The sequence below is a fragment of the Musca autumnalis genome, unplaced genomic scaffold (genome assembly GCF_047663935.1).
Source record: "Musca autumnalis isolate F117 unplaced genomic scaffold, ASM4766393v1 scaffold_3, whole genome shotgun sequence".
In the NCBI taxonomy this organism is placed as follows: Eukaryota; Metazoa; Arthropoda; class Insecta; order Diptera; family Muscidae; genus Musca; species Musca autumnalis.
Window position 1 is genome coordinate 235,453,720 of NW_027411866.1, and position 144,179 is coordinate 235,597,898.

Sequence of the window (144,179 nt, forward strand, 5' to 3'; positions counted from 1 at the left end):
AAAATTGTTAAAGAAATCCACTTGGTTGGTCCTAAAAATCTTTAAAAAAATCCACGTTGTTTGGTCCTAAAATCATTTAAAACGTCCACGTTGGTTGGTCTTAAAAATCTTAAAAAAAAAACCACGCTGGTTGCTCCAGAAAATGTATGAGCAAATCCACGATGGTTGGTCCTAAAAATCTTTAAAAAAAATCCACACTGGTTGATCCTAAAAGTCTTTAAAAAATCCACCTTGGATGGTCCTAAAAATGTTTAAAAAATTAACATTGGCTCGTTGGTCCTAAAAATCTGTAAAAAAAATCGACGTTGGTTTTTCCTACAAATCGTTAAGAAAATTACAATACAATCCTCAAAATCTTAAAAAATTACGTTGAAAATCACAATACAGTCATCAAAATCTAAAAAAATATGTTGGTTAGTCCTACAATCTTTAAAAAATTTACGTTGGTAAGTCCTCAAAATCTTTTAAAACATCCACGTTGTTTGGTCTTGAAAATCGTTATATATTTTTTTTCGAATGCGGATTAAGCTAGTGTCCAGCTTTATTTTTTCTAGTTCTACTTCAAACTGGTAATAACAAACACGTGTGTGTTCATACATACTAGTGCATATCAGGAAAAATGTCCAAAATTGTCTTTTCCATTTCAAAAAAATCAAAAAAATTTGTTGATACTACATCAATGATTTTTGGTACATAGATTAAGAAAAAAATCAGCATTCCAAATCTGTTTTCGTTACTAATTTTGATCGTTGCGCGCAAAATATATGACCGTTTTAATTATGATAATTAGAAAAAATTCTAAAATAATCGCGGCTTAAAATAGTTAGCTGTTATATCCTATTATCGTTAACTGAATTTGTACCCTTTGCGATGATGAAAAAAATAATCGCAAAGTTTTAATGGATTCGCGAAAAATCAAATTTGTTAAATAATTTCACGTATTTACAAACATATTTTTGAAACAATAGCGCTCATACTTACGAAAAATATATAGAAAAATTATAACAGCATCCAGACATTTTGAGGAATAAAATGAAACCTAAGTTGTGTAGGTTGGAGCTATAGTATTTATGTTATTTGCAAAAATACGAAGAAAATATTACGAAAAAATTAAAATCATATTATTCTAATTTTATTTTTTTATGGTTTTATAGGAAAAGATGGAGAAAAAATGTTTGAGTTCTTCGGCATTTTCGTCAAAATTTCACGCAATAATGATGATATTCCGTTGTAACAAATTTTTCGCTTATAGTTTTCCTATTGGATACTATTATTATAACCTTATATTAAATCACAAGGAATTCCAGTTGTGTCATAACGTTAAAATAATGTTATATTGAATATTAAAACATGTGAGACGCATATAAACCGCGTAATTACGAAAATGACATGATGCGCATCCGATTTTCCAACACAGCGAATCAATCCCTCTTATTTGATGTACAGTTTGTCAAATTCTTTTTGGCGGCCACGATGTAGCATCTGCTGCATATTAGGGTGCAAAATACAGTAAAAAGGTCATAATTTCCGCGAAGTTCATTTACATTTTATGCGCATCCGATTTCAGTAATCACCATTAAAAAATACATCATTCTATACCGTTTCAATGCGATCCATCAAGAACCGTGGATGTAGCATCGCACTAAATTTTTAGAAAAAATCTAGTATATCTCTGGATTTACGAGAGTTTTTAAATATCCGTTTTCGCGCAGTTTAAACACGCGTATCGGTCTATTTATTTAAGTAGAACTGACACAACCAAAACGCGTTTTAATATGCGATATTTTCAAAATAATTTTTTGCAAATTTTCGAAATTTGAGGGGTATCATATCCGCCGATCTAGTGGGTGGATTTTTACGCGTTGTGGCTTGTTAGATTAAGAACGTAAAAAAACTAAATTTACGCGGGTTTCCACGGAAATCGAAAGACGTTTTTAAATTTTAAACCAAAAAAATAGGTTTTTGAGAAAAATTTACGCACAAAAATTTCGTGTTTGGGCGCAGATTACTGTGATCCTGTGAGGGATACACCCTCATGTTATACATTAAAAAATGCGAAATCGCGAGTACTACAATCAAATGATAAGCTTTTAAGGAAATCCAGCTGCGCGTCCCGATTAAAGCAAAAATTCAAAAAACCCAATTTTTCAGGTTTCAAAATGTCAGCTTCCGTTTGAGGCAGATACAGTGGATATATTAAAAAATCATACATTAGAAACTTCAACTCTGAAGTGTGCTCTTTAACTTCTCCTTTGAGCATTATGCTCTACATTGTGTTGTAAAACCACTAATTGGAAAATAACATAATGAAACTCGTTTATTTCAACTATGTTTTCCGATTTTTTTACCTTGGTACGACCACAGCTTCCGCTCAAATTATTATTTTAAGAAACCACTCGGTGAATCGGGCTAAAACAGTTTATTTTACAGAAATGCGGTCAAAAGTTATGGTATAGTAAAACTGATCTCGAGTTACAATACCCCATACCTCAGTTTCAGTTAATTTTCTACAAAAAGATTGATATGTATTTCATTCATACCCAATAGAAAGTGTCTTCAAGACAACATTGATGACTCGTGCACGACATTTCCAATTCGTTCACGACTCTTTGCAGACAGCCCTTTGGGATCGTTGACGACTTTTTCACACAAGTGTCCCAGTATTCATGCACGACAACTTGGGCGACAGGGTAAGCTGTCGTCAACGACGACTTTGAAGACAAAAAACCCCCTATTTCGTCGACGACTATTTTACAGACACTGTCCTGCTATTTGTCATCGACGGCACAATTAAAGACAATGTCATTTATGTTGTCGTGTGTCAATTGTTTGTTATAAAATACATTATATCCACAAACTTATAATATAAAGCTCACGTATGTTCTACAAGCCACAATATTCTTCGAGCTTTGTCACGCCCCGCTTCTAACTGCAGCCGACAGAGGCGGCGATCTCCCTTTATTTGCGGATTCTACAAGAAAGAAAATATTTTAAATAAATGTTGAAGATAGTCAATATAATCTTCTAAAATCTTACCATATTCCACAAACGTCATGTTGCAGTTTTCAAACTTATCCATGACTTCAACCTACATATGTATGTACATGTATAAAAATTATAACTATAATGATTTATAATGTCATATCAAATAATAAGTAATCTAATCTTCATATATATTCTAACTTACCATTTTATGAGCGTTAATGCACTCTGTATAAATAAAATCAGTTTAAATCTTGACGCGGATTCCGAATTTTATGATTTTTTAATATTGCATTTATTGCAAATCGAAAATTTTATATTTGAATAAATATGTGAACATTTGTTTCAAAGCACACTTTTTGAGTATTTTTGGTTTGTTACCAAGACACAATGCAAATTGTCGTTCATGACAATTTTGGAAATATCGTCAACGAATCGTTGACGAAAATGTCATCGAAGACTGGATTTTCTATTGGGTAGATATATATGTATTTATCATACCTGTATTTTTTTAAATTGAATTAGAAATAATGAATACAGTACCAATTCACAGAATTGATGGTCAAGTCACGTTTTATTTATATATCCTGTAGAATGATTGAGAGAAAACAATAAATTTTGTGCAATAAATTTAATGTTCATTTATATGTACATACATATAGACTTGATGGGTACATACATATGTATATAAACATTCAAAATGTATAAATAATATCATAGAATTACAGAAAAAAAAATCATTGATAATAAATATTTGATCATCAATTATTCGTCGTTAAAAATTAAGTATTTTTATTTATAATTTCAATTAGTTCAATAAGTCCTATTAATTACAACTCTATGCCACAATTAACCGGATATAGAATAAGTAATAAATAAATATAGACACATATACATACATGTTTAATTTTGATCTACATATTCAAACATAAAAAAAACAATTATTTCAGCATCCATTATTAAAAATACATCAAATTACCAATTTTCACATTTTCAATTTAGTGTCGAACTATGCAAAATATTTTGTGTTGAGTTATTACAGCAAAAATAGCTTACTTGACTCTTGTATTTACCTTTGGTACGTTCACAGTAATCCACATTTTCCAAATTATTTCAAAAAGTCACATATTATGTGGTTGGTATCTATTACGGAACTGTTGACACGTGTTCAGAAGTGCATAACTGAATGTTTATACAAATTCATATTATAGACATCACGTAGGTCGTTACTTTGTTTATCTTTTAACACAACAAAATATACGAGTCAGGTCTTGCCAATTTTCGAAATCTAAGAAAATGTTTTCTGACTATAAATTGTCATTTCACATTATATTTAGCGGATAATCTGATCTTGCATTTATTTTTTGCAGGGTAACTCTATGCTTTGGGTGACGTAGGGAATTTATCATGGTCCCTCACTCATCTCAAATGGACACAGAATTCCCCATGGCTTCTGGGGAGCTGCCTTTAACACCCGTTAAAGTAGTGAGCTACCATGTGCCGCTCGCTCACCCGTAAGAACGATAAAAACTTGTGTTTGGGCGTTGGGTTAGTAACCCTCCCTTAGAATAAAACATCCTACTATGAAAAAACAAGGATAAAGAAAACAAACCCCTCTAAAGTTGATGACCCCCTTCAAACGTTTTGAGGGCCGACATTACGGCCATACAGCAAATACGATGGATTGGGAAAGGCGTCACAACAACACCTAAAGGTGACGCACTCTATTATAGCTGCCATGACACAAAGCACGACTTTGGTTCCGGATTTGCAGTTTGTCGGAGGTTAAAACATCTGGTCTCCAGTTTCACCCCAGTGAATGAAAGACTCGCCACAATTCAATTAAAAGCAAAATTCTTCTACATTTGTCTTATTTGCGCTCATGCTCCAAGCAAAGACAAGGACGAACAGACCAAAGATATATCTTACGAGCGCTTTGTACTGCCTATGACATTAAAATTATTCTAGACGATTTTAATGCCAAAATTGGAAAGGAGAACATCTTTGGCCCAACAGTCGTGAAATTCAGTCGCCATATTAAAACATCTGACAATTGAATGAGGTTGACAGACTTCGCAGGGGCAAAAAACATGGTAGGTAGACCAGATTTAAGCATCTCTATATTAATAAGGGCACCTAGCTATATCCAGATCAAAGAACAAGAAATCAAATTGATCACGTTGTGATAGATGGAAGACATTGATTGAGCGTGTTGGATGTAGGAACGTTCCGAGGAGCAAACATAGACTCGTACCGCTACCTTGTTGAAGCAAAGGTACGTACACTTCTAAACGTTGCAAATAAAGCACAAACAGACACAACACGGAAGTTGGATATCGGTAAGCTGCAAACACAACAGATAACCACATCATATTCCACTCAACTAGCCCAATTTTTTAATGAAAGTAATCCTCTTCCCGATAACGTATCAGCACAATGGCAAAATATTGCCCAATCCATTTAAACAGCCGCAAAATCCATACTTGAATACCAAAGACCTCGACCAAGTAACCCATGGTATGGCCAGGAGTGTCGTGCTGCTACCGAAGAGAAAAATGCGGCATATAGGGCAACTCTACAATCAGTAGGAACGCGTAGCGCACGAGAGAGGTATCGGGAGAAAAGGAGAGAGGAGAAACTTATTTTTCGCAGGAAAAAGAGAGAAAAAGAAAATCGAGAGTGTTAAAAAATTGAGATGTACTGGAGCAAGAATGAAGTCCGAAGGTTCTACCAAAGAGTGAAACGTCTAACTGATGGCTTTAGTACAGGCACATCCCCCCGTAGAGACTTACAAGGTAATTTGGCAACTGATACAGATAGTGTGCTCAGGATATGGAAACAGCATTTTTTTTTAAAGTGTTGGTGTCCAATATCCGTGCGGAGTTGTTTTTTTTTTCTCTTTTTTGTCTCCCATCGGACGCCTCCCCAGGTGGTGGATAGGTACGGTGACCAATATTTTTGGATGAAAATAGAGTACACATACGATGGCTACTACATAAGTTTCTGGGCTAGACAACAATGCCAGGCGCCATTTACCATTTCCATTAGAAAGCTTAACATTTTCTAGCATAGCATAAGCGTTCTCAGTACGGTTTGACGTATCACGTATTGCGTTTTTACAGGACTTGAAGAATTATATATAGGACAAAATTGGAAACTTGTGTATATTTTATTCATATTGGGTGCTATTAGAAATTATCCTCGGACTCGGCTCCGGAGTCGAAACAAAAATGACTCAACTCTGAAACGTTAGTAGTCACACGTAAAAGGTTTGCCGTAAAGTAAATTGAGTTTTTGTGAAATTTATTGTAGAGTAGCTCTATCGTTCCCGCTCTCTACCAAACACTCAATATATTTTACGGCAAACTTTGTACGTCCAAGAGAAACGACTTCATTTGTCAGACCAGGTGACACAATGGTTATGTCTGTGACACTTGCCGCTAACTCTGGAAGGGGCGTCCTCATTGACCGTGCAAAACGTAGAGCTCTATCCCAAAAACGCAAAATTCTTTACCGAAAGATTTGTGAAAAACTGGTAGTTAGAGTGGCCCAAAAACTGCCGTTGTGACAGTAAACATTGAAGCCTAGCGTAAACTAATAATGCAAGATCGCCATGATAGAGGCGCCCTTGGACATTTCTTTCACCGGCTTACATTCTAGACTGCATGAAAAGCTGGCCGTAAAAAAGATTTCTTGTCGATGGATTCCGTACCGATTGGTGCAAGAATTTTCAACAAAAAATACCATCGCTCTATGCGCCTTATACGGTGCGTATAAGCCCGAAACAAAACAGCAATCGACAGAACATGCTGTTGTCACGTTCAATAAAACCACGTTTTGGAGGTGTTTCAATAGGAGTGGAAAAAGTTTGTGGGTGTGCAGAAGAACTGAAAATAGAGGACAAATAGAGTACATTGAAAAAATAGAGTACGTACACCAATAATAGAGTACTGTCCTCTATAATAGAGTACGGTTGGTCACCGTATGGATAGGGGAACGCTCAACATATGATGGGTACCACAAAAATAAAATATGTGGGGCGAACCAAAAGAAAAAAGGAAAAAGCAGTGTCTGTTCCCATATTGGGCGACTGCAAAAAGCGTCTGTACTCCAGTGGAGCGGCTGAATACCGAATAGGAAAACTGTAAACCCTTGAGAAGGCAACGGGAAACCATTGAAGTAATATCCCATGAAAATCATGCAACTATGGACACACATGAACAACGGCCCTCAATCTCCGGTCATACGAGGGTGCCAAGAATCCCCGGAGGTAAAGCAAAACATACTCTGAATATTGGTACATGGAACGTGCGAAGTCTTTATGAATCTGGAAAGTTTGCTGTACCGTGAATGAAATGTATAAATTAAAAATCGATATTTTAAGAGTCTGCGAAACTTGGTGGCCTGACAGTGGAGACTTGGTTTCTGAAAATGTTAAAATGTTTTATTCAGGAAATATGAATAAAAATCACAGGAACGGCGTTGAAGTTATTGTTAAAAAACATATAGCAAAATGTGTATTAGGCTTTATTCCCAAATCTGATAGAACAATGCTTATACAATTGGAAGCAAGACCACTAATAATTAATATTATACAAGTGTGCATATACTTGTATATCCGCTGATAAAAGCAAAGAAAAATTGGAAGAGTTTTACGAAGATATCAAATACTTAATGTGCATGACTAAACACCATGAAATAACAATAGTTCAAGGCGATTTTAATGCTTAAGTGGGCCAAGTTATAGTGCCCGGGATTACGAGAAAGCATGGCCTAGGAGAGAGGAATGAAAGAGGCAGCAGAATGATTCAATTCTGCCAGGATGGGAGACATGAAAATTACAAACACAATATTCTCCCTTCCCCCTAGAAGACTGTATACCTGGAAGTCACCCCAGGATAGACCAACAAACATAGTGAGGAATCAAATCGATTATACATTAATTAACAAACGCATTCTTCTTTTTTAACAAAAACCTCTACGTATCCAGGAGCGGACGTCCCTTCCGATCATGTATTACTATTGACAAAGCTACAAACAAAGCTAAAGACAAACATGAAGAAAAAAATACGTAAGAGAATTAACGTTGAGAAACTTGATGAGCCATCAATAAAAACAGAAATAAAAGCCCTCATAGGGCAAGAATTTAGTAAAACTGAAGGAATGGACAGTGAAAGCATATGGAAGTCGGTAAAACAATCGCTAAAATCAATAGCAGATAATAATTTAGGAAGCAATCCAAGAAAACGGAAGAATGAATGGGTGACTGCAGAAATACCGGGCCTAATGGAAGAACGCCGAAAATATAAGAATTCCTACTACGAATTATATCATGAATTAAATAAAGAAGTACAATCTGCAATCAGAGCTGCGAAAAATGTCAATCTTAACAAACAATGCCAGGAGATCGTAAGATTACAAGAACTTCATGACGATTTTAATCTCCACAAAAAAATCAAGGAAGCAGCGGGAATATGTCGTAAATCACTGTCAAAAGTTCTATACAACAGCAACAATGAAGCTGTTTTTGATATTACGGAGAAAAAAGCTATATGACAGAATTACATAACCTCTCTTTATGCAGATGAAAACAGATCAACGACATAATGGAACCCGAACCACAAGTAGGAACTCCGATAACTAAACACGAAACTGAAGCTGCTATTAAATCTTTAAACATGAAGAAAGCATGTGGTCCGGATGAAATGCCATCCGAAATTATTAAACTGATTGAAGGCGATAATATCAACATACTTGTTAAGCGTTTTAATTGCATAAATGAAACCGGTAAATATCCACAGGACTGGCTAAAATCTACGTTCAAAGCTATTCCTAAAAAAGGACATCCAAAAGCATGCAACGATTATGGACTAATTAGTCTTATGAGCCATTCCCCTCAAATTTTTCTCAAGACGGTACATGACGGTACAAGTTTCATCAGGGGCAAAACCATACTTCCTGAGAAAATAGCCTGAAAGTTTAAAAAAAAATCCCTATGACACCGTGTGTAGTGGTTAGAATGCGAGATAACTCTCGAACGGATCTACTGATTCGGTCCAAAATTTGGCCTTCATAATATTTTGTCCAAACTTAGTTTATGTTCGAAGATAAGAAATATCGGTCCACTCCTTCAGGTAGCTCCCCCCCCCCCCCAAAAGTTCAAAAATGCTCGGAAAAATTGTGCGCACGATAACTCTTACATACTTTACATATCGTAATATATCTGCCAGATATAGATCAGGTTCGAATTTGGACTATATTTGTCCACTCCTTCGGGTACCTCCGACACAAAATTTTGGATGAATTCACTTTAATACCGGCTCTCGAATCACTTTGATTTTTATTGAAGCAATTTGCATTCGCTGTCTCCATTACGCCGGTAAAATCTTTATCAGGGTCAAGTCCATACTTCTTGATAAAACAGCCCGAAAAGTGTAAAAAATCACTATGGCACCATATGTAGTGGCTGGAGCGCATGGCAACTCTCGAAGCTTTGAGCATTCATCCTATTTCATATACATAAGTTTTTTTAGAGAAAAAAGTATTTTAATTCACACAGGCTGAGGGTATATCTCTGACGGCAAAGCCGACTGATATTTTTTTTACTTGCTTTTATATAATTTTTTTGTAATTATTTATTATAATATTTGAAATACATAAATAAAATAAATATACAATCTTTAGCCAAAAGACTGAAAGTATAAAAATACCATTTTTGTGGTGGGTCCGTCCTGACTAAGTCGGTGTGTATGTCTAATGATCCTGATTACACTCATACATGAGGCGCTCAGCGCCAAAACGGCCTAAACCACATAGAAATGGTTCTGAGAAAAACGAAGTTGAAAGAAAACAAGTTTTTAAAATATTTTTATAATATTTTTATTAATCATAAATACATATTAGTTGTAATATTTGTTTTAGGTTAATCATTAGGTATTAGTTTACATAGATAAAGACTGTCTTAATCAGTTCATAAAAAAATTAAAGTGGCATAGGCCGTTTTGGCATCCATTTAAAAAAAAAAATTATTGATAGGAACTGAGGGTTAGGCCATTTTGTCTCCAACAAAAGTTATGCAGATGAATAATAAAAATAACTGTGAGCGTTTTAATTTATACATATTAATACAAATTATTGGTCTTCTTCCTGGATATCTTCATCTTCGGCTCTCGAATTTGTTTTTAAATTATTATAAAATTCATGATTTACCCTTTGAGTTTCTGTAAATCCTTAAACTTTGCAGCTTTAATGAATCTTCCTCCCGGATAAAGCGGTTCCAATTCAAAATTTACGTACTTGCTGGAGTTCCTTTTTGGGATATTAACTTCTTGAAATAAAACATATATGTTATTTGAATATTTGTATTGAATTATAAATGGCTTCGCATTTTGGAATCGAAGGCACTGAATCTTAAGCCATTCAACTTTTGAAGTCTTGTCTTCGGAGATTTTTCTGTTTGATACTAGTTTCTCAATTGAGGATATGCTTTTTATTTCATCTGTCGTCATCTTTACCAAGTGACATGGTTCCCTTTTTGCCGTGAGGATTACACGATCCCAATTATCAGGCGTAAAAATGCCTTTATAATATTTATTTCCTTTTCAATGAGACCAAAATCTTGGTAGGCATGAATGGCCAGACACTACAAATTTGTGGTCTATCCGTTCCACTGAGATGGCCGAATTATTGACCATGTATGTGCAAATAGTGTTCTTATGTTACGGTTTTGGCCACCACATTATAACCTTACTTACTTACAAATCATTCTCGAAAATTTATTTTTATACCCTCAGCCTTTAGGCTAAGGAGGGTATAAACACTTTGATACGATGAAAATGTGCCTTATCGAAATAATGGTTTTAGACCCCAAGTATGTTTGGACGAAATGTGTTTCAGACAATTTTGAGTCGATCTAGCCATGTCCGTCCGTCTGTCTGTCTGTCCTGCTGGCTGGAGCGCACGATAACTCTCGAACGGATGAACCGATTCGGTTCAAATTTTGGCTTTCGTAATATTTTGCCCAAACTTAGTTTAAGTTCGAAGATGAGCTACATCGGTCCACTCCTTCCGGTACCTCCCCCACAAAAGTTCGAAAATGTTCGGAAAGTTTGTGCGCACGATAACTCTTGAAGGGAGTGCCCGATTTGGTCCATACTTTGCCCATCGTAAAATGTGTACCAGACTTAGATAATGTTTCAATACAGACTCAATCGGTCCACGACTTCGGGTACCTCCCACACACAATTTTGAAAAAGTTCAGTTTAGGGCCAACTCTCGAATCGCTCCGATTTTTGTTTCAGCAACTTGTATTCACTGCCCTCCATGCGACGGTACAAGTTTCATAAGGGGCAAGTCCATACTTCCTAAGAAAATAGCCTTAAAGTTGCAAAAAACCCCTATGACACCGTGTGAGATGGTTGGAGCGCATATTAACTCTCGAACGGATCTGCCGGTCCAAAATATGGCCTTAATAATATTTTGTCCAAACATAGCTTAGGTTTGAAGATAACTCTTGAAGGGAGTGGCCGAATTGGTCTATACCGTACACATCCTAATATATCTACTAGATATAGATCAGGTTCAAATATGGACTATATTTGTCTACTCCATCCGACCTACCTACTCCATAAGACCTGATATCGAATCACTTTGATTTTTGTTGAAGCAACATGCATTCGCTGCCTCAATTACGATAATAAAAGTTTTTTAGGGGCAAATCCATACTTCTTGAGCAAACAGTCCGAATAGTGTAAACACCCCCTATGGCGCCATATGTTGTGGCTGGAGATCCACTTCCATAACGGTCAATGTCGATCCATTCCTTTTAGTATCTCCTCCGCAAAACTTTTGATCTTTAATCCTTATCAACATTTTTGTCTGTTCAAACGCCCAAAATTTTTAAAACCTCCTAAATACATACGTATTTTGGGAAAAATTGTTTCAATATAGACAGGCTGAGGGTATATCTCTGTCGGCATAGCCGACTGATACTTTTTTACTTTTTATATTATTTTTCAAATATACTCCTGACTAAAACGTAACATGCGCTTTTGGCCTAACCCACACGCATTTTTTTATTTCCAGTATTCGATTTTGCCTATGTGGCTTAGGCCATTTTGGCGTCCACATTTTTTCAAACTTTCAGTAAAGGAAAAACAGTTTACGGCATGTAGAATAACATAGGGTTAACCTATGCAATTGGGGATTTTTTAAGTATATATTACAAAAGGTTCCGGTTCGTCCAGCATAGTCAGTTTGATTTTTTTGAAAATGTGGGTTAGGCCGTTTTGGCGCTGAGCGCCTCATATGTACGTTTCGTTATTCAAATGTCCATGAATGTTGTTCCCCTAGATGATGTCGGATTTGTCTACCGATTTGCAGCCTTAATTTTCCGATTTTACATTTTATTTAAAATTTTTGTTGAATATTTTTTTTAGATTAGAAATTAAAAATGCAAAAACCAAGTTTTCATGTTTCATAGGACACTCATTGGGTAAATGAGGGGCATTAATATGTTACTTTGCTAAAATTATTAACATAAGCAATGTTGTATTTTTTAATTTAACAAACAATGACTCACGCTACGAACAAGAATATCAGTATTTATTAGTGTTAATTTAAACTTTAAAACATGTTTTAAAAAGGCAGTTAAATATCACCTAAGCTACCAAGACAAAAGCATTCCGTATTCCATATCAACGAAATTGAAAAACGAAATACAAACAAAAACGTTTTTTAAGCACGCAAACTGCACGAGGAAGTCAATGACATTTAGATTAAAATATTAAATTAACTACAACAACAAAATAATTAAAATAAAAACTATTTTTTATGCGCTACATTCTACCTAGAAATGTGATCAGAACAAAGACATGTTCTGTCACTCTTTATATCACAAAATGGAAATGGAATGAATAAAACATAGCTGATGGCTGGGCTGGCTGACGGACGGGCTGGGTGGCTGTTGCCATCGCCGCAGCCGCATGCCAAACTGCATACTATCTTCGATGGAGGAATATTTGCACGTAGTCTTTAAGCCAAATCCAACAACTATTATCCAAAAACAAATTTGCATTTGGGGTCAATGACATCCTAGCCTTCAATTTGGCTATGAAGATTCATTGGGCGTAGCAGCGGCTAAAAAAGTGAAATAAAATAAGTTGCACATTTTATAGTAAAGACAATGACGCATTAAAAAAGTTAATTTATAGTAAATGAAACAAAAGAAATAAATAGACTTATTTTACCATTGTCAGGGTTTGCAGTACTAAGCTTCATATTATAAATAATAAAATATTCTACTATGAAGATTATAATCTACATATTATTTTACTAAATCTTCATTTTCATACAATTTTTTTCATTTTAATATGTATTTCTTTTTTATACCAATTTTCTAACGGCTGTTACCCACCAAACCACAGTGCAGTGGGTAAAATAAACATTACATATTGTTTGATATGTCAGAATGCTGTGTATGTAGGGTATCAACATAACACTTCTCAAATATTTTCTTTGAAAGTTTTATCAGTTCACCTACTTTTTTTTGTTTAAAATAAATATTTTTAATCAGTTAAATTTGTTGTAACAAAATAAAGAAAGTGGCGCGAGCCTCTTTGTTTGAACAGCTAGATTAGAATAGAATAGACGAAGAATATTTGTTTCCTCCGTCAACTCAAATAAAATATCAAATTGTAATTACAACAAATTTAACACAATCTATGGGAAACGTGTGGCACAAATACACACGATTTTGTGTGTGGATGGGGTGGTAGCAGGGTGTTGTAATATTTTCCTGTGATGAGTTAAACCCAAGTAAAGACACACGATGTGTATATGTAAAAAGAAAAATGCATAGATTAATGTCACATTTTTTTATTTAACAACAATATGCAACAGAGTGGACCTCAAGGTCCATTTTGATGGTGGGAACCCTTGAAAAACCTTAGGACAGATCCGCCGTGACTCGATTTTTTTAATTATGGGGTGATGTTTTTTCCTGGAGACTCTAAAAGGTCTCTGTAATGAGCGTTATATCTTTGTTCGCGAATTTTTAAGTTTATGATATGGCCTGTCTTCAGACAAATCAAATGAAGATTTTCTTCGTATGTGTCCTTCCCAGTGTCCTTGTTGTCCTTTATTTTAAGAGCCGTAATAAAAGTGTCACATGATGGCATGTTTTAGCTTCAAAATCCATTGGAAGTACTGTTCCTAAAGAATAAATTTAATAAATTTTTGGTACTTTTTTACTTTTACCCTAATCTTTATGTATATTTCCACAATATGGAAAGGATATTATAAGTTTGTTTTTTTTATCGAAAATTCATGTAACGCCGCGAATTTTTTTTAATTCAATATTTATTTACATTCATTAAATACAAATTTTGAAATCGCTCCGCGCCTCTGATGGCAATATTGGAGCGAATAGGCAACCAAAAATAATACTAGAAAACAAATACTGTTATACAATATAACTAATATTTTTTATTTTAAATGTTACTATTGTTAAATTTAAGTAAAGACAAATATAATATACTAGCAAAGTGCCCGCTACTTCGTATGCGTTAAATATACAAAACAAATAAACAATATATAATATAGAATGGTGGAAACATTTTGTGTACTAATACGTACCACTTTAGTTCGATTTTCGTCACGCCTACACATTAAGAGCAATCCACATTTTTTGAGATAGTTTAATTGAGGTTTTCAGCGCAAATACGGCCTAACCCAACAACCGCCATCCTCATTTCCAGCTCTATCTGTTCCCCCAAAACCAATTATAGAACTATTTAGTACTTTACATGTAAATACACAAATACGAACCTCCTCCTATTATTTCAAAATTCCCTTTACACAATAACAAATTGTACCAAATCCTGTGCCATTAACAACTTTTCGTATATTTATGTCACATATTTCTTAAATCGGACGTTATAAGCAAATGATAACAGTAATCTTAATTCCAAATCTCACGAATCCAGATCTATCCGTTCATCCAATACAAAATTGTACCATACATGGAACCATTTCGTACCCCTAAGTGTACCTAATTCCACATTTTAGGATTCGAGCGCTATAATTTCACCCAAATCCTAATTGTACAAAATGTAGTACTTTTTGTAAGCATAAGTACGCATTTCCAAAACTAACCCCAACAGTAATATTAACTCCAAAATTCAAGATTCCATCTCTAACCGTTCGCTCAAATCCAAGTTGTACCAAATTTAGTACCGTTTAGTACTTTTCGTACATATAAGTACGAATTTCCAAAACTTCCTCAATCCTAAACCCCAACAGTAATCTTAATTCCAAACTTCAAGATTCCAGCTCTAGCCGCTCAAATCCAAATTGAACCAAATTTAGTACTAAACTACTACAAAACTACTTCCATATCTCAATCCTACATTCCAACAGTAATATTAATTCCAAATTTCTTGATTCCAGCTCTACCCGTTCGCTCAAATCCAAGTTGTACCAAATTTAGTACCGTTTAGTACTTTTCGTACATATAAGTACGAATTTCCAAAACTTTCCCAATCCTACAGCCCAACAGTAATCTTAATTTTAAGATTCCAGCTCTAGCCGTTCGCTCAAATCCAAATTGTACCAAATTTAGTACTTTTCGTACTGATAAGTACTAATTTAAAAAACTACTTCCATATCTAAATCCTACACTCCAACAGTAATCTTAATTCCAAATTTCTTGATTCCAACTCTATCCGTTCGCTCAAATCCAAATTGTACCAAATTTAGTACTATTTAGTACTTTTCCTTCCCATAACTAAAAATTTCCAAAATTTTATCAATCCTACAAATCAGCAGGTATTTTAATTCCGACCTTGAGAATGGCAGCTACATCAGATCACCGAAATCCAAATTGTACCAAATTTAGTACCATTTAGAACTTTTCGTACCCATAAGTAAAAATTTTCAAAACTACCTCAGTGCTATGTTCAAACATTAAGCTTAATTCCTAATTTCAGGATTCCATATATATCCGATAACTCAAATCAAAATTTGGTACCATTTAGTACTATTCGTATCCGTAGTACGAATTTCTCCAACATCAATTTTAATTCCAAATGTATCCTATCACTGAAATCCAAATTGTACCAAATTTAGTACTTTTCCTACCCATAACTACAAATTTCCAAAACTTTATCAATCCTACACTCCAACAGTACTCCTTATTCCAAATCCCGGGTTTCCTGCTATATCCGTTCACCCAAATGCAAACTGTACCGAATTTGGTACCATTTAGTACTTTCGTACCCATGAGTACGAATTTCTACAACTACTTCAATCCTACACGCCAACAGTAATCTTAATTCCAAATTTCAGGATTCCAAATGTATCCGATCACATAAATTAAAATTTGGTACTATTTAGTACTTATCGTACCCATAACTAAAAATTTCAAAAACATAATCAATCCTACTTACCAATAGTAATTAAACCTTATTCCTAATCTCGGGATTCCAGCTATATCCGTTCACCCAAATCCAAATTGTACCAGGTTTGGTACCATTTAGTACTTTTCGTACACATAAGTACAAATTTTCAAAACTACCTCAGTGCTATGTTCAAACAATAAGCTTAATTTCGAATTTCAGAATTCCTGATACATCCGATAACTCAAATCCAAATTTGGTACCATTTAGTACTATTCGTATCTAAAGTACGAATTTCCAAACCTACCTCTATCAGCACTCCAACAGCAATTTTAATTCCGAATTTCACGATTCCAAATGTATCCCATCATTGAAATCTAAATTGTACCAAATTTAGTACTATTTAGTGCTTTTCCTACCCATAACTAAAAATTTCCAAAACTTTATCAATCCTACACTCCAATAGTACTATTTATTCCAAATCTCAGAATTTCAGCTATATCCGTTCACCCAAATCCAATTGTACCAAATTTGGTACTATTTAGTACTATTCGTACCCATGAGTACGAATATCCACAACTACCTCAATCCTACATGCCAACAGTAATCTTAATTCCAAATTTCAGAATTACAGATGCTTCCGATCACCGTAATCCAAATTGTACCAAATTTAGTTCCAGTTAGTACTTTTTGTTCCCATAGGTCAGAATTTCCAAACCTATCTCTATCCAACACTCCAAAAGTAATCTTAATTCCGAATTTTAGGATTCCAAATGTATCCGATCACCCAAATCCAAATTGTACCAAATTTGGTACCATTTAGTACTTTTCGTTGCCATAAGTACGAATTTCCAAAAGTATCCCAATCCCACACTCCAATAGTAATCTTAATTCCAAATTTCACTATTCCAGCTCTATCCGATCACTTAAATTCATATTGTACCAAATTTGGTACCATATAGTACTTTTCGTACCCAAAAGTACGAATTTCCAAAATACCTCTATCCTACACCCCGACTGTAATCCTAATTCTAAATTTCAGGATTCCAGCTCCATCCGTTCCCCCAAATCCAAATTTAACCTTATTTGGTACTATTTAGTACCTTTCGTACCCATATGTACGAATTTCGAAAACTACCTCCATATCTCAAACCTACGCTCCAACAGTAATAGTAATTCTAAATTTCAGAATTCCAACTTTATTGGTTCGCCCAAATTCAAATTGTACCAAATTTAGTACCATTTAGTACTATTCGTACACATGAGTACACATTTTCAAAACCACCTCCTTATATCAACTCATCTTCTAAACCATGATTTTCATTCCAAATTTGAAGATTTTAGCTCTATCCGTTCACGTAATACCAAATAGTACTAAATTTAGTAACTTTTAGTACTTTTCGAACACTTATAGTTCGAATTTCCAAAAACCCTTTGGTACACCTTTCTAACTCTCCATCAGTGAACCTCATTCCAAATTTCAGAATTCTAGCTCTTCGCGTTTGCCTAATACAAAGGGTACCACATTTAGTACCTTTTAGTACTTTTAGTACAGTTCTAGTTCGAATTTCCAAAAATCCAGCCTTATCTGACACCTTCGGACCAAGAGTGACCCTCACCCAAAATTTCAAGATTCTAGCTTTAGCCGTTTAGTCTGGGCGTTGATTATCAGTCAGTCAGTCAGTCAGTGAGTCAGTGAATCAGTGAGTCAGTGAGTCATCATTACTGAACTCTTTTATAAGTATAGATAAAAGATTTTTTTAAAGTGTTATCAATATAGAAAAATAAGGAAAATCATAGAAGTAATTCCACATTTGAGAGAAGAAATTCCATAACTCTAGTTTTAAAGATAGACAATGTGTTACTGTTTCTTATACTCAACGGTAAACAATTGTATTCGATACTGCCGGAGTAGTCAATTCTTTGTCTAGTGATTTCAAGACGACATCTAGCAACTATCAAATCTGTAGAGTTCCTGGTATTAAACGTGTTTAAATTTACAACGATGGGTACAGAATCTATTCCAATATTATGAACAGTTTTATACACACGAATTAGAAGTTGTTTTTTTGTATAATCCGCGGATAGGTAAAATAGTTTTTGCATAATCTTTGTACAGGGATTTAGTGTTATGACGGATATCAAGATTGTACACACATTTAAAAGCTTTGTTTTGAGCAGCTTGTAAAGATTTTAACTCAGAAGTCATTTTGTAAGCATAGGCAATCGCCAAATATTCAAGATGACTATGAATTAATGCCGGATAAATAATTTTCTTTGTAACTACATTGAGGTTTCTTCTAAATTTGTACAATACTCCAAGTGCCGAAGACAGCTTTGATTTTAAAAACCGAATGTGGTCATCCCATTTCAGATTTCCCTGAAGTCTTATACCCAAATAAGTTGGACTAGACACTTCACTTATCCAATCACCATTGACCAAAATTCTAAAATTGTCACTTAAACTTGGGGAAGACGGACGAAATCGTATTAAATTAGTCTTCTTTGGGTTAAGCACAAGTCCATTTAACCTAGCAAATTCACAAATTAATTCAGCATCCCGCTCCAACATTAATTTAAGGTCAGAATCACATTTATAAGGATAAACAAGTAAAAAAGTATCGGTCGGCTTTGCCGACAGAGATATACTCTCAGCCTGTGCAAATTGAAACACTTTTTTCACAAAAAAGTAATGTATTTAGGGTAGAGTTTGGGAATTCCCGACTTTTTTCCATTCCCGGGAAATCGGGAATGAAAATTTCTCATTCCCGGGAACCAGGGAATTCCCGGGACTATGGTAAATCGAAATCGTGGGGCATAGACGTGACAGAGAGTAAGCAAACATGAAATACCTACTCCCTTTATGTGTAGTTGTGTCATTAGTTATCTCTTTGGAACAATATAAGCAAACATCTTAAACGACGTTGTGCCAAAATCTTGAAAGAACCAATAAATCATATGTGACATATGGCAGCTTTTCAAGAATATCTTTTGTATGCGGTCAAAATCCAATTATTCCTGACTAATTAGCGGAGGTTATATAAAATATCTTTTTCCAACTACCATCCTAGCAAAGCTTCCTTGATATCGAATAATGCTGTCCGATTATATTTTTAAAGTCAACGATATCGTATGTTCTTCTTATGGTTCGAAATGCGTGTTGATCATATAACAAATCCGCTTATAACGAATTTTTACACGGCTGACCTTTTGAGTACACGGCTTCACAATGGCAACACGTTGGCACCAATGATATAGAGTCGTACTTATATGAACATATATACATACCATTGTTATTACTGGTTTCCAATCCTAATATGCTCTATTTGCCACTTACATATTATACAGTATTTTATATTGCAAACAATAATTTTGGAGAAAACAACAATTCGAATGGATCACAGCTTTTATACCTTAGCAAATTAATATCCTTCAAGAATGCCACCAATAAAAATTTAGACTAGAACTGCCATGATAAACTATAAATCAAGAAATTCCAGAAAAAACACCAATTATCGAGAGGACCAATACATACATATTTTATACGAATTATGGCGATTTTTCCAATGGGCCCGCAATTACGAATAATCGGGGCACGAATTATCGTGATTCTGCTATATTTCCAATATTTAATAACTATAAGACAAATAATATTTGACTTATTCATGAAAATACAAATACCCGTATTCCCGGGAATTTCAAAAAATTTTCCCGGGAAATCTCGTTCAAAAAATTTCGGGAATTCCCGGGAAATACCGGGCCGGGCATTCCCGACCAGAAACTCTAATTTAGGGGGTTTAAAAATTTTGGTCGTATGAACCGACAAAAATGTCGATTAAGATTAAAGTTCAAAAATTTTGCGGAAAGGGTACTTAAAGGAATGGGCCGACATAGACCATGGGGGTGCCATAGGTGGTTTTTACACCCTTCGGGCTGTTTTCTGAAGAAGTATGGACTTGCCCCTGAAACAACTTTTACCATCGTAATTGAGGCAGCGAATGTAAGTTGCTTCAACAAAAATCAAAGTGATTCAATAGCAGGTCTTAAAGTGAACTTATCCAAAATTTTGTGTGGGAGGTACGGGATGGAGTGGACAAACATAGTCCATATTCGAACCTGATCTATATCTGGTAGATATTATGAGAATGTGTAAAGTATGGACCAAATCGGTCACTCCCATCAAGAGTTATCGTGCGCACAATTTTTCTGAATATTTTTGAACATTTGTGGGGTAGGTACGTGAAGGAGTGGACCGATATTGGTTATCTCCGAACTTAAACTAAGTTTGGAAACAATACTACGAAGGCCAAATTTTGGCCGGAATCGGCATATCCGTCCGAGAGTTATCTTGCGCTTCCACCCATAAACATGGTGTCATAGGGTTTGTTTTTCAACGTTCAGGCTATTTTTTCAGGAAGTATGGACTTGTCCCTGAGGAAACTTGTACCTTCGTAGAGGGGACAGTGAATACAAGATGTTACAACAAAAACCAAGGCGATTCGAGAGCAGGTCCTAAACTGAACTTTTCCGAAATTTTGTGTGGGAGGTACCCGAAGGAGTGGACCGATTGAGTCCATATTGGAACCTCATCGAAGTCTGGTGGAAATTTTACAATGTGTGCGAGGTACGGGATGGAGTGGACAAACAAAGTCCATATTCGAACCTGATCAATATCTGGTAGATATTTTGAGAATGTGTAAAGTATGGACCAAATCGGTTACTCCCTTCAAGAGATATCGTGCCCATAATTTTTCCGAACATTTCCGAACTTTTGTGGGGGAAGGAGTGAACCGATATAACCCATCTTCGAACTTAAACTAAGTATGGACAAAATATTACGAAAGTCACATTTTGGACCGAATCGACAGATCCGTTCGAGAGTTATCTGGCGCTCCAACCACTACACACGGTGTCACAGGGTTTTTTGTAACTTTCAGGCTATTTTCTCAGGAAGTATGGACTTGCCCCTAATGAAACTTGCAGCGTCGTATAGAGGACAGCGAATACAACTTGCGTAAACAAAAATCAAAGCGATTCGAGACCAGGTTCTAAAATGAACTTTTCCGAAATTTTGTGTAGGAGGTACCCGAAGGAGTGGACCGATTGAGTCCATATTGGAACCTCATCTAAGTTTGGTAGAAATTACACGATGTGTAAAGTATGGACCAAATCGGTTATTCCCTACAAGAGTTATCGTGCGCACAAGTTTTGCGACAATTTTTGAACATTTGGGGGGGAGGTACCTGAAGGAGTGGACCTATATGGCCCATCTTCGAACTTAAATCGAATCTGGACAAAATATTTCGATACCAAAAATTTGAACCGAATCGATTGATCCGTTCGACAGTTATCGTGCGCACCAGCCAGCCAGACAGACGGACAGACAGACAGACAGACGGACGGACATTGCTAGATCTACTCAAAATTGTCTGAAACGGATATCGTACAAACATACTTGGGGTCTAAAACCATTATTTCGATGAGGCACATTTTTGGTCGTATCAAAGTGTAAATACCCTCTTTAGCCTAAAGGCTGAGGGTATAAAAATAGATAAATCGTCTGCAAACATCGCAATCGACCCAGCAAGGCCAATGTTATTTATGTCATTGATGTACATCATAAATAGAAGTGGTCCGAGAATACTTCCCTGGGGAACTCCAAACTGCACCGATGATGTAGAACTCCTCATCACCAATTTGCACAAACTGTTTTCTATTTAATAAATAACTCCTTAACAAATGCACACTCTTTTCATTAACGCCATAAAAACCTAGCTTTTTCAACAAAATATTATGTTCTACTAGGTCAAAAGCCTTAGTAAAATCATAGAATACACCCGCTACACCTGAAGAACCTCCATCAAGGCCTTGACATATTTTATTAACCACACTCAGTATGGCTTCATCCGTTCCACGACCCTTTCTATATGCAAATTGTGTGTTACATATTAGACCTCCCTCCTCAAAAAACTGTAGTAACTGGGAGTGAATTAAACGTTCGAATATTTTATAAATCGATGACAATAGTGATGTAGGGTGTTACAATGTCAGACGTTTTACATAAAAGTTAAGATGTAACATTATCCTCACCTGGACACTTTGACTTTTTCATGTTTTCAATTACATTTTTAACATCAATTGGAGTGACCATCGTCAACTCAAAGTCAGATCTACGTCTGTCCAATGTTCGCAACTGGTTATAGTGATCACAAAGATGTCTATTTAAGTCATTCTTCAATATAAGAACCGAATCCACAAAGTAATTATTAATCATCTGAGATTTAACAACATCATCTTCAATAGGAAGACCTTCATTATTGAGAATCGTCACACCATCCTTAATATGTCTTCCTAAAATATTATTCAAAAATCGTCAACAATTTTTTGGATCTGTTTCAATTTGTAGTAAATTGCTCTCAAAATAATTGAGCATAGAATTTCGCAGTGCTATTTTTATGATTTTGCTGATTCTTTTTAATCTCTCATTAATGAGTACCCGATTCTTTGATTTTCTTCTCCTTCACAACAACTTTTTTCTCACCGCTACACGCAATAGCAGACATAGAGGAATGCATTCTAGATCTAGAAGAAAATTAAAAAGAAATCTGCAGAACAAAAATAGCAAACAGAATAAACTATTTCAAAAGAAACAAAACCCTCAATGAAAAGGAGAGATTTATAAATGCGATTTATGAAAAAACTAAAAAATTTCTTAAAGAACACAGAAACATAATTATAACACAAGCAGACAAGGGAAACAAAACTGTTGCGATGTACAAAAAAGAATATAACTCCAAGATGGAAACACTGTTACAAGACAAAAATACATACAAAATCCTGAGGAATGACCCAACAAACAAGTTACAAAAAACTAACAATAATCTGGTTTATGAATTACACAAAGGGGATTACATTAATCTATACGAAAAAAAGAAATTACAGTGTTCTGCCGCAAACGCCCCCCGCATCTATGGACTACCTAAAGTACACAAGCCTAACATACCACTAAGGCCCATAGTATCCTCCGTTAATGTCCCGTGTTACAACACTTCCAAATTTCTAGGACAAATTTTAAAGAACTTAGTATCAAAGAAATATAATATAAAGAATTCTGCAGAACTTAAACACACTCTTAAAGATATTAAGCTGGCCGAAACGGATATATTAGTATCATTCGATGTCATATCCTTATTTACAAATATACCTGTACATACCGCAATTAAAATCATAATGGAAAAATGGGACCAAGTCAAAAACCACACCAAAATCCCAAGAAAACTCTTCCTCCAACTTTTACAATTCTGCCTCAAGGACAACAACTATTTTGTATTCGATGATAAAATATATAATAAAATTTTCGGTATGCCAATGGGAAACCCCCTCTCACCTACAATCGCAGATATAGTTTTAGACCACTTACTTGACGACACCATAGCAGAGCTACAACATAAGGACATAAATATCAAATACATAACCAAATATGTAGATGATATTTTAGCAATAATCAACAAGGACGATGCGGAAACAATACTCAACACTTTAAACAATTTTCACAATAAAATTCAGTTTACACTAGAGGTCGAGAAAGAAAAAACAATACCCTATTTAGACGTTAAATTGATTCGAGCCAATGATACAATCACCTTTGACTGGTATAGCAAAGACACATCCTCTGGCAGAATAATAAATTATCATACAACACAACCAAGATCACAAATCCTTAATACTGCTAAAAATTTAATATACCGAATTCTAAACATCAGTGACAAACAATACCACAACAAAAACACCAAAATAATAACAAACATTTTACAAAACAACAGTTTTCCCGGCAATATTATACTCTCCTTAATTGAGGAAATCAAAAGTAAAATTAAGAGAGAAAAAAATAATGTAACAAAATCAGACACAGAAAACGCACAAACAAAAAATTTTTATGGTGTAACTTACATCCCAGGCCTTTTTGACAACCAAAAATTGCCAAAAATTATAAACAACAACAACATAAGCTTTGCATATAAACCGAACACGACACTAAACACAATATTTTCAAATACAAAAGCCCCAATTGAAAAGCAACAACAAAACAACGTTGTATATCAAATCAACTGCAAAGGAAAAAACGACGATGATTGTAACCAAATATACATCGGGACAACAAAAAGAACTTTAAGCATTAGAATGGGAGAACACAAAACAGATATTGAGAAACAAAAAGAAACGACAGCACTCTCACAACATGCTCTGAGCAAAGGCCACACACCCGACTTTGACAACGTCATAATATTGGACAAAGAACGAAAAGAGAAAAAGAGACTAATGATTGAAAGCTTACGCATTCAACAACATATTGAAAGGACAATGAACATAAAAGAAGACACTGACAACATAAGTGTCAGTTACGGCATTGCAATATTGTAATCTCACTGTGATCTAGCTTTTAATTCTTGTTAATTGTCTTATATGTTTAATTAATATAAAATCAATGTAACAAGATTAAAAAACATTATCGTAAGTTATTAATACATGTACTTTCTTGGTGTTTTTGTAAAATTGCAAATTGTGATTTTTATATATTTAAATAGACAAGTCCCCTGAAGAAGTCGCCAAACAAGCGACGAAACGTTGGGATGAAAAAGCAATAAACCCCTTGTTTTATTTGCTTAAATTTACCAAAGGTCAGTTAGCTAAACACAATCAACAATAACTTTTGCTTTTCTTCCATCAAAAACACCAAATTACGATTGACGCAAGGGGCTACATCAAACCTACACTGCCTGGAGTATTTTGAAAATGATTTGCTTGAGTCTACAGCATCATTTATTACACCAATAAGACCTGATGTCATAACTGATGGATCCGAACTACCAAGTAAACTTGGAACTTTTTGCGAAAGAACCCTTTGAATATTATTGTAATCTAAAAATACCTTAGACACCTCATAGGAACTCTTTGCCACAGAGTCAAACTTTAGTCTTAAACAAACAAAATTGTGATCACTCAGTTCATTTTGCTGAAAAAAAAAATTGGAAATTTGGAATTAAGTCTTCCTTGGCGGTATAAAACTTTTCACCTGGAATTTCTCGATATAGGTCTACGTCTTCATATAGCCCCCATAGAACGGTCCCTCCGAAATGGCTGAAATTTGATATTAAGTCTTCCTTGGAGGTATAAAACATTCCACCTCAAATTTGTCGGTATAGGTCCACGTCTTCATATAGCCCCCATAGAACGGTATCTCCGGATTTGTGGTATTTTGAAGGTAGTGGCCTCAATATCCCTCCTAAATGGGTGAAATTTGGTATTAAGTCTTCCTTTGCGGGTATAAAACTTTCCACCTAAAATTTGTCGGTATAGGTCCACGTCTTCATATAGACCCCATAGAAGGGTATTTCCCGATTTTCGGAATTTTGAAGGTTGTGGCCCCAATATCCCACCGAAATGACAAAATTTGTTATTTAGTCTTCGTTGGGGCAATAGAACGCTACCTACCGATTTTCGGAATTTTGAAGTTTGTGGCCTCAATATCCCACCGAAATGCCTGAAATTTGGTATTAAGTCTTCATTGTGGCCATACAACCTTATATCTGAAATTTGTCTGTACAGGTCCACGTCTTCATATAGCGTCCATAGAACTGTACCTCCCGATTTCCGGTATTTTGAAGGTTGTGTGTCCGAAATGGCAGAAATTTGGTATTAAGTCTCCCTTGGGGGTGTACAATTTTCCACCTGAAATTTGTCGGTACAGTTCCACGTCTTCATATAGCTCCCATAGAACGGTACCTCCCGATTTCCGGGATTTTGAAGGTTGTGGCCTAAATATCTCTTCGAAATGGCTGAAATTTGGTATAAAGTCTCCCTTCAGGGTATAAAACTTTCCACCTGAAATTTTTCGGTATAGGTTCACGTCTTCATATAGCCCCCATAGAACGGTACCTCCTGGTTTTCCGTATTTTGAAGGTTGTGGCCTCAGTATCCCTCCGAAATGGCTGATATTGGGTATTAAGTCATTCTTAGGGGTATAAAACATTCCACCTGAAACTTTTCGGTATAGATCCAGCCCTTCATATAGCCCCCATAGAACGATACCTCCCGACTTTCGGTATTTTGAAGGTTATGGCTGTAGATATGTATACATTTCTCTCTTTTATTGGCTGCCTGCAGAGAATTTTAAACAGAACAAGTGAGCAAAGTTTATAGTCGGAACGGGGCACCACTACGCCTGTGCATCTACCCCGACATCTCCTTGGTACTGATTGAAAGCTTGGCTGGTGTTCTTGATGAGTATTTTACATGTCTTTAATACACCAAATAGAAGCAGACATGGAAATAAAATTCGAAAAATTGGAAAATGGGATATCCCAGCGTCGCACAGTGTTGCCGCTTCCATACAAATGTGGACAAAAATAGAAGGCGTTGACCTAGGTTGATGAATGTTTGCACAAGTACTTATGAGGGCACAGGAATGAAAAATATCAACTTTGGTCCATATCGGTTCAGATTTGGATATATCCCCCATATATATCTTTTCCCGATTTTGCTATAAATCGGTCAATTTTTGAAAAATAACCTTCAAATTTACATAGAATGTTTTCTTAGGCCTGTGCCCTCATAAGTACTTGAGCAAACATTCAACAACCCAGGTCAACGGTAAAACTGAACAATTTTAATCGAATAGCCTTCAAATTTAATATGTGATATTTTCTTAGTCTCCTGAGTATTTTCACCGACTTTAGCAAAAATCGGTTCTGATTTGGATATAGCCCCTATATATATCTTTCTCCGATTTCGCTATAAATCGGTCAATTTTTGAAAAATAACCTTCAAATTTACATAGAATGTTTTCTTAGACCTGTGCCCTCATAAGTACTTGAGCAAACATTCATCAACCCAGGTCAACGGTAAAACTGAACAGGGGCCTGAGGAATCCCATGTTAAATTTGAAGGCTATTCATCAAAAATTGTGCGAATTATAGCAAAATCGGAGAAAGATATATATAGGGGCTATATCCAAATCTGAACCGCTTTTTGCTAAAATCGGTGAAACTACTCAGGAGCCTAAGAAAATATCACATATTAAATTTGAAGGTCATTCGATTAAAATTGACCGAGTTATAGCAAAATCGGGGAAAGATATATATAGGGGCTATATCCAAATCTGAACCGATTTTTGCTAAAATCAGTGTAGCTACTCAGGGGTCTAAGAAAAGAACACATACTAAATTTGAAGGTTGTTCGATCAAAAATGAACGAGTTGTAGCAAAATCAGTAAAAGATATATATGGGGGCTATATAAAATCTGAACCGATATATCTCAACAAATTTTTCAGCAAATGTTATTTTAAATGTCGTCGTTGCCGCGTGGACAAAAATCAAAAAATGTAATGTTAACTTTTACATATGTTTATGTTTTTGTTTCTTACAGTAAACACATCCGATACACGGAATCTGAAAAAATTTTGTCGATACGTGCATACATAATGAAGTTATAGCTCTATAAATATGAAAAATATTTCCAGGTGATCTAAGGCGATAATCATATGAATATTAGACGACATTTAAAATAAAATTATCTGAAAAATTTGTTGATAATAGTAAAAGTTTTGGATGGGGATTTGATGAGTGAGCTATAAATATAACGTTTTAGTGCAAAAAGTTAACATTAACTGCACATGGGCAATGTACCGTTATCAAGAAATCAAAATTTAAATTTGATAAAAAAATTCAAAATCCTTAATACTTAGTAGAGCAGATCTTTTGATTGCCACCTATTGCCCCCTTGACTCCTGTTTTCCGTTAATTGGACATCTCTTCCAAATCAAAATGTGTAAAAACATTCTGCCCATCCTTGCAACCTTCTGAGATATATCGGTTCAGATTTTATATAGCCCCCATATATATCTTTTCCCGATTTTGCTACAACTCGTTCAATTTTGATCGAATAGCCTTCACATTTAGTGTGTGTTATTTTCTTAGGCCCCTGAGTAGCTGCACCGATTTTAGCAAAAATCGGTTCAGATTTGGATATAGCTCCTATATATATCTTTCCCCGATTTTGCTATAATTCGCTCAATTTTTGATGAATAGCCTTCAAAATTAACATGGGACTCCTCAGGCCCCTGTTCATTTTTGCCGTTGACCTGGTTGATGAATGTTTGCACAAGCACTTATGAGGACACAGGCCTAAAAAAACATCCCATGTTAAATGTGAAGGTTATTTTTCAAAAATTGACCGGTTTATGGCAAAATCGGTGAAAGATATATATGGAGGCTATATCCAAATCTGTACCGATTTTGTGAAATCAAATCAAAATAGGTAAAACTGAACAGGGGCCTGGGGAAACGTCCCATGTTAAATTTGAAGCCTATTCATCAAAAATTGAGCGATTTATAGCAAATAGGGGAAAGATATATATAGAAGCTATATTCAAACCTGAACCGATTTTTACGAAAATCGGTGGAACTGCTCAGGAGGCTAAGAAAATTTGACATATTAAATTTGAAGGCTATTCGATTAAAATTGACCGAGTTATAGCAAAATCGGGGAAAGATATATATGGGGGCTATATCCAAATCTGAACCGATATGGACCAAAGTTGATATTTTTCATTCCTGTGCCCTCATAAGTACTTGTGCAAAAATTCATCAACCTAGGTCAACGCCTTCTATTTTTGTCCACATTTGTATGGAAGCGGCAACACTGTGCGTCGGTGGATGCTGTGATATTCGCATATGATAAAACGTTGAATGTTCTCCACAAAAGTTTTTTACCCATTCCGAACCCTGAATATTATCCGACCATCACCAAAATCAGTAGGTTTCTTCCTCTATGGGACTCCCATTAACCCTCGTGACGATCCGAACAAAATTGCAACCTGTAGCGTGACTAAATAAATGGGAAAATGGGCCACCTACTTTGCATCATTGTAAAGATAGGATTTTCTATTTTCATAGCCATGCTTTGCTTTTGGAAGGTACTTAACCAGGGCTGCGATATTCGTCATTATAATAAATAATAATAATAATAATAATTGTACAAACATCCCAGGCGGGACAGGGGAGACCTGTTGGGTGATTTCGAAAATATGGAAAATAGTATGTGTTTCCCACCACTGCGATATCTCCGTTATTTGGCATCCTACGCCAACCTACTTTGCATCATTGTAAATATGGGATTTTCTACTTTCATTGTCATGCTTTGCATTTGGTAGGTACCTAACCAGAGCTGTGATATTCGTCATTATAATTAAAGTCACGGGTGACGTAGGGGATGGAAGATAGCAAGGAACGGTACTGACCGGTTTTAACATGGCAAAGCTCAGGATTTATCTAGGTCCCTCTTTCATCTCAAGTGGATACTGACCTCCCCGTGGTGTCACCTGGCGAACTGCCTTTAACACCCGTTAAAGGTAGTGAGCTAACATATGCCGCGCGTTCACCCATAAGAACGTAAAACTTGGGTTTGGGTGTGGGGTTAGTAACCCTCCCCTAGGAAAAAAAAACTTACTATGAAAAAACGAAAGAAAAGAAAAACAAACCCCCTAAAGTTGACGAACCCCGCAAACGTTTTAAGGACCATGATCTGCGAATCTGCACCTGGAATGTTCGCACTATTTATAGAGAAGGTGCAGTCTTCGCAGAGGTACTTGAAAAATACAAGGCCGATATTACTGCCATACAGGAAATACGATGGATTGGAAAAGGCGTCACAACAACACCTAAAGGTGACGCACATTATTATAGCCGCCATGACGTAAAGCATGAGTTTGATTACGGATCCCTAGTTAGTCGGAGACTAAAACATCTGGTATCCAGCTTCACCCCAGTGAATGAATGACTTCCTGCAATTCGAATAAAAGCTAAATTCTTAAACATCAGCTTTATTTGCCCTCATGCTCCCACTGAAGAAAAGGACGAACAGACCAAAGATATATTTTACGAGCGCTTAAAAGAAACATGTGACCGTTGCCCTGCCCATGACATTAACATCATTCTAGGCGATTTTAATGCCAAAATTGGAAAGGAGAATATCTTTGGCCCAACAGTAGGGGAATTCAGTGTCCATAGTGAAACATCTGAAAATGGTATGAGGCTTATAGATTTTGCAGCTGCAAAAAACATGGTAGTTAGCAGTACCAGATTTAATCCTCTCGATATTCATAAGGGCACCTGGCTGTCTCCAGATGAAACAACAAGTAATCAAATTGATCACTTTGTGATAGATGGAAGACATGCATCAAGCATAGATTCGGACAACTACCTTGTTGCAAGTACGTACCCGTCTACACGTTGCAAATCAAGCACGAACAGATACAACGTGGAAGTTGGACATCGGTGGGCTGCAAACACAACAGATAGCTACAGCATATTCCACTCAACTAGCACAATTGCTCAATGAAAGCACTCCTCGTCCCGATAACATATGAGCACAATGGCAAAATAAAAACTTGGATACCAGAGACCTCCACAAAGGAATTCATGGTATGACGAGGAGTGTCGTGTTGCTACCGAAGAGAAAAATGCGGCATATAGAGCTACTTTACAATCAGTAGCAACGCGTAGCGCACGAGAGAGATATCGGGAGAAAAGGAGAGAAGAGAAATGTCTTTTCCGCAAGCGAAAGAGAGAAATGGAAAAGCGGGAGTGTGAAAAAATAGAGATGTACAGGATCCAGAATGAGGTCCGAAAATTCTACCAAAGAGTGATACATCAAACAAATGGCTTTGGTACAGGCACATCCTCCCGTACAGACCAGCAAGGTAGTCTGGTATACCGCCCGGCCAAGATGAGGTAAAAACAGCAATCAACCGGCTGAAGGATAATAAAGCAGCAGGAGCCGATGTCTTACCAGCCGAGCTGTTTAGCTAGTTCAGCTAGTTAGCACCATATGGCAGGAAGAACGCATACCCGACGATTGGAACCTGAGCATCCTATGCCCCGTCCACAAGAAAGGAGATAAGACTGAAACTACTAAGACTATGCTGAAACTACAGGGGCATAAGTCTTCTCCCTATTGCTTACCAGATAGTGTCAGGGATATTATGCGAACGACTAAAGGTCAACAAAATAACTGGACCATACCAATGCGGCTTTAGACCTGCCAAGTCCACCATAGACCAAATATTTACCTTGTGGCAAATCCTGGAGAAGACCCAAGAGATGCAGATCGACACCTACCACCTTTTTGTCGATTATAAAGCAGCCTTCGACAGCCCGCTACGTTCAAAGGTATTCCAAGCCATGTCTGAATTTGGTATCACCACAAAGCTCATTCGGCTTTGTAAAATGACTCTAACTGACACAATATCTTCAGTTGAAATAGGAAAGAACCTCTCCGAAGAGTTTTGTACCAAAAAAGGCATCAGGCAAGGAGACAGCCTTTCGTGTGATCTTTTCAACATTTTGCTGGAAAAGGTTATACGAGAGGCAAACGTCAAAAGAAGTGGCACAATCTACACCAATAGTCACATGTTACTTGTTTATGCTGATGATATAGACATCATGGGACGATCAGTAAAAGAAGTAACTGATGCCTTTATGAAGGTCGAAGGAAAATCTGCTAAAATGGTTCTGGCGGTAAACGGTGAGAAGACCAAGTTGATGGTGTCGACACGCAGTGCGTTCATTGAGCTCGAACCAACTGTGGAAGTTGGTTCCTACAACTTTGAGGTAGTAAAGAACTGCGTCTACCTTGGCACCTCCGTAAACACAACAAACGACATCAGTTGTGAAATAAAAAGAAAAATTGTATTGCCCAACAGATGCTACATTGGTTTAAGTAAGCAATTTAAAAACAAAGCCACATCTCGTCAAACAAAAATAACACTATACAAAACGCTGATATTACCCGTGCTAATGTATGGCTCCGAAGCATGGGTACTTGCGCAAGCAGATAAGGCAGTGCTTGGTGTGTTTGAGAGAAAAATTCTTCGAAAGATCTAGGGACCGATCTGCGTTGACGGTGAATATCGACGTCGTATGAACCACGAGCTATATCAGCTATACAAAGACATGAATATAGTTAAACGTATCGAGATGCAACGATTGCGTTGGCTAGGCCATATCATGAGAATGAGCGATGATGAACCCGCTAAAAAGGCGTATGAATACATGCCACATGGCGGTGCACGCAGAATCGGTACGCCTAAGCTTCTATGGAGCATACAAGTGGATGAAGAAATGAAAAGGCGCGGTATACCAAAAAGTCAAGCGAAAAACAGAGAGGAATGGGGATCTTTTCTTAGTTCGGTCTATGGAACAATGTTCTGTAATGGGCCAACTAAGTAAGTCCTGCGAGGCTGCTTGCTACTACATAGTGTGGTGTCGTCGGCATAAGGTATACTGTTTATAATTGTGTTGTTTATTCTTATTCCAATATTTTTCCCACATATCGATTCCTCAAATATTTTTTTGGGAATATAAATTAAACAGAAGAGGTGATAGAATGTACCCTTGTCTAACGCCTTTTGAAATTGGGGCATTGCCAGTAAGTTCACCATGTACTTGAAGGATGGCTTTCTGTTACCAGCATAGCTTCCCGGTTGAACTCAAAATTCCATTAATTTGTCATGTTTGACTGTCTCGAATGCTTTCTCTTGTAGACAAACTCTATGTACATTCAAACTAAGTAGGGGCTCTCGAGTTCCCATGCCAAATTTAGTTTTACCCATATATGCTTCGCATATTGTATTATCTATGTATTATCTTTAACAATATTTTTAGGGCGTGGTTCACAGACTTATTCATCTATAATCTGTGTACGACTTCCCATTATATTTCTTGGTAATAGAAATAAACATAGATTCCTGTCAATCTTGTGTGTATTGTCCTGTGTCATAAATTTGGTTGTATAATTTTAGAAATATTTATAATTTTCATTCTGGGCCGGTAGCTTTGTTGTTTTTCATTGAATTTATGGTCAAATCTAATTCGTTTTTTTGTAAACGATTAGAAGGTCTGCGGTTTGATTCCCAGGCCAGACAACATCAAATTTCCAACGGTGCACTATGGGCCCAATGACAGGTTTTTGAGGCAACAAGTGACTGGAAGTAGCTGGAGTTTTCAAATTTCGTTCCGATGTTTGTAATGGCCATAAAAATACATCTGAAAAATTTGGTAGGAATCAGTTAAGATGTAGATACAGCTTCCACATATATGTTTTATCCGATTTTATATTTAAGCAGCAGAAAGGTCACAACTTGGATCCGATGGCTTTAAAATTTGAAATGGTAAATCCTGTTCAATTCAGAATCATGTCCGGAATATTTGGTTCTGATCGGTTCAGATTTATATATCTACATATATATAGAAAATTCTTCAGGTATGCCATAATGTTCGAAGTATAAATCCTCTGAAATGGTTGGACAGAATTTGATACAATTTTGTGTGTGGATTCATTAGGTCTGAGAATAGATCGTAAGGTAGTTTTTATACCGAAAAACTATGGTGGCGGTGGGACCTCCCACAACGTGTTTCAGCCAAAAGCGAAATCTCAGAGATTTTTATGTATTGGTATATACATATGTTTTGTATTGGTATATAAAATCTATCATTAATTGATGGTTTGGAAGTAGAATACCGCGATCGCGTCCGATATTTGAAATCTTTTTAATTACAGGTTAAGATCTCGAAAATTAGTAGGAGTTTGTAGTCCCAGTTACTAAATTTAAAGATCTAGAATATTGTAGATTTCCATGCTTGGTATAACTCAATATTTAAAAAAACAGTCCAATATTTAAAAATATAAAATTTTTAAGTGTCACGCTATGTATTTTTCTATAAATTCCCGGGTCCATTCGGCAATAAATTTTTCTATACATGTGGTACCTACTCACTATTTATTATCTTCTACCACATATGTGTGTACAGTGGTGGCCAATACATTTGCAACAAAATTTCACGTTTTAGAACATTTCCTGTAAATTTTGGGGATAGCAGTTCAAAAACCAAATTTTTTTTTGTCTCCCTTATGTACTTTTAGATAAATTTTTTAAGTGCAAAAGAACTGATTAACCAATAATGCTAACACTGTATATTGTAGCGCAACAAAATATAATTCAAATAAAGCTAAGCACAATTTGGTACATTCAACAACTGTGAACAATTGAATTATTGTTGATAAGACAAACTTTTATTCTATTTACGCACGAGTCGACAAAATTCAATGAAAAACAACGACAACATCACTGGAAAACAATGTATTTGAACAAGAAACCTATGAAGTGCATTAAGCGAGGAAATACTTCCTAAGTTCCAAGAAAAGAGGGGCAAAGGCACGCACACACAGAATGGGCGCGTGAGAGTGATCCCCAAGTCGTCAAGTTTAGTATGAGTGAAACATTGCCCATCATTAACATGGAGCTGATAACGCAAGCCCCCCAACCAATGGTGGGCAAATTGCGAGAGACTCATGTATTTTTTACACTTTTGTGTGTGAAGCAGAGCATTTCTGCCCATCAGTGCCCCCAACAAACAACAACATTGGAGCGAGTGAACGAACGCACGCTGTGAGAGCAGCAGTAAGACAACTGATCCAACTATAAATAAAATATAAACAGAGAGCTTAAAATTTAATTTCAAATTGAGTAAAATACATTTTGTAAACAAACGAACAAAAAACGGTGTTGTAATGCAACTATCAAACATGTTGGAAACGAACTTAAGTCGCGCTTAAACTTAAGCTTCACAGGCAAACTAGATTGAGCCAATGTTTTGCTGCTCTTTTACTCAAATGATAAACAAAGCATAATCATTGGGGGAGCTAACTCGTTTCGCTCTTCCACTCTTTTACTCATTCACTCTTGATTCAGTGGGGTTTTTTGGGGGCTATTGTTGTTGTTCTGACTGCAGCGCTCTTCTTTCTTGCGTCTGAAATAAACTCATGTGAATCTTTGCTTTAAGGTTTGCTAAGAATAACTTGGGCTTAGATCGAACACTTCGCACGATCAGCGCGTACAACATCGATCGTATGATCGGTTGTTATAAAAGTCGCAAGGACATAACGACGAGACATTAGTCGAAATCTATAAACGCAACGCGCGAAGTCGTCTACTCTCTATAAAAGAAAAAAAATAAATACAAATTTTGAAAAAAATAATTTTAGAGATTTTTTGAAAAACAAAAATCACGTTTTTTTATGAAAAATAAAACAAAGCAAAGAAAAATAATGAAACTTGTGTTATATGCAAACAGATATTAAAGAAAATTATAAAATATAACAAAATAATTTTTAAAACAAAAAATTAATTTCTAAAAACTGACTATGAAATAATGAAAAGTGTTAAAGTGTTTATATAAAAATAATTGAGAAAAATCAAAAGTTTTTTTAAACAAAATAAAAAGCATGAGAACTTTTGCTTGAAATTTAATTACAAAGCAAAGTTTAAAAAATTAATAAGAGGAGTTTCAAAAATAATATTTAAACAATAAATAATTGCAAGCAGCAGCCACAGCAACACCAACAAAATACTATCCGTCAAAATGTTGCTCACCGATTCATATTTTATTAAATTTATGATACGCCAATTCAAAATCAATGATATGCAACATTTATTGCTGGTCTTCATCTCCATTCTGACCATAATCAGTTTTCTACAATGGGTGGTGAATTTATATCGTGAATTGAGACGTTTACCACCTGGGCCCTGGGGTCTACCCGTTATCGGTTATCTCCTGTTTATGGGCAGTGAAAAACATACCCGTTTTATGGAATTAGCTAAAAAATATGGTTCCCTATTTTCGACCCGTTTGGGTAGCCAATTGACCGTGGTAATGAGTGATTATAAAATGATACGTGAATGTTTCCGACGGGAAGAGTTTACGGGAAGACCGGATACACCATTTATGCAGACATTGAATGGTTTTGGTAAGTTGGAACAATTTCTTTTTTAATTTTTTTATATAAATAATGAGAAAAGCAATATGGGTGAGCGTTGGACAGCTTGGTAAATAGGAAAACCGTGGATTTTTAGGAAAATTAGTTTTTCAGGGTAAAGGGAATGATGGCCAAATATGTCTTTTTGGAGAAAATTTTGGCAAAATAACAAAGTGACAAATTATTAAAAAATATTTTATTTAATTTTTTTGGATTTTTTATTATAATTATTTTTTGATAAAATATTAAAATTTAAAAAAAAATCGACTTTTATAAAATAAATTTTATTTAAAAAAAACACAAAATATAGTTTATTTCAAGAGCATTTTGAATCCCAAAAAACAACTTTTTATGAATATATTTTTTTTATTGTTTTTTTAATATTAATTAATTTGATAAAAATTAAAATGATAAAAATTAAAATTCCATAAAATATTTTTTATTATATATCGCAAATTGCAATTAATTTAAACTGCATTTTTTATGATTTTTTTCTTATTTTTTTTAAATATTTTTTATGATAAATTAATTTGACAAAAATCAAAAAAAAAAATCAGTTGCAAACTCCATAAAATATTTTTTATTATAAATCATAAAATGTAATTCGTTTAAAGTGCAATTTTGAATCGTAAGATATCAATGTACAAGTACAATATATAGGAGGATGAAATAAAGATAATCCATTGATGAGCAAGTAGTCTAAACGCACCCTTCGTGTCGTTGCAATGTAAAGTATAAAATAAATCTGAGGAGCCTTCATTAGCAAAGGTGAAATATGTCATGTCACATAGTGGTAGGTAGGTCAAAAATAGGTTCGAATCGTCGGCTTTCCTTTTTCAGATGCATTATTGATCATAAAGCTCGATTTCCAACGAGAAATTAATTAAAAAATAAAATAAATTTGTTTTATTTAATAAGTGCTCTCTCTGAAAATGTGCATAATTTAAAGTGAAAAATTGAAGCCTAAGAATTGAATATAAGTGTTTCACATATGAGGATGAAATAAAGCTATTCTATAGAGGAACATTTTTTCCAAACAAAGCTATCATTTATTTTGATCCCCTCTTTGGCAAAATTTCCTGGGAACACAAAGAAATTAAATAATTTCACTTTAAAATAAATCATTAAATATACAACATTTAAAGTGATATTTTTAAGCCTTAGACTACAATGTAGGTGTTTTTTATACGAAAAGGAAATATAGAAAATCGATAGAAGAATATTTCTCCTGAACAAAGATAGCATCTATTTTGACTCCATCCTGAAGGAAACTATACTGGAACATAAAGAAATAAATTAATTTTACTTTAGAAAAGTCATTAAATAAACCCCATTAAATGTGAGATTTTTAAGCCATAGACTTTAATGTAGGTGCTTTTATACAAAAAGGGAAATATAGAGAATCTTCTGGAGAATATTCCTTCCAAACAAAGTCATCGTCTATTTTGAACCCCTCTTGCCGGAAATTCTCCCGGAATATTAAAAAATAAAACAATTTTATTTTAAAGTAATACTTATAATATAGTCTACTGAAATGGCCTCTTTGACGCCTAAGACTTCAATATACGCTTCCGTTATTCGAAAACAAAATAAAGAGAATCATTAGTAAATTTTTTCTTCCGAACAAAGCTACGACCTACCTTCATTCCATCTTGCCTAAAACTCCCATGCAATATTTCATAGTAAATCAAGAATATATTTAAATATTCATAAAATGTATGTAATTTTAACACCAATTTTGGAGCCTAATTTGAATGTGTACAAGTTTAAGTTAGGAGTACGAAAGAAAGAGAAAATCTATAAGAACAAATCTTCCGAACAAAGTTAGGGTATGTCGCAACCTCTTGATGCCAAAAATCCTACTGCCGACAAGTATAATAAGTTATTGATGTTTGCTTAACAAATCATAAAATGTATTTAAATAAAATTTATATTTTGAGATTTAAGACTTCAATATACCCGATTTCCAACGAAAATTTATTAAAGAGATTTCTCTAAGCAATCATTCTTCCGAAGACCCCAAACATGCCGCTTAGATCTTTCTTAGCTAAAAATCGATTTTAACAAAAATCCTCAATTTAACAATTTTTTTGAATTTATAAAAGAGATATTCAATTCGATCGCTTATTTTAGGCATAAAACGTCATTATATAGTTTTGCTTACAAAGAAAGAAATAAAGAGGAGATTTTTGGCTACATTTGTGGCAAGCAATGTTAACACTCTGCATTACTCTTTCACACCAAAACCAGTAAAACAAAAACAAATACTTAAAAGAAGGAAATAATTGATAAACAAAAGCAATTACTTGTATTGGAGAGCGATTTTGAAGCTTAACACGTTATTATAGAATATAGCTTACAAAGAGAAAATTAAAGATGAGATTCTTGCCTATATTTTTGCTAACAACAGTTGACACGTTGCATTATTCCTTCCCAACAAAAATAATCCAACAAAAACAAACACTCCAAAAAATGCAATATTTGATAAAGCACAAGTAATTATGTACTTCTTTGGAGAGGACATTTGAAGCATCAGTCGTCATCACAGAATATCGCTTACAAAAAGAGAATTGAAGAAGAGATTCTTGCCAATATTTTAGCGGAAGAAAGTTAATGTCTAGCATCATTCGTTCTTACCGAAAACTATTAAGCAAAAATTATGTTTATTTTAAAATTATTTTTTTTTATAAATTTAATTAAATTCTTAAATAACTTGTATGGCATTACTGTTTTGAGGCATACAACTTCATTATATAGTTTCACTTGCTGAGGAAGAAATGTAAAGAAGACTCTAGCCGAAAATTTTGCCAAAGATTGTTAACACCTTGCATTAATGTTACTTACCGAAAACTCAACGCTAAAAGCTCACTACAGAAAAAAGTCAATTTTAACATTGTTAAAAAAAAGTAATTGTTTTGGATTACGGTTTTGAGGCATTAGATGTCATTGTAACGTTTCATTTACTGAGAGAGAAATGTGTAGGAGACCCTACCGAAGATTTTTTCCAAATAATGTGAAGACCTACCATTATTGCTTCCAAGCAAAAACTATAGGCCAAAATTCACCAAAGAAAAAAAAATAGTTTTTATGTATTAAAAAGTGAGTAGTTTTTCAATCACGGTTTTGAGGCATAAAACGTCATTATATAATTCTGATTACTGAGAAAGAAATGAAGAGGACACTCCAGCCTAAATCTTTGCCAAAGAAAGTTTAGAAATTGGATAATGGGTTCTTGATGAAAAGTATACAACAACAACAATCAATAATATAAAAAAAGTTATTTTCTTCGTAATTAAAATTGACTTTTAATGGAGCGGTTTTGAGTCATAAAACGTCATTATATAATTTCGATTACTGAGAAAGAAATAAAGATCAGTCTAAAATCTAAATGTTCACCAACGAAAGTTAACGTATTGGATTACTTGTTCTCAATTAAAAGTATACAACAATATCAATCAACGAATAAAACAGTTTATTTTTATGGTAATTTAAAAAAATAATTAAAAAAAATTAACAATTGCCAAGACATTATTTTAAAATAGAGATGTACTTAAGAAACAGAAAAATCAATATTTCCCTTAAAGGAAATTTCTATTTATGGTCCAGATAGAAAATAGTTGGTTTTTTATTTTTATGGTTTGTGGCGGAAAATGAAATCTAATATGCAGAAAGAAGGAAAAATAAAACATTTAATTAAAAAAATCTTAATTTTTTCATGAAAAATTTAATTATTTATTTCCTTTGAATGCTAAAATTTCCCTCTAGGTGAATTAAAAATTTGTTTTTAATTTTTTTTTTTTAAATTTATTTTTGAATGATTTTAATTAAAACAAACATTCGAAAGAATCTAAAAAGAAGGAAAAATTAATTAAAAATTAATTATAATTAAAAAATCTTAATTTTTTTTATAAAAAACTTAATTATTTATTTCCTTTGAATGCTAAAATTTCCCTCAAGTTAAATTAAAAATGTATTTTTAAATTTTTTGTTTAAATTTATTTTTTTAAGATTTTAATTAAAGCAAACATTCGAAAAAATCTAAATAGGAAATTATATTTTCTGTGTCTCTCAACTAAAAATTAAACAAAAATAAAAAAATAAAAGAATTTTGTAAATATTTTGGACCCAAATCCCATCATGGGAAATGTTTATTTCTTTTTTCCTATTAAATATTTCCCTTACAAATTTCTAAAAGAAAATCTCCCATAAAAATTTGCCCCAAAAATTGGTACAAAAGAAAGTCCCATTTTTTATGGAATTTCCTACCCAACCTTTCTCTATCTCGTTTGTCGGTTTCAAACTTTTACTACTTACACCTTAATGTGATTTTATTGCAATTTTTTTTTTTCTTACAAAGAAATGCTTTCTTTGGTCTCTACTCCGTGATTGAGGTAGGCCGAAGCAAAAAAAAAAAAATAAAAATTCCATCACTTTTAACCCAAGCTGCTGTTTGGAGAGTTTCCATTGCAAAAGCAAAACAAAAGAAATTCCTGACTTACATTTTTATGCAATTTTTCACAAACAAAACCAAAAAAAAAAAAAAAATTCAATAAAAAACAGAAGAAGCATACAACAAACTACTGATAAAGGCCAAAATCACCACCATTAACAACATTAAGTCTCAACGCGCAAAGACAAAGTCAAGCTTTTTGTTTCCTTTCATTTTTTTCCGATTTTTTTTCTTGTCTTACTGCTGCTATTATATGAAGGTGGAATTAACCTACTTTGAAATTGCAAACAATTAAAGTAACAACACCACCACCATGCATGGATGGTTGGAGTTGTATAAAATAATGTTGACTGACAAGCTGGATGACTGGGTGGCTGGCTGACTGCCTGATGCTGCTGGTGATAGCAAAGTTTGATAGCAACAATACCACCACCACCACCAATCGTATTATGAATGATATTGTTGATGATAATGATGTTGATGGTCATGGTAAAGTTTTTGGGAAGATGATGCAAACATTTATATAAAAATTAATTTTGCTTTAAATACAGTGGGACAAATTGGCAATAATGTGTTAAGACAGCTGGTTGTGGGTCTAGATCCTAAGGTGTTTTGTAAACAAATGATTTGCAACCTTATCAATCCCATGTGGATATTCTATAACTGCAAGTTATTCGCCTACTTCTTCAAACTTCAAACTTAGTTTTTGCATCAAAACGTTGGGCGCCATTTCTTGGTATGTTTCGTTGGTTCTTTCATATCTTCATAAGTTAGAGCGTTTGCACTTATTTTCTTTGATAAGCGGTTGTAGGATGACCGTCTTTCGAAGCAGAAGAAGCCCAGACAATCGTATTTTTCCCAAACATTGGGTGCCACTTCCCAGCTAAGGACTGTTACTTGCATCTATAATCCAAGGGGAATTGTTATTTTTTTATGAATACGTTTGGCGCCACTTTTCAATTTATTTGGTTTTTTTCAAATGTGGCCCCTGTAGCATTTACAAGAATCAAAGAAATTAAAGTTTTTGAAAACCTTTAAATTTCTGCATTGTAAAAATCTTGTTCGTTTCTTTTTCATTTAATTTTTTTTATTTTGTTTTATTTATTTCGCTACAAACCCCTCTAAAACAAGTTCAACAAAATTGTTTTTTGCTTTTTCGTAATTTACTGCATTTTAATGATGAACAGAAAACAAAAACCAATTAAAATTATTGTAACAGCTGCAATTTGTTGTTGACAAGCAATTTGTGACAGAATATACATATACAAGTATGTATGTGCACAGCGTTAAAAGCCGTGGTAAAACGTGATTTCAACAAAAAAATCATTAATTTTAACAGCTGCTGATCAAAAGGGAATGGTGATCAAACGACAATCGAAAAGAGAAACGTGAATTTTGACAGGTTAAGTAAGAAAATGCAACAAAAGACAAGAAGAAGAAGAAGCAATAACTTTAAAGCTTTGTCCCCAACACAACTAAATTTGGGCATTATAGAAAGGGGAAGACTTTAATGAAGAATAATCTTCTCAATGTCTCAAAGGCAAGAAGCTTTAAGCGGTGGAAATGTGGTTAAGCTTGCAAGCGATCAATGCATTTTGATGTCTCTCATTTCTCGTAAACATTTCTCTAGGAATTTGGGAGACATTTTTGCGTCAACACGTTGGGCGCCATTTCCATAAAATCAATCAGGTTCATTGTACGCTTGTTGTAGAAGTCTCGTTACTTCTGCAATTAGTATATAGTTAGAAGGGATTCAAACCCTCCCAGATTCGTGTTTACCAATAACACATTGGGCGCCATTTCTTTTCAAGCTTTATATTTAGTATTCTAGAGTTTTCAGAATGTTTAAATGAATAGAAAAAATAAAAAACTACTAGGTTGTACAGCTAAGTTTTACCTCGAATTCGGAACCTCAGCTTTTGAAGAACTTCAGATGTGCGTCATTTTATAGAACGACATTGGTCGCCATTACCTATCCAAGCTTCACCAATCATCACAGACAGTTGTTTTTCAACGTTTCCCAGGAGTTCCAATGTCATGGAACAAACTTTTTGCTCCAACACGTTGGGCGCCATTTCCTTGAAACAGTGGGTTATCTGCTGTCTGTTAAGCTAAGTTTCACCTCGAATTCGGAACCTCAGCTTTTGAAGAACTTCAGATGTGCATCATTTTACACCAATCATCACAGACAGTTGTTTCTCAACGTTTCGCCGGAGTTCCAATGTCATTCGACAAACTTGTTGCTCCAATACGTTGGGCGCCATTTGATTGAAAGAGTGGGCCACCTACTATCTGTTCAGCTTTATTTTATAGAATAAAGTCAATAAAAAATATGAATAAATAAATTTGTAGAGAAGTTGAGACATTTAAATGCACTAAAAACTATAAACTTAATTACTTAAATTTTTTTCAACACATTGGGCGCCATTTTTTATTGTAATGTTGTAGTGGACGCCGTTTCCATTATATATTCGCTTATCTCCTTTCTTTTAAACTTTAATTTAGAATAAATGTAATTATAAGAATTTGAAACTTAAATTCTAAAATTCATTGGGTTTTACTTTTATAAATACATTGGGCGCCATATCTCATTTTAAGTTACCTTGGATCTCGAACATGCTTAAAGTGTAAAGACTATGACTGTAGATGGCTTAGGAAGACATCTGGTTATATCTTGAAAAAATCTAGCATAGCTCTAGGTTAATTTTTTTTTGTTGGGCGCCATTTTCCCTTTGGCTTCAGTTTTTTCCACACATCGGGCGCCATTTGTCATTATAACCTGGTTCTTCAACATTGTAAAATGTACAGAGGATTGCAGAGATTGGAAACAGATTTAGCGTTCCTTGGTTTATGTCAACACGTTGGGCGCCATTTCTCAGTGCAAGCTTGATTGATTCTTAAAGAGGGTAAACGAGTTCGGATTTTTTGAGTTATTGCCTTAGGTAGACATCTCTGAATATGTTAAATTAAGTCTAGCCTAGTCCTTTGATAAGTTTTTTTAACACGTTGGGTGCCATTTCGCTTATTTCATAATTCTCATTTTAACCAGGAATTTGGGGGGAAACAGATTGGATAGGAAACAGATTTAGCGTCTTCCTTGGTTTTTTCAACACGTTGGGCGCCATTTCTCAGTGCAAGCTTAATTGATTCTTAAACAGGGTAAAAGAGTACGGAATACTTGAGTTAATGTCTTAGGTCGACATCTCTGAATATGTTAAAATAAGTCTAGCATAGTCCTTTGATAAGTTTTTTTTTTCAAAAAGTTGGGCGCCATTTCGCTTATTTCATAATTCTTATTTTACCCAGGTATATTGGGAGATGTATTATTATTATCTAATATATATTTATATTATTTTCATTTGTTTCCCATGACTGATGTGCTATTTCCTTATTTCTCTCTTTCCAGGCATTGTCAACAGTACCGGTAAATTGTGGAAGGATCAAAGACGTTTCTTGCATGAGAAATTGCGTCAATTTGGCATGACATATATGGGCAATGGCAAGCATGTCATGGAAAAACGTATTATGGTAAGTTAAAAGATCGTCTTACACTAAAAAAACAGACGCTAAAAGGTTACATGGAAGGAAAGTGACTCTGAGGAAGGTTGAGGAAGAGAGGGTTAAAGAGTCAGACATCTTTCATGGATTTTGTATAATTATTTCGCACTAATTTCATTATCTCTTTCTCTTTTTTATCATCTCCCTAGATTGAAGTCCATGAATATATGCACAATTTACGCATCTCCGATGGTCAGCCCATGGACATGGCCCCCGCCATTTCGGTGGCCGTTAGCAATGTCATTTGCAGCATACTGATGTCGGTACGCTTTAGCATTGATGATCCCAAATTTAGACGTTTCAATTTCCTTATTGAAGAGGGTATGCGTTTGTTTGGTGAAATCCACACCGTGGATTATATACCCACAGTGCAATATTTCCCCAGCATTTTAACGGCCAAAAATAAAATTGCCAAAAATCGTGAAGAAATGCAAAGGTTCTATCAAGATGTCATCGATGAACACAAAAAGACATATGATCCCAGTAATATACGTGATTTGGTGGATTTCTATTTGGCTGAAATTGAAAAGGCCAAATTGGAGGGACGTGATCAGGATTTGTTTGAGGGCAAAAATCATGGTAAGTTAGAGGAAACATTTTTATAATTTAAAATAAGAAAATAATTGTTTTTTTGTTTTTTCTTTTTCAGAGGAACAAATTGTCCAGGTCATCATTGATTTATTCTCGGCCGGCATGGAAACCATTAAAACCACCCTGCTGTGGATCAATGTATTTATGCTACGCAATCCTGAGGCCATGAAACGTGTCCAAGATGAACTGGATCAGGTGGTGGGTCGTAATCGTCTGCCATCCATTGAAGATTTACAATATCTACCCATTACTGAGAGTACCATTTTGGAATCAATGCGTCGTTCCAGTATTGTACCATTGGCCACCACACATTCGCCCACAAGGTAATTTGAATTAACAACTTGCATTGTAGAATTCTAATCTCTAATCGAACTGGTGGATTGCCTTCACTTTGTTTGTGTTCGATGGCTTTGTGGCAGTGCAGTTCATTAAACTTAAACTCAGACTCTGGGGTCCTAACAGCACACACTTTATCAATCAATTGTTATTGGGTTTTTCTTTAGCTTAGATTCATTGCTAATATTTTTTTCCATGTTACATGGAGGAAGAGGGGGAGGATCATCTCATAGCTATGACGATGCTGTGAACAAAAATGCGTTTAAATATCAGTTTTTTTCTACGTTCTTTCATTGATCTGAGATGCTCAGCATACGTAAGAAGACCAACAACAAAAAACTTGTAGAATTTTTTGCTTTCATTTCAATTCAATACACTTTGTCCAGTGAACCAAGCAACCACTCAACCATGCATTCAATAGCACATGGCGCAAGATGCGTCGTAATTTGTCCCACTTTTGTAAGCTCGGCCATTAAACAAAAAACGCATTTTTTCTTGTTGTTGGTTTTTTTGTTTCCTTTAAAGCTTGGCATCTCATCGAGGCAGAGGCAAGCAGCCAGCCAACCAACCAGCCATTCAGTTTCTTGTTGTTGCTTTGTAAAAGATTACAGAGCCAATTTTTTCACACACCATAAATACAACATGAGATGTCCGTCCGTCCGTTCGTTCGTCCGCCAGAGCTAGCGATAGTGTTGGCTGGCTTTTATTATTATTTTCATTATTGTTGTTGCAAATTGCACTTGATTTGTAGGCAATGAAGTGCAATTGTTTCGCCAAATAGCAAAAATGGAAAATTTACTATAGATCTCTTTGTTTGTTGGTGGTGTTGTTGTTGTTGTTGTAGCAGGTCCGCCCCGTTCAGTTTGTAACACGTGAGCGAGCTTATTGTTTGTGGTTTTCTTATTGTAATTTTCCAATCTGCACTTGTTAAAGATACAAAAAACAACAACAACAACACTGCAAATAGTAGCTGGTAATGCAAGTTGTGTGCAATTTCATAGCATATACCGGCCGGCTTTTTTCAGTAGCAGTTGGCGTTATTGTTGTTGGTGTTTTTTTGTTTCTCAAAAGTGTTGTCTTCTAAATTGCCTCAATTGTTATTATTCAAGTTTGTGTGTGTGCCTGTGCGCAGTGTGTGAAAAGTTCACTGAACTCAAACACTTTGTTAGATAAACAATATTAGAAACTGTGTCACACAGTGATTTAGATGTGTAAATTTCATTAACAATAATTTCCAATCACTTTGTGGGAAATTCACGGCAAAATAAAGAGTGTTGGGGGAGAGAGATATGAATGTGAAAAAAAAACTTTCTCTGTTAGAATATTCTTAGAAATAAAAAAGAAATGCCACCCGCCTCCATCAGGTCAAGGAACTTAAATGGTTTGCTTCAAAGCTATTAAAAAGTGAATTTGGGAGTTCCAGTTATAATAATTCTCAATGCGTTAACACGAAATTACTTTTTTGGGGGAATCATTAGCATTGTTTAACAACATTTTAGGGGAACCGACATGGTTAGAATCGTGGATTTTTTGAAAGACTAACAGAGCTTAAACCGCGAATATTTTAAAATATTTTTAGAGGACGTCCAAGCTGGAAAATAAATATTTAGTGATATTTTTAAAGGAATCATTGAAGTTAAATTAGTGGATTTGAAAAATGGATGAAAAATTAAAACATAAATAAGAGTTGGTGGCATGAATTTTTATAAAATATTTTTAGGCTTATGTATATTTCCTTTACCTAGCCACCGCAGAAAATTATGGACATTTTACTACATACCGATTCCAACGATGTATTACTTTGGCGTCGGAAATGTACTCTTCCCGAGATATAGGCCTCCAAAGTTCCGAAAATTTCCTTGTTTATATGGACATAAATGAAAATTTTGTTCGCGTAGCCGAAATTTGCTTCTGTCCATAAGAGAAAGTCTTAAGTCCCCTGCCGAAGACCGTCTACTTAAGGAAATTTTAGAATTTTTTCTGCGAAGTGTGGGTAAAGGAAATTTGTTTCTTTTTATATTTTTAAATAAAAATTCAGACCATTACTTTTTTTATTTAAAAAATTTTTTGGAGAGTTAAAGGCCAAAACATTTAAAGAAATATTTAATGGACCCAAAGAGTTGATTGCTTGCATTTAAACAAAAATATTTGCTGATAAAGGCCTAGATTTAAAGGAATTTTTTTTTAATTTTTTTCTGCGAAGTGTCGGTAAAGGAAATTTGTTTACTTTTTATATTTTTAAATAAAAATTCAGACCATTACTTTTTTTATTTAAAAAATTTTTGGAGAGTTAAAGGCCAAATATTTAAAAAAAATATTTAATGTTTTGGTACATTAAATATTTTTTTAAATGTTTGGAGTTAATTGCTTGGATTTAAACAAAAATATTCGTTGATAAAGGCCTAGATTTTAAAAAGATGTTTTTAGGGACGTTTTTAGTTCAAAGATTTTTTCAACATTGTTGTAGAGGGACAATTAAAGGCAAGGCGTAATTTAAAAAAAAAATTGTTGAAGGACCATCAAAGTTAAAGTCGTGGACTTATATAGACTATTTTTAGAGGGACCATAAAAGCTAAAGTCTAAAGTTGTTATGGATCATAATTCGCAATTAGTGGGCTTTTAAACTTTCAAATAATATTTATTTAAAAAATTCGTAAAATATAATAAAATTGTTAAAAAAAAAAACAAAATTATAAATTTATTTAAACACAATTTAAAAATATATATAATTTTATTGCAATAAATTTAAAAAATATATATAGATTTTTTACAATAACTTTTTACATATTTTGACGGTTTGTTTACATAAAATTTAAAAAATTATTCAAGGTTTTTATAACAAAATTTATTTATTTTTTTTTTATTATTTTTAATTTATAAAAAGAAATTAAATATTATTTAAATTTACAAAAATAAGGAGGGTTGTCGCTTTTTAATTTGGGATGACGACTTCTATTTTGCTAACTATAAAATAAAGTTTTAAATATTTTTAAAAATTCTTTTAATAAATTTTTAATATTTCAATTTTTTGAACGATTTTTTTAAATTTTCAAAATTTTATTAAAATAAAATCTTCCAAAAAAAAAAAAACAAATTTTTATAAATTTATTGAAGTAATATTTATATTTATAAAATTTTAGAACAAATTTTAAATATTTTTAAAATTATTCTTTTTTATTAGACCTCGAGCTCGGTTTTATTTTATTTAAACATATATTTATACAATTTATAATTTTTTATATTTATTAAAATAAATTCCTAAAATCTTCAAAAAATTTATTAAAATAAATTGATTTGTTCTAGTTTTTATTTTTTTATTTAAAAACATTTTTTTAATTTATTAAAATACATTTCTAATATTTTAGAACTCATTGAAATTAAGTTTTAATTTTAAAATATTTTTAAATTTTTTCACATTTTTTACCATTTTTAAAAATTTACTTGAATTAAAATTACAAATTTGCTAAAAGATTTCTAATATATTTTTAATTTTTAAATTTACAATAATTTTTTAATAATTTATTGAATAATATTATTGTTTTTTTATTTATTAAAATAAATTTTAAATATGTTAAATTTTTTTAAATATTTTTAAATTTGTTGAAACAAATTTCTAAAACTTTTAAAACATTTTTAAGATAAATTTCCAAATTTACTAAAAACAATTTGTAATATTTTTTTTAATTTCACAATATAAAAATTTATTTTATTGAAATTATATTATTTTTTTATTCATTAAAAAAATTTTAAATATGTTCAAAATTTTTAAATATTTTTAAAGGTTATTTAAACAAATTTCTAAAACATTTAAAATTTTATTCTTTTAATTATAAAATAAAGTTCAAAAAGTTCTAAAAATTGTTAAAATTAAAATTCTAATATTTTTTACAATAAACTTGTAATAATTTACTGAAATAGTACTATTAATTTTATTTAAATTCATTAAAAAATTTTAAATATTTTCAAAATTTTTATTTTTTTTTTAAATATTTTTAATATTTATCAAACAAATTTCTAGCATTTTTGAAAATGTATTAAAATAAATTTCTAAATTTATTTTTTTTTTTGTGAAATTAAACACATCTATAAAGATTATTTTTATATTTTTAATTAGAAACAAATTTCATAAATTTATTAAAATGCATTTCTAATATATTTAAAACACATTAAATTAAATTTTTAGCATTTTTAAAATCTATTTTTTTTTTAATTTTATAATGATTATTTAAAAATTGTTTTTAAACATTTTTAATTTTTCTTTTTTCAATACATTTTTTATATTCTTAAAATTTATTGAAAAAAATTAATTAATAAAATTAATATTTATAAAACTTTTAAAATAAATTTTGCTATATTTTTAAAATTTATTACAATCATATTTTAAAATATATTAAAATATTTAGTATTTTTATAATTTATAAAAATTAATCTAAAACATTTTTTAAAGGCAGGAGTTTCAATATTTGTTTTATATTAAAATTTTTGTTTTTTATAAATTTTTAATAATTTTTTAAATTAAATAATGTTTAATATTTATTTTTTAAAATACATTTTTATATTATTAAAATACATACATTATTAAAATACATACATTACAATTTTTAAAATACATTTTGCTATATTTTTAAACTTTATTTTAATCATATTTTTATATTTTAAAATATTTAAAATTTATAGTATTTTTAAAATTTATAAAAATTAATCTAAATAGTTTTTTAAGGGAAGATTTATATTTTTATATTAATATTTTTTATTAAAACTAATTTCTTAAAATTTTTTTTTTATATTTATTTTAGTCAATTTTCAATATTTTTCAAAGTTCAAAAAAATTTTTAAAATTTTTAGACACACATTTATAATATTCTTAAAATTTATTGAAATAAATAAATTAAATTAAAATTGTAAAAATTTTAAAATTTTGCTATATTTTTAAAATTTATTATAATCATATTTTAATATTTTAAAATATATCAAAATTTTTAGTATCTTTAAAATTTATAAAAATTAATCTAAATATTAAACCAATTTTTTATAACTTTTTAAAGCATGGATTTTTAATATTTTCAAGTTTTTTTAAACACATTTTTAATATTGCTAGATGTATTTAAAAAAGGTATTAAAACAAATGTTTTAATATTTTTAAATGTTATTCAAATATACATTTTTTTAATTTCTAAGCTTGAGTTTTCTAATTTAATTATTTTTTTGTACAAAATAATATTGTTTTTTTAATTATTTTAAAAGTATTTTTCCGAGCAAGAATTAGAACTGAATTCTCAGTGTAGCCTTTTAGATAAGCTATTAAAGCCATCGAACACACTCATTTCTTTTGTTTAATAATTCTTCCTCTAATCACAATTTACTAATGTCATATTTTCATTTTTCTTTCTCCCTTACAGAGATGTTGAAGTAAATGGCTACAAAATCCCAGCCGGTTCCCATGTCATACCACTCATCAATAGCGTACACATGGACCCCAACTTGTGGGAAAAACCTGAAGAATTTAATCCACGTCGTTTCCTCGATTCCGAAGGTAAAGTTCACAAACCGGAATACTTTATTCCCTTCGGTGTGGGCCGGCGTATGTGTTTGGGTGATGTTTTGGCACGTATGGAACTGTTTTTGTTCTTTGCCTCATTCATGCATTCATTCAATATTACACTGCCCGAAGGACAACCCTTGCCAAGTTTAAAGGGTAATGTTGGAGCCACCATAACACCCGAAGCATTTAAGGTGTGTCTCACACCAAGACCGTTGCAATTGAACACAACAACAGTGGATCCACATCATATGCGTAATGTTGGCTCAAATTAAGAAGGAAGAGAGAGAACAACACAAGAAAACAGAAAGGACAATGAAATTGTTCATAAGGTGTATTAGTAAAAAAAAAGAAAAACAATACGCAAGGAGGAAATTTTATTTGAGCAACAAAGCAGTTATGCTTTTGAGAGAGGTGAGCAAAGCTTTAAACGAGAGAGAATGGTAGCAAAAAGAGCCTGGCAGCCAAGCACAATAAATTCGTGTGTTTTCCTCTCAACAAGAGAGAAACAATTTGCAATGGACAGCAGAGCAGAGCACGGTTAAGTTCCTGAATGACGTTTTTTAAAAAAGAAATTTGAATTTGAAACGTCCTTAATGAAAGCAAAAGCAGCATGCAGTAGTGGGCTCTCATAAAATTGCCCTGCTTTCTCTCTCTCCACAAGTAGCAAAAGCTTTCCACCAAACAAAAAAACGCCTCTCAAAGCAAGTTGCTCTTTAAAAAGTGTTTCCAAAGAGAATTGAGTATACGTAATTTGCTAAATTTTTATTAGCCATCAACGCATATGATACCAACCAACAACAATAACAGAAAAAATAGTTCAATTTGTTAGTAAAAACGAAACAGAAAGAGAAATCAGAACAACAAAAAAGAAAAATCGAAAACAAAAAACAGAACAAATTCTATTCTTTTACCCCCTAGAAGCTGTGTTCAATAACAACATGTATTTTATATTATAGATTTACAACAACAACAAAATAGTTTTAAGTCTACAACAACAAATATTTATAAAACAACAACAAAACGAATTAAAACAAAAATCTGTGGTTTAGTTTAGATAAACATTTTCCCGCACCCCCAACAACAACGGCAAAGAAAAAGTCTTCCAGAGAAGAGGAAAAAGGCAGCTAGAAACCACAACCACAAGCAAAATCAAGAGAGTAATAAAAACGTTTCTGCATGTCAAAAGAACAAGAAAAGCTTTGTAGGAGTTGAGTATAAAAGCTTGTACCTCTAGCTTGTATAAGAATCTACCGTTCGACATACAGAAACGTATTTAATTTTACTCCCTCCAAAAAAAGGAGTTTTTGTGTAACCAGTGAGGCTTTAAGTCAAGTTTAAATAAAGTTTTTCATGTTAGAACAGCATTAAAGTGATAAAGCTCAAAGCTCTCTCGAACAACAACACCACCACAAACACTTCTCGTTGTCGTAATGAAAAAAAACACACCTCTCTATCTCTCTTGGAGACTTTCTCTTTGCTATTGTATTGTACATAAATATCATGAAAATGCATATTATTTAGTTTTGTAAGCTTTCATAAAATCCAACAAAAGAAAATTTAAACGAAAAACAAATGTATATAAATCTTCAATCACACACACACACACACACACATAAATCTTAAAGATTCATAGTGCCACCATTCAATCATATGGAAATATTTAATAGCAACATTTCTTTTATCCATTCCCTTTCCCCCAGAAAAATCTTTTGTAAATATATTTTAATTAAGTAAAACCCCCCACCCACCACTTCTTCTTCTTCTCTTCCATTTTCATAATAATTAATAAGTCTATGTTGTTTTTTATGATTGTTAAATAGTAATTAATTATTTTTTTATTTTATTTTTATTAGCAAATAAGTTCTACAAAATCTTGTCTTAAGTAAAAATTGAAAAAAACATAAAAAATCTAAAAAAATTACCAATATTTTCTAAAAATATATCTAAATACATATGTTTTTTTGAAAGAAAGAAAAAAATTACATAAAATTTAAACAAAAAAATCTAATGCATTTTTATTTAATTTCCTTCAACACAACTTTGTACTGTTTGGGTGTCAGTGTTATGCCACATTCACCTTCGAATATATCTTCGAGATTATCCTTATCTTCGCCACTTAAATGGAATTCGAAATTTCTCATGAGGACTCCAGCGAAGAGCAGTAACATCATTCGTGCCAAATCTTCACCTAGACACATACGTTTTCCTGTCTGATAAGGTATGAAGTTGGGCGACTGTTGATACACTCCATCTTCGTTGAGAAACCGTTGTGGATTGTACTCCTCTGGTTCTGGCCACAATTTTTCATCCATATGTATGGCCCATTGTAGTGGTAAGATCATGGAATTTTTTGGTATACCATAACCATTGACATTAACATTCCATTTAGTGCCGTGTGGTATACCCAGAGGCAGAACGGAGCGTATGCGTTGTACTTCGGATATACAGGCCCGCAAGTAGTCGATTTCTTCTAGATCGCTTAGAGTTACATTGTCTTTGGGTAGTTTTTGTAAATGCTGAAATAAAATAGAGAAGAAAAATAATAGTTTTAGAAAAAACAAAATTGTCAATGTGTTTTATTTATTTCTGGGTTGTTATAAACTAACAGTTGCACTATGTTGTGTACAAAGACCCTATGAACACAAAAGGAAACCTATAAAGAAAGGACAGTCTCTTGGAAGTGGGCTCTTTCGCACCGAATTCACCCGGAACCATACAAAACACCTCAGTGTACATATGTTTGTATTTGTATTGTTTTTCTATGTTGGGAGCAGCATATCCTGGAATGCCTGCTCTGGATTCTTTTGGTCCGTTCCGGGACGGAGGAATCAATATGCCACATCCGCATCCACCCCACCCAAACTTCAGTGAGATGTAATGGATCTCAAGGGTTCTTCTGGGCTCGCCCATGTGAGGGACTACGACAGCGGCTATGTTGTTGCATGCTGCGTGAACACAGCCCCCACACGGTGCTCTTGAAGCAACTTTAAATGGAAGGTGCTTCCACCTGGAAAGTTTTTGCGGATTCAGAAACTACAATGTTCATAGAAGAGAAAAATCAAAAAACAAAAAAGATCGCCGGAGCGCTTTTTTAATAAATAGCGATTCAAGTTTATATTTTTAGAGGTTTTTTAGATTGTCACGATTTTGCTTGGAAACCGCATGTCCTATCGAAATCGAACTAAAAAACTGTTGTAGCTGTGAAAATTCTGTACAAGATCGGCCTACATAATATTTTCGTAGGTTTTACCGTTTTTGAGATATAGATGTTCACATTGGGACAATGCACTGACTGTATCGTCTCCTTATAAAACAGTGTCATGACTACAATTTCCCAACATAAACTTATATATCTCAAAAATGGTACAACCTAGGAAAAAGATACGAAAGAAAATCTTCTAGAGAGTTTTCACTGCTACAACATTTTCTTTAGTCCCATTCCGATAGGACTTGCTTTTTTCAAGCAAAATACTGAAGACCGGAGAAAAAATCTGAATGATTGATCTGAACTTCTATATCTCAAAAACGGTAAAACCTGCGAAAATACCATAAAGGTCATTCTTGTAGAGAACTTTCATAGCTACAAATTTTCTTTAAGTTTTATTCCGATAGGACATGCATTTTCCAAGCAAAATCGTGAAAACCTAAAGTACCCCTAAAAATACCAACTTTAATCGCGATTTATTTAAAAAGCGCTCCTGCATTTTTTTTCGTTTTTTGATTTTGCTCATCTATGAACATTATAGTTTCAGAATCCGAAAAAACTTTCCAGGTGGAAGCACCTTCCATTTAAAGTTGCTTCAAGAGCACCGTGCCCAGTGAGTCGTCAGCAGAATACGCGAATTCCCCGCAGTTTCCCAAACAGCAGCCGCACACGCAGCACCGTTGTTGTTCCAATCGCTGAAAATGCGTCCTTTTCATACCCTCAACATAAATGCTAACCAGGGTATATACACTTTCATACGGGCAAAATGTGCCTCGTCGAAATGATGGTTTCAAATCCCATGTGTGTTTGGACGAAATCCGTTTCAGACAATTTGGAGTTGATTTAGCCATGTGCATCCGTCTGTCTGTCTGGCTGGAGCGCACGATAATCAACCGTAAGCCATATCGGTCCACTCCTTCAGGTACCTCCTCCACAAAAGTTCGAAAATGTTCGGTAAATTTGTGCGCACGATACCTCTTGAAGAGAGTATCCGAGTTTGTCAATGCTTTGCACATCGTGAAATTTCTACCAGATTAGATGGGGTTCCAATATGGACTCCCGCACAAATCGATCGGAACAGCCTATTCTGTATAAAATTTCGGTCCACTACTTAGGTACCTCCCACACAAAAGTTCAAAAATATTCGGAAAAACTGTGCTCAAGATAACTCTGAGAGTGACCGATTTGGTCCATACTTTACACATCCTAATATATCTACCAGATATATATCAGGTTCGATTATGGACTATACTTGTCCACTCCTTCGGATACCTCTCACACAAAATTTCGGCAGTAAAAGTTGGTTTCAGGGGCAAGTCCAAACTTCTTAGGAAACACCCCAAAGGTGTTAAAAAATCCCTATAGCACCATATGTAGGGGCTGGAGAGCACAATTACTTTCGAACTGATCAACCGATGTCCAAAATTTGGCCTTCGACATATTTTGTCAAAACATAGCTTTAGTTCGAAGATGGGCAATGCCGGTCCACAACTTCCGGTACTTCCCCCAATATTTAAAAAATGCCACTGAAATGGTATGGCCGATATGTCTTGAACGGGGCAACTAATTTGGTCCAAACTTTGGATCTCCCAATTTAGTTTAAGATCTAAAATGGTCCATATCGGTTCTCTCCTTAGAGTTCAACATTTGTGTCTAAGTGCAGATCGAAGATCCTTTGGAAATGTAACCGATGCTGTTCGTTGTGGTCCTGTTTAAGGAGGTATTATGTTATCCGTGGACAAGTCCATGCTTCCTGCCATACTGGTCCAAAACTTATACGATGACCCACTGAAATCTATCGAAAATATGAGTCGCAAAATAAGATCCACTTCCATAATGGACTATGTCGGTCCATTATTTCAAGTAGCTCCTCCGCAACATTTTTGAACTTTAATACTAATCCACATTTTTGTCGGCATGTTCAAATGTCTATCTGTCCGCATGTTTTTTTTCGTAATATTTATAATTTTTTGCATACAAATGAACTGTTTCGTAGGATCTAGGGGGTGGGTGCTCCAGCGTATGGGTGCCAACTTATGGAAAGTCATAATCGTCTGATATTGGGAGACTGTAATTCTCATCACGCGTTGAGGCATTCGGTCCTCGGATGGGTATGGTGTTGGCTGAGCAGATTGATAGCTCTACGTTTTGCACGGTCAATTAGGACGCCCCTACCAGAATTTGCAGAGAGTAACACAGTTCGCCAGACATAACCATTATGTCACCTGGTTTGACAAATGAAGCTACCTGCCAACCGGTCGTTTCTCTTGGATCCGACCATATCTCTATAATTGCCTCCATCAGAAGACCTATCGTCTTCATGACCTCTGAACGCCGCACTTTAATCAATCATGGAAAAGCTAATTAGCCGAGCTTCAGAGATTTCACTAAGAGAGGAAGTTTTGAGACATCATCACTACTGCAGCCGCTTGCCATATAGCTGCTGGTCGAATACATCAAGTGAGGCCAAAATACACAGCAGATGCGTGATGAGCATTAGCGGAACAAGTGGTTAAATCATCTGAAAAGTTGCAACATTGGAGCCGGAATAAGTGCATTGTGGACAACGGTTCAGTTACTCTCGAACCCTGGAGCCCTGATCCGAAAGGTGCGCATGTTATTTTAATCGACAGTGTGTCGAGCACTCCGGGAGTGATTGTGCATTATATCTCTTCCTGCCGAAAATAAAGCACCACAATTTATAATGGATCATGATGCGACCGTCATCAGGAACGTTAAATCATCAAAAGCTGAAAAATCTGTGTGCCGGCAATCAAGTATCTCACTAAAGCTCTCAACCTGTAACTTGTCACCCACATCGTTCCTGAAATTTAGAAAGTTGGTTTGTCCCGCTACTGAAGACAGCATGCTAGCAAAGGTAGCATAGACCCTTGAGGCTTTTGTCCTCCCCAGCGTCAGAAATAGCTATCCAGTTACAGATCTTCACAGCACGACAACATCGCTGCACGCCATCTCCACACATATTAGTCGAGGACTCAACTAGAGCAAGCCGGGTGATATAATAGTGATGGTGGCGCTTGAATTATCAAAAACCTTTTAAACAGTAAAGGACTCCATGTTGTTTGAGGACATCGAGCAGACTATTCCAGGTCAAGTTGAAGCGTTGGATAATAAGTTATATGTATGAACCCCAGTCCTAGGTGGAATTCAGGAAAAATAAGTCCAGGCCCGAAGGCGGGGTGATATCTCCGGAACTGTTTAACCGCTACCTCTCCCGTCTTCCACCGCCTCCAGATGTACGATCTTGGCATCAGATACCTTCCCGAATGTCATTTGTGAAAGGCTGAACCCCTATTTGACTGATCTTTCCGCCTGCTTCCGCGAGGAATATGCAAATTTCCACAAAGGTGAGAACAGAGCTGAATAAGATGGTAAATGGTAGCAGAATTCCGACCACAAGCAACCCCAAAGTTCTAGGGGTCACATTCGGCAGCATTTTCATGTCGTCCGCCCATGCCACATTTATCTACGACAAACTGAGATATAGGTCCCATGTCCTTAAGTCCCTAGCCGGCAGCACTTGGGATGCAGATAAGGAATCCCTGTTGGCCACATATAACGCAATAGGTCGGTCTTTGGTAAGCTACGCGATGGAAAATATTCCAACCTGTGAGAATGACGCACTGAGATCTGCAACAGGGTGTATCCTCATGTCTTCAGTGGACCATCTACATGAGGAGGCAAATATTCTCCCAGTACAGCTACACAATGGCATGCTTTCATTGCAGTACTTGTTCGGGTGGTACCGTGAGAGCCATCCTTATCACTATATGGTGGGTAAAAACTCCACACATGTCAGGAGTGTCTCCACGATCTAGAAAGAGAGGTCCAACGTTACAAGAGACAACCCCTAGATCAACAAACGTATCAAGCAGGTTTGAACACGGATGAAGTCGCCTCGGAAAACATACCCCATTTATGGCAGCTGAGGAGCGTCAGCTGCCACGACAAACCAGAGTAGTTTTGGCTCAACTACGGTATGGTACATCCAACTGAATTCCCATAGAGCAAGGATCGATGACACCGTGCAAAACATCTGCCCAGAATCCCATCGAAGCAGCCAAGTTCCTACAACTACAGATGGACCCACAGCCAGAGCTGGCTGAAAAATACTAAGGCAGCAGAAGCCGATGGCCTACAAACCAAGCTGTTCAAAACCGGAGGCGACACGATGATAAGGTGTGGGCATCAGCAAGATATTCCAGATTGGTAAAATAAAGCAACGGAGTTTTTTTCTTAGTTCGGCTTATGGAACAAATGTTCTGTAAAGGGCCAGCTAAGTAAGTGGTCAAGTCGATCGAATGAGCTTTCTCCGAATCGGGGGAAGAAAACTGTAAAATGGTATTTCATGTACCTTAGTGCGAAAATAACATCAAGTCCGATCAACCACGTGTATTTGGATCAGAGTTCAGATTTCCCGGATTTTACTCACGAGTGGGAGTACAAAAATTTACTTTACACTCCTTTGAGCCACGAAGATAAAACCGCGGAATGTATTGTAAGCGACAAAAATTAAAAGAGTACTCGACAAGAGTATTTAGAACGAACAAATAATATGCGCACTTTCGAGTGGCATACTCGCAGGAATACTCCCGATCGAATTCGAATAGAGTGTGAAAGTTCGGAGCGCTGGCGTGGATTAAAGCGTGAGACGAAAACCTCGGATCTCGAACAATACATAACAAATCACGGGTGAACACACGATCCAGTCTCTCTCAACCTTCTGTGAGACCGAACCAAAAAGTCTTCTTCGTTTTGCTAAGGGTCTGAAATGACTGCAACAAGAAAAATTTTCAGTACCACACTAAACAATTAAGCTTTATTACTAAATTTCTATTTTAATTTTATCCCCCTAAATATTTCCCTTTCTTCCACAATATCATTTTCTAATTCTCTCCTTTCAGCAACATCCCCTCCTCACCAGGATGAACATAATGGACCATAAGGTCTCCGAGTGGAGTGACCGTCGATTACGTGTCATTTAACTTATCCTAACCTAAGGACTTTAATACCACTTTCAGATAACAACAGCATATCCTTATAACCACAACGTTGTTTATTGCTGTTGCAGATCCCTTTTTTTTCGGAAAGTTTTTACTTCCCACAATTCTAGTGCAAATGTATAAAAAATAATTATAATTATAAGTAAACTTACCTCTCTCAACTGCTTTTGTGCCTCCTGCTCCTTGGCCATGTAGATAATAAACCATCTTAAAGTCGTCAAAGTTGTATCAACACCGGCACCAAACAAATCGGCCAACAAATGGCGCAATTGTTGTGGGCAAAAATATTCATCATATTTCGAACGATGATAGAGATCAACATGATTTTTCAATTCTTCTCTTTGTTCCAAGAAGAATTCCAAAATGCATGTATTCTTCAGGGACTCTTTGGTGGTATTGAATTTTCGCTTTTTTAATTTTTCCTCACATTTGCGTACAATATCATCATAGATTTGATGCGTTTTGGCTTTACCATCGAGTACATATTTTATGTTACGGTGATTCGAGGGTAAAAATCTTTAAAAGAAGGAGGAGAAGAGAGAGAAAAGGGAAGGGATAAATAATATGTGAGGTCTGTGTTAGACTTTTACTTTTTATTTATTAACCAAAGTGTGTTGCAGTGCAGCATGCAGTTTTTTTTCAAGTCAATTTTTCTTTTCCTTGTTCCTTTTTGGACATAAGTTATTGTTTCTCGTTCTATCTACCTACCAGTGCCTGCTGCAATGCATCACTTTCGCTTATTTTACAGTTGTTGACGCTGCTTGGCTGACTCACCTTAAGAATGGCAGAAAATTGACTACCCCTGAAACACCGATTAGTTTAACGCCCGTTTCCTGCAGCTCCTGCAAATAACGCCAAGTGACATCATCGCGTGCATATGTGATGCCAAACACCAAGTCGTTCATTATGTTGCCCAAGGTATGCTGGAGTGCTGGCAATGGATTCACGGCCATTGATAAATTCTTAGAATCACTTTGAAGATACTGCAATAAAGAAATAAAATAACAAATAATGCAATAATGCAGGCACACATAAATTTATGGAGAAAAACGGCACTGGCCGTTGTTAGGGAGAAATGGGATAAGTAATATATTTTAACAATAGTCTTTTCCTGGAAGGTCTGTATATGATCATCTGTGAGGAGAACTTTTGATCTTCTATGAGAAGTCCTATTGGTTTTTTATGAGACGATCCATTGGTCTTCTGTAACCTATTTGGATTCTATGAGAACAAAAAGTAGTCAGACCTTTGGTCTGAATTTTTTTCTATAAAAAAAAAGTAGTCAGACCTTTGGTCTGAATTTTTTCTATAGAAAAAAGTAGTCAGACCTTTGGTCTGAATTTTTTTCTATAGAAAAAAGTAGTCAGACCTTTGGTCTGAATTTTTTTCTATAGAAAAAAGTAGTCAGACCTTTGGTCTGAATTTTTTTCTATAGAAAAAAGTAGTCAGACCTTTGGTCTGAATTTTTTTCTATAGAAAAAAGTAGTCAGACCTTTGGTCTGAATTTTTTTCTATAGAAAAAAGTAGTCAGACCTTTGGTCTGAATTTTTTTCTATAGAAAAAAGTAGTCAGACCTTTGGTCTGAATTTTTTTCTATAGAAAAAAGTAGTCAGACCTTTGGTCTGAATTTTTTTTCTATAGAAAAAAGTAGTAAGACCTTTGGTCTGAATTTTTTTCTATAGAAAAAAGTAGTCAGACCTTTGGTCTGAGTTGTTTCTACAGAAAAAAGTAGTCAGACCTTTGGTCTGAATTTTTTTCTATAGAAAAAAGTAGTCAGACCTTTGGTCTGAATTTTTTCTATAGAAAAAAGTAGTCAGACCTTTGGTCTGAATTTTTTTTCTATAGAAAAAAGTAGTCAGACCTTTGGTCTGAATTTTTTCTATAGAAAAAAGTAGTCAGACCTTTGGTCTGAATTTTTTTTCTATAGAAAAAAGTAGTCAGACTTTGGTCTGAATTTTTTTTCTATAGAAAAAAAGTAGTCAGAACTTTGGTCTGAATTTTTTTCTATAGAAAAAAGTAGGCAGACCTTTGGTCTGAATTTTTTCTATAGAAAAAAGTAGTCAAACGTTTGGTCTGAATTTTTTTCTATAGAAAAAAGTAGGCAGACCTTTGGTCTGAATTTTTTTCTATAGGAAAAAGTAGTCAGACCTTTGGTCTGAATTTTTTTCTATAGAATAAGTAGTCAGACCTTTGGTCTGAATTTTTTTCTATATCAAAAAAGTAGTCAGACCTTTAGTCTGATTTTTTTTCTATAGAAAAAAAGTAGTCTGACCTTTGGTCTGAATTTTTTTCTATAGAAAAAAGTAGTCAGACCTTTTTCTATAGACAGTCAGACCTTTGGTCTGAATTTTTTTCTATAGAAAAAAGTAGTCAGACCATTGGTCTGAATTTTTTTCTATAGAAAAAAGTAGTCAGACCTTTGGTCTGAATTTTTTTCTATAGAAAAAAAGTGGTCAGACCTTTGGTCTGAATTTTTTTCTATAGAAAAAAAGTGGTCAGACCTTTGGTCTGAATTTTTTTCTATAGAAAAAAAGTGGTCAGACCTTTGGTCTGAATTTTTTTCTATAGAAAAAAAGTGGTCAGACCTTTGGTCTGAATTTTTTTCTATAGAAAGAAAGTGGTCAGACCTTTGGTCTGAATTTTTTTCTATAGAAAAAAAGTGGTCAGACCTTTGGTCTGAATTTTTTTCTATAGAAAAAAAGTGGTCAGACCTTTGGTCTGAATTTTTTTCTATAGAAAAAAAGTGGTCAGACCTTTGGTCTGAATTTTTTTCTATAGAAAAAAAGTGGTCAGACCTTTGGTCTGAATTTTTTTCTATAGAAAAAAAGTGGTCAGACCTTTGGTCTGAATTTTTTTCTATAGAAAAAAAGTGGTCAGACCTTTGGTCTGAATTTTTTTCTATAGAAAAAAAGTGGTCAGACCTTTGGTCTGAATTTTTTTCTATAGAAAAAAAGTGGTCAGACCTTTGGTCTGAATTTTTTTCTGAATTTGGTCTTAATTTTTTTCTATAGAAAAAAAGTGGTCAGACCTTTGGTCTGAATATTTTTCTATAGAAAAAAGTGGTCAGACCTTTGGTCTGAATTTTTTTCTATAGAAAAAAGTGGCCAGACCTTTGGTCTGAATTTTTTTCTATAGAAAAAAGTGGTCAGACCTTTGGTCTGAATTTTTTTCTATAGAAAAAAGTGGTCAGACCTTTGGTCTGAATTTTTTTCTATAGAAAAAAGTGGTCAGACCTCTGGTCTGAATTTTTTTCTATAGAAAAAAGTGGTCAGACCTTTGGTCTGAATTTTTTTCTATAGAAAAAAGTGGTCAGACCTTTGGTCTGAATTTTTTTCTATAGAAAAAAGTGGTCAGACCTTTGGTCTGAATTTTTTTCTATAGAAAAAAGTGGTCAGACCTTTGGTCTGAATTTTTTTCTATAGAAAAAAGTGGTCAGACCTTTGGTCTGAATTTTTTTCTATAGAAAAAAGTGGTCAGACCTTTGGTCTGAATTTTTTTCTATAGAAAAAAGTGGTCAGACCTTTGGTCTGAATTTTTTTCTATAGAAAAAAGTGGTCAGACCTTTGGTCTGAATTTTTTTCTATAGAAAAAAGTGGTCAGACCTTTGGTCTGAATTTTTTTCTATAGAAAAAAGTGGTCAGATCTTTGGTCTGAATTTTTTTCTATAGAAAAAAGTGGTCAGATCTTTGGTCTGAATTTTTTTCTATAGAAAAAAGTGGTCAGACCTTTGGTCTGAATTTTTTTCTATAGAAAAAAGTGGTCAGACCTTTGGTCTGAATTTTTTTCTTTAGAAAAAAGTGGTCAGACCTTTAGTCTGAATTTTTTTCTTTAGAAAAAAGTGGTCAGACCTTTGGTCTGAATTTTTTTGGCTATAGAAAAAAGTGGTCAGACCTTTGGTCTGAATTTTTTTGGCTATAGAAAAAAAGTAGTCAGACCTTTGGTCTGAATTTTTTTCTATAGCAAAAAAGTAGTCAGACCTTTAGTCTGATTTTTTTTCTATAGAAAAAAGTAGTCAGACCTTTGGTCTGAATTTTTTTCTATAGAAAAAAGTAGTCAGACCTTTTTCTATAGACAGTCAGACCTTTGGTCTGAATTTTTTTCTATAGAAAAAAGTAGTCAGACCTTTGGTCTGAATTTTTTTCTATAGAAAAAAGTAGTCAGACCTTTGGTCTGAATTTTTTTCTATAGAAAAAAGTAGTCAGACCTTTGGTCTGAATTTTTTTCTATAGAAAAAAGTAGTCAGACCTTTAGTCTGATTTTTTTTCTATAAAAAAAAGTAGTCAGACCTTTGGTCTGAATTTTTTTCTATAGAAAAAAGTAGTCAGAACTTTTTCTATAGACAGTCAGACCTTTGGTCTGAATTTTTTTCTATAGAAAAAAGTAGTCAGACCTTTGGTCTGAATTTTTTTCTATAGAAAAAAAGTGGTCAGACCTTTGGTCTGAATTTTTTTCTATAGACAAAAAGTGGTCAGACCTTTGGTCTGGATTTTTTTCTATAGAAAAAAAGTGGTCAGACCTTTGGTCTGAATTTTTTTCTATAGAAAAAAAGTGGTCAGACCTTTGGTCTGAATTTTTTTCTATAGAAAAAAAGTGGTCAGACCTTTGGTCTGAATTTTTTTCTATAGAAAAAAAGTGGTCAGACCTTTGGTCTGAATTTTTTTCTATAGAAAAAAAGTGGTCAGACCTTTGGTCTGAATTTTTTTCTATAGAAAAAAGTGGTCAGATCTTTGGTCTGAATTTTTTTCTATAGAAAAAAGTGGTCAGACCTTTGGTCTGAATTTTTTTCTATAGAAAAAAGTGGTCAGACCTTTGGTCTGAATTTTTTTCTTTAGAAAAAAGTGGTCAGACCTTTAGTCTGAATTTTTTTCTTTAGAAAAAAGTGGTCAGACCTTTGGTCTGAATTTTTTTGGCTATAGAAAAAAGTGGTCAGACCTTTGGTCTGAATTTTTTTGGCTATAGAAAAAAAGTAGTCAGACCTTTGGTCTGAATTTTTTTCTATAGCAAAAAAGTAGTCAGACCTTTAGTCTGATTTTTTTTCTATAGAAAAAAGTAGTCAGACCTTTGGTCTGAATTTTTTTCTATAGAAAAAAGTAGTCAGACCTTTTTCTATAGACAGTCAGACCTTTGGTCTGAATTTTTTTCTATAGAAAAAAGTAGTCAGACCTTTGGTCTGAATTTTTTTCTATAGAAAAAAGTAGTCAGACCTTTGGTCTGAATTTTTTTCTATAGAAAAAAGTAGTCAGACCTTTGGTCTGAATTTTTTTCTATAGAAAAAAGTAGTCAGACCTTTGGTCTGAATTTTTTTCTATAGAAAAAAGTAGTCAGACCTTTAGTCTGATTTTTTTTCTATAAAAAAAAGTAGTCAGACCTTTGGTCTGAATTTTTTTCTATAGAAAAAAGTAGTCAGAACTTTTTCTATAGACAGTCAGACCTTTGGTCTGAATTTTTTTCTATAGAAAAAAGTAGTCAGACCTTTGGTCTGAATTTTTTTCTATAGAAAAAAAGTGGTCAGACCTTTGGTCTGAATTTTTTTCTATAGACAAAAAGTGGTCAGACCTTTGGTCTGGATTTTTTTCTATAGAAAAAAAGTGGTCAGACCTTTGGTCTGAATTTTTTTCTATAGAAAAAAAGTGGTCAGACCTTTGGTCTGAATTTTTTTCTATAGAAAAAAAGTGGTCAGACCTTTGGTCTGAATTTTTTTCTATAGAAAAAAAGTGGTCAGACCTTTGGTCTGAATTTTTTTCTATAGAAAAAAAGTGGTCAGACCTTTGGTCTGAATTTTTTTCTATAGAAAAAAAGTGGTCAGACCTTTGGTCTGAATTTTTTTCTATAGAAAAAAAGTGGTCAGACCTTTGGTCTGAATTTTTTTCTATAGAAAAAAAGTGGTCAGACCTTTGGTCTGAATTTTTTTCTATAGAAAAAAAGTGGTCAGACCTTTGGTCTGAATTTTTTTCTATAGAAAAAAAGTGGTCAGACCTTTGGTCTGAATTTTTTTCTATAGAAAAAAAGTGGTCGGACCTTTGGTCTGAATTTTTTTCTATAGAAAAAAAGTGGTCGGACCTTTGGTCTGAATTTTTTTCTATAGAAAAAAAGTGGTCGGACCTTTGGTCTGAATTTTTTTCTATAGAAAAAAAGTGGTCGGACCTTTGGTCTGAATTTTTTTCTATAGAAAAAAAGTGGTCAGACCTTTGGTCTGAATTTTTTTCTATAGAAAAAAAGTGGTCAGACCTTTGGTCTGAATTTTTTTCTATAGAAAAAAAGTGGTCAGACCTTTGGTCTGAATTTTTTTCTATAGAAAAAAAGTGGTCAGACCTTTGGTCTGAATTTTTTTCTATAGAAAAAAAGTGGTCAGACCTTTGGTTTGAATTTTTTTCTATAGAAAAAAGTGGTCAGACCTTTGGTCTGAATTTTTTTCTATAGAAAAAAAGTGGTTAGACCTTTGGTCTGAATTTTTTTCTATAGAAAAAAAAGTGGTCAGACCTTTGGTCTGAATTTTTTTCTATAGAAAAAAAGTGGTCAGACCTTTGGTCTGAATTTTTTTCTATAGAAAAAAAGTGGTCAGACCTTTGGTCTGAATTTTTTTCTATAGAAAAAAGTGGTCAGACCTTTGGTCTGAATTTTTTTCTATAGAAAAAAGTGGTCAGACCTTTGGTCTGAATTTTTTTCTATAGAAAAAAGTGGTCAGACCTTTGGTCTGAATTTTTTTCTATAGAAAAAAGTGGTCAGACCTTTGGTCTGAATTTTTTTCTTTAGAAAAAAGTGGTCAGACCTTTGGTCTGAATTTTTTCTATAGAAAAAAATGGTCAGACCTTTGGTCTGAATTTTTTCTATAGAAAAAAATGGTCAGACCTTTGGTCTGAATTTTTTTTTATAGAAAAAAATGGTCAGACCTTTGGTCTGAATTTTTTTTTATAGAAAAAAATGGTCAGACCTTAGTCTGAATTTTTTTCTATAGAAAAAAAGTGGTCAGACCTTTGGTCTGAATTTTTTTCTATAGAAAAAAAGTGGTCAGACCTTTGGTCTGAATTTTTTTCTATAGAAAAAAGTGGTCAGACCTTTGGTCTGAATTTTTTTCTATAGAAAAAAGTGGTCAGACCTTTGGTCTGAATGTTTTTCTATAGAAAAAAGTGGTCAGACCTTTGGTCTGAATTTTTTTCTATAGAAAAAAGTGGTCATACCTTTGGTCTGAATTTTTTTCTTTAGAAAAAAGTGGTCAGACCTTTGGTCTGAATTTTTTCTATAGAAAAAAATGGTCAGACCTTTGGTCTGAATTTTTTTTATAGAAAAAAATGGTCAGACCTTTGGTCTGAATTTTTTTCTATAGAAAAAAAGTGGTCAGACCGTTGGTCTGAATTTTTTTCTATAGAAAAAAGTGGTCAGACCGTTGGTCTGAATTTTTTTCTATAGAAAAAAGTGGTCAGACCTTTGGTCTGAATTTTTTCTATAGAAGAAAGTGGTCAGACCTTTGGTCTGAATTTTTTTCTATAGAAAAAAGTGGTCAGACCTTTGGTCTGAATTTTTTTTTATAGAAAAAAGTGGTCAGACCTTTGGTCTGAATTTTTTTCTATAGAAAAAAGTGGTCAGACCTTTGGTCTGAATTTTTTTCTATAGAAAAAAGTGGTCAGACCTTTGGTCTGAATTTTTTTCTATAGAAAAAAATGGTCACACCTTTGGTCTGAATTTTTTTTTTATAGAAAAAAATGGTCAGACCTTTGGTCTGAATTTTTTTTTTTATAGAAAAAAATGGTCAGACCTTTGGTCTGAATTTTTTTTTATAGAAAAAAATGGTCAGACCTGTGGTCTGATTTTTTTTCTATAGAAAAAGTGGTCAGACCTTTGGTCTGAATTTTTTTCTATAGAAAAAAGTGGTCAGACCTTTGGTCTGAATTTTTTTCTATAGAAAAAAGTGGTCAGACCTTTGGTCTGAATTTTTTTGGCTATAGAAAAAAGTAGTCAGACCTTTGGTCTGAATTTTTCTACGAAAAAAAATCTGTTGGCCTGTTAAGAAAAGAGTTATTGCTCTTCTCTGAGAAGAACTATTGATCTTCTATGAGAAGACCTATTTGTCTTCTATGAGAAGATTTATCCATCTTGTTTAAGGTGTCTTCTATATTCTGGTCATCCGAAGTGTTTATTCAACCCCACAAATATTCACTTCTAATACGATAACCCTTTTTGATTTTAATTTCTTTCGTTGCCTTGCACTTGAAAACCATTTGCCTTTGTTTTTGTCTGTCTCTCAACAAAAGCGAAAATAAAATGGAAAGTAAAAAAAGTCTGTCAAATAAACAAAGCCACGTCAGAAGCCTTAAATCAGACGGACAGACAGAGAGTCAGCGAGACAGTAGGTACGTCAAACAGTCAACATAAAAAAGATCAATGAATCAACCTGACTGTCTGGATAGCAGGAGGTAAGCTGCATTTCGACAGGCAGGCATGAAGACAGACATAGCACAGACGTATGGACTTTTATACCGGAAAGTTAACCTTCAGTTAACAAATGCCAATATAATGTTATTGGATGGGGAGAGAGGTCTAATGTACACATAAATATTTATACGTAATTCCATTACCATGATGATGATGATTAGCATCATCATCGTCATTATTATTGTGTGAGTTTTTTGCATCACCATAACCATGAAGATCATCTCTTTAACTTAGTTTTCTATGCCCAAGAGCCAAATTCAATGAATGAATTACGATGAGCTGTTGAGGTTTGAAAAATAAAACAGCCGAAAATATTTTATGGCTTGGCATGTCCAAAGGTTATATATTTTGGGTTTGAATTTAAAGTTCGCTGAATTAAAGGAAATGCCTCACAAATTCGAGTAAAATAAGGATGGCTTCTTGACAACTCAAAACACTTGAGGTTAGGAAGAATTTATTGACGTTTTAGAGTTTTCGAATGTTGCCTTATAGTAGACGAATATATTTAGGATCCAGGATCTATGCAATAATGGATTTTTCATACTATTTAATCTCTATCCTAACATAATCATAATATTATCTTCTGGCATGGGCCGTTTATCATTATCTTCGTACCAGGATATCTGTACTAAGAGGTTATCGACGTTTTTGAATTTTATTCTATCTTTCGCTTGTAGTGATCTGTATCGATATTTGATGCTTGGATCGAACGTATGTCCAACATGTGGGGCATCAATCCAAAACAACATAACAAATTTGATTCCTTGCTAATTGGTCGCGACAGTCACAAAATTGTTTATTTATAAAGATTCGCATTATTCTGATTTGCAGACATTTCATTCACGCTTTTCTTCGTTTTCCCATAGGGTGGGTTACTATCCCGAAGCCATAACCCAAAGTTTCATTGCTCTCATGGGACATTTTGTCCAACACTCTTGCCGCATCAGCAAGCTTTCTAAGCATTTCTCTATCAACAGTCTGTAGTTACGTATGATAGCTCTTATATACTCTTTCTATATTAGGCTGCAAATTCTCCAAAATAAATTGGGACATTACGCTTTAGGATTTGGGAATTATGTTCTTTAAAAGGTTTAATATTTTTTTTATAAATAAATGCCCGCTACTTCGTATGCGGAAGAGGAATAATATACAAATAAACAATATTCAATATGGAAATGGTGAACACTGAATTTTTTTTTTTTTTTTTGTACTGCTACTACCTATATTAATTGATATTTAATTTCATTTAAGTATTGTTCGTACCCCTTTAGAACCCGAATAGATACTTATATTTTTTAGTATACAAAATTACCATAGAAGTGCACGTTTCCGTATATCCCCAACGGAACTGTACCTCTCGGGTATTGTACGAATAGAACAAATCTACATTGTCCAATTAGATGCAAATTTGGACTTTGAATGTTCAGAGTCCCGGTTTCCCGGTTTAATCCGAAGAAGCTGTAATTTTTGATACCAATGAGTAGAAAACCTTTAATCAATATATGTTACGAGACATTTCAATTTAGGCCTTTTTGTTCTCAGGGGGTGAAAATCTTCTTGTAAAGCAATTGTCGCACAGATCTATGTTTTTAAATGGAATTACTAAAATGTTCAGAATAAAAAAAAACAATTTGTTGAAAAGATACGTCACGTTTGACTATTTAATTTCAGTGCATTATTTAGAAACCTATTTATTACAATTTTTAAATCCATATTTTACAGTTTTAGCTCTGCCGATGGTATTATATGTAGAAAAATTTCATAAATTTTAAGTGCGGATTTTCATAACCATTCTGATCCAACCTCAACAGTGATTCTCATAACTAATTTTTTATTATGGTTTTTATTGTTGACCTTTGATATCTAAGTTTTTCTTTTTTTCATCACCGAACTATTGGAAAAAGAAGCCGAACAAAGATAAAAAGAAAAACATAACTAATTTTATTCATCGGTTTGTTCAATACCAGTGCTTCAATATTTAATATTATGTATTTACTACTTCTAGTACACTTATTGTACTGCAACCTCTAACAGTAAAACTAATAAATAAATAATAAATCAGAATTTCTGCTCTATTCATTAGCCCAATACCAAGTTTATTGTACTTTAGTGCTTTTTGTACACTAGCTATATAATTCCAGCTTCATTCCTACACCCAACACCAAATTTAGTACCATTTTGTACTTTTCGTAGCCTTATAGTAGGTTTTTTGCAACACCACCACAATAACTAAGCCCATAGTGACCTCCATACCATAAAATTTGTGTGCATTTTAAAAGCTCCTTATCTAAACACCCCCTGACCCTAAACAAAGATTTGAAATTCTAGCTCTATCCTATAATGCAATACCAAAACCAAACCAAATTTAGTTCATCTTTATATATAAAACTCAATTGTCGTTTGTTGGTAATTGAATCAGTTGAAAACGGCTAGAGCGATTTGGATAATTTTTTGTGGAAATGTTAGTCATAGTCCAGTTTAGGTTTTTATGCAAAGAAAAATTGGCCACGCCCACTTTTCCGCCCACTTTTATAAATATGTTATATCTACGGAACTACTCAATAGATTTTCCTGAAATTTGCAGGGAACGTAAAGGGATGGCCCCCGGTTAAAATAGGCTACATATTTGGTTGAATTTCGGATCGGGCGGGGTACCTCCCCTATGCCCTATTTTTGTAAAAGTGCAATATTTGCAACAATTACAAATGTATCGCCTTGAAAATTAATTTCCGAGTCAATGGCGATTGTGTCTCCGACCTTACGTACTTATTTGGGGCATTAAGACTGGACAACGCCCACTTTTTTAAATATGTTATATCTACGAAACTACTAAATCGATTTTCCTGAAACTTTCAGTGAATGTACAGGGTTGGTCCCCGACAAAAATAGTCTACATATTTTTTTGACTTTCGGATCGGGCGGGTACCTCCCCTATGCCCTATTTTTGTAAAAATGCAATATTTGCAACAAATACGAATGTATCGGTTTGGGAATTTATTTGCGAGTCAATGGCGATTGTGTCTCCAAACTTACGTACTTATTTTGTGACCTAAGATCCGACAACGCTCACTTTCTAATTAGGTTATATCTACAGGGGATTTTCAAGAAAATCGCGATTTGTCTAAACTTTTAAATATCTTTATATATAAAACTCAATTGTCGTTTGTTGGTAATTGAATCAGTTGAAAACGGCTGGACCGATTTTCGACCTGGGTTTTTATGCAAAGAAAATTTGACCATGCCCACTTTTACGCCCAATTTTTTAAATTTTCTATTTTTATCATTTCTACAAAAACCACTGAACCGATTTTCCTGAAATTGCCAGGGAATGTACAGAGATGGTCCCCGCTTAAAATAGGCTACAAATTCAGTTGAATTTCGGAAAGGGCGGGGAACTTCCCCTATACCCTACTTTTTTAAAAATGTTATATTTACAATAATTACGAATGCATCTATTTGGAAGTTAATTTGCGAGACAATTGTGGTTGTGTCTCCGACCTTACCTACTTTTTTAGGAACCACAGACTTGGCCATACCCACTTTTTAAAATATGTTACATCTACAAAACTACTGAATCGATATTCGTGAAAATGTCAGGGAATGTACAAGCATATTTTCTTGAATTTTGAAGAGGGCATATATAAAAAAACACCTTATCTTTATGAATAAAAATCAAATGCTGTCATAACCCAACTTGGGTTTTTTGGAAAGAAAAGTTTACCACGCCTCCGAAAACAGGTTACATATTTTATTGAATTCCAGAGGGGGCGGGGTACCTCCCCTATGCGAAAAACGTTATATTTGCAAAAATTATGTATGTATCGGAATAAAAATTTACGGATTAATCTACAATCTAGGTACTTCTTTGGGGCCTATAGGCCCGACCAAGCCTGTTTTTTTAGTATGTCACAACTCCAATACTACTGAAGGGATTTCCATAAAATTTGCAGCAAAAGCTCAATGTTTGCCGTTGTTTTGTGAGGTACCTTCCCCATGCCTTTCTGTTAAACACTATATGTATAAGCCAAACTTATGATTATATCGGTTTCAGCATACATTTTGGTAGGCAATGAAGTTGTGTGCACCGTAGGACCGGACCAGGCCCACTTTTTTTAATATGTTATATCTTGAAAACTTATGACCACGCCCACTCTTTTTAAAACATTATTTTTCCAAAACTATTGGTCCAAAATGCTATATATTTGTAGACGAATTTCGGGGCCTATTATTTTATAATCGGTGTATTTGTTAAATTTATGAGTGCATCAGGTTACAAATTAGTTTTCGAGACAACGGTGGTTGTCCCCCAATCAAGAAAAACTATATATTTACAAATGTACTTAAATGGTGAGGTTCAACGGTCCATCAGCCACGAAAAGCTAAAACATATAGGTCTGAATTAGCGGGAGAATTCGATTTAATAATTTTTTTAACTTTTATTATTAGATCTCTTTAGGATAAAGACAGTGACATGGACGATAATAAATCCTAAAAGGCACAAATTGGCGAAAAATCCGACAAAGTCCGTAAGAGAAAAGAAAGGTTACAGACAAAATCTGTTGATAAATGTAAAATCCTTCTCGGTTTGACAATGGACCGAAGAAGTGAGGTAGAAAATACCTACTTTTGAATTAAAACTCATTACGACGGGCCAGCAACGCGGACCGGGGTCTGCTAGTATAATATAAGTTTAAGTCTCAAAAATTACATCCCTATATCCCAAATGAGATTCCCATTTCCAGCTCTATCTATTCCCCCAAAACCATTATAGTACTATTTAGTACTTCTCGTATACATAAGTACGAATTTCCAAAACCTACCCTTATCTCTACTCTAAACGCCAACTGTTATCCTAATACCGAATTTCACAATTTCAGATCTACCCCTTTACACAATAAAAATTTTCTGTGATCTAGCTACCGTTTCCGCTTATGTTCGCCTAGCCTGTTGACTTCAAGAGTTAGCCCTCTTGGGTCTTCAGGGTTCGTACGACGAAGCTCATCACGCTCATTTGCTAGTCCCGTCGCCTCTGCTAGGAAATTTGTTCATTCACTTCTGTGTAATTTAATACATTTCGTACACTTATAGTACGTAGTTTTACAGCGCTACCCATTGACCCAAATCCAAATTGTAGCAAATTTAGTAATTTTAGTACATATAATATAAGTATAAGTTTTAAAACTTACATCCCTATATCCCAATTGAGATTCGCGTTTCCAGCTCTATCTGTTCCCCAAAACCATTTATAGTAGTATTTAGTACTTCTCGTATACATAAGTAGGAATTTCCTAAACCTCCTCCTTATCTCCACTCTAAACGCCAACTGTTATCCTAATACCGAATTTCACAATTTCAGATCTACACCATTACACAATAATAATTTGGACCAAATTCTGTGATCTAGCCACTTATTCCGCTTATGTTCGCCTAGCCTATTGACTTCAAGAGTAAGCCCTCTTGGGTCTTCAGCGTTCGTACGACGAAGCTCATCACGCTTATTTGCTAGTCCCGTCGCCTCTGCTAGGAAATTTGTTTGTTCACTTTTATGTAATTTAGTACATTTCGTACACTTATAGTACGTATTTCCACATCCACATATCAACTAATACCAAAATTCATAATTCCAGTTTTAGCAAATACCACAAAGTATGACATTTTGTACAATTTAGCACTTTTCTTTCGCATAAATAAGAATTTCTGGAACTACATTCATATCTCAATTCTACACTTAACTCGAAGTTTCAAAATTCCAGCTCTATCCGTTTACCCAAATTCAATTTTTACCAAATTTGGTGCCATTTAGTACACATAAAACTACCTCCATAGCTCAGTCTCAAACTGTAATCCTAATTACAATTTTCAAGATTCCACCTCTGTCCATTCACCTAAATCCAAATTGTACCATATTGAGCATATTGAGTACCACTTAGTACTTTTCGTACATACACATAGGTATGAATTTCCATGACTGTCTCCATATCTCAGCTCTACACTCTAACAGTAATCTTAATTCCAAATATCAAGATTACAGCTCTACGCATTGACCCAAATCCAAATTGTAGCAAATTTAGTAATTTTAGTACACATATGTACATAAGTACGAATTTCTAAAAATACCTCCACATCTCAACCTACTCTCTAACATTAATCATAATTCCAAATTTCAAGATTTCAGCTCTATCCATTCACCCAAATCCAAATTCTACCAAATTTAGTACCATTTAGTACTTTTCGTACACATGAGGGCGGTCTTCCAAAACTACATCCATATCTAAACCCAACACTCTAACAGTAATACAAAATTTCAAATTTCAGGATTCCAGCTCTATCCTGAAATCAAAATTATACCAAATTCAGTACCACTTAGTACTTTTCGTACACGTAAGTACGAATTTCCAAAACCATTTCCGTATATCAACACCACTTCCCAACAACGATTCCCACACCAAATTTCAAGATTCTAGCTATATCCGTTCAAAATATGGAATTGGTACTAAATTTAGTAACTTTTAGTACTTTTCGTGCACTTGTAGTTCGAATTTTTAATACCATTTGGTACGTCTTTCTAACTCTCCATCAGTGACCCTCATTCCAAATTTCAGAACTCAAGCTCTTCCCGTTTGCCTACTACAAAAGGTACCATAGTTAGTATCTTTTAGTCCTTTTCGTACCCTTCCAGTTCGAATTTCCAAAAACCCAGCCTTATCTCACCCCTACACACCAACAACATTTCAAAATTTTCAAGTTTCTAGCTTCAGCCTTTTCGCTTGGGCGTTGATGAATTAGTCAGTCAGCGAGTCACTCACCTCACTGCTCTTTTATATTTATAGATTATGCATTTGTTTTTCAGCTTAATGTATCTCCGGTTCTATATCCATGTCAGTGAATATAACGGCATCAATGAGCTATAACCACAAAGCTATAGGAGTTAGTTGAGTACGTTTGGCAAATCATCTGAAAATGTACAGTGTGTCCTGCGGGACTGTACCCCAATATCAATACCCCAATTATAAATATTTTCCCTATAAATCTAGTGACTGCTGCACCATCCTCAAAGTAATGGAGCCGAAACTACTGTGGTTTGTAGTAGCAGAGTACATTCTTCAGGTGCTGTACGAGGACCGTATTCAAAGATATTCACGGCAGCGGATTCTTTCATTCCGGATTGACCAGAGACCATAGCGTTTCGGTCATCTCTATCGCTTTATCCGCACCCTTAGTGCTGTGTTTTTAGGACTTGAGATCCGTGTTCCTTCATCTCACCTTGTCGCTGGCTAGAGCCTAATAAATACTGCAACGAGAACATGCCATTCTGTTACGGTGCTGAACCTTCGTCTTCTCATGCAGATGGTCCCACTAATGACATGAGGAGGCAGCCTGTGGTCGGAGTTCTGACATGTTTAAATGTTATTTCATCTCGTTGCACTTATATTTGCTGGCCAAACGAGGTTCCTTATCTGCACTCAAGCGCTGGCGGTTAGGGACTTGACGATTAAAACATTTAGCGCACTTTTTTCAAAACATCCAGTGTCATCGTAAAAGGGGGAAATAGCAAAAATTCACACAAAGCTGAATTTCGGTGGAAAGCTAGGGTTTGCTAGAAGTAACGTCGTAAAAGATCCTATCGATTCCATGTGTGCAAATGAAGTTGTTCAGTGTCCAAGATCATTTGTTGGTGGCCTTATTCAGTTTTTTTCTATTTTTCTCAAAAACGGTAAGACCTATAAAAAATCGACTAAAGTAAAAGTTGTAGGATTACAAATTATCTCAAGAACGACCTTTATGACTTTTCAATAGGAGTGACCATTCCTGAGATATCGTGATATAAGTGTCAAATTACACATGTGAAGAAGTAAGCCGCGAAAGAACATCATGTGGCGGTTAAAAAAACAACGTCATGTGTTAGGTATTTCCATAAGCTTTCAAACTATATCCCCTTTGTGGTAATCGGTTCCGATTACCAGAATTGTAGAGAATTGTTCTTTCTACCATATTTGCTTTAGTTACTTTTTGATTAGACCCACTGTTTTCAAGAAAAAATCCGAAAAGCTAAAAAATCCATAAATTTTGATTTTTGACCCCGAATAACTGTTTTTGCACACATGGGATTGATGGGGACTTTTAGGACATTGCTTCTAATGACAAACCCTAGCTCTCCACCAAAATTCAGTTTTGTGAGAATTTTTGCTATTACAATATCGTTAATGTTATAAGGCTCCACGAAACCCATCACACTCATTGGTCTCACTGCGGATAGTCACCCAGCAGGATATAGCGAGCAGCTGCAACAGTGAAGATGTCCCAGAAAGTCCTTTCTGTTACCCGAACATCAGAAGCGTTGGGCAGTTCTCTGAAGCTGTTACTGATGAACTTTCTGAAATTGATGAACTTTCTGTTATTGATGAACTTTCTAAAAAGCTTTCCCAGTTGAGAAAAGTCCGGCGTTCTGAGGTGATAAAGTCGAGCGGTCTAGTCGAACTGGTCAACCGATTTGGTCTGAAAATTGGCCTTCGTCATATTTTGCCCAAATTTAGTTTCTGTTCGAAGATAGGCAATACCGGTCCACAACTACCGGTACTTCCCCCGAATATTTAAACATTTTCACTTAAATGGTATGCACGATATCTCTTGAACAAATTTGTTCCAAACTTTGGATCTCCTAATGTTTTGTCCAAAATTAGTTTAACTTCTAAAATGGTCCATATCGGTCCTCTCCTTATGTTGGACGAAAAAATACAAATTTCATAATGAATTTAGTGGAATTTTTAGCACAACTGCTGGCTCTAAGACCCATCTTATAGCCGTTTCTTGCTTACTCGTTCTAACGAAACCATCCTCGTTTTCGATTTTCTAAGCAAAGATGTGCGTCATAAAGAAATTAACAAGAACAACAGACGAACGAAACCCTCATTCATTCATTTTTATGACTCAGTTGTACTGACAGACAGGATACACCGGCAAATAACACAACTCATGTTCCTTGCAACATTGTAGTAGAATACCTTTTTTGTTCTGTTTTCGCTTTATTTATTAATGCCTTCTTACGTACCTGTACACATTCTTGGACTCCCTTAAGGATGCGTTGTTCCAAACCGCTACGCAATTCACTGAAATTCTTCGACATTCCCAATGCCTTAAGCCAATCAATTGTGTGACGTCTTTGATCTCTCCATAGAGGACCTTCGGCACATATTATGCCTGTGCGGTGAGGGAGATTGATAGAAGATGAAAGAGGAAGGAAGATAATGTTTGTCATATTAATAAAAAAATGTATTCGAATTGGTTTCTAGTTTAGTGTGTGTTTTATTAAAGCAGATGTATTTATAGGAAGTTAAGCTTTACTTAAGTCTTTTGTTTCAGTTTATCACAATAAAGGGTATTTTATTTTAAAATAACAATTAGAAATTAAATTACAGTTTAGAGAATTTAATATTAGTTTAATATGATTATTTATTTATTTATTTATTTTTTTTTAAGTAAATATTCTTAAATGTGTTTTTCCATACTCACCATAACCGCCCATAATGCCATGAGTAAGATACAGAGGTGCTCTTGCTGTAAACTCTTCACGCTTTAGGAATTCCCTTACCAGTGCAGCATCGGACAACACAACCACATTGACATTGCACATTTTCAGCCTATAGATGGGACCATATTTCACAGCCAGCCGTTGCAGTGTCTTGTATGGTGCTTTAACGTCTAGGAATGGCAAATAGCCCACAATTGGTAAACCAAAGGGACCGGATGGTTGATGACGCACACGTATAAATATTAGCCATACCAGAGCTATGATTAAGGCCACAACAATGATAAAGAGTTGCTAAAAATAACACAAGGTGGAAAAAAATCAGAAATTTCATAAAAAAAAAACAAAAACACAATAAACAAAAAGGATGCTGAGAAAGATGTGCCTTATGGCATGCATCAGGTAGTTAGACAAGATGATCAACACGTGGTTTGTTGAGACATCACAAAGGAATGTGGTCAGTTTGTTGTTCTCTTGGAATTGAATGGAATTTTCTTGTACTACGATGATATTTTCTAGAATTTCGGTAAATTTTTTGCATGGAATTTTTGCAATCAAGATTAGGATTTTATTTTTTTTAGATGATTTTAGATAGAAGCGGGAATTGTTTTGATTTCATATCAAATTTATAGTTATTGTGTGAAAGAAGGGTTGTAAAACATTTGTGAATGTTATATTAATTTAAAAGATCTACAGCATAAGTTCTTTAACAGCTCAAAGTATTATTAGCAGAATCCTTTATATTTTTTTCATGGGATTATTTATACCGTCAGCATTTATGCTAACGAGGGTATCTGGTAAAAACCAAATTTATTTCGAAATTCCATTTGAAAAAAAAAAAAATAAAAAACATGTTTGCGAGCATAACCACGAATTTTGGTACCGAGCTTAAGAAAAAAAATTTTGTTTCAAATCCCTTCGCGTTCACAAAATTGGCCAATGCGCGCAAAACTTATAGTGGTTTTAATTCTCATTTAAAGAAAAAATATTTAAAAATGTCTTATTTATATTCATGAGAAAATGTATGCATAAATCGCTATCAGCATTCCATATCTATTCGTAGATGTTTAAATATTTGCTAAATTTATTTTTATTTTCGCCAAAAAAAATAACAAATAATACAAAAATATTGAAGTAAATCCAAGTTATCCTGCCCTAAAAATATCCACAGACTCTAGATAATGCATAGAAAAGTATGCAACTGAATTTATAGATATTGGGTATATAAATCGCATGTTATAGCAACAACAAAAGAGAAAAATATTTGCTGTTAAAATATTATGTATTTTTGGTTCGAATAAAAAAAATTAAAAAGCCTCTTATTCGTGAATATTCGTGGGCAATGTGCATACGATTTTGATGCGCATCCGATTTCGGTAGCACCCATCAAAAATACGACAATATACAACTATGTATTGCAAATAGATTCTTCTAAAACCACGGGTGTGCCTCCATATAAATATGTTCCCACAACATCCCCGAAGAGACAAAGGAGACTTCTCTCATATCAATGAGTGCACGCCGATTCATATTGGCTCAATGATATGGGACCTACTTTTTATCGCCAGGTCCGAACGGCGTGTCTTACGACACCACTTGTAGAGAAGTTTTTCATGGCTGAAATACTCAGGAAATGTCGCCAGCATTACTGAGGGGGAATTTTGCCACCGTTGTAAACTTGATGTTGCTCTGCCTAGGATTCCAACCGCAGACCTTCTGAGTGCAAGGCGGACGTGCTAACCATCGCACCACGGTGGCCCCGCAGATTGCTTGCACATTCTATTTTTGTTAAGAGACCCATATACTCGCGTACCTCTGTAATTTATAACATGCCTTTTATACCCTCAGCATTTATGCTAACGAGGGTATATCACGAATATTGTCAAATATTTAATATTCCATTTCAGAAAAAAGGAATAAATTTTTTTCGCGTGCTCGTCCTAATCTTCGGTTGGAGCATGGGCACAGATAAGACTGATGTGGAAGAATTTATCTTTTATCCGAATTGTGGCTAGCCTTCCATCCAACGGGGTGAATCTGGATACGAGATCTTTAAGCCTCCGGCTAATTACAAATCCACAGCCAAATTCGCGTCTATATGGGTCCACTCCTTCAGCTACACCCCACACAAAAATTAGGAAAAGTCCAGTTTAAGACCTCCTCTCGAATCCTTTTGATTTTTCTTATAACAACTTATATTCGCCGCACCCTTTGCGACGGTGCAAAAATATTCGCTAAAATGGTACGACCGATGTCTCATAAACGGAGCATCCGATTTGGTCCAAACTTTGGATCTCGAAATATGTTGTCTAAACTTTGTTTAGGGGTATTACATAATGCGCTAATGCAAATTATTGCTCACTCTGCGGATATATCGTATTTTCGCCTTAAAAGGATGTCCAAACCCATTTAGGTTCAAAATTAGACCATGCATACCCTTTCGAACACTCTTAGGTACCTAGTTTATGCGGTGCACCATTTAAGCTATGATCAAGAGTTTTGGAGCACTACGAATCTTTTTCACGTCCCCACAATATAGATGTTTTAACATATTCCAATATATGAATGTATACCTACTTGGAACTTGACGTACGTTTTGAATATATTTAATTCGTGCTCATCACTTATTACAGTTTTTGTCAACAGAGTTTTTTAGAGGTTTTGATCCATAATCTCAGGTAACAAAAATTGGAAAACGATTCGAGAGTTATCGTGCGCTCCACTCACCACACATGGTGTCCGTAGGGGTTTGAAACTTTCGGGCCGTTTTCTCAGGAAGTATGGACTTGCACCTGAATAATACTAATAGAGGCTGCGAAAAAAGTTTGTTGCGAAAAAAAAATCAAAACGATTCAAAATGTGGTCTTCAACTGCACTTGTTTATTAGGACTTTAAAGTTTTGCAAATAATGATTGCTCTAAGTCTGAAGTATTCCCCCATTGGCGTAACTTCAGCATTATTCTCTATTACAGAGAGTAATGTTTACCAAATGCACTGACTTTGCAAGTAAAATATAAAAAAGTATAAAAATAACCATGTAGGGTGACCCGGGCAGCCTCTCTAAGTCAGCAATGGAACTATACCAATTCTATTGAGCACTGATCTTTCAACAAAAATCAATTCATTCGGAATCTGGACTGATTTTTACAAACAGACATTGCTAAATCGACTTAGAAAGTTCGGTTTTAGCCGAAATGGATTAAATTTCGTATTTAGTCTTCGTTGGGACTTCATGTTTTCAGACTCATTACTACACCGAAATTGCTGAAATTGATAATTGTCGGCATAGATCCCCGATTTAATATTGTCCCCATGTAGCGGTACCGCCCAACTATTTGTGTTTCGTGGGTTCTTCGTCACATTTTCGGACCGAAATGAGGATCCAAATTTTTATTCCGAAAGTTGTTAATACAGGCAATATTTTGGTTGATACAACGTGGCGAAGGAGCCTAGTGTTTCCATAAACTAAAAGAAACTAAGTTTGCCTTGTTAAAAATATATACATAACCTGAAACTATTAAGGGCCCAATCGAACCAGAACATTAGTTCAGGTACCTTCACTTTTAAATACCCAGCAAAATAAATTGGAAGTAGTGCAATGTAGACTAGTTCTTTCACGGCATGTTTTTATGCAGTTCAAACGGATTCGTGAAAAAGGCATTCCATTCCTCACATTTTAACCGCATTTGGATGCAATCCAAAGAATCACATCCATTTGTCACATTTTAACAACATCCGGACGCAGTTCAACGGAGTCGTGAAAAAGGCACTCCAATTCCTCACAATTTAACAGCATCCGGATGCAGTGCAAACGGAGTCGTGAAAAAGGCACTCCGTTCACTACATTTTATTAGCAGTTGTTAGAGATCCCTACCTGTACATAAATCAGTTTGTACATCTCTACAGGCAGCGGAATCAATTCCAAAAAGAAATAATCGTGTTAACATTTCCAAATATTTGTTAATACAAACTAAATATTATTTTAAATAATAATATTTAATTTGTGAAAATTTTTCCAGTAACTCACGACACGGTGAGCCTTAACTAATTTTAAATGGAAGGTGCTTACACCTCGGAAGTTTTTGCTGATTCTGAAACTACAATGCTCATAGATGAGAAATATCATGAAACAAAAAAATCGCCGGAGGGATTTTAAAATAAATCGCGATTTAAGTTCACATTTTTAGGGGTTCTTTAGGTATTCACGACTTTGCTTGGAAACCGCTAGTCCTATGTAAATGGGCCTAAAGAATATGATGTAGCTGTGAAAATTCTCCACAAGATTGACATTTATGATACTATCGTAGGTTTCACAGTTTTCGAGTTATAGAATTTCAAATTGAGACAATGCACTGACTGTATCGCCTCCTTATAAAACAATGACATTACTGCAATTTCCCAAATAAAACTTGGTACAACTTGAAAATGGTACAACTTAGGAAAAAATAAATTATACAGTCTTGTAGAGTTTTCACAGCTCCAACATTTTCTTTAGTCCCGTTTTTATATGACTTGCGGTTTCCAAGCAAAATCTTGAAGACTTAAGATAAAAACCTAAAAATTTGAACTGAACCTCAATATCTCAAAAACGGTAAGACCTACGAAAAAAACCTAAAGGTCAGTTTTGTAGAGAATTTTTATAGCTATAACAATTTCTTTAGACTCATTTCGATACGACTTGTGGTTGCCAAGCAAAATCGTGAAAACCAAAAAGAACCCTAAAATTGTGAATTTTGATCGCGATTTTTTTAAAAATCCCTCCGGCGATTTTGTCTTTTTTTTATTTTTCTCATCTATGAACATTGCTGTTTCAGAATCCGCAAAAACATCCCGTTTTAATTAAAAGTTAGTTAAGGGACACTGTGCATGATATTGTTTTATAAGGGGGCGATACAGTCAGTGCATTGTCCCAATTTGAACTTCCATATCTTAAAAACGGTAAAATATACGAAAATATCATAAAGGCCAATCTTGTGGAGAATTTTCTCTGCTACAACATTTGCTTTAGTGCCGTTTACATAGAGCTTGCGGTTTCCAAGCAAAATCGTGAAAACCTAAAGAACCCCTAAAAATGTGAACTTAAATCGCGATTTATTTTAAAATCCCTCCGGCGATTTTTTTTGTTTCTTGATATTTCTCATCTATGAGCATTGTAGTTTCAGAATCAGCAAAAACTTCCGAGGTGTAAGCACCTTCCATTTAAAATTAGTTAAGGCTCACCGTGACGAGAGGAAAATTTCCCAATGGAGTGCTGTTGGAGTACATGTCGAAATCTTAACTGGTGATGGGAAGACAATATCAAACCCATTTAGCAGATGAAGCAAAAGCACTTAAGCTTGGATTAAATGAAGAGCGGAGGAAACACACATGTTTGCGATTGATTTCAATAGAGAATTTTCATAATTTGTGTTAATTTAATAAAGGTATTAATATTTTTGTTTTACACAAATAATAAATGCATTTTATTTTGTTATTCAAAACACGTGCTCTGGACTGCCTCCTATTCTACCCCAAAGGGTCAGTTAAAATGCAGTGCCAAAGGTTCAGTTAAAATGCAATGCCAAAGGATCAGTTAAAATGCGGTGCAATGGAGTGCCTCTTTCCGGGGTCACTTCCTTGTAAAAATCATGAGTGAAAATGGATAATTTGATGCACTTCAAAATCACTTGTACATATCATTTAACTGCCTCTTTGGAGGCAAACCTTTCGCTGGGTGAGTAATTTACTCCTTATATCCCTCCAGCGTAATGTTGTCATCAAAACCGTCTGCTTTGGCTCCTTGTTATTAAGGAAATCATACTCAAACTTGACCACATGGGGACTAAGGTATTTACTTATGCGGACAATGTGATGATTCTTGTCTGTTCATATATCAGCCAATTTTGTTCCGATCGGCTTGAAGTTTTTACCACACATTATATTCTACTTATACTTGAAAATAAATTCATTGCAATTTTTCGATGTTTTGTTTAACACTCCGTTGGACACCTGGTTCTGACCAGACGCTTTTATATACAGTCAAAAAGCTCATGTGTCCAACGGACATATGAAGTTAATAAAAACTTAATCTTGAATTAAAATTACAAAATTAATTGGTTTACTAGGTGATAATAACCTTCATAGGCTCAATTATTATGTTTAAAATACTGTATTGAAAGCCACACCACTAATGAGACGATTACTATTCCTTTATAATATGTTAACAATTATATCCAGCCTGACAAATTGAAAAATCTCAGAAGGTTGTCTCAGCCAGATCGCAAAGAAACGGTCGTCCAAGGGTTTAAAATATTCGTTGCATTTGTGCAGGACAGGAACAGAGGAACAACTCAACAGTTTCCTCCTCTTTTTCGTTTTCGCACCAGCGACAATAGTCGTTGTGAGGAATTTGTACGCGCCTTACATTGTAACCAATAACCCAGTCACCGGTTAACACCACATTAGTAATTCCAGTTTCAGACCATTTTAGCTAATCAGGAACTTCCTGCATTTTAAGTTATAAAGTGACCATGTAGATTTTGATATTTGACATGTGCCAGTCTTGTCCCATCTGGTTTCTGCTTGCCATAGATAGTATTTGTAGGTATTTACTTTAAGTACTTCAATTTGTGTTGCGGCTGACACCTTTGGCAGTTTCTTAGAGGAGGATTCTGATATAACTATTTCGTTCGCTTTTTCCTTACCAACAACTGGTGTCACGGGATCCATTTAGGAACTAACTTAGAGCTTTTAGAATACCATGTAAGGTTCATACAGATTGTGCCCATCTTCGAACTTAAATTAAGTTTGGAAAATCTACTACGAAGACCAAATTTTGAAAATAATCGGATGATCCGTTATTGAGATATCGTGCGCCCCAGCCACTACACACCGTGTCATAAAAGTTTTTGCAACTTTCGGGCTATGAAACTTGTACCGTCGTATGGGGGACAGGTTATATACACTTTCATACGGGCAAAATGTGCCTCATCGAAATAATGGTTTTAGACCCCAAGTATGTTTGGACGATTTGGAGTCGATTGAGCAATGTCGGTCCGTCTGGCTGGCTGGTGCGCACGATAACTCTCGAACACATGAACCGATTTGGTCCAAAATTTGGCTTTCGCAATATTTTGCCCAAACTTAGTTCGAAGATGGGCTATATCGGTCCACTCCTTCCGGTACCTCCCCCACAAAATTTAAAAATGTTCGAAAAAATTGTGCGCACGATAACTCTTGAACGGAGTAACCGATTTGGTCCATACTTTGCACATCCTGAAATGTGTACCAGACTTAGATAAGGTCTCAATACGGACTCAATCGGTCCACTCCCTCGGATACCTCCCACACAAAATTTCGGAAAAGTTCAGTTTAGGGCCATCTCTCGAATCGCTTTGGTTTTTGTTTTAACAACTTGTATTCACTGCTCCCCATACCACGGTTCAAGTTTCATTAGGGGCAAGTCCACACTTCCTGAGAAAATAGCATGAAAGTTTCAAAAAACCCCTGTGACACCGAGTGAGGTGGTTGGAGCGCAAGATAACTCACGAACGGATCTGCATATTCAGTACAAACTTTGACATTCGTAATATTTTGTCCAAACTTAGTTTAAGTTCGAAGATGGATTATATCGGTCCGCTCCTTCCGGTACCTCCCCCACAAAAGTTAAAAAATGTTCGAAAAAATTGTGCGCACGATAACTCTTGAAGGGAGGGGCCGATTTAGTCTATACTTTACACATCCTAATACAATATCTACCAGATATAGATCAGGTTCAAATATGGACTATATTTGACCACTCCATCCGGTACCTCCCACACAAAATATCGGATAAGTTCTCTTTAAGACCTGCTCTCGAATCACTTTGATTTTTGTTGGAGCCACTTACATTCGCTGCCTCAATTACGATGGTAAAAGTTTTTTCAAGGGCAAGCCCATACTTCTTGAGAAAACAGCCCGAAGGGTGTAAAAACCCCCTAGGCACCCCCATGTTCTATGTCGATCCATTCTTTAAGTACCTCCCCCGTAAAACTTTTGAACTTTAATTCTAATCAATATTTGCGTCATTTTTCATTAAGTGGACTTTTGTCATAACAAGACTTAGTTGTGTCTTTCAATCCAGGATTGTTGTTTTACTCTGACTATAGATTTGAGAGATCGGACGTCCACCACGGTGAATTGATAGTGATTATTCGAGCGCATCGGTAGTCCCGATACTTTAAAAACTGTATCTATGGATTTGTCTACAATGGATAGAGTTTTTTATATATGATATCGTCTCTGTGTGGTATATTGGAAAGGTAGTGGTGTGAACTTGTACCTTGGGTACAGACTTTTTAACACAGGCTTCTGGCTGATGCTATCCAAGACGTTCCCGCCAGTTTCTGGATTCAGTTGTTCTTGTCAAGCATTTTGGTTAGCTGTGCTTTTGGAAGGATAAGGATCAGTCAATGGTTATACCAAGTCATTTCGGATAAAGGAAGGAGTCATCTCGATGTCGTTGTGGTGACGTTCTATCACCATATGGTTCTGGGGTATCTTCATAGCCACTTAATTTCCTTATTAAGACCTGTTCTCAAGCATAGATTTTGCAGTTTGAAAGAAAAAGCTAATGCTTTTCCATTTCCAAATTTAACTAGAGTGGATCTGTTATCTTTTGCATTTACAGCTATTCGAAGTCTATTATCCGTGCTGTGCTGGGTTGTCCAAAAATTATGAATATTGTTCTTTGATTTCGTTATAATGGCACATCAATTTGAAATTTTGTAGCTACTTTCCCGCATAGGGTTTATGGCATTTGATAGTTTATATTCCGAATAGATGATAAACGTTGTGGAAAACATATTCATCAAATATTATGAATTTTGAAAAATTTGTCGGATTAACAAATCTCGTTGCACACACTTTTGTCATCTGTCCACGTTTTGAAATGTTGTTGTTTTTTTCTTAATTTCACATTTCCTCGTGTTGAAGGTTACAAACACTTCGGTCCAGACCAAACTTACTTGTTTAAATGTTGCTTAAATTCGATGACTAAATGACTTGTTCCAAAATTTGATTCCACTGACAATCGAAGAGTTTCTCTTTAATGACTTCAAACCTTAACTTTGGAAAAATACTGAATGCATGTAAATGAGATTTCCCATAAAAATTTGAAAAACTTGTTTTAATGATTTCCAATTTTTTAATCTTGTAATCTTGAAAAGCGTAAGATATTTTTTATTCACTCGTGTTTGTATCTTTCAAAGTTGTACAGGTTACAGAATTCGATGGTGTAATACCTTACGTGGTGACCCTACAACAATTCAATTCAAATTGACAAACAATTCTTCGAAAATACAACATTATATTGAACAATCAGCCCATCCGTTGGACTACTGGATTCAATGATTCTATTGAAACAAATACAAATAACAAAGATCACAAGGTTATATTTACAACTGTAACAGCTTTTTCAAATTTCAAAAAGCAAACTGGAATTTGGGTTTTCAAGTTCATACATTTAGATGAATTAATATAGATTCTTTTTATAAGTATTTCATTTAAATAATAATTATTTTCTCAACTTACCAGTGGTGATAATTCCATAATTATAATCTGTCTTTGGTTTTCAATCACTTTTTGGGAAACGTTAACACAGCCAGCCACTTGGCCAAAAAAATTTAACTTAAATAAAACTTTCTAAACCCCCTAAAAGAAAGAGAAGACAGCCAAAAAATTAAACAAAATTCATTAATGATTGGCTGTCTGTCCGTCTGCGTAGTAAAATAATTTAATATTTCCAAAAAATAAATGATTGTAAAACAAAAATTCCTCCTTAACTTACCTTTCTTCGTGTATACAAATAAACAACAAACAAAAAAAAAACGATCGTTTTATCACATGAACTACAACAAACGGTCAGGCCAGCAACAGCAGGCAGTCAGGTACCGGTAACTTCAGTTGTCACACTAACACTGATTCTACTTAAAAATTCGAATTGAGTCGGGACTCAAGGCGGGACGACATTGAACAACGGCAACAACCACAACAACAACAAAAAGCAAAACAAAGCAACCCCAGTGTAGAAGTACACTTAGCAAAATAAAGCAAACGCAATATTTCCGGCAAAATGTACAAATCTGTTTGTATGGCAGTGATGCACAGACGCACAAAAAACACTCTGAAAAAACCCCGAAACGAAAACCCAACAAGTGGTCAAGAAGACAACAATGGAGAAAGTGAAATAAATATCTACTTTTATCGACAACCTTTCTTTTTGTTTTATTCATATTTGAGTGGTTTTGTAAAAAAGGGACGAAATCATCTGTAATGTACCTGTTGCTTTATCATTCACTTGGCATGTTAAGCGATTGGTCATTTAGGTCAAATGATAGTTTTAAAAAACACTAGGTAATGGCATGGCTAGAACATTAAGAATGGTCTTAACAAGTATAATGAACAGCAATATCAATAACTAATTTAGGTATCACCAGGATTAGCTGTTAACTGTAACAAACTAGGGTTCAAATCTACTCCAGCAACACGGTTCAAATGAAGCACAGACACAAATAATTGCACAAACGAGACAAGACTCAATCATATGAGACCTACTGTTTATCGCCGAGTCCGAATGGCGTGTTTAAGACACCTCTTATAGAGAAGTTTTACATGGCTGAAATAACCAGGAAATGTCGCCAACATTACTGAGGGATCTTCTCAATTATACTTTTTTGTTGGGCTTTTTTCGATTTTTATTTTAATGGACGAAATATACACTTGCTTGCGGAATGAATATCAGGATCCAATCAATGTGTACACAAAATAGGGCGTTCGCCCATTAACCGATTTAAAGACGAAAATCGGGTAAAAATATCAGTCGGATTTACAGACAGCTTAATACCCTTATTCTATATAAGCAAAAAAAAGGAATTGGACCTAAGTGTAAGGTTTGAAAATTTCCAGCGTACATTTACAGAGATTTGTGAGATTGGTATCATAAATGGTGGGCAGACCCAATCAACAGAGTGTCTACACCAAAAAAAAAAAAAAAAAAAAACATACATACATACTTCTTCTTATATTGCACAAAGCCACCAGAGCAGGGTTTTCAAATATTCCGGCCATTATCAATTGAAGTATAGAGAATAAAAGATTCTGAGATCCTGAAATCGGTCGTTAACATATATAGGTGCTATATCAAAACGTGCATCTATGTCAACAATTTTCGGTTGAGAAGTTTTTTTTACCATAAATTCCAAATAAAATCCAAATTGTGCACATAATTAGGAATTTCTAAAACTACCTCCCTATCGTAATCTTGTTGGATAATCTTAATTCCAAATATCAGGATTCCAGCTCTATCATTTCACTCAAATAAGGAATATGGAATTAAATGCAATAATCGGTTTTTTCGATTATTCGGGTTTCGTCTAAAATTTAAAACTCGCTTTTCATTTAATCGATTTTCTAAAACTGTTCTAAAAGTTGGCCTTCGTGTTTTCATTAACAACCGAAACCGGTTATAATCGAATATAATCGACGTTTTCTTCGGTGCGATCCGTCATGTACATACGTATGTAAAACAAGTAAGAGAGGGTTATAGTCGGAAAGGGCCGACCATGTGATACCCTACTCCCGTCAGCTGTGTCGATGGAGATATATCCTCAGCATCGGACACAAAGAAAATAATTAAACTCAATACATATAAAGAAGTCTCTATGGTTTTTTTTTTAATTTTGGTCCAATTTCCCAAGAAGAATGAACTTTGACCCACAAACAAATTGTACCGTCGTAACAGGGAACACAAAGACAACAAAAAAATGCAAAAAAAATTAAACAATCCGAGACGAGTCCTTAAACGGCACTCTTTCCAAAATTTGTGTGGGAGGCACCCGAAGGAGTGTTCCGATGAATTCCATATGCGGTCGTAATCTAAGTCTCAGGAAGTATGGGGCAGCAAGGCGAACATGTTTCAAACAAATTCAAAGCCTTTCGAAAAGAGCTGTTAAACTATACTTTTTCCAACGGATTGGGCCGATATAGTCCATATTCGAACCTGATATATGCATGAAAGTAATATTTCCAAATCACTAGTTTCACATTTTTGAACTTTTGTGGGGATAAATAACGCATCTTCGAACTTACACTAAGCTTGGATAAAATTTACGAGACCTAAAATTTTAACCAAATAGGTTGATTCTACGAGAGTTATCATGCGCACCAGCCAGCCAGACAGACGGACGGACATGGGTAAATCGACTCCAAATTGTCTGAAATGGATTTCGTCCAAACATACTTGGCGTCTAAAGTCATTATTTCGATAATCTCGCTGGCCTAAAGTTGAGGGTATAAACAAATATTAAAAGAATTTTAGAAATAGTTTTCGGTGATTTTTATCGAAAAAAGACCAATATTTCGAGCTACTATTACATTACTTTTTACCAATGGTATCACAAAAACTTCAAGACCCCGTACAGCATTGTAATTTGTAACAATTTAAAAAGCTAGGAATCCTTCTTTCATGATTTGAAAACTTTTCTTTCATAGGAATAAAAAACCCACTTATATCTTAGGCAGTAGTTCAGCTATCTAACTGCTATATTCATGTTGGTTTTCAAGTTTATTTTCGTAGACTGCCGAAATATGTCTCCTAAAAATAAATTATAGATCAAAAATTTAATTTGTATATATTTTCCACAAAAAGTTCCACTGCTAAGGACTATCCGCTCATTATCCAAAATTGTTGGGATCTTCCTTGACCAAAATTCTTACCTCATGTAAATATTTTCCAGTATTAAAATATAACTGCGAACTCTAGCATGGTTATGGTTACTATGCAGTTGTGTGCACTGTGGAATATCTATATATACTAGGCTCGAACTCTCCATAATTGACATCTATGGAAAGGTCGAGATGTCTTTCAAAAATAACTCACGTGGGAGGAATGTGTCTATCAGGAATAAAGATATTTTAAAATTGTTTCCAATTTTCACACAAAAATTTTGGTCGATTTTACCCGCTAAAACTACCTGATCATTATGTAAAATTGAAAACTTATTATCTGTCATAAGGTCACACCTTATTTAAAATTTCGCGCTGATCGATTGCGACATACAGAGCATATACAAATTCGTATAAAAATTTTGTTTTTGGTCCATATTTCACGATCGCCACCAATAACAATAGCGATCTATTCTAATGTGAAACCGACCTCCATACCAAATTTCGTGACGATCGGTTCATAATTGCGGCCTGGAGTTTGATTGCAATTTATAATCGAAAGACGGACACCCACTGAATGAAAATTACATTGTATCAATGAAATTTGTCATTGATTGTTATCCAACGTAAGACTTCATTGTATTAATGAAGATGTTTCATTGAGTTTTATAAAATCACTTTCATTATTGGTTCATAGTACTAATGCGAAAGTTCCAAAGCAATAATAGAATTGTAACTTCTACCTACTTTATTGCATTAATAAAAAAATATCAATGCATAATTGAGGAAATTTCATTGGAATAATGAAGAAACTCATTATTGTTATTTAATGAAATTTTTCATTTATTCAATGAAACTCTACGTCAGTTCAAAATCAATGAAACATTTTTCTTCCACAGCACGTTGCTATACCGTTTTATCTCGTCGAGATATGAAAAATCGAGATAATACCATCATCTTTTCTTCAAAAATAGACTGTTATATAATATTGATAGTGTAAACAACCCCTTTATAGTCAACTCCATTTTTCGAAAGTCGATTAAGAAAAATCGGATATCCGATTTGCGCACAGTCAATAGCCGACTACGGTTTTTACACATTTTACGACTAATAATCGATTAACCGAAAACGACTTTACTTATCCGTAACTCAAATCCATATTACACCAAATTTATTAGCACTTAGTACTTTTCGTGCACATAAGTACGCAATTCCAACACTATCTTCATGTCTCCATCCTACACTGCAACAGTAATATTAATTCTAAATTTCAGGATTCCAGCTCTATCCTTCTATTACACCTACAACAGCCCACCCTCAAAGTTTCAAGTTTCTAGCTTTAGCCGTTTCGTCTTGGAGATGATCTGTCATTCACTCACTTATCACTAAGCTCTTTTTATACCCTCCACCTTAATAAGGAGACATAATTAAATTTTTCATTCCGTTGGCAAAACATCGAAATATTCGTCGGAGAAGCATTGTGTAGCCATGTCTGTATATTGAAATCAACAACAACTAGGATATTTGGCATTGAAAATGGGTACCTTCTGATTTCGGTATTTGGAAAGTTTCAGTGTCATTATCAAACCAAAATGGATAAAATTTGGTATTTAGTCTTTGTTGGTGGTTTAGGACATTCCAGAAGAGAATAATCAACATAGGTCCACGTTTTCATATAGCCACCATATAAGGGAACCTCCCGATTGTCGGTATTTTCAAGGTTGCGGCCTAAATACCCAATCGAAACGGTTGCAATTTTGCAATTTGTCTTCAGTAGGGATATAGAAAACGTTGTCGGTAAAGGTCGACGTTTTTATACAGTTCTCCCGATATTAGGTATTTTGAAAGTTTTAGCCACATTATTCAAAAGGAGTAACTAAAAATTCGTATTTAGTATTTGCTAGGGGTACACTATACAGAACATTCCTTGCAAAAAATTAGACAGTATAGGTCCAGGGTTTGTTATAGCCACCATATAAATGCCCCACCCAATTTAGGATTTTTGAAAATTTTAGTCACATTACACTGTGCAACATTTTTGAGCTAATCGCGTGCAAACAACTTCGGTCCAGAATTTTATGAAAGTAGAGGACCAATTGGCAAAAAACATATTTGGGTTTTGTTTTCTTAGATCGGGTTCGGTTTTTATGGCCTCATCTAAACATGGTTAAAGATCGAATTTTTAAAAGAATTCGGGGCTGTATCTCTGAATCCAATACGAATCTTGTTTTGACGTCTGCAGCAAATTTGTAGATAAGAGCAAGAAGAAAATATTTTGAGGAATAGTGAACTCGACAAACTGCATTTATTGCCTCAAATTTTATAATATATCTAAAAATTCTATAATTTGTGTATATTTCGCAGCGTATCTCCCAAAATGTTTAATTTTTCTTAATGTTACCTTTTGGGAAAATATTCTCTGGAATGTAATATACAACTCTTCAGAACGTTATATTTAAGTAAAATGCCTCTATCGCCTTGTTTATAGCAAATTTTTCAACAACAATTTGGTAAATATGTTGATAATTAATTGAAATCCCCAACATGAGAATAAACAGCCTGTGTGAAGATTGTTTGAAATAAGTTTTGTAAAACGTATGTTATGAAATACCCTTTAAACTACGCGAAGTAACCATTTTAGAGTTTAAGAATGTACTGAAGATTTGATGGTCACATTATTTTAAAAACTTTTAGAATAGCTACTTGTTTCAGCTCCCATCAGTTTGATGCGCTAGATGCAGCTTTTCCTATTTCATCTGTTTGACACATAAGTTCTACTACTTAAGGGCTACAATATTGCTGAAGACTGCAAAGTTTCGGACATAAAGGTCCGATAACTAGAAAAAAAACTAATTTTAGGTCGGTTTAGATGAGGCCGTAAAATCTAAACCCGATCTAAGAACACAAAACCCAATTAAGGTTTTTGTAGACTGTATATGTACTTTCAGAAAATGCCCATTAGAAGTTGTTCCAGTGTTGCACAGTGTTATTGTACTTAATTGGTTGTTAATTGGAATTTTGTGTTCACAAAGGATAGAAAACTTACTCGGAAAAATGTATCCATATATAATAGAGTGGGTTTAAAAAATTGTTATGAGACCAAAGGCGAATTTTCACAAAATCACTCCACAGACCACATTTATTGTCCAATCGATGAAAACAGTTTACCAGTTCTTTGTAGTGGCTAAAGTGTCCTAAGAAAAATCGGGTCCGATTTTAATTTTAGCTACATAAAGGGCCCATGGAATCTTTGAGGCTCCGTGGCACGTGTTAGAATATTCCGATTGAGCTCAAACTTTCGCAATATTAATTTTTAACATAACTAAACATTTTAGGAGGGTGCCGCATAAAAAAATCCGACATCGATTTTTCCTTTGAGTTAAAACCAGTCTAATATACATCCGTACGTCCTGGTATTAGTCAAGCCTCCATGTACCTGTTCATGGCCCAATTGTATGTGTTCCGACGGTTTTTTTTGTCCAATTTTTTAACTGAGAATGCTGTAAATTCGGATTATATGCTTTCAGAGGATACAAGAATCAATTCGAAAAGTGTTAAATATTGGTCTATGTTTTGGAAAGAGCAACAACGGCGTCCTATGTGAGCTGTTTTAAAGAGTTTTGCTACATTTTCCTACCGAAGTAGATGTAATTTGGTTGTTCCGCCTTTTTCCTATCTTAATTGTACGATTAGATGTTTATGAACTCGATGACATTTAAAACTTTAAAACGAATATGACCAAAGATTAAGCATTTCTGTCGGCAGCAAACTGTGAAAGTTCATAACTTTTGTTTTCTCGAAAACAAGTAAAAAAGTATCAGTCGGGTTTGCCGACATATGTAGATATAACCTCAGCTTGTTTGAGTTGAGACTTTTATCTATTGACAGATCGAATACGGGCTTCATAACCAAAATCTCTGTCCTAAAAATTGTTAAGTCAGGGAGTTTCAGAATTTGGTGCTCTTTTTTTGGACGTATACACTTTCCGACAAAAACATCGAAAAATTTGGGTACAAAACTTCACAATTGTGAGCGTTGCGAATAAATGTTTATATTGTGGTCATAAATTTGACTACGATAATAGTGCAAAAGTTTTGTACTTTTCTGAAGAACATACCTGAAAGAATGGTCCTAATGGACCTAATTTTGGAAGTCAATCTATTTGATAGTTATGGTGTCAAGCCGTTATTTTAGTTGGTCATGGTAAGATTTAGAGCTTTTGAACCGTTATGTCAGGAAGCATGGGCTTACCACGAAAAATAGAATATCGCTGTAACCAAGACCGCAAGCAGTAGCATTGGTCAAAATGTCCAATGGATTCTCAAACAGCCCATAAATTGCAATTATGTTGAAATTTTGTGAGGGAGGTATTCCGAAGATGTTGTCGCATACTTGATATACATATGTACGTCCGGAAGTAATTTTAGGATGTTCAAAGTTTCGGTAAAATCGGATATTGAAATTTTGTGTGGGAGAAGTGAACCAATATAATCGATATTCGAACCTAATGTATGTCTCGAAGAAATCGATTTGGACCTTCGAGAGTTATTGTGCGCACCATTTTAGCGATATATTTTGTAGTCTTGTGGGCAAAAGGTAATGGACCGATATGACTTAAAGTTCGGTTGATCCGTTCGAGAGTTCCCATGCGCTCGAGCCAGACAGAAGAACGAGCTGGGCTAAATCGACGCCAACTTATTTGAAACGGCTTTTATCGAAATATATGAGAAGTCAAAGGCTATTATTCGAAATTACAGCAGATTTTAATACCATTTCATCAATGTTTGAGCATTAATTTCGTTTACGGTTGTTTTCAGCTACAACTTTGTTAATGATAGGAAAAAATTCTGGTGGGTATGCCACTTATAGCAGATATTAGCACTTTAGGACTTGATATATCGTACATTTTGTCCAGTAAACATGTCATTTCATGCACTTCCAATCCTCACAATAACAAACGCGTCATTTTTATGCCCTCAGCATTCATGCTAAGGAGGGTATATATATACGGGCAAAATGTGCCTCATCGAAATAACGGTTTTAGACCCAAGTATGTTTGGACGAAATGTGTTTCAGACAATTTGGAGTCGATTTAGCAATGTCCGTCCGTCTGTCTGGCTGGCTGGTGCGCACTATAACTCTCAAACGGATGAGCCGATTTGGTCCAAAATGTGGCTTTCGTAATATTTTGTCCAAACTTAGATTAAGTTCGAAGATGGGTTATATCGGTCCACTCCTTCCGGTACCTCCCCACAAAAGTTGGAAAATGTTCGGAAAATTTGTGCGTACGATAACTCTTGAAGGGAGTAACCGATTTGGTCCATACTTGCAAATCGTGAAATGTCTACCAGGCTTTGATGAGGTTTCAATATGGACTCAATCGGTCCACTCCTTCGGGTACCTCCGACACAAAATTTCGGAAAAGTTCACTTTAGGGCCATCTCTCGAACCGCTTTGATTTTTGTTTTAGCAGATTTTATTCACTGCCTCCCATACGGCAGTATAAGTTTATCAGGGGCAAGTCCATACTTCCTGAGAAAATAACATGAAAGTTGCAAAAAACCCCTATGACACCATGTGAGGTGGTTGGTGCGCAAGATAACTCTCGAACGGATCTGCCGATTCGGTCCAAAATTTGGCCTTAGTAATATTTTGTCCAAACATAGTTTAAATTCGAAGATCAGCCATATCGGCCTACTGCTTCAGGTACCTCCCCCACAAACGTTCAAAAATGTTCGGATAAATTGTTCGTATGGTAACTCTTGAAGGGAGCGGCCGAATTGCTCCACACTTTACACATCCTAATATATCTACCAGATATAGATCAGGTTCAAATATGGACTATATTTGTCTACTCCATCCGATACCTCCCACACAAAATTTCGATAAGTTCACTTTAAGACTTGACATCGAATCAATTACGACGGAAAAAGTGTTTTTGGGGCGAGTCCATACTTCTTAAGCAAACAGCCCGAAGGGTGTAAAACTTCTTATCTTTAATCCTAATCAAAATTTTTCAAACCCCCTAAATACATAAGTTTTTTGGGAAAATTTTTTTTCAATATACACAGGCTGAGGGTATATCTCTGTCGGCGAAGCTGACTGATACTTTTTTATTTGTTTTAATATATTTTAAATGTATTAGTCCCATTTGACAACAGAATCGGTTGTAACTTTGTATTTTGTGTTTCCAGAGGCTAAGAAACATTTATACCATAAAGTGTTTTTATAGGTCCACGTTATGATATAGCCCCCATAGGACGATATCTCCCGATTTTCGGTATTTTGAAGGTTTTGGCCTCATTATCACACCGAGATTGCTGAAATTTGGTATTAAGTCTTCCTTGGGGGTATAAAACTTTCCGCCAGAAATTTGTAGGTATAGATTCACGCCATCATATAGCCCCCATAGAACGGTACCTTCCGATTTTCGGTATTTTGAAGGTTGTGGCCACATTAATCCACAGATATGGCTGAAGTTTGTGGTGGAGGGTATAACAAGTTCGGCCCGACCGAACTTAACGCTTTTCCTACTTGTTTGAATACAGAATGACTTTAAAGCCTCAAAACCTTTATATTCATTATAGAATTCCTCGACCCTTTATTATTTGATCATGAAATTACATGAGATAAAGAAGTAATTCAGATTCTACTGGAAGCTTTTCTCAAAAAGAGTATTTAAAAAAAATATTTCTTAAACAAAATTTTCATACATTTTTAAGTACATAACCTTCAAAACAATCTAACTTTTCTTTTCAAAATTCCAAAAACAAAAATTATTTTAGAGAAAAAACGTAATAATTTGTAAAAGTAGCTCAAAACATTTTAGTCGACCAAACCATTTCGGGGCCCGGACCCCTATATATAGTATAAAGTAGGCAGTAACGCTGTTATCTGACCACGTACATCAACATATTTGGCATCTATGGAAAGGGCGAGAGACCGCCTTCCAAAAATAGCGCACATGAGCGAAATACATATGTCTTTCGGGAATAAAGATACAGTCATTATATTCAAAAATTTTGGTCCATTTAACCCCCTAAATACTGATTATCATGTTGAATTGCAAGCATCGTTCGTCTCTGTCATAAAATCAAACTTCACTTAAAATTTCGCGTCGATCATACTACCATTGCGTCTTACAGAGCCGCTACAAAATTGGACAACAATTGTGTTTTTGGTCAATTTCACCCGCTAAATATTTCACGATCATCGCGAAAAACTTTAGGGTTCTATTCTGGTCTGAACCCGACCTTCATACAAAATTTCAAAGATTGGTTCATAATTGCGGCCTGTGGCGTGCGTACAATTTTTAATGGACGGACGGACACACATCTCAACATCGCTTTATCTCGTCGAGATATGAATTTTTAATGGACGGACGGACACACATCTCAACATTGCTTTATCTCGTCGAGATATGAATTTTGGTATACCACATGGGGGTCTAATCGTCGTTTCGCGGTGTTACATGAATTTTCGGAAAAACAAACTTACATACAAACTTAATACCCTTTCCACATTATGGTATAAGGTATAATTATGCATAAGAATTTAAATCCGTCTTTAAATATTCTCTAATAAAGGTCATATAATATGTACTTAAAACTTAAAGATGTCTTTTGCTGTGCTTTATTAAAAACTGCATTCGATTTCCAATTTCTCTCAGTGCATTTATTCAAATTTCAAGACTGACTTTTTTGTTTTTGTAAATTTATGCTGCATTTGAAAACGTACAAATTTGAATCGATTTGGATTTCTAAAGCTACACTCTATAACCAGTACTAATGACTGCAGGTTATTTTAGAAATGTCTATGTTAAAATATAAATTTAAAGCCATTGTCTTTAATTATCTTGCCCATTTCATCTTTAACACACACACAAATTATCATTATATTTTCTCTTTTCATCTTTTTTGTGAAGCTTCCTCTTTCCCTAGTTGCCAGCATTTATACCGACAACCATCCAAAACTTAACTGTAATGCATTTCATATTCGTCTTCATGTCGCTTTGTTTTGGTTTCTTGTTGTTTTTGCGGATGTGTTTCGATTTTAAGACGATCTTGGAATATTAATGATTCGGAGAGCTTGGTTGTAATTGGACTCGACATTTTTTTGTGTGTGTCTGTCTGTCTGTTGAATTATTGGGCTGGTAGTTAGTGTTAACTTATATAAAAACTGTATTACGGTTTGTTAAAGGGCGCCCATAAAACAAAATCGTAAAGGAATTTCATTTGTATTAATTTTTTGTTGTTGTTGTTTTTTGTTTATTAATAATATCACCGAGTTAAAAGTGCGCATTGAATGGGTGTTGTCACCATCTGTGTTGCCATATCGATTTGCCGTATTTTACCAAAATTGTTGAATTTAAACTAATTAAAAAGGCGCATACATTATGTGGGGAGGTTTGGGAAGAATGAGCTGATGAAAATATAGCTTCCATTACTGAGGGGAAAAAATTGTTCACGGGAACATCATGCCTTTCAAAGTTCTAAGGGCACATTTAAAGATTTATTTGAAAAATTTTCACAATTTGTAGTGAGCTTGGACATTAAATATTGGACTGTTCTACGACAAACTTAATTTTTTCTTTCTTTCTATTGGGTTTGTCGAAGAAGTGACCAAGCTATTCGACCGGCCGAAAAAAATATTTCATTGTTCAGATCCAAATAATCCAAATAAAAATAGTTTGCTTTGAGATTGGCAAAATATTGTTTTGATGTGGTGGCAACACATATTTGAAATAAATACCTAGCATAATTGCTTTAAAAAATAACCTAATTATTTAACAACTCACACTTATATTTTGCGATCATTTCGTGTATTCAAATTAAATCATTTCAAAAATCAATAAAATAGACCATTTAAATAAAAATGTACCAAAATCGACCATTTTTGGTATCCAGTAGCTCCTCCAAAACATCATCGTTCATAGCAATCAATATAATTTATGTTATGGGTTCTGTATTATTAGTTTCTAAAAGGCAAACAGGTTGATACGAATTAAGGTATTTCTTTAATTAATGAAAAACAGCGTATACATTTTTGGTTTATTCATTATTAAGAGGTTTGTTAAAAATATTTTTTTATTTTCCATATTAACCTTTTGATCAAAGGGTAACCTTTTAATGACATTTTGATTGTGATTGTCGCATAAAACCATGGTTTATTATTATGTGTGAAACTATCTTGTATTCAGTCTAAGCCAAGATACCATTCTGCAATGTTGACAGTTTGTCTGCAAAGGGCGTTGAAAACATCACGACAAAAAAACGAACAATATATTTCTGTATATAATATCCGTTCTTCGGGGAAGCATTGCTGAGTGCTAAATGACGTGAGCACATGTTGCGGATGGAGAATCATGAGGGGGAGAGTTTCGGAATAACTGTTCGAGTGATCCCTCGATCGACAAAGGGAGCCTAATATTCAATACATAGTTCACCTATGACAACGTAAAAAGGCATGACAAAAACCAAAGAAAATCTAATAACCCTTCTAAAGTTATACACTCCATTAATCTTATGGACCATGATTTGCGAATCTATACTTGGAATACCCAAATTCTTTGTGCAAAAAGTGAAGTTTAGGCACTGGCGGATGTTTTTTTTAAGTACTGGTATCGAAAGTACAATATCGATATTACCACCTTATGTAACGTGCAATGAAACGGAAAAGTCGTCAAAACGAGACCTAAAGGATACACACTGCAGTATAACTGTGGTGAGGCACAATGATAGATTGGTTGTGGTTTTAGTTACACAGATGCTAAAACATCTCATCAAAGTATACATGTGTGGAAAGAGGGAGTGGTAGTGGGAGAAAATCCAACTATGGAATACAAAACAAAATACTTTTATTAAACCTTATCCCTTTAAATTCCAAAACCTCCGAAACCCCAAAAAAGTAAATAAATAAAGTGTGTGAATAGTGACTTGCGCATTAGCGATATAACCAAAAAATACCACGCGATTCGGTGAAAAAAGTTTCCGCACCGACTGCGATTACTAAAGCCCTTTTGATATTTTTGCTATTAAAAAAATTTAATTAGCTTTGTTTGAATAAATATTTATAGAAAACAAATAATATTCTCAAAGGCAAGTCATTAAAAACAGTCTGTAACTTTCGCGAATTCGTTGCCAATGATCACATATTCTCTTGGCCGATAGGTACAATAAATACAAACATAAAATTCGCGAATTTATAAAGAAAAACAAAAAATTGTAATATTGTCAAAGGTGCTAGCATTTAATGCACCTTTGACAATTGCACCTTTGAAAATGTCGCAATTTTATAACCAATTGGTCCAAAATGGTTTGATATTGATCTTAAATTAGATTAAAATTTTAAATACGTTACGCCGAACTTGTTATACCCTCCACCACAAGTTGTATTGAAGTAAAATGGAAAAATTAGTTTCCTTTCGTGTATGAAGAAGACTTAGTACTAATTTTCAGCAATTTCGGTAAAACAATGTGAGGCACCGTTCCATGGGGCCTTTTTAAAACCTCGATCTAAACCGACAAATTTCTGACGGAAAGTTTTTAGACTCAAAGAAGACTAAATATAAAATTTCCTATATTTCGGTAAGAGAATTTGGCTAAAACTTAAAAAATACCAAACATCAAGAAGTACGCTTCTATGGGGATATAGGAAGACGTGGACCTATACCGATAATACTCTTCTGGAATACTCTTGGAAGACGAAATAACGAATTTTAGCGATTTCGGTGGGATATTGACGTCACAATCTTCAGTATTACGAAAATCGGGAGGTACCGTTCTAAGGGGGCTATATCAAAGCGTGGACGTATATTGACGAATTTTAGTCGGAAATGGGGCAATATGAAAGCGTGGACCTGTACAGACAAATTTCTGGCGAACTGTTTTATATCACATTGAAGATTAAATACCAAATGTCAGCCATTTTGGTGGAATATTGAAGCCACAACCTTCAAAATACGGAAAATCGGGAGGTACCTTTCCATTGGGGCTATATATAGGCGTGGACCTATACCAAATTTAACGGGGAAGTTTGAGTACCCCTAACGAAGTCTAAATACCAAATTTCAGACATTTCGGTGTGATAATGAAGCTAAAACCTTCAAAATACCGAAAATCGGGAGGTACCGTTCTATGTGGGCTATATGAAGGCGTGGACCGATACCGACAAAATTCTGGGGGAAAGTTTTATACCCCTAAAGAAGACTATGTACCAAATTTCAGCCATTTTGGTAGGATAATGAAGCTAAAACTTTAAAAATACCGAAAATCGGGAAGTACAGTTCTATGGGGGCTATATCAAAACGTGGACCGATATATCCCATTTTCAATACCAACCATCCTGCAAGTAATAAAAACTTCTGTACCAAATATTGGTTCTCTACTTTAAAATTGCGAGCTGTATCTTGATTTCAACAGACAGACGGACGGACGGACAGACGGACATGGTTAAATCGACATAGAATTTTATGCTGATCAGTAATATATCAGGAAAAATGCCTAAAATTGTCTTTTCCATTTCAAAAAAATCAAAAAAAAATTTTGATACTACATCAATGATTGTTGGTACATAGATTAAGAAAAATATCAGCATTCCAAATCTGTTTTCGTTACTAACTTTGATCGTTGCGCGCAAAATATATGACCGTTTTAATTATGATAATAAGAAAAAATTCTAAAAAAATCGCGGCTTATTATAGTTAGCTGTTATATCCTATTATCGTCAACTGAATTCGTACCCTTTGCGATGATGCAAAAAATAATCGCAAAGTCTCAATGGATTCGCGAAAAATCAAATTTGTTAAAAAATTTCACGTATTTACAAACATATTTTTAAAAAAATAGCGCTCATAGTTACGAAAAATATATAAAAAAATTATAACAGCATCCAGACATTTTGAGGAATAAAACAAGTAAAAAAGTATCAGTCGGCTTTGCCGACGGAGATATACCCTCAGCCTGTGTATATTGAAATTTTTTTTCCCAAAATACGTATGTATTTAGGGGGTTTAAATATTTTGGGCGTTTGAACCGACCAAAAATTTTGATTAGGATTAAAGATAAAAAGTTTTGCGGAGGAGATACTATAAAGAATGGATCGACATTGACCGTTATGTAAGTGGATCTCCAGCCACAACATATAGTGCCATAGGGGGTTTTTACACTCTTCGGGCTGTTTGCTCAAGAAGTATGGACTTGCCATTAAAAAAATCTTTTACCATCGTAATTGAGGCAGCGAATGCAAGTTGCTTTAACAAAAATTAAAGTGATTCGATAGCTGCTCTTAAAGTGAACTTATCCGAAATTTTGTGTGGGAGGTACCGGATGGAGTGGACAAATATAGTCCATATTTGAACCAGATCTATATCTGGTAGATATATTAGGATGTGTAAAGTATAGACAAAATTCTTCAAGAGCTACCGTACGAAAATTTTTTCCGAACATTTTTTTAATTTTTGTGGGGGAGGTACCTGAAGGAGTGGACCGATATGGCTTATCTTCAAACTTAAACTATGTTTGGACAAAATATTACTAAGGCCATATTTTGGACGGAATCGGCAGATCCGTTCGAGAGTTATCTTGCGCTCCAACCATCTCACACGGTGTCATAGGGGTTTTTTTCAACTTTCCTGCTATTTTCTCAGGAAGTATGGACTTGCCCCTGATGATATTTGTACCGCCGTATGGAGGGCAGTGAATACAAGTTGCTAAAACAAAAATCAAAGCGATTCGAGAGATGGTCCTAAACTGAACTTTTCTCAAATTTTGTGTGGGCGGTACCCGAAGCAGTGGACCTATTAAGACCATATTGGAATCTCATATTACTCTGGTAAAAAGCTTACGCTATACAATGTATGAACCAAATCGGTTACTCCCTTCAAGAGTTATCGTGCGCACAATTTTTCCGAACATTTTCGAACTTTTGTGGGGGAGGTACCGGAAGGATTAGGCCGATGTAGCTCACCTTCGAACTTAAACTAAGTTTGGACAAAATATTAAGAAAGCCAAAATTTGAACCGAATCGGTTCATCCGTTCGAGAGTTATCGTGCGCTCCAGCCAGCAGGACAGACAGACAGACAGACGGACGGACATGGCTAGATCGACTCCAAATTGTCTGAAACACATTTCGTCCAAACATACTTGGGGTCTAAAACCATTATTTCGATGAGGCACATTTTCATCGTATCAAAGTGTATATACCCTTCATAGCCTAAAGGCTGAGGGTATAATGAAACCTAAGTTGTGAAAGTTGGAGCTATAGTATTCATATTATTTGCAAAAATACGAAGAAAATATTACGAAAAAATTAAAATCATATTATTCTAATTTTATTTTTTTATGGTTTTATAGGAAAAGTTGGAGAAAAAAATTTTTGAGTTCTTCGGCATTTTCGTGGAAATTTCACGCAATAATGATGATATTCCGTTGTAACGAATTTTTCGCTTATAGTTTTCCTATTGGATAATATTATTAGAACCTTATATTAAATCACAAGGAATTCCAATTGTGGCATAACGTTAAAATATTGTTATATTGAATATTACAACATTTGAGACGCATATAAACCGCGTAATTATGAAAATGACATGATGCGCATCCGATTTTCCAACACAGCGAATCAATCCCTCTTTTTTGATGTACAGTTTGTCAAATTCTATTTGGCGGCCACGATGTAGCATCTGCTGCATATTAGGGTGCAAAATACAGTAAAATGGTCATAATTTCCGCAAAGTTCATTTACATTTTATGCGCATCCGATTTCAATAATCACTATTAAAAAATACATCCTTCTATGCAGTTTCAATGCGATCCATCAAGAACCGTAGATGTAGCATCGCACTTAATTTTTAGAAAAAAGCTATTATATCTCTGGATCAGCGATAGTTTTGAAATATCTGTTTTCGCGCAGTTTAAACACGCGTATCGATCTATTTATTTAAGTAGAACTGACACATCCAAAACGTGCTTTAATATGCGATATTTTCAAAATAATTTTTTGCAAATTTTCGAAATTTGAGGGGTATCATATCCGCCGATCTAGTGGGTGGATTTTTACGCGTCGTGGCTTGTTAGATTCAGAACGTAAAAAAACTAAATTTACGCGGGTTTCCACGGAAATCGAATGACGTTTGTAAATTTTAAACCAAAAAAATAGGTTTTTGAGAAAAATTTACGCACAAAAATTTCGTGTTTAGGCGCAGATAACTGTGATTCTGTGAGGGCTACACCCTCATGTTATACATTAAAAAATGCGAAATCGCGAGTACTACAATCCAATAATAAGCTTTTAGGGAAAACATGTTGCGCGTCCCGATTAGAGCAAAAATTCAAAAACCCCCATTTTTCAGGTTTCAAAATGTCAGCATCCGTTTGAGGTAGATACAGTGGATATATTAAAAAATCATACATTAGAAACTTCAACTCGGAAGTGTACTCTTTAACTTCTCCTTTCAGCATTAATCTCTACATTGTGTTGTAAAACCACTAATTGGAAAATAACATGATGAAACTCGTTTATTTCAACGATTTTTTCCGATTTTTTTACATTAGTACGACCACAGCTTTCGCTCAAATTATTATTTTAAGAAAACCCTCGGTGAATCGGGCTAAAACAGTTTATTTTGCCGAAATGCGGTCAAAAGTTATGGTATAGTAAAACTGATCGCGAGTTACAATACCCCATACCTCAGTTTCAACATAAGTTAATTTTCTACAAAAAGCTTGATATATACTGTCTGTTGAAATTATACCCTCCATATTGTGGAGGGTATAATTAAATAATGTATTACTGAACTTAACCAAATACATGTGCGGAAACTTTTTTCGCGATAGAGACAAAATTACACCGCATTTCATAGTAGTTTTTCATGCTCTACACGGCTACGCGGTGGTATTTTTGATATTTGCAAAAATTGAAAAAAGTATAATCATATTGTGCATGTGTTGATATACACAAGCCCAAGCATTCTATGTAATCTATGTACACCCAGCGAAATGTTCGATACCATTCAATCATGGGTGCAAGTGAGCTGGCATGTCATCTTTTAGCATCTTCATCGATGAATTTTATATGAGCGTGGATTCCAAAAGATGCTATTCCTTTTTGGATCCACTTTAACATGTCATTTTCACTAATGCTTTGGCATGTCATTTCCACCAATTGTAACGTGACAATACTATCACGTACATACATAGTACAACAACACAATACCGGCTACCACCCAATACACTGCAGACATACTGAACAGCCATTCAATAGGCAGCAGTCATTACATTTCATCCATTTACATGTTGTGTTTTAAGATGTAACCCAAAGGAGAATTCAATTCCAGTGTAGTTTCGCAGTTAAAATTTTAACGCACACTGTGAATAATTCTCATTTACTCTGTACTCCAAGCAACTAAAGTATTTCAGGTTTACTTGAGAATGGCGAGCTTACTACTGCAGGGAGTTTGCTACACGGGCTGGAACAAAAGGTTGCTCTAAGTCCGCCAACTTACGCCTCGGTGCCTAGTGTTGGGAATCCTTTTTGAGAGCTACCCATTAAGTTGTGGTGGCTGATACATACACAGGGCCTTCGGGTCAGCTGTTCCACTGGGCCTTCGGGTCAGCAGTTCCACAGGGCCTTCGGGTCAGCTGTTCCACTGGGCCTTCGGGTCAGCAGTTCCACTGGGCCTTCGGGTCAGCAGTTCCACAGGGCCTTCGGGTCAGCTGTTCCACTGGGCCTTCGGGTCAGCAGTTCCACAGGGCCTTCGGGTCAGCTGTTCCACTGGGCCTTCGGGTCAGCAGTTCCACAGGACCTTCGGGTCAGCTGTTCCACTGGGCCTTCGGGTCAGCAGTTCCACAGGGCCTTCGGGTCAGCTGTTCCACTGGGCCTTCGGGTCAGCAGTTCCACAGGGCATTCGTGCCAGCTGTTCCACAGGGCATTCGTGCCAGCTGTTTCACAGGGCCTTCGGGTCAGCTGTTCCGTACTCAGTAGCGCATGGTAGATACTAGATCGTAGCCTAGACTAACTCCCGAACATCAACAGCCGAGCGCCGAAGCCGACATTCATCGTACTCCCGAACATCAACATCCGACTGCCGAGCCCATCGTGTTGCCGAACATCACCAACCGAACACCGAACCCGTTGAATTCCAGAACACCAGCAGCCGACTGCCGAACACACCGCTATCCCGAACATCCACAGCCGAGCTCCGAAGCCGACACCCATCGTAATCCCGAACATCAACAGCCGAGCTCCGAAGCCGACATCCATCGTATTCACGAACGTCATCAGCCGAGCTCCGAAGCCGACAACCCATCGTATTCCCGAACATCAACAGCCGAACGCCGAATCGATCGTGTACCCGAACATCAACAGCCGAACCCACTGCGTTCCCGATCATCTGTAGCCGAACACCGAATTCTTCGTCTTCCCGATCATCTGTAGCCGAACACCGAATTCATCGTCTTCCCGATCATCTGTAGCCGAACACCGAATTCATCGTCTTCCCGATCATCTACAGCCGAACACCGAATTCATCGTCTTCCCGATCATCTGTAGCCGAACACCGAATTCATCGTCTTCCCGATCATCTACAGCCGAACACCGAATTCATCGTCTTCCCGATCATCTGTAGCCGAACACCGAATTCATCGTCTTCCCGATCATCTGTAGCCGAACACCGAATTCATCGTCTTCCCGATCATCTACAGCCGAACACCGAATTCATCGTCTTCCCGATCATCTGTAGCCGAACGCCGAATTCTTCGTCTTCCCGACCATCTACAGCCGAACACCGAATACATCGTCATCCCGATCATCTGTAGCCGAACACCGAATTCATAGTCTTCCCGATCATCTGTAGCCGAACACCAAACACAAACAACCCCGTTTCCGTCGTAGAAGAAGCCGGTAACCCAACCCGAGCTCCTCAGCTGCCCAAACCCAGCGAGTCTGCATATTACTATTAATTATATACCCATATATACCCATTGAATTCAATCTTATCGCATTTAAACACAAGTAGATTGTAAATTAGTATTTATTCAATAAATCCCCGATTTAGCCCCAGGAAAGGGAGAATACTAGTCTTCTCATTTCGTAAGGTTTAGTGGGTCCTTATGGAGACCCTGGACGCGACTGAGCTTACCCCAGCCGACGAGAAAACCACGTTACACAATGCTTTGGCATGTCATTTGCACCAACCCTTTGCAATGACATTATCATACGACGAGAGTTTTAACAACGTTGGTTGTGATTTCGGCTCTCCGACAACATCAAGCCTATTGTAAAAAATTAATCTTATATATTTAAAAAATGTGTATAAATAAAAACACAAAATGCATCTCTGTTGCATCGATGAAATGGGTTCAAATGCTGTCTGAAAATATCGGATCTTTCACGACTTCCTTTGCATGAGTTCAAATGCTGATGAAAAGATCGGATCTTTCACGACTTCCTTTTGCATTGGTTAAATTCTACTGAAAAGATCGGATATTTCACGACTTCGTTTGAACCAATGCAAAAGATGCCATGAAATCACGTCATCGCATGGAACCCCTTCCTTCAAATTTTGATGGGGAGTATTCGCATTATATAATAAATATTAATTAAATAACACTGTGTGTAATTTTTTGAGTCATGTTTTATTAACCATATTCTGACTCCGCAGTGCGATAGAACACAAAAAACGAGAAGACACGTGTCTCGCCGTTTTTCCATATCTCATCAACTTTCGCGGTTATAGGCCGCCAAAGATTTGAGGCTTTGATGTGAAAGGGGTCATTTAGTCAGGGCTATATCTTCCAAACCGTTAGGAAATTTGAATTTATCTCAGAGGCAAAGTTGTAGCCCTTGTCTTAAAGAACAAAAATTGTGAACACATATAATCCATCAAACTTCATCTGCAAGGTCAAAATCGCCATGGTCAAATTTCTTTTACAATTTTGCCTCAAGTTTTGTTATACAGCCATCAAACCGATCAAATTTGAAGCAAACAACCAACTACAAAAATGTACCCCAGATCTCAATAAACATCTTTCTAGAATATACGAACTCTGTAGAAACGGATCTTAATGGTCAAAATGGCAAAACAATTTCGATTTTTATCCTCTTTTCTCGGCTTCTGCTCCATAGATACTAAACCGTTCAAAATTCAAGAAAACAATCAACCACAATATTGTAGCGAAGGCATCAATAAACAACTTTCTGGAACATACGAAATGTCTATGAACGGTTCTTAATGGTAAAAACAGCAAAAATTTTTTGAAAATATCCAATTTTTATACTTTTTTCTCCGACTCTGGTCCAAAGATACGCAACCGCCCAAACATTAAGGAGACAGTCAACCACAAAAATTTACCTAATATTTCAATAAACAACTTTTTAGAACATATGAAGATTCTAGGATGATTCTTAGGGCTAAAATTTACGAACAATTAAATTATTTTTAACATTCCCCCTGCTCAGGTTTGCAAATAACAAACTGTTAAAAACTCAAGGAAATTTGAAAGGTTTGTTATTTACGGACCTGAACAGGAAAGAATAATCTAAAATAATCGAATTTTGAGCTTGCAGAATCTTTCCTAGAATCTTCATTTGTTCTAGAAACTTGTTTGTTGAAATCTAAGGTACATTTTTGTAGCTGACCGTATCCTTAATTTTTGGGCGGTTGCGTATCTTAGGGCCAGAGTCGGAGAAAAAAGTATAAAAATTGGATATTTTCAAAAAAATTTTGCTTTTTTTTACCATTAAGAACCGTTCATAGACATTTCGTATGTTCCAGAAAGTTGTTTATTGATGCCTTCGCTACAATATTGTGGTTGATTGTTTTCTTGAAATTTGAACGGTTTAGTATCTATAGAGCAGAAGCCGAGAAAAGAGGATAAAAATCGAAATTGTTTTGCCATTTTGACCATTAAGATCCGTTTCTACAGGGTTCGTATATTCTAGAAAGATGTTTATTGAGATCTGGGGTACATTTTTGTAGTTGGTTGTTTGCTTCAAATTTGATCGGTTTGATAGCTGTATAACAAAACTTGAGACAAAATTGTAAAAGAAATTTTACCATGGCGATTTTGACCTCGCAGATGAAGTTTGATGGACTATATGTGTTCACAATTTTTGTTCTCTAAGACAAGAGCTACAACTTTGCCTCTGAGATAAATTCAAATTTCCTAACGGTTTGGAAGATATAGCCCTAACTAAATGACCCTTTTTACATCAAAGCCTCAAACCTTTGGAGGCCTATAACCGCGAAAGTTGATGAGATACGAAAAAACGGCGAGACACGTGTCCTCTCTTTTTTGGTCTTCTATAACGCTGCTGTGTCAGAATATGGTTAATAATTTTCGTGTTGCACAGTGTAATAAATATTTACATGAAATTCTTCGAAGAAAACAAAACCTTTTCTCTAAATCACTGTGCGACCCGAAAGAAATAACTACATTTTGACACCGCTGCCTGAGAGAGGACCTACAATTGTCAAAAGGAATAATTTAGTCAGCCTCATATTTTCTAAACCGCTAAGAATTTCGTTTTGCTCTAGGAGGCAAAGTTGTAGCTCTTGTCTTAAAGAACTAAATTCGGAGCACATAATATCCAACAAATCGGTATCCCCTCAGAAATAATAAAATGCTGTCCCACAAAAATGTCACGATTTTTTTATCCACTATTTCAAGAAATTTGGAGAGAAGAAGAACTACCCAACGACTGGTTACAGGGCATTCTACTAAAACTGCCGAAAAAGGGAGACCTATCCCAATAAAAAACTATAGAAATTTTTTCTCTTCTTTCCATGCCATCCAAAAATCCAAACTGTAGAAACAAATCTTCGGAAAGAATTAGCTGGGTTCCGCACAAATATGCCAAGTGTACACCATATAAATACGCTCCGAATCATCGCTGAGCAAACAATAGAAATGCAATGTAATATATACATACATAAACATGACGTTCATAGACTACACAACTGCTTTTGACAGCATATTCCGATCCAAAAAATGAGAGCTACTACAAACAACAGGTATCCCGTCGAAACTCATAAGTAGACATCGGATTTTTATACCCTCCACCATAGGATGGGGGTATATTAAGTTTGTCACTACGTTTGTAACTACTCGAAATAATCATTGTAGACCCCACAAACTATATATGTTCTTGATCAGCGTGCAATTCTACATCGATATAGCCATGTCCGTCCGTCTGTAGGTTGATGAAATTTTGGGAAAATATGTTATATTTACGTAGGACTTTTGGTACTGAAAGCGGGCTATGTAGGTTCACGCTTTCGTATAGCCCCCATTCAAAATGACGCGTGACGCGTCGTCGTTTTAAGGAATTTTTAAGATATTTGGTCCATTTTACCACCGAATTGGTTGTAATTTGGTACAAAGACCAAGAAATATTCCTACCAAAGTTGGGTTATATAGGTCCACGTTTTGGTATAGCCCCATATAAGGCCCCATATAAAGTACGCGTCATTTTAATATATTTTGAATGTATTAGACCCCTTTGACCACAGAATTGGTTGTAATTTGGTATTTTGTATCTTCAGAGGCCAGAAAACATTCCTACCAAAGTTGGGTTATATAGGTCCACGTTTTGGTATTGCCCCCACATAAGGCCCCTTATAAAGTACGCGTCATTTTAGTATATTTTGAATATATTAGACCCATTTGACCAAAGAATCGGTTGTAACTTTGCATTTTGTGTTTCCAGAGGCTAAGAAACATTTATACCATAAAGTGTTTTTATAGGTCCACGTTATGATATAGCCCCCATAGGACGATATCTCCCGATTTTCGGTATTTTGAAGGTTTTGGCCTCATTATCACACCGAGATTGCTGAAATTTGGTATTAAGTCTTCCTTGGGGGTATAAAACTTTCCGCCAGAAATTTGTAGGTATAGATTCACGCCATCATATAGCCCCCATAGAACGGTACCTTCCGATTTTCGGTATTTTGAAGGTTGTGGCCACATTAATCCACAGATATGGCTGAAGTTTGTGGTGGAGGGTATAACAAGTTCGGCCCGACCGAACTTAACGCTTTTCCTACTTGTTTGAATACAGAATGACTTTAAAGCCTCAAAACCTTTATATTCATTATAGAATTCCTCGACCCTTTATTATTTGATCATGAAATTACATGAGATAAAGAAGTAATTCAGATTCTACTGGAAGCTTTTCTCAAAAAGAGTATTTAAAAAAAATATTTCTTAAACAAAATTTTCATACATTTTTAAGTACATAACCTTCAAAACAATCTAACTTTTCTTTTCAAAATTCCAAAAACAAAAATTATTTTAGAGAAAAAACGTAATAATTTGTAAAAGTAGCTCAAAACATTTTAGTCGACCAAACCATTTCGGGGCCCGGACCCCTATATATAGTATAAAGTAGGCAGTAACGCTGTTATCTGACCACGTACATCAACATATTTGGCATCTATGGAAAGGGCGAGAGACCGCCTTCCAAAAATAGCGCACATGAGCGAAATACATATGTCTTTCGGGAATAAAGATACAGTCATTATATTCAAAAATTTTGGTCCATTTAACCCCCTAAATACTGATTATCATGTTGAATTGCAAGCATCGTTCGTCTCTGTCATAAAATCAAACTTCACTTAAAATTTCGCGTCGATCATACTACCATTGCGTCTTACAGAGCCGCTACAAAATTGGACAACAATTGTGTTTTTGGTCAATTTCACCCGCTAAATATTTCACGATCATCGCGAAAAACTTTAGGGTTCTATTCTGGTCTGAACCCGACCTTCATACAAAATTTCAAAGATTGGTTCATAATTGCGGCCTGTGGCGTGCGTACAATTTTTAATGGACGGACGGACACACATCTCAACATCGCTTTATCTCGTCGAGATATGAATTTTTAATGGACGGACGGACACACATCTCAACATTGCTTTATCTCGTCGAGATATGAATTTTGGTATACCACATGGGGGTCTAATCGTCGTTTCGCGGTGTTACATGAATTTTCGGAAAAACAAACTTACATACAAACTTAATACCCTTTCCACATTATGGTATAAGGTATAATTATGCATAAGAATTTAAATCCGTCTTTAAATATTCTCTAATAAAGGTCATATAATATGTACTTAAAACTTAAAGATGTCTTTTGCTGTGCTTTATTAAAAACTGCATTCGATTTCCAATTTCTCTCAGTGCATTTATTCAAATTTCAAGACTGACTTTTTTGTTTTTGTAAATTTATGCTGCATTTGAAAACGTACAAATTTGAATCGATTTGGATTTCTAAAGCTACACTCTATAACCAGTACTAATGACTGCAGGTTATTTTAGAAATGTCTATGTTAAAATATAAATTTAAAGCCATTGTCTTTAATTATCTTGCCCATTTCATCTTTAACACACACACAAATTATCATTATATTTTCTCTTTTCATCTTTTTTGTGAAGCTTCCTCTTTCCCTAGTTGCCAGCATTTATACCGACAACCATCCAAAACTTAACTGTAATGCATTTCATATTCGTCTTCATGTCGCTTTGTTTTGGTTTCTTGTTGTTTTTGCGGATGTGTTTCGATTTTAAGACGATCTTGGAATATTAATGATTCGGAGAGCTTGGTTGTAATTGGACTCGACATTTTTTTGTGTGTGTCTGTCTGTCTGTTGAATTATTGGGCTGGTAGTTAGTGTTAACTTATATAAAAACTGTATTACGGTTTGTTAAAGGGCGCCCATAAAACAAAATCGTAAAGGAATTTCATTTGTATTAATTTTTTGTTGTTGTTGTTTTTTGTTTATTAATAATATCACCGAGTTAAAAGTGCGCATTGAATGGGTGTTGTCACCATCTGTGTTGCCATATCGATTTGCCGTATTTTACCAAAATTGTTGAATTTAAACTAATTAAAAAGGCGCATACATTATGTGGGGAGGTTTGGGAAGAATGAACTGATGAAAATATAGCTTCCATTACTGAGGGGAAAAAATTGTTCACGGGAACATCATGCCTTTCAAAGTTCTAAGGGCACATTTAAAGATTTATTTGAAAAATTTTCACAATTTGTAGTGAGCTTGGACATTAAATATTGGACTGTTCTACGACAAACTTAATTTTTTCTTTCTTTCTATTGGGTTTGTCGAAGAAGTGACCAAGCTATTCGACCGGCCGAAAAAAATATTTCATTGTTCAGATCCAAATAATCCAAATAAAAATAGTTTGCTTTGAGATTGGCAAAATATTGTTTTGATGTGGTGGCAACACATATTTGAAATAAATACCTAGCATAATTGCTTTAAAAAATAACCTAATTATTTAACAACTCACACTTATATTTTGCGATCATTTCGTGTATTCAAATTAAATCATTTCAAAAATCAATAAAATAGACCATTTAAATAAAAATGTACCAAAATCGACCATTTTTGGTATCCAGTAGCTCCTCCAAAACATCATCGTTCATAGCAATCAATATAATTTATGTTATGGGTTCTGTATTATTAGTTTCTAAAAGGCAAACAGGTTGATACGAATTAAGGTATTTCTTTAATTAATGAAAAACAGCGTATACATTTTTGGTTTATTCATTATTAAGAGGTTTGTTAAAAATATTTTTTTATTTTCCATATTAACCTTTTGATCAAAGGGTAACCTTTTAATGACATTTTGATTGTGATTGTCGCATAAAACCATGGTTTATTATTATGTGTGAAACTATCTTGTATTCAGTCTAAGCCAAGATACCATTCTGCAATGTTGACAGTTTGTCTGCAAAGGGCGTTGAAAACATCACGACAAAAAAACGAACAATATATTTCTGTATATAATATCCGTTCTTCGGGGAAGCATTGCTGAGTGCTAAATGACGTGAGCACATGTTGCGGATGGAGAATCATGAGGGGGAGAGTTTCGGAATAACTGTTCGAGTGATCCCTCGATCGACAAAGGGAGCCTAATATTCAATACATAGTTCACCTATGACAACGTAAAAAGGCATGACAAAAACCAAAGAAAATCTAATAACCCTTCTAAAGTTATACACTCCATTAATCTTATGGACCATGATTTGCGAATCTATACTTGGAATACCCAAATTCTTTGTGCAAAAAGTGAAGTTTAGGCACTGGCGGATGTTTTTTTTAAGTACTGGTATCGAAAGTACAATATCGATATTACCACCTTATGTAACGTGCAATGAAACGGAAAAGTCGTCAAAACGAGACCTAAAGGATACACACTGCAGTATAACTGTGGTGAGGCACAATGATAGATTGGTTGTGGTTTTAGTTACACAGATGCTAAAACATCTCATCAAAGTATACATGTGTGGAAAGAGGGAGTGGTAGTGGGAGAAAATCCAACTATGGAATACAAAACAAAATACTTTTATTAAACCTTATCCCTTTAAATTCCAAAACCTCCGAAACCCCAAAAAAGTAAATAAATAAAGTGTGTGAATAGTGACTTGCGCATTAGCGATATAACCAAAAAATACCACGCGATTCGGTGAAAAAAGTTTCCGCACCGACTGCGATTACTAAAGCCCTTTTGATATTTTTGCTATTAAAAAAATTTAATTAGCTTTGTTTGAATAAATATTTATAGAAAACAAATAATATTCTCAAAGGCAAGTCATTAAAAACAGTCTGTAACTTTCGCGAATTCGTTGCCAATGATCACATATTCTCTTGGCCGATAGGTACAATAAATACAAACATAAAATTCGCGAATTTATAAAGAAAAACAAAAAATTGTAATATTGTCAAAGGTGCTAGCATTTAATGCACCTTTGACAATTGCACCTTTGAAAATGTCGCAATTTTATAACCAATTGGTCCAAAATGGTTTGATATTGATCTTAAATTAGATTAAAATTTTAAATACGTTACGCCGAACTTGTTATACCCTCCACCACAAGTTGTATTGAAGTAAAATGGAAAAATTAGTTTCCTTTCGTGTATGAAGAAGACTTAGTACTAATTTTCAGCAATTTCGGTAAAACAATGTGAGGCACCGTTCCATGGGGCCTTTTTAAAACCTCGATCTAAACCGACAAATTTCTGACGGAAAGTTTTTAGACTCAAAGAAGACTAAATATAAAATTTCCTATATTTCGGTAAGAGAATTTGGCTAAAACTTAAAAAATACCAAACATCAAGAAGTACGCTTCTATGGGGATATAGGAAGACGTGGACCTATACCGATAATACTCTTCTGGAATACTCTTGGAAGACGAAATAACGAATTTTAGCGATTTCGGTGGGATATTGACGTCACAATCTTCAGTATTACGAAAATCGGGAGGTACCGTTCTAAGGGGGCTATATCAAAGCGTGGACGTATATTGACGAATTTTAGTCGGAAATGGGGCAATATGAAAGCGTGGACCTGTACAGACAAATTTCTGGCGAACTGTTTTATATCACATTGAAGATTAAATACCAAATGTCAGCCATTTTGGTGGAATATTGAAGCCACAACCTTCAAAATACGGAAAATCGGGAGGTACCTTTCCATTGGGGCTATATATAGGCGTGGACCTATACCAAATTTAACGGGGAAGTTTGAGTACCCCTAACGAAGTCTAAATACCAAATTTCAGACATTTCGGTGTGATAATGAAGCTAAAACCTTCAAAATACCGAAAATCGGGAGGTACCGTTCTATGTGGGCTATATGAAGGCGTGGACCGATACCGACAAAATTCTGGGGGAAAGTTTTATACCCCTAAAGAAGACTATGTACCAAATTTCAGCCATTTTGGTAGGATAATGAAGCTAAAACTTTAAAAATACCGAAAATCGGGAAGTACAGTTCTATGGGGGCTATATCAAAACGTGGACCGATATATCCCATTTTCAATACCAACCATCCTGCAAGTAATAAAAACTTCTGTACCAAATATTGGTTCTCTACTTTAAAATTGCGAGCTGTATCTTGATTTCAACAGACAGACGGACGGACGGACAGACGGACATGGTTAAATCGACATAGAATTTTATGCTGATCAGTAATATATCAGGAAAAATGCCTAAAATTGTCTTTTCCATTTCAAAAAAATCAAAAAAAAATTTTGATACTACATCAATGATTGTTGGTACATAGATTAAGAAAAATATCAGCATTCCAAATCTGTTTTCGTTACTAACTTTGATCGTTGCGCGCAAAATATATGACCGTTTTAATTATGATAATAAGAAAAAATTCTAAAAAAATCGCGGCTTATTATAGTTAGCTGTTATATCCTATTATCGTCAACTGAATTCGTACCCTTTGCGATGATGCAAAAAATAATCGCAAAGTCTCAATGGATTCGCGAAAAATCAAATTTGTTAAAAAATTTCACGTATTTACAAACATATTTTTAAAAAAATAGCGCTCATAGTTACGAAAAATATATAAAAAAATTATAACAGCATCCAGACATTTTGAGGAATAAAACAAGTAAAAAAGTATCAGTCGGCTTTGCCGACGGAGATATACCCTCAGCCTGTGTATATTGAAATTTTTTTTCCCAAAATACGTATGTATTTAGGGGGTTTAAATATTTTGGGCGTTTGAACCGACCAAAAATTTTGATTAGGATTAAAGATAAAAAGTTTTGCGGAGGAGATACTATAAAGAATGGATCGACATTGACCGTTATGTAAGTGGATCTCCAGCCACAACATATAGTGCCATAGGGGGTTTTTACACTCTTCGGGCTGTTTGCTCAAGAAGTATGGACTTGCCATTAAAAAAATCTTTTACCATCGTAATTGAGGCAGCGAATGCAAGTTGCTTTAACAAAAATTAAAGTGATTCGATAGCTGCTCTTAAAGTGAACTTATCCGAAATTTTGTGTGGGAGGTACCGGATGGAGTGGACAAATATAGTCCATATTTGAACCAGATCTATATCTGGTAGATATATTAGGATGTGTAAAGTATAGACAAAATTCTTCAAGAGCTACCGTACGAAAATTTTTTCCGAACATTTTTTTAATTTTTGTGGGGGAGGTACCTGAAGGAGTGGACCGATATGGCTTATCTTCAAACTTAAACTATGTTTGGACAAAATATTACTAAGGCCATATTTTGGACGGAATCGGCAGATCCGTTCGAGAGTTATCTTGCGCTCCAACCATCTCACACGGTGTCATAGGGGTTTTTTTCAACTTTCCTGCTATTTTCTCAGGAAGTATGGACTTGCCCCTGATGATATTTGTACCGCCGTATGGAGGGCAGTGAATACAAGTTGCTAAAACAAAAATCAAAGCGATTCGAGAGATGGTCCTAAACTGAACTTTTCTCAAATTTTGTGTGGGCGGTACCCGAAGCAGTGGACCTATTAAGACCATATTGGAATCTCATATTACTCTGGTAAAAAGCTTACGCTATACAATGTATGAACCAAATCGGTTACTCCCTTCAAGAGTTATCGTGCGCACAATTTTTCCGAACATTTTCGAACTTTTGTGGGGGAGGTACCGGAAGGATTAGGCCGATGTAGCTCACCTTCGAACTTAAACTAAGTTTGGACAAAATATTAAGAAAGCCAAAATTTGAACCGAATCGGTTCATCCGTTCGAGAGTTATCGTGCGCTCCAGCCAGCAGGACAGACAGACAGACAGACGGACGGACATGGCTAGATCGACTCCAAATTGTCTGAAACACATTTCGTCCAAACATACTTGGGGTCTAAAACCATTATTTCGATGAGGCACATTTTCATCGTATCAAAGTGTATATACCCTTCATAGCCTAAAGGCTGAGGGTATAATGAAACCTAAGTTGTGAAAGTTGGAGCTATAGTATTCATATTATTTGCAAAAATACGAAGAAAATATTACGAAAAAATTAAAATCATATTATTCTAATTTTATTTTTTTATGGTTTTATAGGAAAAGTTGGAGAAAAAAATTTTTGAGTTCTTCGGCATTTTCGTGGAAATTTCACGCAATAATGATGATATTCCGTTGTAACGAATTTTTCGCTTATAGTTTTCCTATTGGATAATATTATTAGAACCTTATATTAAATCACAAGGAATTCCAATTGTGGCATAACGTTAAAATATTGTTATATTGAATATTACAACATTTGAGACGCATATAAACCGCGTAATTATGAAAATGACATGATGCGCATCCGATTTTCCAACACAGCGAATCAATCCCTCTTTTTTGATGTACAGTTTGTCAAATTCTATTTGGCGGCCACGATGTAGCATCTGCTGCATATTAGGGTGCAAAATACAGTAAAATGGTCATAATTTCCGCAAAGTTCATTTACATTTTATGCGCATCCGATTTCAATAATCACTATTAAAAAATACATCCTTCTATGCAGTTTCAATGCGATCCATCAAGAACCGTAGATGTAGCATCGCACTTAATTTTTAGAAAAAAGCTATTATATCTCTGGATCAGCGATAGTTTTGAAATATCTGTTTTCGCGCAGTTTAAACACGCGTATCGATCTATTTATTTAAGTAGAACTGACACATCCAAAACGTGCTTTAATATGCGATATTTTCAAAATAATTTTTTGCAAATTTTCGAAATTTGAGGGGTATCATATCCGCCGATCTAGTGGGTGGATTTTTACGCGTCGTGGCTTGTTAGATTCAGAACGTAAAAAAACTAAATTTACGCGGGTTTCCACGGAAATCGAATGACGTTTGTAAATTTTAAACCAAAAAAATAGGTTTTTGAGAAAAATTTACGCACAAAAATTTCGTGTTTAGGCGCAGATAACTGTGATTCTGTGAGGGCTACACCCTCATGTTATACATTAAAAAATGCGAAATCGCGAGTACTACAATCCAATAATAAGCTTTTAGGGAAAACATGTTGCGCGTCCCGATTAGAGCAAAAATTCAAAAACCCCCATTTTTCAGGTTTCAAAATGTCAGCATCCGTTTGAGGTAGATACAGTGGATATATTAAAAAATCATACATTAGAAACTTCAACTCGGAAGTGTACTCTTTAACTTCTCCTTTCAGCATTAATCTCTACATTGTGTTGTAAAACCACTAATTGGAAAATAACATGATGAAACTCGTTTATTTCAACGATTTTTTCCGATTTTTTTACATTAGTACGACCACAGCTTTCGCTCAAATTATTATTTTAAGAAAACCCTCGGTGAATCGGGCTAAAACAGTTTATTTTGCCGAAATGCGGTCAAAAGTTATGGTATAGTAAAACTGATCGCGAGTTACAATACCCCATACCTCAGTTTCAACATAAGTTAATTTTCTACAAAAAGCTTGATATATACTGTCTGTTGAAATTATACCCTCCATATTGTGGAGGGTATAATTAAATAACACTGTGCAACACGAAAATTATTAACCATATTCTGACACAGCAGCGTTATAGAAGACCAAAAAAGAGAGGACACGTGTCTCGCCGTTTTTTCGTATCTCATCAACTTTCGCGGTTATAGGCCTCCAAAGGTTTGAGGCTTTGATGTAAAAAGGGTCATTTAGTTAGGGCTATATCTTCCAAACCGTTAGGAAATTTGAATTTATCTCAGAGGCAAAGTTGTAGCTCTTGTCTTAGAGAACAAAAATTGTGAACACATATAGTCCATCAAACTTCATCTGCGAGGTCAAAATCGCCATGGTAAAATTTCTTTTACAATTTTGTCTCAAGTTTTGTTATACAGCTATCAAACCGATCAAATTTGAAGCAAACAACCAACTACAAAAATGTACCCCAGATCTCAATAAACATCTTTCTAGAATATACGAACCCTGTAGAAACGGATCTTAATGGTCAAAATGGCAAAACAATTTCGATTTTTATCCTCTTTTCTCGGCTTCTGCTCTATAGATACTAAACCGTTCAAATTTCAAGAAAACAATCAACCACAATATTGTAGCGAAGGCATCAATAAACAACTTTCTGGAACATACGAAATGTCTATGAACGGTTCTTAATGGTAAAAAAAAGCAAAATTTTTTTGAAAATATCCAATTTTTATACTTTTTTCTCCGACTCTGGCCCTAAGATACGCAACCGCCCAAAAATTAAGGATACGGTCAGCTACAAAAATGTACCTTAGATTTCAACAAACAAGTTTCTAGAACAAATGAAGATTCTAGGAAAGATTCTGCAAGCTCAAAATTCGATTATTTTAGATTATTCTTTCCTGTTCAGGTCCGTAAATAACAAACCTTTCAAATTTCCTTGAGTTTTTAACAGTTTGTTATTTGCAAACCTGAGCAGGGGGAATGTTAAAAATAATTTAATTGTTCGTAAATTTTAGCCCTAAGAATCATCCTAGAATCTTCATATGTTCTAAAAAGTTGTTTATTGAAATATTAGGTAAATTTTTGTGGTTGACTGTCTCCTTAATGTTTGGGCGGTTGCGTATCTTTGGACCAGAGTCGGAGAAAAAAGTATAAAAATTGGATATTTTCAAAAAATTTATGCTGTTTTTAACAGTTTGTTATTTGCAAACCTGAGCAGGGGGAATGTTAAAAATAATTTAATTGTTCGTAAATTTTAGCCCTAAGAATCATCCTAGAATCTTCATATGTTCTAAAAAGTTGTTTATTGAAATATTAGGTAAATTTTTGTGGTTGACTGTCTCCTTAATGTTTGGGCGGTTGCGTATCTTTGGACCAGAGTCGGAGAAAAAAGTATAAAAATTGGATATTTTCAAAAAATTTTTGCTGTTTTTACCATTAAGAACCGTTCATAGACATTTCGTATGTTCCAGAAAGTTGTTTATTGATGCCTTCGCTACAATATTGTGGTTGATTGTTTTCTTGAATTTTGAACGGTTTAGTATCTATGGAGCAGAAGCCGAGAAAAGAGGATAAAAATCGAAATTGTTTTGCCATTTTGACCATTAAGATCCGTTTCTACAGAGTTCGTATATTCTAGAAAGATGTTTATTGAGATCTGGGGTACATTTTTGTAGTTGGTTGTTTGCTTCAAATTTGATCGGTTTGATGGCTGTATAACAAAACTTGAGGCAAAATTGTAAAAGAAATTTGACCATGGCGATTTTGACCTTGCAGATGAAGTTTGATGGATTATATGTGTTCACAATTTTTGTTCTTTAAGACAAGGGCTACAACTTTGCCTCTGAGATAAATTCAAATTTCCTAACGGTTTGGAAGATATAGCCCTGACTAAATGACCCCTTTCACATCAAAGCCTCAAATCTTTGGCGGCCTATAACCGCGAAAGTTGATGAGATATGGAAAAACGGCGAGACACGTGTCTTCTCGTTTTTTGTGTTCTATCGCACTGCGGAGTCAGAATATGGTTAATAAAACATGACTCAAAAAATTACACACAGTGTAATGTATTACTGAACTTAACCAAATACATGTGCGGAAACTTTTTTCGCGATAGAGACAAAATTACACCGCATTTCATAGTAGTTTTTCATGCTCTACACGGCTACGCGGTGGTATTTTTGATATTTGCAAAAATTGAAAAAAGTATAATCATATTGTGCATGTGTTGATATACACAAGCCCAAGCATTCTATGTAATCTATGTACACCCAGCGAAATGTTCGATACCATTCAATCATGGGTGCAAGTGAGCTGGCATGTCATCTTTTAGCATCTTCATCGATGAATTTTATATGAGCGTGGATTCCAAAAGATGCTATTCCTTTTTGGATCCACTTTAACATGTCATTTTCACTAATGCTTTGGCATGTCATTTCCACCAATTGTAACGTGACAATACTATCACGTACATACATAGTACAACAACACAATACCGGCTACCACCCAATACACTGCAGACATACTGAACAGCCATTCAATAGGCAGCAGTCATTACATTTCATCCATTTACATGTTGTGTTTTAAGATGTAACCCAAAGGAGAATTCAATTCCAGTGTAGTTTCGCAGTTAAAATTTTAACGCACACTGTGAATAATTCTCATTTACTCTGTACTCCAAGCAACTAAAGTATTTCAGGTTTACTTGAGAATGGCGAGCTTACTACTGCAGGGAGTTTGCTACACGGGCTGGAACAAAAGGTTGCTCTAAGTCCGCCAACTTACGCCTCGGTGCCTAGTGTTGGGAATCCTTTTTGAGAGCTACCCATTAAGTTGTGGTGGCTGATACATACACAGGGCCTTCGGGTCAGCTGTTCCACTGGGCCTTCGGGTCAGCAGTTCCACAGGGCCTTCGGGTCAGCTGTTCCACTGGGCCTTCGGGTCAGCAGTTCCACTGGGCCTTCGGGTCAGCAGTTCCACAGGGCCTTCGGGTCAGCTGTTCCACTGGGCCTTCGGGTCAGCAGTTCCACAGGGCCTTCGGGTCAGCTGTTCCACTGGGCCTTCGGGTCAGCAGTTCCACAGGACCTTCGGGTCAGCTGTTCCACTGGGCCTTCGGGTCAGCAGTTCCACAGGGCCTTCGGGTCAGCTGTTCCACTGGGCCTTCGGGTCAGCAGTTCCACAGGGCATTCGTGCCAGCTGTTCCACAGGGCATTCGTGCCAGCTGTTTCACAGGGCCTTCGGGTCAGCTGTTCCGTACTCAGTAGCGCATGGTAGATACTAGATCGTAGCCTAGACTAACTCCCGAACATCAACAGCCGAGCGCCGAAGCCGACATTCATCGTACTCCCGAACATCAACATCCGACTGCCGAGCCCATCGTGTTGCCGAACATCACCAACCGAACACCGAACCCGTTGAATTCCAGAACACCAGCAGCCGACTGCCGAACACACCGCTATCCCGAACATCCACAGCCGAGCTCCGAAGCCGACACCCATCGTAATCCCGAACATCAACAGCCGAGCTCCGAAGCCGACATCCATCGTATTCACGAACGTCATCAGCCGAGCTCCGAAGCCGACAACCCATCGTATTCCCGAACATCAACAGCCGAACGCCGAATCGATCGTGTACCCGAACATCAACAGCCGAACCCACTGCGTTCCCGATCATCTGTAGCCGAACACCGAATTCTTCGTCTTCCCGATCATCTGTAGCCGAACACCGAATTCATCGTCTTCCCGATCATCTGTAGCCGAACACCGAATTCATCGTCTTCCCGATCATCTACAGCCGAACACCGAATTCATCGTCTTCCCGATCATCTGTAGCCGAACACCGAATTCATCGTCTTCCCGATCATCTACAGCCGAACACCGAATTCATCGTCTTCCCGATCATCTGTAGCCGAACACCGAATTCATCGTCTTCCCGATCATCTGTAGCCGAACACCGAATTCATCGTCTTCCCGATCATCTACAGCCGAACACCGAATTCATCGTCTTCCCGATCATCTGTAGCCGAACGCCGAATTCTTCGTCTTCCCGACCATCTACAGCCGAACACCGAATACATCGTCATCCCGATCATCTGTAGCCGAACACCGAATTCATAGTCTTCCCGATCATCTGTAGCCGAACACCAAACACAAACAACCCCGTTTCCGTCGTAGAAGAAGCCGGTAACCCAACCCGAGCTCCTCAGCTGCCCAAACCCAGCGAGTCTGCATATTACTATTAATTATATACCCATATATACCCATTGAATTCAATCTTATCGCATTTAAACACAAGTAGATTGTAAATTAGTATTTATTCAATAAATCCCCGATTTAGCCCCAGGAAAGGGAGAATACTAGTCTTCTCATTTCGTAAGGTTTAGTGGGTCCTTATGGAGACCCTGGACGCGACTGAGCTTACCCCAGCCGACGAGAAAACCACGTTACACAATGCTTTGGCATGTCATTTGCACCAACCCTTTGCAATGACATTATCATACGACGAGAGTTTTAACAACGTTGGTTGTGATTTCGGCTCTCCGACAACATCAAGCCTATTGTAAAAAATTAATCTTATATATTTAAAAAATGTGTATAAATAAAAACACAAAATGCATCTCTGTTGCATCGATGAAATGGGTTCAAATGCTGTCTGAAAATATCGGATCTTTCACGACTTCCTTTGCATGAGTTCAAATGCTGATGAAAAGATCGGATCTTTCACGACTTCCTTTTGCATTGGTTAAATTCTACTGAAAAGATCGGATATTTCACGACTTCGTTTGAACCAATGCAAAAGATGCCATGAAATCACGTCATCGCATGGAACCCCTTCCTTCAAATTTTGATGGGGAGTATTCGCATTATATAATAAATATTAATTAAATAACACTGTGTGTAATTTTTTGAGTCATGTTTTATTAACCATATTCTGACTCCGCAGTGCGATAGAACACAAAAAACGAGAAGACACGTGTCTCGCCGTTTTTCCATATCTCATCAACTTTCGCGGTTATAGGCCGCCAAAGATTTGAGGCTTTGATGTGAAAGGGGTCATTTAGTCAGGGCTATATCTTCCAAACCGTTAGGAAATTTGAATTTATCTCAGAGGCAAAGTTGTAGCCCTTGTCTTAAAGAACAAAAATTGTGAACACATATAATCCATCAAACTTCATCTGCAAGGTCAAAATCGCCATGGTCAAATTTCTTTTACAATTTTGCCTCAAGTTTTGTTATACAGCCATCAAACCGATCAAATTTGAAGCAAACAACCAACTACAAAAATGTACCCCAGATCTCAATAAACATCTTTCTAGAATATACGAACTCTGTAGAAACGGATCTTAATGGTCAAAATGGCAAAACAATTTCGATTTTTATCCTCTTTTCTCGGCTTCTGCTCCATAGATACTAAACCGTTCAAAATTCAAGAAAACAATCAACCACAATATTGTAGCGAAGGCATCAATAAACAACTTTCTGGAACATACGAAATGTCTATGAACGGTTCTTAATGGTAAAAACAGCAAAAATTTTTTGAAAATATCCAATTTTTATACTTTTTTCTCCGACTCTGGTCCAAAGATACGCAACCGCCCAAACATTAAGGAGACAGTCAACCACAAAAATTTACCTAATATTTCAATAAACAACTTTTTAGAACATATGAAGATTCTAGGATGATTCTTAGGGCTAAAATTTACGAACAATTAAATTATTTTTAACATTCCCCCTGCTCAGGTTTGCAAATAACAAACTGTTAAAAACTCAAGGAAATTTGAAAGGTTTGTTATTTACGGACCTGAACAGGAAAGAATAATCTAAAATAATCGAATTTTGAGCTTGCAGAATCTTTCCTAGAATCTTCATTTGTTCTAGAAACTTGTTTGTTGAAATCTAAGGTACATTTTTGTAGCTGACCGTATCCTTAATTTTTGGGCGGTTGCGTATCTTAGGGCCAGAGTCGGAGAAAAAAGTATAAAAATTGGATATTTTCAAAAAAATTTTGCTTTTTTTTACCATTAAGAACCGTTCATAGACATTTCGTATGTTCCAGAAAGTTGTTTATTGATGCCTTCGCTACAATATTGTGGTTGATTGTTTTCTTGAAATTTGAACGGTTTAGTATCTATAGAGCAGAAGCCGAGAAAAGAGGATAAAAATCGAAATTGTTTTGCCATTTTGACCATTAAGATCCGTTTCTACAGGGTTCGTATATTCTAGAAAGATGTTTATTGAGATCTGGGGTACATTTTTGTAGTTGGTTGTTTGCTTCAAATTTGATCGGTTTGATAGCTGTATAACAAAACTTGAGACAAAATTGTAAAAGAAATTTTACCATGGCGATTTTGACCTCGCAGATGAAGTTTGATGGACTATATGTGTTCACAATTTTTGTTCTCTAAGACAAGAGCTACAACTTTGCCTCTGAGATAAATTCAAATTTCCTAACGGTTTGGAAGATATAGCCCTAACTAAATGACCCTTTTTACATCAAAGCCTCAAACCTTTGGAGGCCTATAACCGCGAAAGTTGATGAGATACGAAAAAACGGCGAGACACGTGTCCTCTCTTTTTTGGTCTTCTATAACGCTGCTGTGTCAGAATATGGTTAATAATTTTCGTGTTGCACAGTGTAATAAATATTTACATGAAATTCTTCGAAGAAAACAAAACCTTTTCTCTAAATCACTGTGCGACCCGAAAGAAATAACTACATTTTGACACCGCTGCCTGAGAGAGGACCTACAATTGTCAAAAGGAATAATTTAGTCAGCCTCATATTTTCTAAACCGCTAAGAATTTCGTTTTGCTCTAGGAGGCAAAGTTGTAGCTCTTGTCTTAAAGAACTAAATTCGGAGCACATAATATCCAACAAATCGGTATCCCCTCAGAAATAATAAAATGCTGTCCCACAAAAATGTCACGATTTTTTTATCCACTATTTCAAGAAATTTGGAGAGAAGAAGAACTACCCAACGACTGGTTACAGGGCATTCTACTAAAACTGCCGAAAAAGGGAGACCTATCCCAATAAAAAACTATAGAAATTTTTTCTCTTCTTTCCATGCCATCCAAAAATCCAAACTGTAGAAACAAATCTTCGGAAAGAATTAGCTGGGTTCCGCACAAATATGCCAAGTGTACACCATATAAATACGCTCCGAATCATCGCTGAGCAAACAATAGAAATGCAATGTAATATATACATACATAAACATGACGTTCATAGACTACACAACTGCTTTTGACAGCATATTCCGATCCAAAAAATGAGAGCTACTACAAACAACAGGTATCCCGTCGAAACTCATAAGTAGACATCGGATTTTTATACCCTCCACCATAGGATGGGGGTATATTAAGTTTGTCACTACGTTTGTAACTACTCGAAATAATCATTGTAGACCCCACAAACTATATATGTTCTTGATCAGCGTGCAATTCTACATCGATATAGCCATGTCCGTCCGTCTGTAGGTTGATGAAATTTTGGGAAAATATGTTATATTTACGTAGGACTTTTGGTACTGAAAGCGGGCTATGTAGGTTCACGCTTTCGTATAGCCCCCATTCAAAATGACGCGTGACGCGTCGTCGTTTTAAGGAATTTTTAAGATATTTGGTCCATTTTACCACCGAATTGGTTGTAATTTGGTACAAAGACCAAGAAATATTCCTACCAAAGTTGGGTTATATAGGTCCACGTTTTGGTATAGCCCCATATAAGGCCCCATATAAAGTACGCGTCATTTTAATATATTTTGAATGTATTAGACCCCTTTGACCACAGAATTGGTTGTAATTTGGTATTTTGTATCTTCAGAGGCCAGAAAACATTCCTACCAAAGTTGGGTTATATAGGTCCACGTTTTGGTATTGCCCCCACATAAGGCCCCTTATAAAGTACGCGTCATTTTAGTATATTTTGAATATATTAGACCCATTTGACCAAAGAATCGGTTGTAACTTTGCATTTTGTGTTTCCAGAGGCTAAGAAACATTTCCACCATAAAATGTTTATATAGGTCCACGTGTTGATATAGCCCCCATAACACAATATCTCCCGATTTTCGATATTTTGAACGTTTTAGCCTCATTATCACACTGAGATGGCTGAAATTTGGTATTTAGTCTTCTTTAGGCGTATAAAACTTTCCCCCAGAAATTTGTAGGTATAGGTCTACGCCATCATATAGCCCCCATAGAACGGTACCTTCCGAATTTCGGTATTTTGAAGGTTGTGGTCACATTAATCCACCGAAATGGCTGAAATTTGTGGTGGAGGGTATAAAAAGTTCGGCCCGACCGAACTTAACGCTTATCTTACTTGTTTTGAAAATGAAATCGAATTTTTATCATTGGAACGATATAATTCTATATAATAACGTAGTTACAATTGGTTAAAATTTCATAAATATGCAAAAATCCGATGTCTACTCATAAGCCTTATTAAAGCTCAGTATGACGGATTCCATTGCCGGGTCCTACACAATGAGCGTTTATTGGAACAACTCCGTCGAAAATCAGGTGTGAGGCAGGGCTGCCTACTGTCGCCACTACTATTTCTTCTTGTAATTGATGATGTGATGAGGGAAACAATCGCAGGTAGCCATTGTAGTATCTAATGGACTATAAGCAGCCATCTTGAGGATATATGTAGACTACAGAGACGACATTTGCCTACTATCCACCAGACACTCAGATATGCAGTCTAAACTCGACGACTTGGTTGCCCCCTTCAGCGAAAGTCGGTTTAAGAATTAATACCGTAATGACAAAGGCTTTAGCAATAAAAGCATCAAACAACAAGTAAGCAAAGACTATAGTCGGACGGGGCCGACCATGTGATACCCTACACCACTACCCCTGAAAATTAGCTTTCAGCAAATCAAAATTCATTTATAGAACAAATAAACTTATTGTAAGAAATAACTTTGTGGATTCTGCCACCTTATCACATCAAACTTAAATAATAATATAATAATTGTTCCGCAAACATCCCATAAGGGACAAAGGAGACTTCTCTCATATCAATGAATACACCCCGATACATATTTCCTGATATGGGGACCTACAGTTTATCGCCGAGTCCGAACGGCGTGCCCTAAGCCATCACTTGTAGAGAAGTTTTACATGACTGAAATACTCAGAAAATGTCGCCAACATTACTGAGGGGTATTTTTCCACCGTTTGAAGTTACCTGGCCCGGGAATCGATCAAAAGTGGCGAAATACCCCCTTGTAATGTTGACGACATTTCCTGAGTATTTCTGCCATGAAAAACTACTCTACAAGTGGTGTCTTAGAGCACGCCGTTCGGAATTGGCGGTAAATTGTTGTATGTATAAATCCCAAAATTATACGCCAGGAGGAGGTCAGTGGGTACCTTCACCTTCAACAAAATTAATATTTCAAAAAAACTCTAACGGCGAAGCGACCCCATGCTGCAATATATCGCACCTGTTCAACAAAAAGGTAGTAACTCAAACTTTTCTATTTTTCAGTAGAGACAAAAACTATTTGTACATAAGAAGCAGACGAATGAATAGACAAAGAAATGCCAGATTTTTACAGTGGGTAGAGTAATTCATTTTCTTAAGAAGTTAAAATTGCTAGTTACTACCCTTCGGTTGAATAGGGCTCCAGGTAATTCGCATTAATGCACAAACTGGGAATTTCTATGTCATGATAGAGACAATTATATAAAAAGGAGCAAAAAAATCAATATAGGTCCAAGGTTGGTATAGCCCCCATAGAACGGTACCTCTGATTTCAGACATTTTAGGGGTCTTGACCACATCTTTCAGTGAAATTGGCTAAAATTTGGCTATCGGTATTTCCTAGTGTTAGAAAACTAGAAAACTCTAGCAAAAATTTTTTGTACTGGGTCCACGTTTTGATAGGGTCCCCATGTAATTGTACTGCCCGATTTTCCGAATTTTGAGTGTTTCATATAAGTTACTAAATCGAAATGACCGAAATGCTACTTAATCTTTCGTGGATGTAGGCTACCCCCAGAAAATTGTCGATTAATGTAGGTCCACCCTTTGATTTTGTCCCCATAAATAGGTACCCGTCCAATATTCGATATTTTTAGGGTTCTAGCCGTAATAATCAATCAAAATGGCTGAATTTTTCAAATTTTACATTGAGGACCACATTTTAACCTATCCTTTATATAACTGAACCTCACAATGCCTCTTCTATATATTTAAAAAGCTGAAATGTATCACCTGCACATTTCATAAAAAATGACAAAAACACCCTGAAATGTACCCTTAGTAGTTAGTTAGAAAGTTTGAAAAATATAATCTTTAGACTACTACTGATCTTTCAAAGAAAAAAAAGAGGGGGAACATAATTAAAACTTTACACGAAATTGAATTATATTGAAGAAATGACATTACAAAAGTCCTTTAGTCAACACACGTATTCAACAATGAATCCCAAAAATTAACAAACACAAAACTGCACAAAAATTATGTTAATACATTGTTTTTCAATATTCGAATTAAGTTTAGTCAATATAGAGTTCATTTAGTTTGATATTGATATTTTACTTTCACCTAACTTTTGCACTGAATTCACCTCTTTTTTGGTGCCATTCTCAAAGAGTACAGTGAGAAGTAGTCCATAACAAATTTATTTTAGAAAAATTTAACATGTTAGGAGTAGATATGAACAGATTTGGTACTAAAAATTAGACTTTAATTCTTTTAATTTTGGCCAATGGCAGCGACCACTGTGCGTTGTATGGGGGCTATAACAAAACATGGATCTATGTTGACAAGTTTGGTGAAATGATTATTTCAATGCGCTACAAATAGAAAAACAAACTTAACACACCCTCCATAAAAAATCAACATGAAATATATGGTAGCATGGGGCGCATTCGCCAGCGCCGATTTTCTCGCATAATACAAGTGCTAGAAAAAATCCGTTAAGGGCAAAATTGTGAGTCTAATGATGATCTATCGTCTCGCAAAAGTTGGCAGTTGTGTCATAGATATGATAGCGGACGCACGCGGTTTTGTGTTTTCGGGGTATTGGAAAAAATAATTATGGTAGGTATTTTTGTGATATCTTCTTTACCTTTTGTGATATCAAAAACATATTTTATACCGTTAGAAGACAACTACTGAAGAATATAAATCCCAATAATTCGCATTAAAAAAGGCTATTGCAAATGTCAATATATTAATATTATGAAATATGTAAGGGATGGGGTGCCTACGCCATGATAGCGCCGTGGTGGGTTAATGTTAGAAATTTGTAACGTTTAACTTAAATTATTTATACCATAGATATACCACACTATAATGTGAAGTTAAAATCAAATATTATGCTAAACGCATCTTATTTCGGTTATATTATGATTTTTGTACCTAAATTCAAGGAATCTACTTCAAATAACCGCTAGATTCTGTTATTTTTTGTGAATTTCAAAACATTTTTGATTATTCATTAGAAAACATGTTCCTTTTTTGCATAATGTTGATATTTAAGGAAGAAGTATGGTAAATTACAGTTTTAGAGTCTGTGGGAGAATGTTCAATATCGATGGCGAAACTGCCCTATGGGTGGGGAGGCTTCGCCACTTTTTAGACATTTTGTAAATTCTCAAAAATAATATTTTAGAAACAAAATTATAACCATTTATATATCAAAACTTATAGTCAAGATACGCTAATATTTGTACCAAAAATAATATTTGAAAATTCTTCAACGGTGTCGGTATGAGAACATTTTGAACAAAAACGTGGCGAAGGCGCCCCATGTTACATATCAGCCACAACGCGAAGATGTTGTAGGATATGATGATGTAAGCTTAAACACAATATTACGAAGTGCAAAGTTTGGACTATTGATTCGTTTGAGTGTTACCGCCAGAATGATGCACGGATAGGAATCAAGCTACAAAACCATTATCGGAAGCCAATACTACTCGTGGCAATGTACGGTTCCGAAGTAGGGGTATTTCAGCCAGCAGAAAATACATGTGTGGTTAATTTGCTAGAAAGCCTCTTCGAAATATCTATGGGATAAAGTAGATTAACGGTAAATATCGATGTCGTATAAACTATGCTTGTGCCAGCCATACAACGAAATCGACAATGTCACAATTACGACCCCACTAAAAGGGCTTTTAAATACCGACCACATGTCCAACACTCAGAGCGAGAAGACCAAGTTTCCAATGGAATGAGCAAATTTTCAATGGAATTAAAGAGTGTGATACTCGCTTACGTTATACGCTTACTTTTTTATTCAAAAATGGTTTACTCAGGGATATCACATCTTGATAAACATTCATTTGAGTGCAACTCTGAATTGATTCTGAATATTAAAAAAGGAACATCGATAAGAGTTACGACCTTTCTGATCCGTCAATCACTTATTATAAACATGCCCCATACAAATCCTTAATTTTTTCCTTAGTTCAAATACATAAGTTTTCCCTCAACAAGACAATGATCAAATAACGGCATGATACGTTTCATTGGGCATATGTACATATTTATTGAAAATATACAATTATATATTTTATAAATGTTTATCAATTGATGCTCGTATACATCAAAGTACAATCATGAAGACTTTCAATACCGACAGGAAATCTGCCTACGAAGCAATTTCATGATATTGCATCATTTACAAAGTTATGTGGAGCAACATAAAATCAAGGTCAATGTCACCATGAAATAAAATAACACCGACCACATGGTGAAATTGTCTGAAAGGTTTATGGCCGAACACAATTCCCATGTCTTTGCCATACTCTCATGTGCCGACATTTTCAAGGGAAACTCATAAAGACAAAGCCACAGACGCAATGTGAACATCAACAAAAAGGACAATGATCTAGGAACGGAAAGAACAAACCAGTAGTAGTTTTATGAATACCACAGCATTTTTTTGCACAGAAGGGCAACAAAAGGCAGAATTGCAAGAAACCTCTGGTTTTATTAGCCCAAAGGGGTTATGTGGCATGTAGCATCACACCAACTACTTAAGTCCATTGTACACAAAAACACATACATTTGTACGTTTTTTTTTAATTTTTTTATGATCGACAGTTGCTAGGGCTGGCTAGTAAAAAATTCACGGCACAATAACCTTTTGAGAATTTAATGAAGCATTAAACATGAACGAGGCACATCTTCATATGTACGTCCAGGCAGGCGGCTGCAGATCGTTTTCGAATGGAGTTTGCAAAAATATTTTTTGCCACTTTTATATGGTTCGGCTTGTACTGCTAAGGCCAGTTGTTGGAGTTTGTGTTGTTTTTGTTCTCCTTCTTTCTCAACTCTAAGAATGTGCGAAATAATCACAAAAACGAAAATGATAACCAATGAGGTAGAACACATTGACCCTTCTCAGAAATAGAAAAGACTTTGACTGAAACCGAAAGACACTTAAAAATGTTGCAAAAATTAAATAACCCTTTTTAACCCTTTAAAATAACGTTGGGGCATAAACGGACTTTAATAGGTTGGTTTCTAGTCGGTTCGTGATTATCCATCCTCATTACATGACCTATCGATTTCGGTACCAGTTGTATGCTGCAACTTATCGTTCATACGGCGGCCGTCTTCACCGCCAACGTGCAATCCAACGGTCGCGAGTTCTTCGATACGAATTAACCCGGAACCACACAACACCTTTGGTCCGACCTAAGGCTGCGACCTCAGTGTACACATGTTTGTATTTGTATCGTTTTTCTGTATTGGGAGCATTATATCCCGAAATTCCTGCCCCGGATTATTTTGGTCCATGCCGGGACGAAGGAAAACACAGGGCCAATGCGAATGAGCTCAGTTTGTCACATCCGAGTACACCTTCGGTGAGATGCACTAGATGCCGGGGGTGGATGCATCTCAGGTGTTGTTTTGGAATCGTGTATATGAGGGACTGCGGCTGCATGCTGCGTGAACGCAGACTACAGTGATTCGTCGTCATCAGATGGTGGACTCTCACCACAGTCCCACCAAATGCTGTGTGTGCGGCATTTAACACCAGCCGTTGTTGTTCCAATCCCTGAAAATGTATCTTCTTTGCATTTTTTTTTTTTTTTTGCAATGGAGTCCGAGGTAGGATAGTGGATTTCATGTTCGCGGAGGTGCCGGAAACCAAGCTCGACAACAACTGTAGCTTACAGCGAACTGCGGAAGGATCGCAGCAGAAGTGGAGGTGGGTGGTTAGCTTTCCTCTTGCATTCGTCTGTTCGCTTGATTCAGGATCTTATGGCCCGTTCATGGAATGTATGGGGGTAGCAGTCAGGTGTGAAACTGCCGAGGTAGAGGTCCAGGTTATAGGGCCAACATTAGACCGTTTTTGGAAGGTCATAATCGTCTGGTATTGAGGAACATTAATGCACATCATGAGTTATGCATTCGGTCCTCGGAAACGAACAGAGGGGTATAGTGCGTTTACACGGCCAATGAGGACCAACCTATCAGAATTAGACAAATGACGTCAGCTAACAACTCGGCGTTCTCATGGGTCAGACCATCTCCCCATAATTGTTTACATCAACATCAGACCGCCCGATTTCATCATCGGTGAATGAAGCACTTTCATCAATAATTTGAAAGCAAATTGCCCTAGTTTCAGAGAGTTCACTAATCACCGCATCAGAGATCTGCCTAGCCCTTTGATGTTCGGTTACCAGAAAGGACGTTCCGGGACATCATCATTTCTGCAACTGCATTCGAACACCCTATGTGAGATCAAACTTCCCAGTAGAGGCGACGGAATTAGCAAATGAGCGTAATGATCTTCGTCGTGCCAATTGCGGTGATCCCAGCATCAGGGAGCTTTAGCTGGAAGTTAACAAGTTGGTAGATGAACAACACAACAAGTGGTTAAATCCTCTGGAGAGTTGCACAATTGAAGCCGGAATAAGTGAATTGTGGGCCACCGTGAAGGAAGTTATGACCTCAGTCACGTTTGGCGACGGTACGCTGACTGATCCGAAGAAGTGCGCTAGTTTTTTCAATTGGCAGTGTATCGAGTACCTAGAGAGTGTCATGGCGAAGGGAAGAGTACTATATTGCCTTAGATCCCTTCCTAACCTTCCTACCGAGGATGAACCAACGCAGTTTGCAATGGATGATGTTGCGAATTTAATCTGTAACGCTAAATCATCCAAAGCGTTGGGCCCTGGTGGAATCTCTATGGTAAAGCTGAAACCGCTGTATTAACCGGGAGTAGAGTATCTCACCAAAGTTCTCAGCCTAACGTGGGTGGCTAGCCACATCGTCCCCGTAGTCTGGAAAATGTGCATAGTGGTCCCGCTACTGCAACCAGGCAAGGATGCCAGCAAAGGTGAATCATACAGACCGATTTCGCTTTTGTCGCTCGTTTGCAAAGATTCTTGAGGCCGCCTGCCGTCAGAAATAGCTCTCCAGTTGCCGATCATCAACGTGGATTCCGTAAGCAGCAAGCCATCTTACTTACTACTTAGATGGCTTTTATACTAAACAGATCGTCTTGTTCCATAAGCGGAACTAAGAATAGATTTCCAAACGCACCGATCTTTTGGTTTACTTCTCCAATTTTGGATGCCATGTTTTGTGATATCGTTTTCAACTTTGTCTTTCCATCGGAGTTCTGGTCTTCACTTGGGGCGTATACCGTCGAGTGGTTCGTATTGAAATGCCTTTCTGCCGAGGGCATCACTATCCATCCTGCTGATGTGGCCCAGCCAACGCAATCGTTGCAGTTCGATACGTTTTACTGTTCCATAAATCTTCCGAAGAATTTTTCTCTTAAACACGCCAAGTTCTGCCTCATCTGTTTTCGAAAGTACCCATGCTTCAGATCCATACATAAGTACGGGTAGTATCAACGTTTGGTAGAGTGTAAGTTTGGTCTGACGAGAGGTGATTTTGCTTTTGAACTGTTTACTTAGACCAAAATAGCATCTGTTGGCCAATATTATTCTTCTCTTGATTTCATAATTGATGTTGTTAGCTTTATTTATGACGGTAAATAAAGTCATTTACTACCTCAAAATTGTAATTCTGAACATCAACAGTTGGTCCGAGTCTACTGGACATCTTGTGTGTTGATATCATAAATTTGGTCTTATCGCCGTTGACTGCCAGACCCACTTTGGCAGACTCTTTTTAAATTTTCGCAAAGGTGGCTGTTACGGATCGAGTTGATCGACCTATTATATCAATATCATCGGCGTAGGCCAGTAACATTATATTCTTATTGTATATAGTGCTATTTTTTATCTCTTTCGGTATATACATTCGCTTTTCGTATGACCTTTTCCAATAGAATACCAAACTCAGACATGGCTTGGAACACCTTTGATCTAATTGGGCTGTCGAACGCGGCCTTATAGTCGACGAACAGGTGGTATGTGTCGATACGCCTTTCGTGGGTCTTCTCCAGTATTTGGTGCAGTGTGAAGATTTGGTCAATTGTCGATTTGCCAGGTCTAAAACCGCATTGGTATGACCCGATTATGTTATTGATCATGGGTTTTAAACGTCCACAAAGTACGCTCGACAGCACTTTGTCGCGATTGGTAGCAGACTTATGCCTCTGTAGTTTGTACACACCGTCTTGTCTCCATTCTTGTTTACGGGACATTGGAGGCTGATGTTCCGATCGTTGGCTATGCTTTCTTCTTGCCAAGTTTCGGTAATTAACTAATGCATACTCCTTATCAGCATTTCTCCACCGGTCTTGAACAAATCGGCGGGCAGCAAATCAGCTCCTGCTGCTTTATTGTTTTCAGCCGACTAATTGCTGTCATGACCTCACTTTGGCTAGGTGGAAGACATTAAACGTCGTCGTTTGCGATTGGTTCTGGTGTATCTGCATAGCCGCCCATATTCGATACTAAGAGCTTCATAAAATGCTCCTTCCGGATTCTTAGTACGCTATCTGTATCAGTTACCAGATTCTCTTCATGCTCTTTGTAGGAGAATGTGCATGCACCATGCCTTCATTCTGACTCCTGAACATCTCGAGTTTCTCACGCTCAAGTTTTTCTTGATCTCTATCTTTTCTTCTGAAAATTCGCTTCTCCTCTCTCCTCTTCTCACTACTACTGCTGCTACTGAATGCAGGGTTGATCTGTATGCCACGTTCTTTTCTTCAGTAGCCTTGAGACACTCCTGATCGTACCATAGATTTTTAGGTGGTGGTTTTTTGGTACCCAAGCACAGATTTTGCGGCAGTTTGAAGTGAGTGGGCTATTCTTTGCCACTGCGCTTCCACATTATCAGGACAAGCAGTGTCGTCTTCCAGCATGTGAGTCAGTTGAGTGGAATAGACCTGTGCTATCTGTTGTGTTTGCAGCTTCTCGACATCCGGCTTCTATCCTGTGTTAGATCGCACTTTTGCCGCAACATTAAGACTAGTGCGCACCTTTGCTGCTACAAAGAAATGGTCCGAATCGATGTTCGCTCCTCGAATCGATCGGACATCTAACACACTGGACGAGTGTGTTCCGTCTATCACAACATGATCAATCTGGTTTCTTGTTTTCCAATCTAGGGATATCCACGTGGCCTTGTAAATGCCGAGGTGTTGGAACCAGGTACTGCTCACTACCATGTTTTTTGCCGCTGCAAAATCGATCAGCCTCATTCCGTTGTCGGATGTTACCTTATGAAGGCTGAATTTTCCGTTCTTGGGACCAAAGATATTTTCCCTCCCAATTTTAGCATTAAAATCTCCTGGAACAATCTTAATGTCATGGCCAGGGCAGCGGTCATATGCTCTCTCTAGGCAAGCGCTCGTAGAGTATATCCTTGGTATGTTCATCTTTCTCTTCGGTCGGGGCATGAGCGCAGATGAGACTGATGTTAACAAACTTTGCTTTTATACGGATTGTGGCAATTCTCTGATCAACCGGAGTGAAGCTGGATACGAAATTTTTAAGCCTCCGAATTAACATAACTCCAACACCTACTTCATGTTTCGTTTCATGACAGCTATAATACAGTGCGTAATCGTTTGTTATTTTTACGTTTAAGGAAGTCTTATTGACCACATATAACGCGATAGGTCGGTCTTTGGTAAGCTATACGGCGGCAGTTTGTTCCGACAATATAAGTGCAACGCGATGGAAAAATATTCAAACATGCCTCATGTCCAGTGCAGCATGACATGCGTTCATTGCAGTTTTTGCTCGGGTTTTATCGTGAGAGCCGTTCCAATCACCATATGGTGGATAGGACTCCCCCACCCAGGCATATCTGGAGGGATCTTCATGATCTAGAAAGAGAAGTCTAACGTTACAAGAGAGAACCCCTAGATAAATAAGTTTCTCCAACAAGTTTAAATAGCACTCACACAGATGCAGTCGCAAATGCTATAAAAACTATCGTGTGAATGCGGTCATCGGAGTACATCGCAGCGTCAGTTGCCACGACAAATTGCTAGAGCAGCCGTCGAAATTCCTATAGGGTAAAGATCGATGACATCGTGGACAACATCTGCCTATCAGGCGGCACAATCCCGCACCACACACTGCACCTGCCAAACTTATTCAACTGACCCCAGTAGCTTTATGGCTACAACCCATCAAAGCAGCCACATTTCAAGAACTGGAGATAGACCCAGAGCCAGATTAAGTAGACTGTTGCAATAATAACAACCGCCCACGTCGCGACTTCATCACCTATGAACGCCACAATTTCATTAATCATTGGTTTCAGAGAGTTCACTAATCAGCGCTTTAGAAAGGGTGTTCCGGAAACCAATTTCACCCAGAGTCAGTGATCTGCACTGGTAGTTAAGAGGTTGGCTGGTGAGCATAAACGGAACAAGTGACCAGATAATCTGAAGAATTGAAACATTGAAGCCGGAATAAGTGAATTATGGACATTGGTTAAGGCACTCTCGAACTTGGGAAAAAAGAATGATAGGACCTCAATCATGTTACGTGACGATAAGCTCACTGAGTCGAAGTGGTGCGCACGTTATTTTAATCGACAACTTTTTTGAGGACATCGAGCTTAATACTGTCCCGCCATTCGTACGTGGAATTTAGCAACAAGAAGTTGAAGCCCCGTAAAAAGAAACAGGGAGATTCTCAAGGTGGTGTGATTTCTCCGGAAAAGGTTATCCTCTACCTTTTCTGTATTTCGCATAAATGCGGTTTAAGGCATGTTCAATGAGTGTTTGGAAATATTTACCTAAGGTAGTCTTCGTGTTCCTGGTTACAATGGTATAAGCTTTAACGTGGACAGGTCCATACCTGCTGCGATGATGGCTCGGGTATATTCCCCACAAAACTAAAAACGAATGTTCGCATTTTAGTTTTGACTTTTTTCGAATAAAGTTTTTGGGACTGGTTCAGAAACAATTCTACACCTACAATGGGTTAATAGCACCCATAACAGTTGGCAGCATTTGCAAAAAACACAAAGCAACAAAAATCCAATAAAAAATCAAACGACACATAGGTAGTACCTAAACAGAAAAACTAAGTATATGAATGCCAGAACCGAAACCAACAAAAAATGTTAACTTCGTTCAATGTCTTGTAGTCGTCGATTTAATACGTCAACATGCCACCAACACCATCCCTTGCTGACTTCGCATATCAACATCCTCACGTGCTGGATTTGCGTTTAAGACATTTTTGCAACTTTCTAGTGATGTGACCGTTTCCATAGAAGAAGATCCTTCGCGAAAAAACGATAAAACAAGAAAAAGGGTTCAGTCACCATCACTGCCAACGGATATTAGAACAAAAGATTGGCAAGTTGGCAAGCAGGCAGGCACAGACACAGAATGGTTGATACTTCGTCATATATAGACAGTCGTACACGCAGACGGACAGACAGATAGGTCAATAAACTATCAAGAGCAATGATCCTTGTCAAGATCATGGACCTTTTTCTCCTTCTTGGCTGGCTGGGTATTTGTTAAACAAATGAAATCGCATGCGAAAACACACACACGCACTCACATAGACTCACAACCAAAGTGCAAAGGAAAAAAATTGTGCGCGCAAGAAACTAAACTACTTTTCGTTTTTTTAAAATTCTGGGCCATACACTTTTTGCTGCCGCAGTCCCTGCAATAACAACAACATCTACCTCTACTTGCTTCTAATCTTTTAACTCATTATATCGTGCGGTTGATTGTTAATCAGCTAGTGGTATGTTAAGTTTTTTTTATGGCAAAATTGTGGCTGCCACAAAATATCAAGTCTTTGATTTCTCTCTCGCGCTTGCTTTGGGGCAATTGGGTTCGCTGAACGTTCTTGAAATGCTAAGAGTTCACTCAACTTTAATAAGTTTAACTTCATCAGCGTAAGATCAATGTCCTGTCCGACCAAGCAACGACCATCATTGATGACCACAAGTACACAGATAATACAAAACGTTGTTATTGGTGTTTATCAGTAGATTTAAGGCAGGCCCAGTTATAGACATCATCTATAAATAAGCTAAGCTGGATGTTGTAAAACCTCCCAAAAGGGATGTGGCGGTTGGTAGTAATGTCAGATTAGTGATTATAATTGTAGTTTCAGTTATCTTACAACTACAGGTGTGCAGTTGATCGATTACAAAGAGGTCATGTTAATTAATTGGTGGAATATTTTGGAAATTCCCGCAATCTGGGGAATAGCGAGTCACTTGTAGCCGTTTGATTTAATTACGATTGTAAGATTCTTTCTCAATTATAATGACATGGTGTTTGGATGGTGGCCGGATATAACTCCCTCGAATTTTGGGAATCAACGAATTTTAGGAAGCAAAGCGGACATAACTTCCAAAAAAACGCGGACATAACTCTCAACAATTTTTTTTAATTTCGATTTTTTTCATATGACCGATGTCCTGGCCACGCCATGAAGATTGTTCTAAAATATTTTAGAAGTTTTAAAAACATGGTAATGGCCAACACTGGTTCCAACACCTCGACATATACAAGGCTACGTAGATAACCCCAAATGGAAACAAGTAAAAAAACATTAAGTTCGGCCGGGCCGAACTACTTACGCCCTCCACCATGATATATTCAGAACTTTTATGGAATAATTAATTTTCACAATTTTTGTGGAGATTTTTTAAGCATTGGGAACCCAAAATATTTACTTAATTATACCCTACACCGCACTGTGTTAAGGGGTATTATTTCTTTGTGTATTTGTACAAAAGGAAACGAGGCACAGTGCAAAATATGAGCACTTTAGCGGAACTTTACTAATAACTTTTAAAGGGAAAGGTGTAGATTCCTAAAATTTTGCACAAATGTTTCACATAGACCCGCGGTTTTCTGTAGCGCTCATGTAACGGTGGCTACCGTTTTTACGTTTTACATTCATTTTTAAATCGATTTTGATGCAAATTGGTGTATTGAGTTTTCAGCAGATAGAAAAATTATGTACAAAATATTTTCAATATAGGTTCGCGTTTTGGAATAGCCCCCACATGCCGGGTTCCCTAATATTGGGTATTTTAAAGGTTAAAGACAAAAATTGCAGCCGATTTTGATGCAAATGTAAATTTTAAGATGTTAGCGAATAAAAAACCTCCCCACACAAAAGCTGTCAACATAGGTCCACTTCTGGGTGAAGCCCCACAACCCTAAACATCTATTAAGGAGTAAAATGTCAATATTTTTTGTTTTCATTTGTATCTATAATGTTTATTGGTCCATTCAGCAGGTCTGTACCATTAATTTAGTTAATAATGTCTTTCAGATCAAGTTCAGGTCTGCACTGCATTACAATTTTTAACGTATTTTGGTATTTGCACCGCAGCATCTAAAAATTTTGCCCTATATGCAAATTACCAACATTTAGAGGTCAAAACTATGAAAAATTTCGAGAGGTATCCTAATTTTACAGAAATTATCATTGTTAGTGAGAATTAGTGAGTCCATTTCTTCAAAATGGCGTTCATTGTCGCGTTTACCTTCCACTTTTGGAACAAGGAACTGAATAAAATTCCCGAAGTCTTTTTAGAAAATCTTTGATATCTCCAAAGACCGCGCGATACCGCAGCAGTTTTATAGCTTTGCGAACAGAGGAGAATCCAATCTTTCAGATTATACATATCTTAACACGTGAATGTACGTAACTCACTTTTGAAATGTCCACGTAAAATAAAAAAAATCTAATTTTGAAAACTTCAAAAAATCACTTCTTTCCGACTAAAATTGCACGAAAACAATAAGGTTTTTTGCATTTTTTTAATGTGTAAAATATCATAATTGTTTTGTTAAATATTAAAAAAAATAAATCATGGCATACTGACTTATCATTTGTCCGCGCTACTCCATTTTTTTAATGAATCAAAAATACATTTCTTACAATAAAAAAAATTATTAAACAAAAGTGCAACTTTAAGTGAATTTTTTAGTCGTTTCGTGGAGTAAATCGGCAAACTGAGTATGGACCATTTGCAGTGGAGTACTTAGCTAACGAACTCAATAAAAGTTAATTAATTTCATGTACTTTGAAAATCCCTTAAAGTTCCACTAAACTTCCCAAATTTCGCACTGTGCGAGGTAGACACATGGTTCCTTCAAAGCATATACATAGAATCACTTTCTGAGTCGATTTATGCATGTCCGTCCGTCCGTTCGCAACGTACAGGTCGCATTTATTGTCCGATTCAGCTGAAAATTGGGGAATGTGATTTTTTTAGCAATAGAAAGAACGCTACTGATTTTGGCGAATATTCTGTTTTGATTCGAATATAGCTCCCTTATATATTTTCTGCCGATTTTACGTATTTGCTGCACCAAACACGTTATATATGTACGATTTCAATGAAATTTGGAATGTGTGACAGAATTCCTTCTAGAAATAAGTGTGCCAAATTACGTCGAAATCGGTTCAGATTTGAATATAGCTCCCATATATTTTTTCACGTATGTGCAGCACCAAACACCCTATATCTGAAATTTGGAATGTGTGACGGAATTTGGTTTAGTAATAACTGTACCATATTATATCGAAATCAGTTCGGATTTAAACCTTTCCTAAATGGTTTTATTTATGTTGACCTTTGAACTTAATCTACTTTATATTTTTATTCGGCTTGGTGACTGTATTTTATCATTTTATTTTTTAGCTAGTTCGGTCATGTAAAATCCGTAACTTTATACATGGGCGTAGCCAGCCCATGTAAAACCAGAGAAATATAAAATGTAATTATTTCTTACATATTTTTGTTTATACATTTTTATAACTAAATGTTACTTGTTTTTCATTTGAAATTAAAGAAATCCCTGATGATGATCATCGACGATGATCGAAATATTGGAAAAATAAATAAAAATTAAAAACAAAAAATCTTTTGTTTTTTAAATTTCTGACCTGAAAGCCAAACAATACAGCAAAAAGATAATAAGTCCAAAGGTCAACGATAATTACACCAAAAGTGAAAATGTTTTTGTAAAAAATTGAGCGATTTTTTCAAAAATATTTTCGCCTGCGGCGCTATTCGTTTTTCAGAACATATTTGAATACTATTACAAACATTTTTTATCTTCTTAAACTTGTACAAAATCGAGCGATTTTTAAAAACTAATGTCACAATTTAAGAGGTTAAAAAATTATTGTTATTGTTAAAATATATAAGATATCTTTGAATCCTTGCATTTCAGGTATATAGTGACTTTGGCAACTTTACAGAGGAGTATGTGGGCAATATTTTTGTTACAAATTTTAACCCTCATGCGGTTCATCAAAGGGGTCTTTTTTGTCCTTTTTTCAAAAAATTTTCAAAAACTCCTTAAAAATGTGCTTGTTTTAAATCCAAATCTTTATATATAAAACTCAATTGTCGTTTGTTGGTAATTGAATCAGTTGAAAACGGCTGGAGCGATTTGGATAGTTTTTTGTGGAAATGTTAGTCATAGTCCAGTTTAGGTTTTTATGCAAAGAAAAATTGGCCACGCCCACTTTTCCGCCCACTTTTATAAATATGTTATATCTACGAAACTACACAACAGATTTTCCTGAAATTTTCAGGGAACGTAGAGTGATGGCCCCTGGTTGAAATAGGCTACATATTTGGTTGAATTTCGGATCGGGCGGGGTACCTCCCATATGCCCTATTTTTGTAAAAATGCAATATTTGCAACAATTACAAATGTATCGCTTTGAAAATTAATTTCCGAGTCAATGGCGATTGTGTCTCCGATCTTACGTGCTTATTTGGGGCATTAAGACTGGACAACGCCCACTTTTTTAAATATGTTATATCTACGAAACTACTGTATCGATTTTCCTTAAACTTTCAGCGAATATACAGGGTTGGTCCCCGATAAAAATAGGCTACATATTTTTTGACTTTCGGATCGGGCGGGTACCTCCCCTATGCCCTATTTTTGTAAAAATACAATATTTGCAACAAATACGAATGTATCGGTTTCGGAATTTATTTGCGAGTCAATGGCGACTGTGTCTCCAACCTTACGTACTTATTTTGGGACTTAAGCTCCGACCACGCTCACTTCCTAATTAGGTTATATCTACAAAACTACTGAAGGGATTTTCAAGAAAATCGCGATTTGTCTAAACTTTTAAACTTTGAAAATAAAAATCAAATGTCGTTCGTTGGTCATGGCATCAGTTGAGAACGGCTGGACCGATTTCGATAATTTTTTCTGTAAAATGTGCGCCATATCCCGACTTGGGTTTTTATGCAAAGGAAATTTACCCCCACTTTTTTCAATTTTTAATTTTTATCATTTCTACAAAAACTACTGAACCGATTTTCCTAAAATTGCCAGGAAATGTACAAGGATGACCCTTGCTTAAAATAGGCTACAAATGCAGTTGAATTTCGGAAGGGGCGGGGTACTTCCCCCATACCCTACTTTTTTAAAAATGTTATATTTACAATAATTACGAATGTATCTATTTCGGAAGACCTTATCCACTTTTTTAGGATCCAAAGACTTGAAAAAAATATGTTACATCTACAAAACTACTGAACCGATTTTCCTGAAAATGTCAGGGAATGTACGGGCATATTTTCTTGAATTTTGAAGGGGGCATATTTAAAAAAAACGCCTTACCTTTATGAATAAAAATCAAATGCTGTCATAACCCAACTTAGGTTTTTTGGAAAGAAAAGTTTACCACGCCCCCCGAAAACAGGTTACATATTTTATTGAATTCCAGAGGGAGCGGGGTACCTCCCTATGCGATATTTAAAAAAAACGTTATATTTGCAAAAATTATGCATGTATCGGATTAAAATTTAACCACGCCTGTTTTTTTAATATATCATAACTCCAATTTGCGACAAAAGCTCAATGTTTGCCGTTGTTATGTATATTTTATAAATTTCGGAAGAGGTGGGGTACATTCCCCATGCCTTTCTGTTAAACGCTATATATAAGCCAAACGTATGATT

At 35.6% G+C, this 144,179-nt stretch overlaps 2 protein-coding genes and 1 long non-coding RNA gene across 4 annotated transcripts; 1 reads left to right on the forward strand and 2 right to left on the reverse strand.

The window, feature by feature from the left end:
• Positions 1–2,805: 2,805 nt before the first annotated feature.
• Positions 2,806–3,325, reverse strand: LOC141397242 (uncharacterized). Its single transcript, XR_012411337.1, has 3 exons — positions 3,188–3,325; positions 3,037–3,088; positions 2,806–2,971 (listed from the first exon to the last, which is right to left on the reverse strand). It is a non-coding gene; the product is annotated as an uncharacterized lncRNA (long non-coding RNA).
• Positions 3,326–35,273: 31,948 nt separating this feature from the next.
• Positions 35,274–51,080, forward strand: Cyp18a1 (Cytochrome P450 18a1). Its single transcript, XM_073977265.1, has 5 exons — positions 35,274–36,240; positions 44,106–44,227; positions 44,407–44,836; positions 44,907–45,171; positions 50,584–51,080. Exons 1-5 carry the CDS (start codon positions 35,856–35,858, stop codon positions 50,996–50,998), a joined length of 1,617 nt encoding a protein of 538 aa, XP_073833366.1. The 5' UTR covers positions 35,274–35,855; the 3' UTR covers positions 50,999–51,080.
• A 1,635-nt stretch (positions 51,081–52,715) lies between these two features.
• Positions 52,716–86,871, reverse strand: phtm (cytochrome P450 enzyme phantom). Of its 2 annotated transcripts, none has more exons than XM_073977266.1 (7): positions 86,717–86,871; positions 86,461–86,580; positions 76,896–77,205; positions 76,435–76,583; positions 59,730–59,938; positions 59,108–59,471; positions 52,716–53,242 (listed from the first exon to the last, which is right to left on the reverse strand). In XM_073977266.1, exons 2-7 carry the CDS (start codon positions 86,476–86,478, stop codon positions 52,742–52,744), a joined length of 1,551 nt encoding a protein of 516 aa, XP_073833367.1. In that variant the 5' UTR covers positions 86,479–86,580; positions 86,717–86,871; the 3' UTR covers positions 52,716–52,741. The 2 variants fall into 2 exon arrangements, with proteins under 2 accessions (XP_073833367.1, XP_073833368.1); XM_073977267.1 differs by having other exon boundaries at positions 86,461–86,637; positions 86,717–86,848.
• Between the last annotated feature and the right edge of the window lie 57,308 nt (positions 86,872–144,179).

Coding starts and splice junctions, on each gene's coding strand:
- Cyp18a1 (XM_073977265.1), top strand. CDS start 35,856: ATGTTGCTCACCGATTCATATTTTATTAAATTTATGATACGCCAATTC. Junction 44,228..44,406: donor TCATGGAAAAACGTATTATG/GTAAGTTAAAAG, acceptor TCATCTCCCTAG/ATTGAAGTCCATGAATATAT. Junction 45,172..50,583: donor ACCACACATTCGCCCACAAG/GTAATTTGAATT, acceptor TCTCCCTTACAG/AGATGTTGAAGTAAATGGCT.
- phtm (XM_073977266.1), bottom strand. Junction 59,939..76,434: donor GAGTCCAAGAATGTGTACAG/GTACGTAAGAAG, acceptor TCTTTATTGCAG/TATCTTCAAAGTGATTCTAA. Junction 59,472..59,729: donor AATTTTCTGCCATTCTTAAG/GTGAGTCAGCCA, acceptor CTTCTTTTAAAG/ATTTTTACCCTCGAATCACC.